General features: G+C 44.0%; 3 protein-coding genes, 1 non-coding gene and 2 pseudogenes across 5 annotated transcripts in view; 4 read left to right on the forward strand and 2 right to left on the reverse strand.

The window, feature by feature from the left end:
• The first annotated feature begins 256 nt into the window (after positions 1-256).
• On the forward strand, positions 257-1112 carry LOC147002415 (E3 ubiquitin-protein ligase MARCHF5 pseudogene; annotated as a pseudogene).
• An 11104-nt stretch (positions 1113-12216) lies between these two features.
• Positions 12217-33116, reverse strand: LOC110300666 (uncharacterized). Its single transcript, XM_021170922.3, has 4 exons — positions 33019-33116; positions 14976-15102; positions 14526-14583; positions 12217-13410 (listed from the first exon to the last, which is right to left on the reverse strand). The coding sequence occupies exons 1-4, from the start codon at positions 33019-33021 to the stop codon at positions 12375-12377; spliced, it is 1224 nt and encodes a 407-aa protein (XP_021026581.1). The 5' UTR covers positions 33022-33116; the 3' UTR covers positions 12217-12374.
• Positions 15608-15867, forward strand: LOC110289115 (small nuclear ribonucleoprotein F pseudogene; annotated as a pseudogene).
• Positions 33117-57894: 24778 nt separating the features above from the next.
• Positions 57895-109294, forward strand: Lzts1 (leucine zipper tumor suppressor 1). Of its 2 annotated transcripts, XM_029481011.2 has the most exons (5): positions 57895-58136; positions 62250-62371; positions 100923-101400; positions 102833-103630; positions 105825-109294. In XM_029481011.2, the coding sequence occupies exons 3-5, from the start codon at positions 101056-101058 to the stop codon at positions 106479-106481; spliced, it is 1800 nt and encodes a 599-aa protein (XP_029336871.1). In that variant the 5' UTR covers positions 57895-58136; positions 62250-62371; positions 100923-101055; the 3' UTR covers positions 106482-109294. The 2 variants fall into 2 exon arrangements, with proteins under 2 accessions (XP_029336871.1, XP_021026595.1); XM_021170936.3 differs by lacking the exon at positions 62250-62371.
• Positions 109295-110829: 1535 nt separating this feature from the next.
• Positions 110830-110936, forward strand: LOC115031872 (U6 spliceosomal RNA). The gene has a single exon (XR_003837508.1). It is a non-coding gene; the product is annotated as a U6 spliceosomal RNA (small nuclear RNA).
• Positions 110937-128460: 17524 nt separating this feature from the next.
• Positions 128461-144179, reverse strand: part of Atp6v1b2 (ATPase H+ transporting V1 subunit B2) — a 24691-nt gene continuing 8972 nt past the window's right edge. Inside the window, exons 3-14 of the mRNA XM_021171024.3 lie at positions 140906-141004; positions 140330-140423; positions 140118-140195; positions 139769-139908; positions 139488-139589; positions 138810-138907; positions 138519-138642; positions 136263-136413; positions 134500-134582; positions 133775-133879; positions 132181-132310; positions 128461-129755 (exon numbers count right to left, since the gene is read on the reverse strand). Of these exons, the coding sequence (XP_021026683.2) occupies positions 129616-129755; positions 132181-132310; positions 133775-133879; positions 134500-134582; positions 136263-136413; positions 138519-138642; positions 138810-138907; positions 139488-139589; positions 139769-139908; positions 140118-140195; positions 140330-140423; positions 140906-141004 (1344 nt within the window). The 3' untranslated portion in view covers positions 128461-129615. The remainder of the gene's footprint in view (positions 129756-132180; positions 132311-133774; positions 133880-134499; positions 134583-136262; positions 136414-138518; positions 138643-138809; positions 138908-139487; positions 139590-139768; positions 139909-140117; positions 140196-140329; positions 140424-140905; positions 141005-144179) is intronic.

Genomic DNA, 144179 nt, shown 5'->3' on the forward strand with positions numbered 1-144179 from the left:
CTTAATGACATGTTCTGTTCATCAGACTGAATAGATGGCTTAGCAGCAAAAAGGTGCTGATCATTCACAGGGATTGGCTTTGAATTCCAGCACGCATAAGACAGCTCACAGCTGTCTATAATTTCAGTCATAAGAATCTGAGAGCCGGCGGGCCTCTGGGAACCACACCGGGAGGCTGTGTGGCGGCCGGCAGCCGCCTCTCAGTGCTGTTGTCCCGGGACCTGGCCCTGAGCAGGGCTGTGGGTGAGTGCCGAGCTCGCCGGCTCCGCGGAAGATGCCGGATCAAGCTCTTCAACAGATGCTGGACAGAAGTTGCTGGGTGTGTTTTGCCACCGATGAAGATGATAGAACAGCTGAATGGGTGAGACCATGAAGGTGCAGAGGATCTACTAAGTGGGTTCATCAGGCTTGTCTCCAGTGCTGGGTAGGTGAAAAGCAAAGAGGAAACAGCACAGCCAGAGCGGCCTGTCCTCAGTGCAACACCGAGTACTTAATAGTGTTTCCAAAGCTGGGTCCAGTCATTTGTGTCTTGGATCTTGCAGATAGACTGAGCTCAAAAGCTTGCCCTTTTGCTGCAGCAGGAATAATGGTTGGATCTATCTATTGGACAGCTGTGACTTACGGAGCAGTGACAGTGATGCAGGTTGTAGGCCATAAAGAAGGGCTGGATATTATGGAGCGAGCTGACCCTTTATTTCTTTTGATTGGACTTCCTACTATTCCCGTCATGCTGATACTAGGGAAAAATGATTCGATGGGAGGACTATGTGCTTAGACTATGGCGCAAATACTCAAATAAACTACAAATCTTTAACAGAATATTTCCAGGGATTGGTTGTCCTGTTCCTGGAATTCCAGCTGAATCTAATCCTTTAGCAGATCGTGTCTCTGCTACTAGAATTTTGTGTGGAGCCCTTGTCTGTCCTACTATTGCGACAATAGCTGGTAAACTGATGTTCAGTAGTGTTAACTCAAATTTACCAAGGACAATCTTGGATGGAATTGCTTTTGTTGCCATAAAAGGAGCATTTAAGGTTTACTTCAAACAGCAGCGATATTTATATCAGGCACATGGCAAAATCCTAAATTAACCAGAGCAAGAAGAAGCATAAAACAGACTTCTGGTTGTTCTGAGGCCTCTCATCCTGCCAAGTCTGTTGTGTTCTGATTCCATCATTAATGCGCTAGTGGAGACTTGGGACACTGCTCCTATATTCTAAGAGATACAATAAAGCACGCAGGGCCGGGGAAAGCCTCCCAGTAATCACGGAACCTAAGGACACGCGTCAGCTCTGTCATTTGTATGTACTACTTTTATGGCAGTCGGCTAAACCATTATTTTAGCATGGGAAACCTGGGTTTGTTCATATTATTCCAGACAAGAATGTAAAGATAAAACTGTACAAATATTAAAAGTGGACAGGTTGTAAAAAAAAAAAAAAAAAAAAAAAAAAAAGAATCTGAGAGCCTTTTTCTGGACTCTGGTAATTGTCATGAATTTGATTTAAAAAAAAATGGCAAAGTTTATACACCTAAGTTAAAGTAATCATAATATAAAAACACCCATCAATGTTATCCAAAATAGAAATAAACAAAATGAAAAAAAAAAAAAAAAACATATGATCATCTCACTAGATGCTGGAAAAAAATGTTTAACAACATCCAGCATCCTTTCATGGTAAAAATCTTGGAGAGACCAGGAATACAAGGGGCACACCTAAACACAATAAAGGCAATAAACAGCAAGCCAATGGGAACATCAAATCAGTCACCCCAAAAAATTCTACCAGAAAACTCCTACATCTGAAAAACACCTTCAGCAAAGTGGCTGAGTACAAAATTAACTCAAAGTAATCAACAGCCCACCTCTACACAAATGATAAAAGGGCTGAGAAAGAAGTTGAGAACACAGCCCCAGCAGTTAAAGACAGACGTCCCTCTTTTTCCTGTTTGAGTCATCACAAGGATGGCATCTTGTGAAAGTGGCCTCCCTCTCAGGTCACATCCTAGAGAGTAGCTCAGGGAACTTGCATGGCCAGACACACACATCAATTCAAAGCCTCGCCATCAAGAGAGAATGAAACTTGGAACTCCTTCTGGAAGGACTTTATTCCTGTTTACGCTTTTAGCTTGGCTTGTCACCTCTAATAAGGAGAGGAGGAGGATATGTGTAGGACATTTAAAAAGATTCTTTCTCTTGTAGTCTCCATGAGGTCTGGCTGTATCAGGATTTCAGGAGGATCCTTCAGAATCTGTCTGCAGAGTGCGCCTTCCTCTGAGCACCTGTCTGGGAAGCTTATGCAAGCCCGAGGAGGCTTTGTTCCATCCTTCAGTTTTGCTCTTTGGAAGCCAAGCTGCTAGGAATGGCCCAAGAGGCCTGCCTCCCTCCCGCTGTGCTGGCTCATTTTATTTGGATGTCATTCTCTAGCCTGCTTTCAGGGGTCTATGCTGTTGGGTATACCTGGAATCCAAGGGCTAGTGTATTGAGTCCACCTCAGAGGCAGGGTGCTGACTATAGGCTTGGGATGCAGTCAGTGAACTGGTCCTTAGTAATGTATGGAATGACTTATTCCTGTGACCCAACTCTTTTACTATCCAGTGTTGTGAGGAAGCACAATTGTACCCAAGACTACAGAGTCAGCCCCAATTTCAAGAGTTTTCAGTTGTTTTTTTCTCCCTTGGAATTCTCAGATTGCTGTGTAAATTCTTATACAGCAATAGAAAGCATTCTAAATAGTTGTTAGTCTGCCTGGTCTCAGTATTCATTTATTAGAGACTGAGTTCTGTGATTATTTGACCCTATTAACGTTGGGGGGTGGGGGGAAGGAATTATTCATGAATTTTGGACTACATCAAAAATCTGAGGTATCCAAAGCCTTGGTACTGTAGCTCAGGGTCAGGGACCAGTTTCTATCTGTAGTGTACCTGACTGTGGTTATCATATAAATAAGCCAGGAGACATTCTAAGGAGAAGATTAGGTCTTTTTTATTGAACCCAGGACCTCACATGTGTTATGCAAGCACTACACCAAGCTGTACTCCAGGCCCGTGAAAGGTTGAGACTGGGTAGCACTATTTCCAAAGTCTCAAGACCTATGATTGCTTCATTAAGATTGTAAGGTTAACCATGGCTTAAAAATAAATGGTTTTGGTGAACTACGAAGAAGGAGGAAGAGGAGGAGGAGGAGGAAGGAGGAGGAGGAGGAGGAGGAGGAGGAGGAGGAGGAGGAAGTAGTAGTAGTAATTGAGGAAATAGTACATTTCACAATAACCACAAATAACATAAAATACCTTGGTGTAACTCTAACCAAGCAAATGAAAAACCTGTATGACAGGAATTTCAAGTCTCTGAAGAAGTAAAGAGAAAGATATCAGAAAATGGAAAGCTCTCACTTGTTCATGGCTTGTTAGGATTAACATGAAAATGGCCATCTAACCAAAAGCAATCTACAGATTCAATGGAATCCCCATCAAAATTCCAACACAATTCTTTACAGATCTTGTGAGAACAATTCTCATCAAAAAGTGAACCATATTGCTTACATTATCTACCATTTATAGATAATCCCCTTAGGAGGTAATACTTTAAGATGAAATGCCAGATGTATAACTGGGACATGAAGAAGCATGGAATGTCAAATAAGATATACATACTGTGGTGGTTTGAATAGGTATGGCCTCCATAGACTCATGTGTTTGAATGCTTGTTTATAGGGAGTGGCACTTCTGAGATTTGTGGCCTTGCTTTGAGTAGGTGTGGCCTTATTGGAGGAAGTGTTTCACTGTGGAGTTAGGCTTTGAGGTCACATATGATCAAGCTATGCCCAGTGTGGCAACAGTCTCCATCTGTTGCCTTTGGATCAAGATGTAGAATTACAGACTCCTCCAGTACCATGACTGCCTGCACATTGCCATGGTTCCCACAATGGTGATGATGGACTAAACCTCTGAAAATGTAAGCTAGCCCCAATAAAATGCTTCCCTTTAGAAGTGTTGCCATGGTCCTGGTGTGTCTTCACAGTAATAAAACCCTAAAACTGAAGTTGGTAGCAGAGACTGGGGTATTGTTGTGGTAGGTCTGACTATGCTTTTGTTTGGAGCAATTTGGATTTGGGAACTTTGGGTTAGGAAAGCCCTGGAATGCTTTAAACTCTGCTTAACTGGCCATACTAGTAGAATCATGCAAGACAGTGGTGCTGAGGGTGATTTTAATAGTTGAGGCATGTCTCAAGACATTTCAGAGAAGCATTTCAGCATGGTACCTAGACATCACTCTTATGATATTTTGCTAAAGAATGTGGCTAGCTTTTGCTCTGGTCCAAAGTGTCTGCATGTGGCATAAGGTGAAGAGATTTAGATAAATTGCATTGACATGGAAATCTCAAGAGCCCAGTATAAACTCTATCCTGTAGTTCCCTCTTATGAATAATATTTTGATGAAATAGACAAAACTTCAAAAGGAAAGCACAAAATGTGATTGAAGGATTAAAGGGAAGCCAGGAAATAGAATGGAGCTAATTCTTGTGTTCAAGGAGATAACCTGATTAAAGATATTAAATGGAGTTGAGAGTGATGACCTCAAGGCAAAAATCCACCCAGTTAAGCTTCTATCTTTTGAAGAAGAAAAAAAAAAAAAAAAACACTTAGGACCATGTATGTTGGTATGTGCCTTCAATCCCAGAACATAGGAGACAGAGGCAAGCACATTTATGAGTTCAAAGCCTGCCTGGTCTACAAATCAAGTTCCAGTAAAGAAAAGCTTAGGTCCAAGGATGGTGGTATACACCATTTAGCAACTGCAGTACTCATGAGACAGAGTCACGAAGATCTCTGAGGTCAAGGACAGTTTATAGAGTAAGTTCTAGGACAAACAAGCTCAGAGAATGAAGAAAATTATGGAAAAAGTGAAACTTAATGGAGGTGTTAGAAGACAAGGGGGCCATGTTTCAGCCCCAGCAAGCAGTCCTGCTTTAGCCATATGACTCTGTCTTTAGAATCAAGGATGTAAGTCTCTCTGTGACTAAGAAAAGCCACCAATACAAGGAATATGTCAGAGTTGTCCCTGCATGAAGACTCAAAGAAACCAATGAGTGAATGTGATTATAAAATTTCACCTTGCTACATAGGAAAGATGCTAAGGCCAGGCATGTGGCAAAGGTGTCCCTGCATACAGGTCCAGAGAAGCCACTGGGTAAAGTATTGGAGATCTGAAGAACATCAGACATGGAGATGCAGAGTTTGGAGTTTGCCCACTTGTATTTGGGGGGTGTGGGGGGGCTGTTTGTGTGTTTTGTTTGTTTGGATATTTCTGCATTATGCTCTTCTCCCTATATTTTATTATTTTTTTATTATGTATTTTCCTCAATTACATTTCCAATGCTATCCCAAAAGTCCCCCATACCCTCACCCCCACTTCCCTACCCACCCATTCCCATTGTTTTGGCCCTGGCATTCCCCTGTACTGGGGCATATAAAGTTTCTGTGTCCAATGGGCCTCTCTTTCCAGTGATGGCCAACTAGGCCATCTTTTGATACATATGCAGCTAGAGTCAAGAGCTCTGGGGTACTGGTTAGTTCATAATGTTGTTCCACCTATAGGGTTGCAGATCCCTTTAGCTCCTTGGGTACTTTCTCTAGCTCCTCCATTGGGAGCCCTGTGATCCATCCAATAGCTGACTGTGAGCATCCACTTCTGTGTTTGCTAGGCCCCGGCATAGTCTCACTTGAGACAGCTATATCTGGGTCCTTTCAGCAAAATCTTGCTAGTGTATGCAATGGTGTCAGCGTTTGGAAGCTGATTATGGGGTGGATCCCTGGATATGGCAGTCTCTAGATGGTCCATCCTTTCGTCACAGCTCCAAACTTTGTCTCTATAACTCCTTCCATGGGTGTTTTGTTCCCAATTCTAAGAAGGAGCAAAGTGTCCACACTTTGGTCTTCGTTCTTCTTGAGTTTCATGTGTTTAGCAAATTGTATCTTATATCTTGGGTATCCTAAGTTTTGGGCTAATATCCACCAATCAGTGAGTACATATTGTGTGAGTTCCTTTGTGATTGTGTTACCTCACTCAGGATGATGCCCTCCAGGTCAACCATTTGCCTAGGAATTTCATAAATTCATTCTTTTTAATAGCTGAGTAGTATTCCATTGTGTAAATGTACCACATTTTCTGTATCCATTCCTCTGTTGAGGGGCATCTGGGTTCTTTCCAGCTTCTGGCTATTATAAATAAGGCTGCTATGAACATAGTGGAGCATGTGTCCTTCTTACCAGTTGGAACATCTTCTGGATATATGCCCAGGAGAGGTATTGCTGGATCCTCCGGTAGTACTATGTCCAATTTTCTAAGGAACCACCAGACTGATTTCCATTTTATAATAGTAATATATATCCTGTGCCATTATATGTTAGAAGCATTTGATATGACTTTCATTTTATAAGAGATTACAGTTAAGAGTGTAAGGGTCTATGATTAGCCTTAGAATGATACACCAGACTCAAATATTATATAAACAGAGTGTTTTATTCTTCAAAAGTCCAACATGCTGGGGTCTACCATCTACAAAGATGGAAAGACCCCGCAGTGAGCTTGCAGGCTTGATTTAAACCACATTAGGAGAATATTGAAGAAGAGTAGGTGACCTCTACCTTAATCTTGGCTCTCTCTTTAGAAACATTCCAGAACCATGGCTGCGGCCTTGGGGACTGGAAACTGTTGCTGGGGAAGTCTGGAAACTGCTATTAACTAATTGTCCTTGCCTTAGGCCAGGTGGTGGGGTAGCTTCTGAGGTCTGGAATTGCCCAGTTCTTGGACACAGAGATTTAGGCCTAGTCTCCTGAACTGGCAATTTGAAGCCTGCCATGGAGTCAACCTAGCCTTCTCAAGAGATTTTCTGAATCTCAGAAGAGTCTTTGAACTTTGTTGAACATTGTTGGAACAGTGTTGGTTGTTTCTGGTTTTGTTTTTATCTTTTTGTATTTTGATTTTATAGGGGATTACAGTTAGGAAATTTATGAATTACAGAAGAAACATTGAAGTTTTGCACATTAGGTAATACTGTGATAGACTATGAGGACTGTTGAGGTTGGATAAAAGGCATGTAGCATGATTCTGGCTCAGCAGATCTCATGAAGGTGGGAGGAGTGATGCCAGAAGAAATGTCCCCCTAGAATATCAAGCTGCTCAGGGCAGCTCTGCTTGCTACAGAGGACTCAGCAAGCAGGGAAGATACGTGAGGGAAGGGAAGCTTACCTGTGTGTTTCAGGCTCAAAAGATTTGATGAAGATGGGAGCAGAGGTTGCAGGAGAATGAAGGTCCACCTGGCACAGCAGGCTGTACAGGGCAGCTCTGAGTGCTCCGGAGGACTCTGCAGGCAGGAAAGACCAGTGGGGAAAGGGAAGCTCACCTGTTATGATTCAGGATCCACAGGACTGATGGGTGGGCAGAGAGGTGTCAGGGTGGTGAATGGAGGTCCCCTTGGATAACAGGGTGCTCAGGGTAGCTCTGCTTGCTACAGAGGACTCAGCAAACATGGAAGATGGGTGGAACAAGGGATGCATATCTGTATATTTCAGGCTCAGCAGATCTGATGAAGGTTGGAGCAGAGGCAGGAGAATGGAGGCTGCTAGAATAGAATGTACCGCCATGAGGCGGGTACACTTGCTCCAGAAGACTCAGCAAGCAGGGAATATGTGTGGGGAAAGGGAAGCTTATCTGTAAGGTTCAGGCTCAGCAGGTCTGAGGAAGTTGGGAAGAAGCTTGCTTTGTCTGGCCTCAGTAGGAGAGGAAGCACCTGGCTGCACAGAATACTGAAGTGCCAAGGCAGGAAGGATACAAAGGTGGCTCCACACATTCGGAGAAGGGGAATGGGGTAAGGATTTTGTGAGGGTGGTCTGGGTGGGGTCAATGAACTGGATGTAAAGTGAACAAGAAAAAAAAAGAGAAAAATAAAATCTTTCCAATAAGAAAATGCATGTGGTATTGTGTAATGGCTACAAGCCTATAGAAAGCAGGAATTTGAATATGGTGGTATGAATATGGACCCTATATGCTTTTCTACAAGGAGTAGCACTATTAGGAAATGTAGCCTTAATTGGAGTAGGTATGATATTGTTTGAGGAAGAGTGTCACTGTGTAAGTGGGCTTTGAAGTCACATCTGTTCAAGCTACAACCAGCATGGTGTATGCAGTCTCTTTCTGCTACCTGTGGATCAAATTATAGAATTCAACTCCAGCTCCAGCACCATGTCCGCATATATGCTGTCATACTTCCCACCATGATGATAATGGATTAAAACTGCAAGCCAGAACCAATTAAATGTTTTCGCTTACAAGAGTTGTTTGTCATGCTGTCTCTTCACAATTGAAACCCTGAGAAACAATATCCTAGCACATAAAACTCTAAGATATAAACTTGAATGCTGACTATCCTATCTTATAACACCTCTAATTCATACAAATGCTGCTTTGATTTCATAAGTTATGTAATGTTTCTTGTATAGTCTATTAAGCATTTTAGCATTAACATAATTAAAATATGTTGACAAGACAGGACACACTAGGGATGAATGGTATTCAGGAGGCTGACACATGAGAATCATAACTTGAAATGTAGCCCTGACTGACTATTGATATCCAAGCCAAGCTGGGTAAAAACATCTTAATGGAATTCATGAAAAGGGAACCCATGGGCTGGTGAGATGGCTCAGTGGGTAAGAGCACCCGACTGCTCTTCCGAAGGTCCAGAGTTCAAATCCCAGCAACCACATGGTGGCTCACAACCATCCGTAACGAGATCTGGCTCCCTCTTCTGGAGTATCTGAAGACAGCTGCAGTGTATATAATAAATAAATAAATCTTTTTAAAAAAAAGAAAAGGGAACCCAGTAGCAATGACCATCCACCCTTTCACAGACACCCTGACGTGAAAAGTCTAATCAGAGAAGGCCCTATATTGCAATGAACAATAAACCACTTAGATGATGGGAATCCCATTATATACATTTTAGCAGAAAAATACATATCAGCAAGTGAAGGGGCAATAAAGGAACAGAACCTACAGAAGGAATATGAGAATCACCAAATAAACTTCACTAAATGGATTTATCACACATACAGTAAATTCAATACCTAACCAAAAGGTTCAAAATACAAACTGTAGTGTTGAACTCTGTTGCAGGATTTTTGGTACATCCACTCCAGTAGTGACCCGCATAACAGGTCCAAAAACCTGGATGCATGGACGCAGTCCTGAGGCGAAAAGTTCACGGAAACTTAGTCTCCTGGAACTGTGGCATCTCATAGCTAGAATGCTCCAGATTTGTCCCTGCAATAGTGTGCAGGGTCTTGCATGCTTTCTTACAGTATTTTTACTGGGTGAGAGTTAGAAATTTCAGGGCACACTTAGCAAATATACTTAGAATCTTCATTACAGTCAGGTATGGCAGACTACATTACTTATTAGTAGAAAGTCCCCACACACAATCACTTAGGCCAGGCGTGGTGGTGCACACCTTTAATTCCAGCATGGTGTATGCAGTCTCTTTCTGCTACCTGTGGACCTTGGGAGGCAGAGGCAGGTGAATTTCTGAGTTCAACGCCAGCCTGGTCTACAGAGTTCCAGAACAGCCAGGGCTATACAGAGAAACTCTACCTCGAAAAACAAAAACAAAATCACTTAGAATAATAGCCGAGCTACTCCCATATGCAAGAATTTACAATTATCTAGGAAGAAAGAAGGTTGTGGTCTAAGAAGGCACTAGAGTAAATACTTAGAACTATAGATAGCTGAGTTACATCCATACACAGGCATTTACAATGGCCTAGGGTGGACTATACAATAGACTAGAATTGGAACTATGGCAAGGGCACGAAGCCCTTGACTTTTTTTTTTTTTTTAAGATTTATTTATTTATTATATGTAAGTACACTGTAGCTGTCTTCAGACACTCCAGAAGAGGGAGTCAGATCTCGTTACGGATGGTTGTGAGCCACCATGTGGTTGCTAGGATTTGAACTCAGGACCTTGGGAAGAGCAGTCTTACCCACTGAGCCATCTCACCAGCCCCTGCCCCTGACTTCTAAGATTAAGTGGACCTTAGGTGGGGCTGCTTTTGATCCCAGTTGTTAACATTGATTTTTATCCCAGTTGGTTCCTGTTAGCTTTTTGTACGCATTCCTCTGTTTTGTGTAAAAGTCACTTATAAATTGTGATTAAATTAATACATAAATCTAACTGGTTAAGAGTCTTGTTTCTAATAAGCTTAAGAGTCTTGTTTCTACCGGGTAATTAGGTATTAAGATGGCTAACCAGGGGTATCTGGGGCAGGTATTGCATGGAAATGAATAGACCTGGGGGGGTGGGGTGAGGAGCATCCTAGAGGTGGCCCAGCAGGAGCCCTGTGGCCTCGAAGGGTTGGTGAGTTGGTGTGTTGAGAAACTGAGTGAGTGACATCACCTGGCACAGGGGCTAACTCTAGAGAGTTGATGGCGGAGGCAGGAGCATGGCCTGACCCCACTGGAGTTGGCAGGCACTTTTTTTTTTTTAATATTTCCTGCAACAGAACTCCACCATTATACTTGAGTAACCATGGTAAATAATTTACTTCCTTCAAGGTTACAAGTGATAAAGCAAGATCTTTTTCTTGAAACTGAAGAAAATTATGATGTCTAACATCTTTAGCAAATTGTTTACATGTATAGAGTTTTGCCTTCCTATTTCATGATGCCAAGATGATGTATAAAGGCTTTAAAATATTTACAGGACAAGGGTCATGGCTAAGTAGTTAAGACATGTTTATTTCATGTTCCAAGGTCAAGTTCTTGACAACTTCCTGAAATCTTTGGTACAAGAATATACAAGAGTCTAACTTTCTTGGAAACCAGCAGACACACACATGTACTCACAGAAAGACACACTAACAATGCATAACTAAAATTTAAACAAATCACTAAAATACAATTTGCACTCATGACTGTTTTTCTCCTGTAAGCCTTCATTGGTATAGCCCAGATGATGGGGCACCTAAAGGCTCATTTCCAGGGTTTTTCTTCCTCATGAACTGGTTAACTTCCCAAAAGGAAAGGATTTGAGCTGGAATTCAGAAAATCAACCCTTCTCAATGGGAAAGATTTAGTAAGTGACACCCCCTACTGGAGGAAACATGTCACTGCATTTGAATGTGAGCTTTAAACTTCCTGCTTTACTGCCATGTTTCCCACTTGTTGCCCTGCCATGTTGACGGTAATCCCATACACCTCTGGTGCCATGAGCCCAAATAAAGTATTTGGTAAGTTAAGTTGCCAAAGATGTTATGTTTTATCACAGCATCAGAAAAAGTTACTAAGACAGATCCATAAAGTTTTACACTTAGATAACTTATTTGATATAATTGAAGAGATGAATGAAATCTAAATGTTGCTACCTAATAGTGTAAATTCAGAGGGCTTTTATCTGAGTTTGTAGGTGCAAACAAAATACAGATAGGCAAAAGGCTTAAAGAGATTGTGGACACTTGTCAGACTTTTTCCCCCAGAATAAAATGACCTTGTGTATTAAATGCAATTGGGCTGGCTAACCATCTTACCAAATACTTTATAGTCCCAGATTCCCTTCAGTATGGGTTCATGTCCTCAGAGAATGGTACACAATGGTACACAGCAATTACATTCCTAAGTTTACTCTCCAGTATGTATTGTGTTTTCAGAAATAATTGTAATATGCAAAGGTCTTTCCACATTGCTTACATTCAGAATAATTTTTTGTTGTTGTTGCTGTTGTTATCTTTAATTTAGAGACTACTATTGTGAAAAGGCTTTCTCACACTGACTATGTTTGCAGGGTTTCTATCTGGTGAGTGTTCTTTTAGGTATTAGATAGCTACCATGTGAAAAGGCTTTCCTACACTTCTTACATAGGGTTTCTCTTCAATATATGTTTTTCTGTGTATTTGGAGATAACTCTGTTGTGCAATGGCTTTATTTCACTGATTACATTGATACAGTTTCTCTAGACTATGTTTTATTTTATGTTTCTGGAGATGACTCTGTCATGAAAAGGCTTTACCTCACTGCTTGCATTCATAGGGCTTCTCTACAGTACGTACACCTTCATGTTTTCAACGTCTACAGTAATGTGCAAATGCTTTTGACCACACTAACTACACTCATAAGATTTCTCTCCAGAATGTGTCCCTCTATGTATTTGGAAATAATTGTGAACAGCAAAGGCTTTACCACATTGGCTACATTTATAGGGTTTCTCTCCAGTATGAATTATTTCATGATTCTGAAAAGTACAGAAAATTGCAAAGGCTTTAACACATGAATTGCATACATCGAGTTTCTGATTACACACACTGATTACATTCATAGGGTTACTCTCCAGTATGTATTCTTTTATGTTTCTGGAGATGACCCTGTTGTGAAAAGGCTTTACCACACTCATTACATTCATAAGGTTTCTCTCCAGTATGTGTTCTTTTATGTTGCTGGAGACTACTGTGTCGTGAAAAGGCTTTACCACATTGACTACATTCATAGGGCTTCTGTCCAGTATGTGTTCTCTTATGCTTTCGAAGACTACTGTGTTGTGAAAAGGCTTTACCACATTGCTTGCATTCGTAGGGTTTCTCTCCAGTATGTGTTCTTTTATGCATTTGGAGACTACTATGCTGTGAAAAGGCTTTACCACACTCATTACATTCATAAGGTATCTCTCCAGTATGTGTTCTTCTATGTTGTTGGAGACTACTATGCTGTGAAAAGGCTTTACCACACTCATTACATTCATAGGGTTTCTCCCCAGTATGTGTTCTTTTATGCTTTCGGAGATTACTGTATTGTGAAAAGGCTTTACCACATTCATTACATTTATAGGGTTTCTCGCCAGTATGTGTTCTTTTATGGTTTTGGAGACTACTGTGCTGTGAAAAGGCTTTACCACACTCATTACATTCATAGGGTTTCTCTCCAGTATGCGTTCTTTTATGGTTTTGGAGATGACTCTGTTGTGCAAAAGCTTTACCACATTCATTACATTCATAGGGTTTTTCTCCAGTATGTGTAGAACCATGTTTCCGAAGAGTAGAGTAATGTGCAAATCCTTTACCACATTCATAACATTCGTAGGGTTTCTCTCCAGTGTGTGTTCTTTTATGGTTTTGGAGGTAAGCTTGTTGTGTAAAGCCTTTACCACACTGATTACATTCATAGGCTTTCTCTCCAGTATGTGTTCCTTCATGTTTTTGAAGAGTACAGTAATCTACAAAGGCTTTACCACATTGATTACATTTATAAGGTTTCTCTCCAGTATGAATTCTTTCATGCCTTTGAAGACCACTGTGACGTGTAGAGGCTTTACCACATTGAGTATATTCATAGAGTTTCTCTCTGGTAAGACTTCCTTTGTGCCTGTGAAGACAATTGACATGTGTAAACACTTTACCACATTGACTACAGAGATGAATCTTTTTATCCATATGATTTAATTTAACAATTTTGTCTAGTTTACTCTAAAAAGGAATCAAATCTTAAGGTTTTATCACTTGTTTGAATTCATAAGTTTGTATTTTAGTATGGTTTCTTTTGTGTATTTGAAGATACCTGTGGTGGTTAAAGCACTTAGCACATGGTTCGTCTTTATAACATCCTTTTCTCATGTGAGGTTTTCCACATTTTTTAAGAGAACTGGAAGAACTCAGAGCTTTGCCTCGGTGATCGAACTCATCAGTTTGCTATGAAGTGAGTCACATTACATTTGCAAAGTGAACCAGGATAAATAGAAGAATTTCCATTTTCTTTTACTCAAAGGCTTTTCTGCAGTGTGGGTGTATTTACATATTACCAATGAAATTGGATATACAATTAATTGTAAACTCATATCACCTTCACAATCTACTCAAAGTGGGGACAACTGCAAATCTAATTGCTGTGGGAGAAAGAGGTACTTTCCATATTCAGGATGCTTACATGGCTTTTATCTAATGTGACATATATCAATTATGGCAAGAATAAAAAATAAAAGATTTCCACACTGCATTCATTCAGTTTAACTGTTTGTTTATCACAGTGACATAATATGAGGATAAAGTTTTCTCCACCATAACCTTCTTGAATCTCATAAATTACCCCTCTCACTAAACTTTGGTAAATCATTAAACGTATATGAGTAATATGGGATTTATTGTGGAATATTTGCCTATTAGGAGATTTTAAGCATATACTTGTCATCAAATCTATGTATATGTCCTTTACAATAACTGAGTGGCATCAACCTAAATCAATTGGCAGTTCTATAGAGCAGTTCTCAAGGGGATATAATTAAAATGTAATAGCTGTTAAGTCATTGTTTCCTTGTGCTTTTTCCGAGTACCTAACATTGAGGTTCGTGGTGGTATGAGAATTTACTAATCATCAATAAATACACTTAACGCTGTGCTTGTCTACACTGAGTTCTCTTAAAACTTCTAGGGGACACTCAAATTTCTTCAAAGGCATATTTGTATCAGCTTGAACATGAAACTTACCTTCCAGGTATTCTAAAATTTTGAAGATGTTCAATAATTTTGTCTTCTGGTTTGTAACCTAAAATATATTACCAGAAAATGTATGATATATGATTGAAAACTGACGAAAAGTTAAGTTACTCTCCTCAATAAACCTTAGAACCATGCCTGATTTATTTGATTTATTTACCACATTGTTCCTCTTTCTTTTTTTTTTTTTTTTTTTTTTTTTTTGGTTTTTCGAGACAGGGTTTCTCTGTAGCCCTGGCTGTCCTGGAACTCACTTTGTAGACCAGGCTGGCCTCGAACTAAGAAATCCGCCTGCCTCTGCCTCCCAAGTGCTGGGATTAAAGGTGTGCGCCACCACGCCCAGCTCATTGTTCCTCTTTCACAATGAAAATTAAAGAAGAGCTCAATAAAGAAACACCTTTCCTCATATTTTAAAAAGCAAATTAAAATTCACAGTCTTACCTATAGCAGTGAGGTTCTTGTAGGTCTCCAGCATAACATCTGTGTAGAGATTCTTCTGGGTATGATCCAGCAAGGCCCATTCTTCCGGAGTGAAATTAATGTGGACATCATCATATGTCAGTGCATCCTAAAATATCCATAATGCATGGGTTCAACTGAAAGCATAGTTCTGACAACATATAAAATATGTATTTCTTTAACAATAGATTCATATAACTCTGGTGATTTCCACACTTACTCCATGTCACAGAAGTTCTAATATAATCACCAAGTCATTTTAGAAGGAAATTGAAAAGGAGGTCCACCCCTGTCATTTCTGGGCCCTTTAAACGGGATATAAACTTGCAGGAGAAAGGCCTAATAACAGCTATATAGTCAGAGATAAACAGATCAATACTACACATATTGGAGAAATGGTCTGAATGATGACTAACTACAAAAAATATAGGCAAGCTGGGTGTACTGGCTCACACCTTTAATTGTACCACCCAGGAGGTAGAGGTACATTAATCTCATTGAATTGGAGACCAGCCTAAGCCTATGTAATGAGTTTCAGGACTGCTTGAGGTAAATATTAAGAACCAGCGGCAGGGTTGGAGGCTAGCGGGGTGCAGCGCTCACTGGTGGTCACGATGAGTTTACCCCTCAATCCCAAGCTTTTTCTCAATGCACTGACAGGAAAGCCAGTGATGGTGAAACTGAAGTGGGGCATGGAGTACAGAGCTACCTGGTCTCCCTGGATGGCTACATGAACATGCAGCTCGCAAATACAGGAGAATACATAGATGGGGCATTGTCTGGACATCTGGGCAAAGTTCTAATAAGGTGTAATAATGTCCTCTACATCAGAGGCATTGAAGAAGACGAGGAAGATGGGGAAATGAGAGAATAGCATCTTGGATTTTATATGTGTGTGTGTGTGTGTGTGTGTATTTCTATACAATAAAGATTTGGGGGAGGGGTTCCAAAAAAAAAAAACCTGCCACCACCATCACCACCCCAAAAAACAACCACATAAACAAAAAACATATGCAAAAACTCTAAAGGTCTCAATGAACTTCTTACAAAAACTTATATATACACTCCAGTTATGTATTCATCTTCCAGTAAATTGAGTGTCACTATTTAAACTGTATGATTAAGAAAAAGTTACTAGAAGAGAATGCCTGTTGAAACAGCTAGAGATGGACAGGTGAAAATATAAGCAATGTATATATAGACCTTAAAAACCACACAGGGCAAGAGCAAGGGAAGAGGAATTAACAGCACATGGTCTTACAGATGAGATGGGTTCAAGTGTCAGAGATGGGTTAAATTGTCAGTGTGTACCTGAGGGCTCACAACAATCAATAATCCCAAGTTCAGAGGTTCTGAGGCCATCTTGTGACTACTGTTAGCACCATACACACAACATGTGATGGGCATCCATGCTTACAGGCAAGAGACTCAGAATCATTAAAAAAATAAAAAATGTACAAATGACAAAGTCAGCTTCCTCCAAGACATGCAAGGATTGTTCAACATAGAAAGAAAGAAAGAAAGAAAGAAAGAAAGAAAGAAAGAAAGAAAGAAAGAAAGAAAGAAAATCAATATATTCCACCACATAAATAAAATGAAAGAAAAAAATCACCTGACCATCTCATTAGACACTGAAAGGCCTTTGTCAAAATCCAATGCCTCTTCAAAATAAAAGTGTTCAGAGACTAGGAATACAGAGGATAGTATGTGTATATACCTGCACGAATAAAGGCAATTTACAAAAAGCCTATAGCCAACAACAAATTAAATGGAGAGAAATTCAAAGACACTTTACAAATATCATTTAAAAAAAAACAACCAAGGTTGTCTACTCTATCCATATCTATTCAAAATAGTACTTGAAATTCTAACTAGAGCAATAAGACAACTAGCAGAGATCAAAGGAATACAAATTAGGTACCATTATTTGGAGATGATATAGTACAGATAAGCAGTACTAAAAATTCTACCAGTTGATAAACACCTTCAGCAAAATGGATGAATACAAAATTACCTCAATAAAATAAAATAAAAATCACAGCTCTCCTATATATGAATGACAAATGGGCAGAGAAGAACATTACAGAAAACAACACTTCACGGTAGCCACAAATAATATAAAATATCTTGGGGTAACTGATCACAAGCCAGTAAAAGACTTGTTTGACAAGAACTTAAAGTCTTTGAAGAAAATATCAAAAATGAAAGATGTCCCCACAATGAAGCATTGATAGAATTAACATAGTAAAAAAATGGACATTCTACCAAAAGCAATGTACAGATTCAACACAAGTCCCATTACATTCCAGCACAATTATTTTCAGACCTTGAAAGGACAATGCTTAATTTAATATGGTATAATAAAAAACTCAAGAGACCTAAACCTTGTCCTGAACTATAATAGGAATTCTGGAGGTATCACCATCCCTGATGTCAAGTTGTACTGCAGAGATATAGTAATAAAAGTTTCATAGTATTAGCATTAAAAATGACATCCATTAATGCAAGCAAATCAAAGACTCACACATAATCCACATACCTATGGACATTTAATTTTTGATAAATAAGCTGAAGAGATACAATAGAGAAAAGAATGCATCTTCAACAAATGGAACTGGCCTAACTGGCTATGCATATGGGAGTATGTGTGTACATTCATATTAATCACCCTGTGCAAAACAACTTCAAATGGACCATAAATCTCAACATAGAAAGATCAACACTGAACCTGATGGAAGAGAGAATAAGGAATATCCTTTGAGACATTCACACACAATACAACTTCCTAAACAGAACACCAACCGTGCTAGCACTAAGATCAACAACTAATGAATTGGACCTAATGATACTAAAAAGCTTCTCTAGCACAAAGGACAACTTCAGTAGGACAAAACTGACCTGTAAAATGAGAAAAGAGTCTACCAACTCCACATCTTACTGAGGACTATAACCAAAATATATAAAGAACTCAACAAGCTAAACATCAAACCAAACAATTCAAGTACAAAATAGGGTACGGGTCTAAACAGAGAATCCTCAATAGTGGAATCACAAATGGCTAACAAACACTTAAAGAAATCTTCAACATCCTAGTCTCCAGGGAAATTCAAATCAATTCCATTATGAAATTCCACCTTACAACTGTTAGAATGGCTAAGATCAACAAAATAAGTGACAGCTCATACTGGCAAGGATGTAAAACAAGGAGAAAATTAACCCATCCATGTTGGGAGAACAAACTTTAACAGCCACTATGGAAAGTGATATGGTGGTACCTCAGAAAGTTGGGAATCAAGACTTCAAGACACAGCTATACCACTCTTGGGCATATACCAAAAAGACACTCTATCTTAACACAAGGACACTTTATCAATTATATTTATAGAATATTTATACATAGTAGCCAGAAAGTAAAAAGATTCTAGACATCCCTCAGTGGAAGAATGATTAAAGAAAATGTGGTCTATTTAAACAATAGTATATTAGTCAACTGTTAGAAAAAAACAGGGTCATAAAATTTTCAGGCAAATGCATGAAATGAGAAAACATCATCTTGAGTGTGGTAACCCAGACTCAGAAAGACAAACATAGTATATACTCACTGAAAATTAGATATTAGCTATTAAGTGAAGGATAATTACACTGCAATCCATGAGCTCAGAGAGACTAAGTAATAAGAAGGGCTTTGGGGTGGGGATGGGCAAGGATCTCCTTCTTGCAAACTGGAAATAGAACAGATTTTTCTTGAGTGGACTGGGATGAGGAGTGCAGTGTGGGGATGGGAACAGGGTGAATGGATGGGGAAGAGAGGGCTGGACAGAGTGAGTTTGACGAGAGACTACTGGAATAGCTGGACTTTTATGGGCCAATGCGGAAACCCGGAGCAGTGGAACCTTCCTGGAACCTATGAAGGTGATGTCTCAATGTCTCATAGAAATTGAGGATATGAAACCTAAATAAAGCATCACCTCTAATCAGGGCAGGCTTCCCCTGGTGGGACTGAGACACCAACTCAATCCAAAAAACCCTTCGACCCACAACTTGCCTGCAAGATGTGCTGGTGGCTCAGAGCTTGTGGGTTTGGCCAACCAATGCTTGACCTAACTTGAGATCCAAGCCACGAAAGGAAGTCCATGCATGACACTGCCTGGATGGCCAGGTGGATGGCTCAGAGATCTAAGGTTGAATCAAATGTGACTGATTCAATTTTTTTCAATTTAATTATTCCTAATGATATTCTGCTATATTCATAGATGCTGCCTAGCTCAATAGTCAACAGAGAGGCTTCCTCCAGCAGCTAATGGGAACAAATGCAGGCACCCACATTCAAACATTAGGCAGAGTTCCAGGAACCCAGGGTAAGAAGAGAAGGAAGAATTGTTGGAACCACAGGTATTGAAGACACCATAAAAACCCAGAACAGAAGAAAGTAAGGATGGCCCATAGGGGCTCAAGGAGACAAAACAACGATTATGGTGCCTGCTTGGGTCTGTGCTAGGCCCTCTGCATACATGCTGTGGTTGCTCACTTGGGGTTTGTATAGGGATGGAGGTGTCTCTGAATCTTTTGTCCACTCATGCAACCCTTTTTCTCCTACTGGGTGGCCTTGTGCAACTTAACTTGGTTTATGCCTAGTTTTATTGCATCTTGTTATATCTTGTCTAGCTGATATCAGTGGGAAACCTGCTTTTTTTCTGAAGGAAAAAGAAGAAGCAGTGGACACAGTGGAGAGCAAAAATGGGACAGGGTGCTTAAAGGACTGAAGGAAGGGGAGGCTTTGGTCAGGATGTATTGTATGAGAGAATAAAGAAAAAGAAAATGAAGAAATTAAACACAGACTTTACAACTCCCACAAAATTAATTTAAAGTGACCCCTAAACTGTTATGGTCTTGACTCTCCAGTGACTGCTATTGCTTCCAAACAGAAAGGTCCCATGCTCTAGAGTACCATCTGGAAATGGACATAATCAGAAAGGCCTGTTGACTCTGTAACCCCTTGTGGTTTCGGGTAAACACAAACCCACTAAAGCCCACACCCAAAATGACATAGAAGAAAATTTAATGTCTACTCCTGCCACATGGGCTATGGCACAAATGTAGAATCTGTCTCATCCACCCACTCAAACCAGTGCATACCTGAGAAACCTCAGCAGCTTAGAAACTGTTTTTCACCCTTGGAACTGAATTTCTCTGAATCACAGAAAGTAAGAAATATGTTTTATTTTATTTTATTTACTTAGTCATTTGTTTTCTGGGTTTTTTTTTTTCAGGGGTGGGGGTAGGGGCCTACATGTAATCCTGGAACTGTCCTAAAACTCATTCTGTAGACCAGGCTGGCCTTGAACTCAGCCTGTCTCTACCTCCTAAGTGCTGGGATTAAAGGTGTGCACCACCATCCCCAAGCTTTTTAATGTTTGTATTTATGTGTATATGTGTATGTATCTATGGTGTGTGTGTGTGTGTGTGTGTGTGTGTGTGTGTGTACCAAAGGAGCTAAGAGTAAACCAGATCCTGTTGTGAGCCGCATGATATAGGTCCTGGGAAATGAACTCTGGTTTTCTGAAAATGCATCAACTGCTCTTAACCAATAAACCATGGCTCCAGCAGCCCTAGGATTCTAGTCAAGCATTGCTAAAGGATCACCCTCATCAAGTCTCTCCTACCAATTTCCAAACTATTTGTAATGAAAGTGGAATGCAATACTCAAAACTTCTAGAAACTGGACTTTCAGTTTTCAAATCTGTATTCCCACAACACCAAAATCAGTGCTTATGTGTTACAAGGACAACAGCATTCCATAGCTGTGGCTGCAGAGCCTGTCTTTCCCCAGGGAATCCACTCTCAGGAAGGTTCGTAGGTCAGGGACCAGTGCTCAGGTTGTCATATGGACAAATAGAACCATAGTCTGGTTCACACTTCATCCCAGTCCCAGTCCCAAAGGCTCTGACAGATCAGCTGGTTTGCTCCCCCTTATCTGGGGACAGTAACCCCCACACTCTCCATGGTATGGCTGGTTGGCTTCACAGCTGCCTATAGCAGCACCAAAGGAGAATCCTGAAAGGAGCCTACAAACTACCTTCCACTGGTGCTTCTGATTGCTAGGCCTCCCCATAGTTGCTCATTAGCAAGGGCTACCACCCTGCTGGGTCTCAGGACAGTAGTAGATTCCCCTGGGTGAACAGAAGTCAAGTTACTCAGGCAGCACATACACTATTACTGATGTCATGTTGTACTTGCAAACAGGAGTCCTCCGAGAGGCTCTACCAGCAACTGACTGAGACAGATGCAGACACTTACAGCCAATCATTGATGGAGGTTGGGAATCCCTCTGGAAGGGACAGAGGAATGATTGAAGGCGCTGAAGGGGATAGCCACCCCACATAAATACCAACAGTATCAACTAAACTGGACCCCTGAGTGTTCTCAGAAACTAAGCCACCAAACAAAGAGCATACACTGGCTGGTCCAAGGCCCCAGGCACATAGGTAGCAGAGAACTGGCTGCCTAGTCTGGCCCCAGTGGGACAGGACATGCGAGAAGGGAGATGTCGTGGGGCACCCTCTCAGAGGCAAAGAGAGGGGAACTCTGGGAGGGGGAAATGGACAGGGTGGCAACATTTGGGATGTAAATAAAAAAGTAATATAAATAAATAAATAAACAAATAAATAAAATATTTGAAAAGAAAAGAAGAAAAAGAAACAGAAGGAACACTGCCAAATTCATTCTAGGAGGCCACAGACACTCTGATATCTCAATGGTAAGGTTTGGTGTATTGGTATGTATTGTAATGTTAAATTCTCTATCCCAAGGTCTAATTGCCTCAAGACAATGAGATCCATATGAATACCAGCTTTTGTGGTATAAACCTTGCCCTGAAAAGTTATCCAAGATTCATCAAAAAGATGCCTACAGCAGGGCAGAAAAGAGGTAGACAGGGTTTGGTTCCTGGACTTGGGGCCTGAGACAGAGTCAATGAGGGAGAGAGAGGAGAAGGAAGAAGGCACCATGGCACAGGTGAATATTGAGCACAAGGCCATGATGGCTGCCACTTGGAGTAGGAGCAACAAAACATGGCAAGTGACATCTCAGGAATACTGAGAATCTTAGTGCCTTAAGGCTTATTATAAATAGAAAGGTTTTGCATCTTTTATATGGGAACTAAATGATCTAAGATGGAGTAGAAACCCCCAAATAATGTTTACTACAACAGCTAAACCACAAAACGTCACAACAATGAAAGAGAATTTCAGACCAATCTCATGCAAAATTAGTCAATAAACATTCATGCAAAAATAGTCAATAAAATACTTGCACACTAATTACAAGAACACATCAAAAAAAAAAAAAATCACCCACCATAACCCAGTAAGCTTCATTACACAAATGCAGGAATGGGACAACATATGAAAATTCACCAATGCAATGCAAAATATAAATTAAATGAATAAAAAATACCACACACGATTATCTCATTAGATGCTAAAAAAAAACTTTTGAAAAGACTCCAAACCCTTTCATGATAAAAAAAAAAATCTTGGAGAGATCACAGATACAAGGCATGCATCTAAAAATAAAGGCAGTAGGCAGAAAGCAAATAGCTAACATCAAACTAAATGGAGACAAACTTTAAGCAATTGCCTTAAAATCTGGGGCAAGACAAAGCTGTCCACTCTCTCCATATCTATTCAATATAGTACTTGAAGTTTGGCTAGAGCATTAAGAACACTAAAAGATCAAAGGGATAAAAATTGAAAAGGAAGAAGTCAAAATATCACTATTTGCAGACAATATGAAAGTATACATAAAGGGGCCCCAAAATTTTACCAAGGAACTCCTACAGGTGATAAACACCATCAGCAAAGTAGTTGGATACAAAATTAACTCAAAAAAAACAGTAGCCTTCTTTATACAAATGATCAACAGGCTAAAGAAGAAATTAGGGAAATAACACATTTCACAATAGCCACAAAAAACTATAAAATAACTTGATGTAACTCTAACTAAGCAAGTCTCCTGGACGAGAACTTAAGCCTTTAAAGAAAGAAACTGAAGAACATTTCAGAAGATGGAAAAAATTCCTATATTCTTGGACTGGTATGATTAACATAGCAAAAATGGGCAACATGCCAAAAGCAATCTATACATCAATGCAATTCCCATCAAAACTGCAAGATCATTCTTTACAGAGCTTGAAAGAACAATGCTGAATTTCAAATGAAAAAAAAAAAAAAAAAAGCACCCAGGATAGCTAAAACAATTCTTTATGATGAAAGAACTTCTAGAGGTATCACCATCCCTGATCTCAATCTGTATTACAGAACAATAGTAATAAAATCCACATGGTATTGTCATAAAAACAAGGTTACCAATAGAATCAAATTGAAAACCCAGAAGTAAAGTCTCAAACATATTGACAATTGATTTTGTACAAAGAATCCCAAACTATACAATGGACCAAAGAAAGCATCTTCAACAAATGGTGCTGGTCTAACTAGATTATCTGAATATAGAAGACTGCAAATAGATCCATATCTAGTACCCTGCACAAATCCAAGTGGATCAAAAACCTCAACACAAAACAGGATATACTAAATCTGATAGAAGAGAAAGTGGAGAATAGCTTTGAATACTTGTCATAGGAGACAACTTCCTGAACAAAACATCAACAGCTTAGGCATGAAGATCAACAATTAATAAGTGTGATCTCATGAAACTTAAAAGCTTCTATAAGGCAAAGGAAGGATACTGTCAAAGAACAAAACAGTAGTCTACAGCATGGGAAAAGATCTTTACCAACCCTACACTGCACAGAGGGCAGATATCCAAACTATATAAACTCAAAAAATTAGACACCAGCAAACCAAACAACCAAATTTAAAAATGGAGTACAGAGCTAAAAAGAGAATTCTCAACAGAAAAATCTTTAATGGCTGAGAGGCACTGTCTTAGTCAGGATTTCTATTCCTGCACAAACATAATGACCAAGAAGCAAGTTGGGGAGGAAAGGGTTTATTTGGCTTACATTTCCACATTGCTGTTCATCACTGAAGAAGTCAGGACTGGAACTCAAGCAGGTCAGGGAGCAGGAGCTGATGCAGAGGCCATGGAGGGATGTTCTTTACTGGCTTGCTTCCCCTGGCTTGCTTAGCCTGCTCTCTTATAGAACCCAAGACTACCAGCCCAGAGATGGCACCACCCAGAAGGGGACCTCTCCCCTTGATCACTTATTGAGAAAATGCCTTGCAGCTGGATCTCATGGAGGCATTTCCTCAACTGAAGCTCCTTTTTCTGTGATAACTCCAGCCTGTGTCAAGTTAACACAAAACTAGCAGTACAATTGACCCCTTGTCAACTTGACACACAAACACATCACTAGTAAGCCTCAACCCTTAGTTTCTTATTCATCCCCAAGATCTAAACAAATTTAAAAGTACCACAGTCTTTACATATTAAAAGTTTAATCCTTTTAAAATATACAGTATCTTTTAAAATCAAGTCTTTTTACAACTCAAAGTCTCTTAACTGTGGGCTCCACTCAAATACTTTCTTCAAGAGGGAAAAACATCAGGGCACAGTCACAATCAAAAGCAAAATCAAACTTCAACTGTCCAATATCTGGGATGCACTCACGATCTTCTGGGCTCCTCCAAGGGCTTGGATCACTTCTCCATCCCTGCCCTTTGTAGCACACACCTTGTCTTCTAGGCTCCAACTGCCTGTACTCCACTGATGTTGCTGTTCTTGGTGGTCATCTCATGGTACTGGCATCTCCAAAACACTGCTGTCTTCCACTGTAACTTGGCTTCACCAATAGCCTCTCATAGGATCTCTTCATGGTGCCAAGCCTCAACTCCTTTGCATGACCCCTTCAGTCCTGGGCCATCAGCTACAACTGAGGCTGCACCTTCACCAATGGCCTTCCATGGCCTCTCACAGTGCCAAGCCTCGGCTGCTCTGCATGACCCCTTCATGCCTTCAAAACCAGTACCTGGGTAACTCTTACACATTACCAACTCCAGCCACAGCATAAGGTACAACCTTGGCTATCTCTGGAACACAGCCTCTGTGCTCTCAGAAAACACTTCCTAGATGTCACCTCAATGATGCTGGTCTCTGTCTCTTCTTAATCACCGCTAATTTCTTAGCTCCAGCTAACCAGCATCAATAGTCCCAGTAATGCACAGTTTTCACTTTAGTAGTTCTGGTATCTTGTTAATCATAGCTGATTCTTCAGCCCCAGCTAACCAGAACCACAGAATCTTCACAATCAAAACAGCAATGGCCCTGAAAAGAGTCTTTAATCTTCCCTCTGAAATTTCACAAGCCAGGCCTCCATTTTCTGCACTGTTCTCAACATTATCTTCCAACATCTCACAGAGCTCTTAACACTGAATGGATCTTCTGGCCCAAAGTTCCAAAGTTCTTCCACGGTCCTCCCCAAAACATGGTCAGGTTGTCACAGGAATACCCCACTATGCTGGTACCTATTTGTCTTAGTCAGGGTTTCTATTCCTGCACAAACATAATGACCAAGAAGCAAGTTGGGGAGGAAAGGGTTTATTCGGCTTACATTTCCACATTGCTGTTCATCACTGAAGAAGTCAGGACTGGAACTCAAGCAGGTCAGGGAGCAGGAGCTGATGCAGAGGCCATGGAGGGATGTTCTTTACTGGCTTGCTTCCCCTGGCTTGCTTAGCCTGCTCTCTTATAGAACCCAAGACTACCAGCCCAGAGATGGCACCACCCAGAAGGGGACCTCTCCCCTTGATCACTTATTGAGAAAATGCCTTGCAGCTGGATCTCATGGAGGCATTTCCTCAACTGAAGCTCTTTTTTCTGTGATAACTCCAGCCTGTGTCAAGTTGACACAAAACTAGCCAGTACAGGCACTATAAGAAATCTTCAGCATCCTTAGTCATCAGGGAAATGCAAATCAAAACCACTCTAGGATTCCATCTTATACCCATCAGAATAGCTAAGATGAAAATCTCAAGTCACAGAACATACTGTCAATGATATGGAGTAATGGGAACCCTTCCATTGCTTGTGGGAGTGCAAACTTGTACAATCACTTTGGAAATCAATTTGGTGTGCTTTAGTTAGGGTTTTTTGGTTTGGTTTGGTTTGGTTTGGTTTTTGGTTTTTCGAGACAGTGTTTTTCTGTGTATCCCTGGCTATCCTGGAACTCACTCTGTAGAACAGGCTGGCCTCGAACTCAGAAATCTGCCTGCCTTTGCCTCCCAAGTGCTGGGATTAAAGGCGTGCTCCACCACTGCCCAGCTTTAGTTAGGGTTTTATTGCTGTTAAGAGACAACATTTATATAGGAAACATATCTAAGTTTCCTATATAAGGCAACACTTATATAGGAAACATTTAATTGGTGCTGGCTTACAGTTTCTGAGGTTCAGTCCATTAGCATCACATCCGGAAGCTTGGTAGCATGAAGACATGGTGGTGTTGGAGAAGGAGCTCCAAGTTCTACAGTTCGATACAAAGGCAGACAGGAAAAGACTATCTTCTACAGCCAGCCAGGAGTAAAGTCTCTTCTGCACTGGGCATAGCTTGAGCACTAGGGGCCCTCAAAGCCCATACACAGAGAGAAACTTTCTCCAAGGATACACATATTCCAACAAAATCTCACCAACTAATAGTCCTATTTCACACAGGCCAAGCATATTCAAACCTCCACAGGCTTCTCAAAAAGGGGGCAGGGGGGATTTCTACCATAAGACCCAGCTATACCACTCCTGGGCATATACCCAAAAGGTGCTCCACCACACAACAAGGACACCTGCTCACCTATTTTCCTAGAAGATCTATATATAATACTGTGAAATTAGAAACAACCCACATGTCCCTCATTTGAAAAATGGATAAAGAAAATATGGTACAATTTACACAATGGACTACTACTCAGCTATTAAAAACAATGACATCATGAAATTTGCAGGTAAAGGAATGGAATTAAAAAAGATCAACCTGAGTGAGGTAACCAAGACCTGAAAAACAAACATGGTATGTAGTCACCTATAAATAGCCATAAAGTAAAAGATAACCATGCTACAACCCATAGACCCAAAGAAGCAAAGTAACAAACAGAGCTCAAGGGAGAAAGCTTGAGTGTTGCTGGGAAAGGGAAATAAAACAGACCACTGGGGTGGATGGAGGAAGAGAAGTGGGTGGGAGAGTGGGTGGAGAGAAGAACAGGAGTGACCCAGTGTAGAGAGAATAGCTGGAGAGAGAACTGGGAAAGAGGACTGGGAAAAAGAACTGGAAGAAGGTGTGTGTGTGTGTGGGGGGGGGGTGGATATCTCTGTGACAAGCTAGAAATCCAGGACAATGGAAACTCCCAGGAATCTATGAGGGTAACCACAGCTAAGACTCCTAGCGAGAGGGGATATGGAACATGAAATGGTCCACTCCTGTAACCAGGCAAGACTTCCAATGGAGGGATGGAGATACCAACCTTGCCAAAAACCACTGACCCACATTTTTTCCTGCCAAAAGAAGTGCAGAGATAAAAGAGGGAGCAGGAAGTGAGGGAATGGACAACCAATGACTGTCCCAACTTGAGTCCCATACCATGAGAGAGCCCACCCTTGACACTATTAATATTATTCTGCTATACTTGCAGAAAGGAGGCTAACATAAAAATCATCTGAGTGGCTTCACCTACCAGATGATGAAAACAGATGCTGAGACCCAAAGCCAAACATTAGGTAGAGCTTGGGGAAATCTTGTGGAAGAGAGGGAGGAAGGAAAGAGCCAGAGGGTTCAAGGACACCACATGAAAACCTACAGAATCAACTAACCTGGGCACATAGTGGATCACAGAGACTGAACCACCACCCAACAAACATGATGGGATAGACATAGTCCCCCTACACGTTTATAAGAGATACAGCTTGGTGCTCATCTGTGACCGCTAACAGCAGGAGCAGGGGCTGTGTCCGACTCTGTTGCCTGCCTTTAGATGTCCAATCCTACTACAACTTGATATGCCAAGATGGGTTGATATCCATGGGCGGTTTCCCCTTCTCTGAGGAGTAAGAGAGAGGTGCATAGAAGAAGGAAAGGTGAGAGGGGGGGACTGGAAGGAGAGAAGGGAGTGGAAGCTCTGATAGGGAAGTAAAGTAATTAATGAAAATTAAACATAAATAATACATGAACAAAGCAATATCCCTGGGCCTTTATGGATTAAGAAGCAGGGGCAGAGAACCTGGAATGTCTGAGGCATTTCTCTCTGTAGATTTCATTGTTTCAATGGATAACTGCTTGTTTAATTAGAGAAATTAAAAAACACTAAGCTATAGAGATGGTTCTGATGCTAAGGTCCTATTCCCTAATTGGTTCTTGATCCATCAATAAAGATGCTAGCAGCCATTGAGCTAAATGGAATAGGCAGGACTTCTAGGTCCCCACAGACAAGTGGGCAGGCACAAGATGGGAAGAGAGAGAGTTTTCACCATGCTTTAGAGGGGGAAAAGTCAACCAGTTATGTGAGCTCTCTGGCAGAGCGGCCACAGGCCACTTCTACAGGCAAGCAGTTGGGAGTGTTGAGCTGGGACTGAAGGTAACTGAGCAACTAAAGTGGAGGACAGATTTAGGGTGCTGGAACAAGAGTACTGGGGAGGGCACGCTTGCCTCAGAAGATTAATGATGCCCAGCAACTGATAAGGCAAGTTGAAATTGAGCAGTGTGTGTGCCTGTGTTTTTCATCCGAAGAGCCAATATTCTCTGGGTGGGGGCTGGTAGCACACAGGTTCCCAGAGTTAAGGTGGGGTAGCAAACTCAACACTAAGCAATTCTGTTATGAAGAAGTGGATATTGTCTTGGGTAAAGCCCCAGAACTTCTCTGAGTTCCAATTTTCTCATATACAGAATGAGACATTAAATGATCTAGGGCCCTCTCAAAGCTCTAATATATTTTAACTTTTTTTTTTCTATTCTATTTCACAAATCACAGGCTGTGTAGACACAAAGATCACTAGCAAGTGTCAGGAACAGCTTTAATTTTCTTTTTAAAAGCAAATAAAGTTATGGATCTGAGGGAGGGGCAGGGAGAATTACCAACTGACCTTGCTCCTGTACACAATATTAGCTGCTGGGGTCTGTAACCTGACACACACAGCTACAGGCAGTGAGGGCCTATGTCTCAAACCTCTGAGCTGGCTTAATTATTTCAACCAGGATTGCACATATCTGCATAGAAGAGTTCCTTAGCTGGAAATTCGATATCAACTGGCTCAAGGTAACCTCCCCAAATTGTACACCCACCAATCTGATCTGTCTTCATTCACATGGCATGAATCAATACATGTCGAGAAAATACAAAATCACCCTCCTACTTCAATCAGGGCCTTCTTCATAATGGGACTACTGGAGCTGACTGCCTTAAATTCAGTCTGTGATCTAGCTATTGCCTTCCCCATTTCCCCCTGCACTGTACACAACAAACTGTTGCTCCTATTCTGGTCTGAAAGCAGAGACCATGCTCCACACACAAATCCTTTTACTATTGCTTAAATGTTTCTTGTGGTCTAAGTGACTCAAATTGGTCATTTTAAAACTCTATGATAGTATAACCCCTTAATTTAAGAATTTTAGAATTTTAATTTTAGTCAAGTGGACAGCAAGATATATACCCTGTGGACATATAGACTTGTCTGTATCTAGGGTCAAGGCTACCTGAAACAGTGTAACAGACAGAGCCTCAGAAACATCTTTCTGCAGGAGGTACAGTTGTTCTAGAATTAATGTGTCTGCCCAGCGAGAAATAACTTGATGCACGTAAGGTATTAATGAAGAAAAATTCTTGAAGAATAGCATGCATACAGCACTGGCTAGTGCTCAAAGAGGAGCCAGCCTAGGACACATTTCCATCCTACATATGCTGCGTCAGGCCCCAGGTTACACAATTCAAAGAGAGACAGGAGAGTCCGATTCTAAGCTGCTAAGGGGTTACTCAGGCAGAAGGGAGGCTTACACAACAAAGTCTTCCCAGGATTCTTTTTTTTTTTTTTTTTTTTAAAGATTTATTTATTTATTATATGTAAGTACACTGTAGCTGTCTTCAGACACTCCAGAAGAGGGCGCCAGATCTCATTACGGATGGTTGTGAGCCACCATGTGGTTGCTGGGATTTGAACTCTGGACCTTCGGAAGAGCAGTCGGGTGCTCTTAGCCACTGAGCCATCTCACCAGCCCCCCCCCCCCCCAGGACTATTTCTTAAATACACCAGTATCCTGGAACAGTAGACCATTCTTCAGTGTCAGGGTCCAGAGGTGAATATGCCAGACTATGAGAAAGATTATAAAAGTATAAAGGAGAAAAGATAAAAGCTGGGGTGGGGAGTTAGAGAGAGCATACTGAGAAGTTAGAAGAGGACTGAGCTGGGTGTTAAGCTGAGGAGCAGCTAGCTCATGTCAGCTCTCCAGCTCAGGTCAGCGCTGTGTGTAGCAGATAAGAATGGAGTAATGATGTGATTGCTCCTTATAACTAATAAAAGCAGAGGCCCACAGCAGGCAGGCCGAGATCTTGATGCTGCTACAGTGAAGACCATACTGCTGTCTGGCTCGCTAACAAAAGGACAACTGGCTGCATCTATATAGGAGGATCCATAGAAAGCAGCCACTGGCTAAGACGAAAACAGGGCTTTTATGGCACACCAGGCCTTAATGTTGGTTACATGGCCCTACCTGCTCCTTTGAGCAGCTTCTTGGTCTCCTGCCACTTCTTATGGGCATCGGTCTAGCGGCTGTTTAAAATCAGGGCTGTCTCCTTCCTTATGGTTGGAGCCAAATGTCTACACAATCCTGGTGAACAAACATGCGTATCTAGCACTTCATCTCTTACAGACCTCATTAATACACTATATCTTTGGGTGTTTCAGAGGCAGTCCACCTTTAGCTAAACTCTACTCTGTGTGACTCATTATCTCCGAAGCATTGGTAAATCCTTTGCATTATCAAATGTACTCTTCTACATCTCAGCAAAATAGTGGAGTGCTACCAACACATAAGATTCCATGCACAATACCCACAAAATTAACTCCAAATGACCAGAGACACTGAAACTTATAGAGGAGAAAGTGGGGAAAAGCCTTGAAGATATTGGCAGAGGGGAAAAATTCCTGAATAGAACAGCAATGGCTTGTGTTGTAAGATCGAGAATTGACTAATGGGACCTCATAAAGTTGCAAAGCTTCTGCAAGGCAAAAGACACCGTCAATGAGACAAAAAGGCCACCAACAGATTGGGAAAGGATCTTTACCTATCCTAAATCAGATAGAGGACTAATATCCAATATATATAAGGAACTCAAGAAGGTGGACTCCAGAAAATCAAATAACCCCATTAAAAAATGGGGCTCAGAGCTAAACAATGAATTCTCACCTGAGGAATACCGAATGGCTGAGAAACACCTGAAAAAATGTTCAGCATCCTTAATCATCAGGGAAATGCAAATCAAAACAACCCTGAGATTCCACCTCACACCAGTTAAAATGGCTAAGATCAAAAATTCAGGTGACAGCAGATGCTGGCGAGGATGTGGAGAAAGAGGAACACTCCTCCATTGTTGGTGGCATTGCAAACTTGTACAACCACTCTGGAAATCAGTCTAGTGGTTCCTCAGAAAATTGGACATAGTACTCCTGGAGGATCCTGAAATACCTCCCCTGGGCATATATCCAGAAGATGTTCCAACTGGTAAGAAGGACACATGCTCCACTATGTTCATAGCAGCCTTACTTATAAGAGCCAGAAGCTGGAAAGAACCCAGATGTCCCTCAACAGAGGAATGGATACAGAAAATGTGGTACATTTACACAATGTAGCTATTAAAAAGAATGAATTTATGAATTAAAAAGAATGAATTTATGAAATTCCTAGGCAAATGGTTGACCTGGAGGGCATCATCCTGAGTGAAGTAACCCAATCACAAAAGAGCTCAAATGATATGTACTCACTGGTAAGTGGATATCAGCCCAGAAACTTAGAATACCCAAGATATAAGTTACAATTTGCAAAACACATGAAACTCAAGAAGAACGAAGACCAAAGTGTGGACACTTTGCCCCTTCTTAGAATTGGGAACAAAACACCCATGGAAGGAGTTACAGAGACAAAGTTTGGGGCTGAGACAAAAGGATGGATCATCTAGAGACTGCCATATCCAGGGATCCATCCCATAATCAGCCTCCAAACGATGACACCATTGCATACACTAGGAAGATTTTACTGAAAGGACCCTGATATAGCTGTCTCTTGTGAGACTACGCCGGGGCCTAGCAAACACATAAGTGGATGCTCACAGTCAGCTATCGGATGGATCACAGGGCCCCCAATGGAGGAGCTAGAGAAAATACCCAAAGAGCTAAAGGGATCTGCAACCCTATAGGTGGAACAACCATATGAACTAACCAGTACCCCGGAGTTCTTGACTCTAGCTGCATATGTATCAAAAGATGGCCTAGTCGGCTATCACTGGAAAGAGAGGCCCATTGGACTTGCAAATTTTATATGCCCCAGTACAGGGGAACATCAGGGCAAAAAAATTGGGAGTGCGTGGGTAGGGGAGTGGGGGGTAGGGTATGGGGGACTTTTGGGATAGCATTGGAAATGTAAATGAGGAAAACACCTAATAAAAAATTTTAAACCTAAAAAAAAATTAAAAATAAATAAATTAACTGCAAATGTTAAATCCGAAAAACAGAAATTCTAGAGATGCTAGATAAACTAAAACGGCAACCTGCCGTACTCTGATGCACAAGAAGCACAGTGATGTTGGCTAAAAGATTTTCTACGCACACACCACGTCCCCAAAGCTCTACACAGACGCTGCCCACAGAGTGAAGCTCTTCAAAGGTCACCACTTTGGTACAGGGAACTACAGGGACCGCATGGGACTTCATACAAATCCCCATCTGGCCACTAGTTCCCATCCAGTCCAAGGATAGCCTACCAAAAGGGATGCCGAGGCTCAGCAGCCCACTTCTCCCAAGACTGCGGCCCCTTGCTCACCATATCGTGGCTTCCAAGCTCGCGTGCACCCCTCACAGATCCTGTTACACGTAAAGAACCGCTTGCATTTTCCCAGCTTCGGAACGGAGCCTGGAGCCTGGCGCCCGGAAGAGCCTGCCTCCCCGATGACGCTCCGACTGCAGGTTCTCATTGGCTGATGAGGCCTGAGTGACAAGAGTCCCTCCTTTGGCGTTGGAGTTTAAGGAAGAGCACAGAACAGTATTTCCTGTTGCAGATATTTGCTTTTCAGGAGTCCTTGCTCTTGACCTGAGGTAGCTTCACTTCTAACTTTCCTTGCGTGGTAGGCACTTTCCCCCTTTTCCTCCTTGACACAAGGTAGCTAGTTTAAACAGCACATTACAAAATGTGGAGTGGAGTATTTCTCCTGTCCCACAAGTGGAAGGGTGCCCACGGTATTAATAATTAAGGAGATTTTAGAAAACAAATGTTGGTTCTGTGGGTTCACAGTGAGTTCAGGTGAACTGCACCTGGCTGGCAAAGGTACACTGGACAATCCTGAGAGAAAACCTGGAACCACATCACAAACACAACGAAATGTGTTTCTCCCACAAAAAGGCTGGATGGTGGATCCATCCCTATAGGAGTTTTCTTTCTGAAATTCAGGTCTATCTCTTGACAAATTAACACTAATGATAAGTGTAGTCTCCACAGTAACTTGAATAATTAGAAAGAAGTGGTTCGAGGAAGAATATTGTTTATGAACACTATGCCTAGCATTTTTCTGAGTTACGGTGAGAAAACACAGCTGTGTTAGTCAAGGTTCTCTAGATAAACAGAAGTGATAAAATGAGCGTCTCTTTCCCTCTCTGTATGTAGAAAGGGGCTTTATTAAAACCGCTCGCAGGCTGGAGTCCAGCTAGACCAACAAGTGCTGTCTAACAATTAAAATTGGAAGAATCCAGTAGTCCATGAGGCTGTGTGTTTAAGCCAGCTTCACTGTATACCACATTTTCAAAGAAGGAGGCGCCGGGCGTGGTGGCGCACGCCTTTAATCCCAGCACTCGGGAGGCAGAGGCAGGCGGATTTCTGAGTTCGAGGCCAGCCTGGTCTACAAAGTGAGTTCCAGGACAGCCAAGGCTATACAGAGAAACCCTGTCTCGAAAAACCAAAAAAAAAAAAAAAAAGAAAAATCAAAGAAGGAGGCTCTAAAGGAATGAACTTGCTAGCCAAAGATAGGGCAGAGAGAGAGAGAGAGAGAGCTTCTTTCTTCAATATTCACTATTTATGTGGACTGTCACCAGAAGGTGTGGCCCTTATCTCCTCAAAAGACCCAGAAGGGTCTTCCTATTTCATAAGTTTTAATTAAGAAAAATCTCTCACAGGTATATGCAACTTTTTGGGTTTTAGTTAATTTGTAGTCAGTTTATCTACCAAGAATAGCCATCATAACAGACAAGACAGAAAAACTTGGAGATATTTCTTACCAGCAGAAAGCACGGAAATCATTTAACAAAAATAAAAAACAAAAGACAGGAAGCATGGGGGTTTTCTTTAGAGTCTGGACACATTCACATAGAGTTCTGCCTGATTTAGTGGTGTTCTTGGCTCAGCATTGGACAGAAACATATACAATTCATTTTAAAAGACAGAAGGAAATGTCTCTGGCATGTTCATCTTGTACCTCAAGGTCATAATTGAAACTCATATGTTAATTGTACCAGGGAGAATAAGACCACTACCACGATTTTGAGACAATTTGAACCACCTAAGAGCTGGCCATCAACTGGATCCTAAGTCCTGTAAAGAAACCAGGCCTGAATCCACTTCTAGTGCCTCTTTTAAGTGGTAAAATCACAAGCTTCTGCCAAGCAGGTTTACAGAAAACAGACAATGAGACAATAAGAAAATACAGGAATAAACAACCAAAGAAACAAAAATGTGGTCACCAGGAGGGTCAGGTATGTTCAGGGTGTTCTCAGAAATATGAAGAGGCCAGGGGTCAGACAGATCAGGCTCCAAGAAAAAGACTTAAATAGAGCAAATCAATAAATGGGGTATTTTGAGCAATACAGCATAATGGCTCCTGCTTTCAAAATGGAGTCAGGTAGGTTCCTCACAAGTAAATGACACTGTGGATGTAGCTTACTTAGGAGCCAATACTACCTGTTAATTATGGCCAATACTACCTATTAATTATGATGTATGCTCTTAAAGGCAGATGTATCAATGCAACATTCTCGCAAACATACAGGAAAAGTCACCTATTAGCACAGTAGATATACTTAGATGAACAGCTATGCTGAGCTATATTCTATGCTCAGAAGAGCATTCTATGCTTTTGCCTCTGAGCAGGCTGGCTCAGAGGAAGGCCACAGCTGCTTCCATGCAGTACCAGAGAGAGTTCATTTTAACTAACCCTGGCGGCTGTCTGTCTCAGGATTGTGACAACACCAAAGATTATGTTGAGTATTTTTCTTCATAAATGAATGGGGAGAGATTTTAGACATTAATTGGTATAAGCACCACTGAAATGGCCGTCAAGGCACTGGAGAGATGGCTCAACGGTCTAGAGAGGTGGCTGCTCTTCTAGAGGATCCAAGTTTAATCCCAAGTATACACTTGTTCTATCCTTCATTTTTATTTTAGTTACATGGCTATCTGCCTAGTTGTGTCTGTACGCAGTACCGGCAGAATCCAGAAGAGGGCGGAAGATACCAACCATTGGAGTCACGGCACATTGTTAGCTACCTGTGTTACTGAAATGGAACCTGGGTCCTCTGGACAGCACTCAGTGCTCTTATCTGCCGAGCCAACTCTCCAAGCCCTCTTCTTTTAATTTAAAGGTTTTTTTGTACGTGTTCTTTGAAATATATTGCATCTCATACACCCTTCCTTGTCCTCCCTCCTTCCCTTCCCAAATTCTTCCTTGTCATACATGAGTAAGAACACTCTTTTTTTTTTTTTTTTTTTTATTTATTTATTACATGTAAGTACACTGTAGCTGTCTTCAGACACACCAGAAGAGGGAGTAAGATCTCGTTACAGATGGTTGTGAGCCACCATGTGGTTGCTGGGATTTGAACTCTGGACCTTCGGAAGAGCAGTCGGGTACTCTTACCCACTGGGCCATCTCACCAGCCCCAAGAACACTCTTAATATATGACTACAACCTGCTGAGTCTTTTGTTGTTGTTGTTGTTTGTTTGTTTGTTTGTTGTTTATTGTGTGTATATAATTTTAGAAGTGATTACATTGCATTAAATGGCCAACTAGGGAGCGTATTCCTGCCTCAGGCAGATTCTCTGACTTGCAGATGAATTGAACTATTTAATGAACAGTGGGAGTCTAACCCCTCTAATGACCTAGGCTGCTTTGGACAGCAAATATGATAAAGATTAGAAACCTAGGGGTGGAAAATACACGAGCAGTTGAGAACACGGCAGATTTTCTGAGGGCACCCAGGTTTCCTTCCCAGCACATTCAGCAGCTCACATCTATATCCCTAACTCCAGATTCAGGGAATCTGAAAAAATCTGTTCACCTCCTAGGCAGGCATAAATTCACCAGGCAGGAATGAGGCAAAGTCACATAAACAGGCAAAACTCCCATATACATGAAATACAAGTGAAATACTTTTTCTTAAAATGAAGAAAAAGAGGAAGGGGTGGGGGGAGACACCTGGCACCATAAAGCTTATTTTTTTCAAGCTTGGTGTGGTTTTGCATTCCTTTAATCCCAGCAAGCAGGACAGAGAGGCAGAAAAACTACTGTAATTTTGAGGAAAGCCTGTGCTATATAGCCAACACTCACTCACACACACACACACACACACACACACAAGGAAAGAAGAACAAAACTAAATAATAGAGGAAAAGGAGCATGGGAGAATTGGGAGAGTGTAAGACCTCTGCTCTAGAGCTACAGTTAAAACACACCCCTTCCTGGGTTCCTCTACTGGGAAGGGGAGACTTTACTGTGTTCTGATCTTCCACAGAACACTTCTGTATCGTCACCTTTCTCTTGCTATGATAAAACTCAACCAGGACCAAGCCAACTTATAAAAGAAAGTATTGGGCTTATAGATCCAGAGTCAGAGACGTTGCTGACATAATAAACACATAACAGCAGGAAGACCTGAGAGCTCACAGTTTGAACCTTAAGTATAAGGTAGAAAATACACTGGGCATGGCCAGAGGCATTCATAGCCAATAAGCCCAGCCCCATGATACACCTCCTTCAAAAAGGCCACACCTCTAATCCTTCCCTAAGAGTTCCACCAACTGGAAAATAAGGATTCAAACATATAAGGCTATGGAAGCCATTTTTATTTAATCAACACATCTTTCTTCAACTCTTAGATAGTGACAGTGATTTTGTAGCTGACCAAATTCTACCATAATCTTAAATGAGACTGTTATGTTTCCAACATACAATGCCACGGGATATGAACCATACGTTCTATCTTCCAATGCTCTATTTTTGTGATGTTGTATATAATAGTCTTACATTTAATCTTCAAAGCAAAGTTTCAGCATCATATCTATAGCCAGCCTGCACTCCTGAAGTGTGGTCCAACTTGTAAACCATTGCTTGTCTTAGTTGTAACTTCTATTTAGGACTCCGAAGGGAAACCACGGGTATCACACCCTGTCTTATTGCTACATGTCCTGGGAAAATTGTTTTTCCAAAGTGAAAATTTCAAGGTAATGTCAGACAATTATAACTTTGGTAGATTTGGGGTATACCTATCAACAGTGATTGCTACATAGGTTTATTTAGAAAAGAAACAATGTTACCAATTAAGGCAGATGTCAGAGTTTCCATTACAGAAAGAGAATTCTTTTACCTTTAATCTCAAGTCATCTCTCTCAACTATACAAATTAAATTTTAACCAGCACAGTACTAAATTCTCCTGTGCCATATTCCAAGAGACAGTGTATGCTTTGCTAGGAAAAGAGGCGGCTCCAAAGAACAGAAGTGCCACGTTTACCTCCCATTCCCAAATGACTTCTGAGTGTGTGTGTGTGTGTGTGTGTGTGTGTGTGTCTGCAGGTACCAGACATGCATGCGGTGCATAGACATACATGCAGCCAAAACACACATACACATATAAAATAAATTAGGAAAAAAAACTGGAAAAAAAATTAGTTGTACTGGAGTTTAGTACAACCAGTCAGTGCATCAGAAAATGGTTATGATGTTGTGATGAGAATATAAAGAAAATTTCCCCATAAGTCAAGGTCGTGGGAATTGGCTTGATTTGCAGGAGACATATGAGATTAGTGTTTCTGCAGAGTGAGTAATGGGAGATTGTGCTGACATGTCAGGTACACTGGGGTGAGACCTAGTTTGTGGTTGTCCAGCCGTAAACACTGCCAATTGCTATTAACGTTTATGTCTGGTGAGCAGCAGTAGACACTGCCAATTGCTATTAACGTTTATGTCTGGGTAAACGAAGAAGAGAAGCTTTGCTTTATTTTCTTTGTACCCCAAATTAAAAAACAAAAAAACAAAAAAACTTAGGTGTCTTTATTTTAATGGGAAAGATCTCCATTGATAAACAGAATAAGTAGTTATCTGTGTCATATTCTAACCTTAAAAAAAAATCGCTGGGCAGTGGTGGCACACGCCTTTAATCCCAGCACTCTGGAGGCGGAGGCAGGCAGATTTCTGAGTTCGAAGCCAGCCTGGTCTGCAGGGTGAGTTCCAGGACAGTCAGGGCTACACAGAGAAACCCTGCCTTGAAAAACCAAAAAACAAAACAAAACAAAAACAAACAAACAAACAAAAAAGAACATGATCTCCATGATCTCTCAGCACTCAACAGCATTTCCAGCCCTGTTTTCAAAACACCTCCACTATCTGCTCACAAAATTATCTGGAAGCATAGACTCCACAAAAATCACATTAGTCCAAACAGCAGCCACACATCTCTGATATCAACTCCTATTCTAGTTCCATTTTATTTATTTATTCCTGTTTGTTTACTTGTATAAATAGCCTGACCAAATCAACCGTAGGGAGAATGGCTCTGTTTGTGCTGTGATTCCAAGTTATCATTTCAGAGATGTACAGGGAGGAACTCAAGCATTTACTCACATAACACCCACAGTCAAGAACAAACCGGGATGAATGACTGCACGGTGGTGCGGGCCTTTAATCCCAGCTCTCAGAAGGCAGCAGCAGCCCTGAGACGTCTGTGAGTGCAAGACAGGTTGATTTTCTTACTGATATCTAGGCCAGCCTGGCCCTGTCTCAAAACCAAAACCATGCAAAGTAATAACAACAAAAACTATTAAGGACTGTCATTAACCTTAAAATTATCAATGTCTTAAATGTGAGAGGAAGCAGGGCAGTGGTGGCGCACACCTTTAATCCCAGCACTTGGGAAAGAGAGGCAGGTGGATTTTTGAGTTCTGGTCTATGGGAGTGAGTTCCAGGACAGCCAGGACTACACAGAGAAACCCTGTCTTGAAAACAAAAACAAAAACAAAAACAAAAAACCAAAGAAACAAAAAATACAAACCAAAAAGAAAAAAAAAAGTGAGAGGACACTCATAGAGAACAATCTACAGAACAGATGGCAACCTAAGCAGGACTGAAATTCGGGCCCATTTTTGGCCCCTGGGTTTTTTCTATTACAAATGTTACGGAGGACATCTTTTAGGGTGTACACCCATTTTTTGATTGTTGCCCATAACTGATGCTTACTGTTTGCTACAGGGAATTCCTGCAATCTAAACACCATCTAAGTAAGCCAAAATGAAGCTTTTCCGTGTTTATCGGGCCAGAGAGTTAACTCTCTTAGCTCACATTCACTCAAGTCTGATACAAACTCCTGATTCATTTATAGGCTGAGTCTTAAAACTGTATCAACATTCATCCAATCATATGTTAAGGGCCTCTGTTGTTCTCCAACCTTAGTTCTGTCCTGCTGGAGACAACAAGATTGTTCGGTCAAACATAGGAGCTTTCTTTATTTGGGATCTTAAATTTCTAAGATCAATGCATTTTTTAAAAACCATTCCTCTAGAATCTACCAATCCTACTAGTAATCAGCTTGTATCTTTAATCTATGAGGCTTTTTTATTAGATTGGATAACAAGATTTCTATGATTCCATTGACTCTCACAGGTATAAATGAACATCAAATACACACTTTTCCAGAAACATTTACACAGTTCACAGAACACTACCAAGAGACTCTTTAGAGATGCTAAGAGTCATTCAGTTGGCACATCAGTTGTAGGCATGGTCAAACACATCAGAAACTCGTCCGGAAGCCAAGGATGGCCGGTAAGTAAGAATACTCGATGATGTCATGAGGACGTGTATTTGAACAAGACTATGTGTCAGTACATCACAAGTGCCTGTAGCTCCACCTCCAGTTATTTGGTTTTCTCTTTGGGGTTTTCCAAACATCCATCTTCACACACAGGTGCCTCCTCACAGCCACACAGAAACAGCAGGGGGAGGGGAGAGAGAAAAACACACATTAAAGCAATGCAGAGAAGAATTTCATTCTAGAACATGGACTGAAATCTCTGAAACTATGGCCAAAATCAATTCACCTTTAGTTATTTAGATCGCCTATTTCCCCCCGCCCCCCAGAGGTAATACAGCTGTGAAGGTTCGTGGGAAGACTAGATAGAGTACCCAAAAATCATCGTATTTTATTTAACTGAAACTGAAAACATAAATTGTCACCGGCAACTATTATGCAAGTGAAATACATCACACTAAATCTTAGCAGACACCACAAAGCAATGATCAGATTAACTTACATTCATGAACATGGCCAGAGAAAAGTTTTCAAACTTTGACATAAGTCTTTAGACTAAGCTATCATTTAATCACAGATGAAAGTATAACATCAAACTTAGTAACTGTCATTGTTTTGGTAAACAGTGACAATTATTGGAACATTTTAAGGTATTAATCTCAAACTGTAATGTATCATATTTTTCCACTTAATATTTTGTCTATTTTCTGTGGCGTGTTAATTCCTTCTATTTAAAAATATATATATATATATTGTGGCTGGAGAGATGGCTCAGTGGTTAAGAGCACTGACTGCTCTTCTAGAGATTTTAAGTTCAATTCCCAGCAACCACGTAGTGGCTCACAACCATCTTTAATGGGATCTGATGCCCTCTTCTGGTGTGTCTGAAGACAGTGACAAAATTCTCACATACATAAAATAAACAAATCTAAAAAGAATCTGTGTGCTTGTGTGCCGTGTGTGCATGTAGAAATCAGAGAACAGCTCACGCATCTCTGTTTTCTCTTTCCTCTACCCAAGTTCTAGAAGTCAAATGCAAGTTCTCAAGCTTGGTAGGTAGCATCCTGAGTTATTAAATGACTTTGGTGCCCTTACTTGGGTTTCAAATATGTTTCCTTGAATGTTGGTGTGTGAATCTTCATATGCCATAGGCCAAGTGTAGAAATCAGAGAATAATGTGTGGGAGTCATGTGGGTCTCTCAGGAACTAAATTCAAGTCATGAGGCTTAGCACCAGCCACCTTTTACCCTCTGTGCCATCTCTCAGGCACACATTGCACTTCTGAGATTCTGTTTACCAGAGTGTCAAAACCACAAGTGTTATATTTAATCTTCAAAATAAGGTAGCGCACATAAATGGGAGAGTATGACTATCATTTTAGCTTTAACTAAGATTTATTATTCAAATTGCCTGTGATCTTATATCCTTGCATAATGATACTGTTTGTGATTTTAAAAGGAGATATAGCTTTTACTGATGGAATAATACTAGAGATGCTATTTGGATGCCAATGGGAAAAGCTGAAAGCGAGAAAACTGCCTATCCTGTACAATTCTCGGAACATGAGCTTGATAGTCAGAGCCTCTGTAAAGAGAACATTCCGCACACTTCTCCAGTCTCTATACATCTGCCTTTGTCTATGTGCCTATAATCACACCACACACACAAACTGCAGAGGAATTTGATTTTAAAACAGTAGCCTCAGAGTACTTAGGTTTTCTGGAACCTCAGAACAATTCTCCTACGGGTACTTTCACATGAAGTACCCATATGAAAAACTATTGATGATACAGACCTCAAAGCAGTGTTCTCCATCACCAGATGCTAGTGAACATGTGCTTTCACCCACAAAGATGATCCAGGTTGACAAAGTCTATCTGACCCAAGTTTTCATTCTCACCTCTTCATGGCTTACGTCCCTGCCTGGATACCTGCAGGGTCTCTGTCAGATTGGTTAGATGGTCAGGGACTTGGGTAGAACATGACTGGCAAACTGATGAGAAAGACATCTGAGAAAGTATGTGAACAGATCTCTTCAAGTGAGCCAAATGCATATGTATAGTTATAGATAAAGGTGAGTGTGTGTGTGTGTATAGACATATATATGTATATAGAGAGATATGTATATATAGGTATATACATACACATATATGTATGTATTCTGTGTGTGTGTGTGTATATATATGTATATGTATGAATATATATATGTATATATATATTGAATATATATATGTATATAGAGAGATATGTATATATAGGTATATACATACACATATATGTATGTATTCTGTGTGTATATATATATGTATATGTATGAATATATATATGTATATATATGAATATATATGTATAATATATTCTATATATATTATACATATATATTATATATTCTATAAGTCCTGTTGCTATAGAGAATCCTGACAACTACACATACCATTAAGTACACATACATACATGAGTTTTTGTTTGTTTGGTTTTGGTTTTCGAGACAGGGTTTCTCTGTGTAGCCCTGGCTGTCCTGGAACTCACTCTGGAGACCAGGCTGGCCTCGAACTCAGAAATCCACCTGCCTCTGCTGCCCAAGTGCTGGGATTAAAGGCCTGCACCACTATTGCCTGGCTTATACATGAGATTTTTAATATATATTTAAATATATATTTATACACATAAAAATTTGAATCATTGTTATTATAAATACCTAGAATGCACATCTATATTACCCTTTACCATAGTGAGTGACAGTTTTAAAGGATTTCTCAGATCAAGAAGAAGTCATTGCCCAACTGGATATACATCAAGAACACATAGAATAGTTGCTGAAACACGGATGGGCAGGTGCCCAGGGCAAGGCTGCTGCCTGAGACTCTGCATTTGGGACAAACTCCCATTACTTTGAAAACCACTGAATAGCTTGATGGCACAAATCAGTAATCTCAGACCTTGAAAGACAGAGGCAGGAGAATCAAGAGTTCAAAGGCTAATAGTAAATTTGAGGCCAGTCGGGACCCTGTGAAAATTTTTCTCTTAAAAAAATATTCAAAATACTCAAATAAATAATTTTAACAAGACATTAATTGCTGCCTCAAACATTGACCATACAGAAGGTAACTTGTAGGGTCAGTTCTCTCCTGCAACCATGTGGGTTCCAAGAACAGGACTTACAGTTGTGCTGACTTGTCAACAAGCACATTTATGAATTGAACCATTCTCTGGCCTTCAAGCAGACATTTCTATTCCTGTATTATACAGTAGTTCCTCCCTTACCCATTTCCATTTTCAATAGTTTTCTTTACCCACAGTCAACTCTAATCCAAAAATAAATTAAGTGAAAACTTCCAGAAATAAATAATTCATAATTATCAAATTGTACCTGATTACCAAGATGAAATTTCATTGCATCCTGACCAGAAGATAATTCATCTCTTGTAAATAGGAAACACAGCATATTCGTGCTATATGTTCTTCTCACTAGTTATTTGGTAGCCATCTTGGTTATCAGATAGACTGCTGTGATGTCATAGTAGTTGTGTTTCAGAAAACCCGTGTATCAGCCTTAACATTGTATCAGAACATCATCCTCACACACCCTACTTCATCCCATTATACGACAGAGGCATTACACTTTTTCAAATTCTGACAAGAAAAATGACAGTACAATACGGGAAGATATTGGGACAGGGATGAGGCTAAGCCAATAGATGTTTGTTCTGGATGCTTGCCGTGGGGTGGGTCCATCCCCAATACTGCATAAAACTGGGCTTGGTGGTATACACACACTACAATTCCAGTGCTTGGGAAATGAAGGTAGGAAGATAAAAAGCTCAACGTTACATGGTTTTATGGTGAGTTCAAAGCCAGCCTGGGTCACATGAGACTGTCTTGGGAGGGAGGGAGGGAGACTAAAGTCACATAACTATTAGTATAGTATATTTTTATAATTGCCATGTTTAATCATTAGTTATTGTCGACTTCTTTCTGTGTAAAATTTGTAAATTAAACTTTATCATAGGTATATGCAAATAGGAATACATTGTATGTAAAATGTATACAGCATACATATATGTAGCTTCAGACATCCACTGGGGATCTTGGAACCCATCCTCTATGGATAAGGGCTAATATTGTGCTTTAATGTCATATTTAGAGATCTTCATTTGCCCTCCTGTGGGGCAGTGGACCATGAGAGGAAGCCTGGTAAGGTCAAGCTAGGGCTTGAAGCCCTGGAGACCCAGAAGTGATGGTAGGAGCTTCGCCTGCTCCTGATTCCAGGGCCCTGGGAAGAACACCTGTGGGTGTTCCAGGGTCTGGGAAGAGAGCACTCTCTCAACGCTAACCAGCCGCCTACTGGCTCAGCTCAGCTAGGCTCTGTGCAGCCAGTTCATTGTCTCAGAGCAGCGGTGGGGGTACTCAGACCAACACCCTCCTGATAGTAAAGCATTTTGTAATGACTCTAGCTAAACTTAGACTACAAAACCCAGTACCAGTCTGAATGCCTGACCACAGGATCATGGAATCATTTTAGACATGTTCACCCTCTGTGGCCATCAGTGCCCTCACACCAGGCCATCACCCAAAAAAGCTCCTACCATAACACTTTCACCACCACAATAGACTTGACCAGCTAAAACCATCTGCCAAGATGGGTATTTCCTTCCTAAAACCAACTTTGCCAGACTTTTTTGTCCTGACAACATAAAAAGTAACTAACGCACAGATCTTAATAGCACAGCATGAGGGCAGGATGTGGTGAGATTTGTCGGGAATCCCAACATTTTAGAAGTAAGAGACAGAAGGATCAACGCAACTTGGAGGACAACCCGATCTACACAGCGAGTTCCAAGCCAGCCAGGATTCCAAGGTGGAATTCTGTCTCGAAACCGACAATCCCACAAATAAATGTGGAAACCTGACATGATGTAGGTACCAAAGCACCGAGGTGCCTAGTTACAAGGACACAGATTCCGTGCCTTCTCTGACACCATCTTGGGATATCCATGAATCCTGTACAGCAGCTTATTTCTCTCCCCTTGACCAATACATTCACCACACCTTATTTTGTTCAGTATCTTCATAACTGACTAGATTGAGTGTGGGTGTCCCAGGAAGACACAGGCAAATGGATTCACCGTGTTCACTAACTCTGCTTGAAGCACCCAGCACACTACCGAGCAATAGGTGAACGAATGAAGAAACCACATCAGTCAGTGGCAATGATGCACAGGGGAAGTGTAAGTCTGACAAGGAGAAACCTCACTCAGACTGGATTGACTGTGCCTTTGACATATGTACAAGAAGGAGTAGGATTATCAGGATCGTGCAAGTGAACAGAAGAGCAAACACTTGGAATAGACTTGAGCTCACCCACCAGTGCATAGTAGGCCCATCCTTCAGGACTGCATCCACCTATTGCATCATTTCTCAGCTCCACTGCTTCTTCATTCATAAACCACTGAATGTACATTGTAACAATTAATTTCATGATACCTGCCTCCTTTTCACCCCTCTCTCCTCTTCTTTTCTCTTTTCTCTTTTCTCTTCTCTCCTCTTCTCTGTCTCTGTCTCTCTGTCTCTGTCTCTGTCTCTGTCTCTCTCTCTCCTCAAACATGCTAGGCAGGTACTCTACCACAGACCTATAGCCCTGTCCCATTTTATACACTTTATATTGAGACAGAGTCTTGCTAAGTTACCCAGGTTGACCTTGAACTTTCAATCATTTTACTTTAGGCTCCCAGATACCTGGTATTACAGCCTTATACCAGCAGACCCTTCAGGGGTTTTGTTTTCATCTGCCTGAACTGCTGAGACTGTAGACATGCTGAAAATAGAATGATTTGTCTCAGAGAGCAGGGAGTTATTTGTTAATATAAATCATCCTGACAAGCTGATAACTACCTGCTGTGTGTGAGGTGCTGAGAACATTTGCATTGATGGCATTGGCCAGGATGACATGTCACTATATCAATTTCTAGGACACTGTGTGTTTCAGTTTGAGTGTCAAAAACTGGAGTACAAAGTGTGCGGGTGCGGGTGCGGGTGTGTGTGTGATTTCTGCCTTGCTCTGTGGCTTGTAAGGTAAGCAACAAAACCTCACCATTTTTGTAAAATTTGTTTCCTCCATTTTCTCCTCTGCTAAGAGGGAACGACAAGAGTGGGAAGTGGGTGTGTGGGATTCAAGTGAGAGAATTTTTGAATTTTGAATTTCGAAAGTGCAGAATGCACTATAAAGTACTAAGCCTCTGCTCTTGACGTGAAGACGGAAATCCAGAAGGATCCAACTCCCAATGGCCGTGCCAATATTCTGTCAGCCTGAAACAAAAGTCTCTTCTCACCCCAGAGACACCTTAGAGATAGTTTGTATGTGTCTCGCTCTTTCCCTGCTCAGTGATAATAAGGCTGTTAACTTGTTGGGGATTTTTGGGTTTTGATTGTTTGTTTTTTTCAGAGGTAATGATTCCCCTTGCTACACAATGTGAAGTAGGAGTTGATGAGAAGTTAATATATAATGCCTATCCTTCCCTCCTGAGTACAATCCAGTTAAATTATCCTTTTACGTACAGTCATTTTGTTTTCCAGTTTTAAGTTTTAAAATAGCATATTTTCCCCCAATTTCTTTCAAGGCGTTGAGAATGGTGCCTGATATTGTGGGAGTTTAATGCAAATCACACTGAAGTTGGTTGTGTAACAAGATAACAAGAGTACTGCCAAACAGGTGGGCCTTTATCAAAGACAGCCTGAGATACCCAAAGGTCTAAATTATCTTATATTTGCAGCCTGTGGGTTCGTTCAATCTTTTGTCACACTCGTGCAGGCCAAATGTGAACAAGAAATGTATTGAATTATCCCCATCTTATTGAGAGAAAAATGAAGATTAAAAAAGTGCCTCCACAAAGCCCCTTGGCCAGCGTTTGTCCTGAGTGTCCAGGTTTCAGTTCCTATCAGTAGAGCACACTTGTTCCTGAGTCAACAGACCACATTACATGATTCTGCTTCTGCCGAGGTATTTCTCTGTTCACAACACCAGAGGTTTCTCTCAACTGCTGGCTAGAACTGCCTAGAAGGATGGGTTCTAAGACCTGGATGAGGAGTATCTTTGAAAACAATCAATTAGAATTCTCTAGTAAGAATCCTGTGTTCTTGCAAATACCTGAGCCAGAATCTTGTAAGAAACTCTAATAAAATGCAATGGACCACAAAAGGAAAAGAAAGGAAAACAGAAAGCTGGGAACATAAAGGGGATCAGGTGTCGGAGGGAACAAGAGAGGATAATTGCAGTGCCTATGGTGAAATACATTGTATGCATGAAACCCATCATCATGTATAATTAATATATGTTAATTTAAAAAAAAGGCTCAGAGAGTTTATTGTGGTAGCACAGTGCTCTAATCTCAGTACCGAAGAGACTCAGATAGATGCAAGTTCAAGCCTAGCCAGGACTACATAGTGAGAACTTGTCTCAATACAACAAAGGAGAAAGATTAAAGGAAAGCTGGTCCTTGCAGGTTTTATTTCGTTTTCTTTTTCAGTGTAGCCCTGGCTAGCCTGGAACTCCCTAGGTAGACCAGGCTAGCTGAACTCAGAGATCTGCCCCCCATCTGCCTCTGGGGTGTTTGGGATTAAAGAATTACATTGAATACATTGGTTGCATCTGTCATGTGCATACCAGGAACTGCAGGTCACCTCATTTGGTCCTATTGATCACCCAGTGAGATATATAAATGGGGCAGGGCATTCTGTCCACTTACAGACAAATCCTGTGGCATCAGATGGAGCCACACAGCTCAAACTCTGCCCTGTCCACGTGTTCTGACTGGCCTGCAAATGAAACTTAAGCATTGACTGTCAGTCACAGAGAGGTAATTTAAAAATGGATTCTCTCTTTGGATTCTCAGAAATAATAACACAGAGGTCAATGGGGCCTTCTATTCTCTCTCTTCAAGCGGCTAACCCTCCATTGTTAAGAGCAGGCTGATCTACCCAGCTCCTCTTTGAGACAAGGAAGATTCCCTTCCCCCAGATCATACACTTCCATGAGAATCCTAAGGAAGAAAGCTTTGCTTTTAGCTTTTAAATTGTGCTAGAGCCATCCTTCCTCCTGTTCAGCTAGAGAGAAGGATTTTCCCAGGCAAGCTCTTGCACAAGAGCCCCCTCGATTTCCTCCCCTTGCCCCCCCACTCCCCATCCCCCGCCCCCCACCCCGTTCACTTCAACGGGGCGTCAGTCACTTGTCTCCACCACTCCTTTAGCAGCGCCGACAGCCTTCCAGGCTTCTCAGCCAGCATCTTTTCCCTCGGCAAATGGTAGGACCAGTGGCTGGCCAGTCAAAAGCAGGCCTGAGGGAGAGGAAGCCTGAGCCTGACTAGTGAGCGTCATTGACAGCCAGTGGCAGTGGCCCTTAAGTCTCCTTGCCCCTCCCCCATCCCAGAGCCCGAGCGTATAGCAGAGGCGGCACAGGAAACCTCACAACTCAAGTTGAAACAGGACTCTGTGCCTTGCCTTTCAGCAGCAGGGCTTTAAATAGGATTAATGAGGGAGAACATTCTAAACATTAGAAGAGGTTCCAGAACAGGCAGCCAGCTACTTCCTCTCAAGCTGCCATTCTGGATTGGTTCCCTGGTCTGCGTGCGCCCCTCCCCCTTCTAACCCAGGGCCTTTGCACTTGGCAGTCTGCTCAGCTCTGAACCTACCCCTAGGGTTTCAATGACCAGTCCCATGGTCCTCTCAAGTAGCTTCACTGACCACTCTGAAAGTCGGGAAATTTACTCTGGCCACATTAATTTAGAGTAATTCCTTCCTCTGATAAAATTCAAAAGCATCATAAGGAAGTAGGTGAAGTCATCTGGAAGGAGGCCCTGTTAATCTCCGGATCGCTCCCATCTCAATAGGAAGGACTCTACTTTATAGCAGTGTTGTAATTCCATTGCATATTGTTTGTAGTCTCACAGTTTTCATGCATCGAAGCCTGTGAAACTTTATATCCTGATGTTTCTCTGAGAGGTAAGAGACTAGGCCACAGAGCTATGTGGCTAGAGAATGCAAACCTAAGTCTCCCCTCTAGGACTACAGAACCACAAAGTTCCCTTCTTCATTACATCAAGCTGGATCAGGCCATGTCAGAGAAGACAGAAGTTGGAAAGAGCTCTGATGGGAGCAGGCTGACCCGGTGAGCCCCTGATGTGTTCTAAGTGGAGCATCTCAGAAGCTGAGGCAGAGAGATTGCAATTTTGAGGCTAGCTGGGCTACATAGTAAAACTCTTGTCTCCAAAAAGATAAGTATATAAATGTTAGCAAAAACAGTGGTAAAAGATACAAAAAGAAAAGGATTTTCTATCCATTTAGCAAGATAGGTAGGTCTTGTATCAGACTTTAAATATAGCCAAGGATGACCCTGAACTTTAGATCCTCCTGCTTTCTGCCTCCCTAGTGATTGCAGACTCAGCCACTCTATTTAGTTTATTCACTTCTGAGGACTGATTCCAGGGATTGAAGCCAGCTAGGCAAGCACTCCATCAACTCACCTAATCTCCATGGCAACACTATGAGGTAGGTACACAGCCATCCTACTGAAGATGCCAAAAAGCACAGATGCTCAAGTCCCTCATATGAAACAGCACCGTGTTTGTGTATAGCTTAGGCAATCCTTCTATAGTCTTTAAATCCTCACCAGATTACTTACATACACTATACTCACTAATACAATTCCTGAGCAGCGACAAGAAAAATAGAAGTCTGTGTATGTTTAGAATAGACACAGTATTTTTAATAATATCTACCCACAGTTGGTTGGTCCTAAGAATGTAAAACTACAGATCTGAAGTTGTATCTGTCCTCTTACTAAGGAACCTTAAGAAAAAAAAGGAAGTTTAGGCAAAGCATTTGCCTCATACACAAGCATGATAACCTGAGCTCAGATCCCTACGACCTATGTAAAAGTGTAGGTTTGGTGGGGGTTGGAGAGATGGCTCAGTGGTTGGGGGCCCTGACTGCTCTTCCAGAGGTCCTGAGTTCAATTCCCAGCAACCACATGGTGAATCACAAACATCTGTAATGGAATGTGTCTGAAGACAGCTACAATGTACTCATATAAATAATAAATAAATAAATAATTTTTTTTAAAAGGTAGGTTTGGTAGTGCTATTTGTAACTCTAGCATTGGAGGATAGAACCAGAAATATATAGCCTGCCAGTCTGGCTAAATTGGGCAGCTACAGGTTGAATGAGACACCCTGTCTCAAAAAATAAATGTCCACACATGTTCCACTATATTCATAGCAGCCTTATTTATAATAGCCAGAAGCTGGAAAGAACCCAGATGTCCCTCAACAGAAGAATGGATACAGAAAATGTGGTACATTTACACAATGGAGTACTACTCAGGTATTAAAAACAATGGATTTATGAAATTCTTAGACAAATGGATGTATCTGGAGGATATCATTCTTAGTGAGGTAACCCAATCACAAAAGAAGTCATTAGATATGTACTCACTGATAAGTAGATATTAGCCCAGAAACATAAAACACCCAAGATACAATTTGCAAAACACAAGAAAATCAAGAAGAGGGAAGACCAATGGGTGGATACTTCATTCCTCCTTAGAATAGGGAACAAAATACCCATGAAAGGAGTTACAGAGACAAAGTTTGGAGCTAAGACAAAAGGATGGACTATCCAGAGAATACCTCACCCAGGGATTCATCCCATAATCAGCCACCTAAACCCAGACACTATTGCATATGCCAGAAAGATTTTGCTGAAGGGACCATGTTATAGCTGTCTCATATGTGGCTATGCCAGTACCTGGCAAATACAGAAGTGGATGCTCACAGTCATCTATAAGATGGAACACAGGGCCCCCAATGGAGAAGCTAGAGAAAGCACCCAAGGAGCTGAAGGGGTTTGCAACCCTATAGGTGGAACAACAATATGAACTAACCAGTATCTCCAGAGCTCGTGTCTCTAGCTGCATATGTAGCAGAAGATGGCCTAGTCGGCCATCACTGGGAAGAGAGGCCCCTTGATCTTGCAAACTTTATATGCCCCAGTACAGGGGAAATGCCAGGGCCAAGAAGCGGGAGTGGGTGGGTAGGGGAGCAGGGCGAAGGGAGGGTATAGGGAACTTTCAGGATAGCATTTGTAATGTATATAAAGAAAATATCTAATAAAAAAAAATGTCCAGTTGTGGGTAGTGCATGCCTTTAATTCCAGCACACAGTGAGTTGAGCCAGGCAGGTCACTATGAGTTTGAGGCTAGCACCCAGTGAGATCCTGTCTCAATAATTAGATTAAATAAAATGTAAATAATGATAAAGGAACATTCTTCCTGTCAAATCCTGGACTCTACACATATGTATATGTGCCTACCTCCACATACACATACACACACTTGCATGAACCCATACACACATATGCCCACACACAGACAAAGAAAACTGGTGCTAATGTCGAACTTCCTATCTCTTGAGCCTTGAAGGCAAAATCAGTCAACTTAGCTAAAGCGTTTTCTGGATGTGAAGCCCTTGTAAGGCACAGCTGTCCTTTTCTAACTCAGTTTTGCAGGGAAAAAATGCTGGAAGCAGCCTCAGAGGTTCCTCACCCGGCTCCCCATTGTATCCTCTGCTGTACCTCCCAACCTTCCCAAACATGCAGGTGATCACGTGTACTCTGGGTCCTAGGGACTACATTCAGTGCTGGAATACAAGCAATAGATATAGCCACAAATAGGGGAGTTTGCTATTTACAGTAATTAACCCCGGACGTACTAGAGAAGAAGTGAGACACTAGCTCAGAGCCTAGGGACTGTGACTGTTCTGTTGGAAAGGCAAGTGAGCAGGAGCCCATGTCCAAGACAGCCGCTTCCCTCCCCCAAATGGCCAAAACCCTTAGAGAATATTAGCCTCCCAGTCTGGGACACAATGGCAGTGTGGCAGACAGGAATGAGTAAATGAGTAAATTAAATTGCAGCACACTGGGATTCAGAACCCTCTGTTGTTTTTAACTCCCCTCTGGGAGGAGGAAATGAAGGTGCCAACCTTGCCCATAAGGGAGCTAAGTGACTTCTCAGAAGCCATGGTCTCATGTGCTTTATTTGTTTAAATGAGTTTAGGGCGATGAGCAAATGTGAGCGTAACAGGGCCTATTTGAAAAAGGCCTAAGAACTGACAAGGGACTTGCTAACTTCTTTGTCTGCCTGACATTCCTCAGCCCCGGGGAGAAATTAGCTTAAAGACAATTAGCCCGTTAGCCACCAACCGTGTGCACAGAAGCAAGCTGAGTGTCACTGGGGGAAGTGGTCTGTAGTCTTGTTTCTTCATTACGTGTTTGCAGAATGCCTGTCACATGTGGAACATTGAATTGAGCACTTGAAATCTAGTAGGAAAGGAAGCTCACCAAGTCTACCATGCCTAGTTTATGGCAGTCTTTGCCTATAATCTCAGCACTTAGAAGGTTGAGGCAGGACGACTTTGGTAACTTTAAAAGCCTAGTTATGAATCCTGGGCTACAGGGTGAAACCTGTGTTACTTCGCTGTTTCTGTGATGAAACATGATGACCGAAAACAGCCCATGGTAGAGGATATTTTAGTTCACAATTCCTGTGGATCCTCATACATCCTTGCTCAGGGGCCTTATCATATCCTTCGTGAGATATGGAGAGTCCCCAGTGTGACTTAAATGTAGTCAGACTGGGGTTTTAGACATAACATAATATTAAGTGTTTGACTTATGGTTTCCTTGTGGCTAGAGACAGGCAAGCCTAGTGGCAGAAGCAGGGAGCTGAGACCACATCTTTAACAGGAAGCATGAAGCAGACTGTGAACTGGAAATGGGTTGAGGCTTTATATTCTCAAATCCTCCCGGTGACGTGACTTCTTTCAAAGCTGCTCTCTGAGCAGTATACCAATTGAGGACCAAATGTTCAAATGGCTGAAACTATGGGGGACATTTCTCATTCAAACCACACACACACCCCCTCAAAAACCAACCAACAAACCACTACAGTAAACCAGATGTCTTGCTTAAGAGCTTTGTTAAGCAATTCAGATTTTCATGGGTTGGACTACTGGTGATCCTGGAAGACTCATTCTGAAGATCTCTAGCTTAGGGAAGGTTGAAGAGGTTTTCTGTTTTAGAAGAGGCTGAGTAGAAGAGGAGAGAACAGGGGCATTGATTGGACCTTTTGGGTATAACTGTATGTAAAGTGTCAGATAGGAAGAAAAATGGCTTATTATGGCTTGGCAGGGAGAATACTTTGGGGGATGACTGTCCCCTTCTTGGAAAAAAAAAGCAAGGGGGGGCGGGGCGTATATACACAGGTACAGCTCAATCTCTAATCAACCCTCCTCCAGAGACTGAATGATGCCAATTCGGGTAACTTTGCGTTTTCTAATCACTACGAGAAGATGAGCCTTGTTCAGTGTCATGAATGGTTTTATTGATCATAAGAGGTGCTGGGACAAAGACCTTTTATTTCTCAGCCAAACACAGGTCCTGAGTGTGACAACTAGACTGATAATGTCAAATTGTCCCCTTGAAGTGACCATGCTGAGGGCAAAATTTGACAACAGTAAAACAGAGAGAGGGAACAACCAGAGCCCAGCACCACTGACCCCAAGCAAGGAGTTAAACTTTGAGATTACTGACTCCTGACATATTTCCCTATTGTTTAGGTCAGGCTATGCTGGCTTTTTAAGCTACTTGTAAACAGAAGCATTCCCAACTGATATAGAGCTTCATAACAGACTGCAGTATACCACTGCAGGGGTATACTTCAGAACAGGGGACAGCCCAGGTCCTTTCTAAGCTAGGGTGTTAAATTACAATAGCGCGCTACATTCCACTGGGAAGAAAGGATGGAGAAATTTGCTGAAGCTTTGGCTTTCTAATTTCTCCATAGTCTGGCTCCATCTTGTATGTACATGAAAAGGCTTCCTGGAGAATAATCACATGTAAACCAGGTGCCTCAGCCTTACAGTCCCAGTGCTTGGGAGGTGGGCACAGGAGGATAAGAACTTCAAGGTAATCCTTCTTGACAGCTACTAGTTCAAAGTCAGCATGGACAGTGTGACACTATCCTAATAATAATGGTAATAACAATAACCATTATTATAAATGTATATGTAAATTAGGAAACACACAATCTGGAGCAAGTTAAATGGCAAAAACTACTCTTGAAAGCACCTTCTACCCCAGAGGTTGTCAAGGACACCCCTCTAAGATGCATGAAAACCACACTTCTTGACTGTTCTTGAGGCAGCTGGGAGACAGGGTAAACACAGTCTGTGGATCTCTTAGGCCTTGCGTTTTTTTAGCCTCATCATATCCCCTCTTCAACATTTGGAGAGTTCCCAGACTCATTTAAATAAAGTCAGCTTTCTTATCTTAAAACAGAAGGTCTTGGAATTTCAGACTTAACATAATATTAAGTGGCCATGTGATGCTTTATTTTCAACCCCCCTTTGGTTTTATGCATTCTTTACAGTGTTCCCCTTGACAGAAAGATAGGGCAAGTGTTATTAGACCCACTTGCTCATGAAAAAGTGAGTTTCAAAAAGGATATGACAAAACTAAGTTTGAAACAAAGGGGCTAGAGGTCCGTCTCCTGAATCTAACACCAACCACTCCTTTGAGATATTGTCTTGTCTATTACACTCCACCCCTGAGTGCATTTACTTAAGGAGTGTGTGTGTGTGTGTGTGTACTTGTGTGTGTATGTGCATATATGCTTGCTATTTACATGTGTTGCATTTTAAAGATTTGCTGTCAAATAAAAAAGGATGCAATCTTAGAAGAGAAAACGTATAGAAGAGACAAACTACTGACTTAACTGTTAACTGAGCAGGTTCTGTTCCTACATGGCCAGCTATGGGTTCTAGAGATGATGAATGAGTTGCCAAGTGCCTTAGTTAGGTTTTATTGCTGTGAAGAAACTCCATAACCATGGCAACTCTGAAAAGGAAAACATTTGCCTGGGACTGACTTAGAGTTTAGAGGTTTCATCCATTATCATCATGGTGGGATGCACGGCAGTGTGCAGGCAGACATGGTGCTGTAGAAGCTGAGAGTTCCACATCTTGATCAGAAGGAAACAGAAGGAGCCTCTGTGCCACGCAGGGGCAGCTCGAGCATAAATAAGACCTCAAAGTCCGCCAAACACAACAGTGACACATCTCCAACATGGCCACACCTACTCCAACAAGACCCCAGTTCCTAATTGTGCCACTCCCTATGGACCAAACATTCAAACACATGAGATTATAGGAGCCATTTCTACTCAATCCCCCACACAAAGTCAAAACACAGAGCCTGAATCTTAGAGGACAGATTAGCGAGATCAAGGAACCGCTGACTTAGTGTATCAGGTTGACTCAAAAGAGTTGACCCCTGCCCTATCCTCTGAAACATTTGTTCACCAACACGGACGGCCGAGGTCAAATATAACAACAGGTTTGGTGACACATCTTTCTAGACCTGACTCAGGCATAGGAAAGTGTGAGGGATGTGGCCTTAGATGTATGAGGAAGGCTTTGGGAATTCTACTGGGGCAAGAGTGTAGCACATCTAGTCATTGCAGAGCATTCCCTTGGAATAAAGAGCTAACTGAGCTTTTTGTCTTGCTGGTGGTCATGTTATTTAGGTTTTAACTGTGCAGCCACGTCACACATACATACATAGTACATCACAGGCTTCCTCTCGTCAGTCTGCCTCCTCCACTCTCAACTCACCTCCCTTTACCTTTGAAGTATCCCGTCCACAGATTGTTTCTATTGTCCCATGGTACATCCAGTTCCAACCTCACACCCAAATACTGCCCACCTTCTACCTAACTGGGTCACAATAGGATAGTATGCATGCCCAGCTCTCTACCCACGGTGTATTTGAAAGAGATGTCAGTGCTACAGTAAAAGTGTCTTAGTCATGATGAGTCACAATTGTAATCCTAGCTCTCCAAAGAAAAGTCGTGAGCTCAAGGCCAGCCTTGACTACTTACTGAGAATATGTCTCAAAAAGGGGAAAAAAAGTACCATATATAATACCCACTTTGCAGAACAGGAAACTGAGGTCTAGCTTAGGATATGACTTTGTAATAGCAAAGGTAGGGCCAGAACCAGAAAGCTATAGGCTCCTTTGCCCAGTTCTCTGGAATATCACAATCGTGACAAAATTGAGTTTGACCAAGGACAAAGTTGACAAAGATCTGTAATCCACCATTCTTAGTCTCTCTTCAGAGTCTACTGTTACCTTCAAGTGCCAGAACAATTGTTCTGTATCCTCCCTATTCACCAAGATTCCCGAGACACCTCTGAGAAGACATGTTTACACCAAGTCAACAAGTGGGGCACAGAAGGAAGACAAGGCTTTCATCAAAAGAGGCATCATTCTGCCTGTGGTGGTTACAGAGGTGTGGGCAAGGATGGGACTCGGACCTGGAACTGGGAAATGTATAGTTAGAGGAGCAAGAGAAGCACTTCTCAGATAGAGAGACGTCTGGCATAAACTCTCCTGTCTCAGTCTCCCAGGTCTCCCAGGTGCTGGGATTACAAGCTGGCTGGCTATTTATTTTCCCTCTTTAGTGTTCAGGAAGCTAGAATTACATAAATAATTAAAGCTTTAAATTAATCTAGGGTCAAGACCAGGAGGAAGCAGCAGAGGTTTGGGACAGGAGAGTGTCAGAAAGACTCTGATTCAGTCATGCTATTAGTGATTCCCTCCCTCCTCTTCTCCTTCCCTTAACCTGCCCCTTTCAGGACAAAGCTGGCAATTTCTGGGCAGCGCCTCTGCCTTCAGACTGGCCTGCTTTTCACTATCTTACCCTCAGTGTACCCTCAGATAGGTGGTGAAAAGTGGGTGGATGGCTGACGCTTTTACTGCTGGGGATCGAAATTAAGGCCACAACCTTTATCTCTGAGCTAATTATTCAGCCCGCCCTGCCTATATATTTCCACTTTATATTTTGAAACAAGGTTACACTTCGGTGCTCCAGGCAGGACTTGAATTTTTAATTCTCCTGTTTCAGCCTCTCTCAAGTCCCTGGGATTACTGGCTACCATCACTAGGTCAGGCTTCTGAAGTGTCAAAATTTAATTGGATCTTTTTGAGGAGTGAAGTCAGGAGGCTCTGGGTTCTCTGGTCTGTAATCGCAGTAAGGTGAAGCAATACCCTCAAAACCCCTCTAGACCGTTAGTTTGGTCCTTAAACCAAGAAATTCAACCTTTTGCTGAGGTAGTGGCTGGGAGTTGGGCTGGAGAAATCACCGGTAAGAGGCAGAGGTAGCAAAGAAGAAGGGAATGCAGAAAATGGGTAAAGAAAATGCGAAGGCGAATAGACTGCAGACAGAGAAAACAAGAACGAGGAGATAGTGGAAGATGAGGAAAGAGAGAGAAAGGCTGAACAGACAGGAACCCCCGAGTGTGATGAAACGAGAGCTAAGAAACTGCGAGCCTGACCGGCGCGGGCTTTGGGCACAGAGGAGCCAGGAGGTCGGAGCAACCCCAGCTGTCAGCCTGGAACAAAGGCCTGGGAGAGAGCAGGACAGGGTGCAGGCAGTGCGGGCCAATGAATGTCGTTGACTCTGGCCCCGCCCCACTCGTGCCCCGCCCCACCCCGCCCCGCCCCGCCCCGCCCCGCCGGCGGCCAGGGACCCAGCGCAAGGGCCAGAGCGCCCGGACGAGCTGGCGGGCTCTGGGAGGCTCCGACAAGCTCACAGTCCGAAAGTTTCTCTGCCTTTCTGCTGCTCCTGGGAGTGTGACTTGAGCGACGCGGGATCCGCCGGCTCTAGTAGCCCTCCAGAAAAAGAGAAAGGGGCACTGCACAAAATACAACGAAAAATCAAAATCTGCAGCCATTTGCAGCTATTCCCGAGGCGGAGGAGGACAGACAGGTAAGGTACGGGTACCCAGGGTCCTGTTCCTCCTTCGTGCAGGGTCTACAGCCCTGCGGACGGCCCAGGCACAGGGAAGACTTCGCTTTCTACAGCATACCACTCCGGGAGTGAGTCCGCTCGTCTGTCGGTCTTTGTCTGTCTGTGTCCGCGTCTGTCTAGGTGTCTTTGTTTCTACATGTAACTATCGGGGTGGCAGTGGTAGGTGTGGGGGAGTCTTCTCCCCTGTCACTGCTTGTATTTCTAATCTGACCCCAGCCGGTAGGAAATGGTGTGCATCAGTCAATCCTTATGTCTTTGTCTGTCAGACCGGGGGTTCTCGCAAACCTGAATTTCATCTTGGAGACGTGCATTAGGTGACATGAATGTAGAGATGAAGAAATGAGAGGTGAGGAAGTGAGGCCACAGAGACTGGGGCCCCAGACAGAGGATCCAGCTGCTGGCGACTGGCTAGTGAACTTTACCTTGCTGGCTGGAACTTTGGAGAACATTGTATCTGGAAGGAATAGGAATGAGCTTGGACGAGTACACAGGTGGACAGACACACTGACACACCTCAATTCACTCCTTTTTCTCATTCACCACAGGGAGTCAGATCCCCTCTGTTTTTGCTTCTCATCTGCCCTGGCTTCACTCAGCAATAGAAACCCAAACACCACGGACCAGGTGATGTTTCCCTTCCCTGCTCCAAGTGGCAGAGATTAAACTGTGGCACATGTGAGCATTCTGCTCACCCACGGTTGTCAGTCCTCAATTTCCCAAGCACTAGAGATGTTCAGGGATCCAAGAACCATGCCTTCTGCCCTCAGGCTTTCTGCATGCTCCTTGGATTGCTGAGGAGTAGGCTCTGGGTTCTGGGTAGCTGTCATCGAGACTTCTCCACCAGAGGGTCTCTCCTTCCTGGAAACACAATCTAGTCTCAGCCCATCACAGAGAGATAAGCTGGCTGCATGTACTTCTCCCAGCACCCAGGTCCTGGCGAGGGGGCTGCTGGTAAGGGAGTTTGAGGATTTGTAACCTGAGCTTCCTTCAAGTTCAGAAACGATTTTCTGCAGGCAGACAGAAGGAAAATGGAGGTGTTGGAAAGGTGTATGCACATGAGTATCCGAGTTAGAGTTTACAAGGGTAAGAGTCTTCAAGGTTGGCACAGAGCAGAATGTGGGCAGGAGTCTGTGGGCAGAGAATGCACCCTAATCAGGCATGGCCCACACCTTGTAGTTACCTAGCTCTTTCTTCTGACCATTTTCAGTGCATCATAGATGTTATCTCATTTGTTGTCTCCTTTATCCTCACACCGTAACTACCACATTAGCAAGAGATGTGATTTACTCTGTGTCTGCCAGTGAAGAAACAGAGGCACCGAAATGGAAGGGTGTGCCCCGAGATCCCATAACTAATGAGAGCCAAGTCCATCATTAATGAAATCAAAAACTTCATGTCTTAGCTGTGGAGATGGGAGTATAGAGCAACTCTAGCATCTGCTAGAGTTGAGAAGAACTGTCTGTGTGTGGGGGGGGGGGGAGGATGAGAGCATCCTTCCTGGAAGGTTCATGGAAGGACCAGACATTTGCTTTTGCTCAAGACGATTGTCTTTCCTATTTCTAGCGTATGTCTTGGCGCCCTCTGCAAGGCAAACCTGCTTTAGCCATTCAGTCTGTGCACTCTTGAGACGGAAGGCGATTTCCTTGTGTGTGGCTATCTACCTCTGATGGTTGCAGGAGCTGAGGTAGAAGAAGTATGCTGTGGGGAGTGCTCTGGGTGTGCCAGTTTTCTGAGAGTGTGAAGAGTGCTCAGTTGCCATGCAGGGTTAAGAAGTGAGATGTCTGCATGTCTGGGGGAAGAAGTAGATCTCTGTTCCTGAAAATGTATTCTTATGCCTTTGGGCGTGTTTAACAGTCACCCCACAGCTTTTCATTGGATGCTACAAAATGCAAGGCTTTGGGACCCACAATGAAGCAGGAATGAATATCATAGGCTGGGGTTAGTTTCCTTGAACGAGTGCTTCCTTGAAATTCAGGGACTCTGTGTTTGAGACCCTAACACTACATAAACCTACATATGGTGGCACAGTATTATAACCAAACCTTGCCCAACTGGTGGAGATAGGAGGATCAGAAATTCAAAGCCAGTCTTGACCACATAGGAAGTTCAGGATCAGCCTGTGCTACCTGAGACAATCTCAAATGCAGAAAACAATAACAAACAACCCAACAAAAAGCAACAAAAAGAAATATGGCAAATAATCTATTTTTAGCAACTTCAATCCAATCCATTTATGAATAGTATTGTAACAAAGTTTAATACTATCCACTGAGTGCCGTCCAATCTCACAGCATCGTTTTAACCACAGGCATCTGCCCCTGTAGGTTAGTCCCCCGACCATCTTGCCCTTAGGTCCAGATCCTATTTCTTCTTCTGAGATATTTCTACCATTTGGTGCTGCCACCACAGTGACTCATCGCCTCCCCAAGAACTCCAGAGTTTCTGGGGAGGAAAACCACACAGTGAGTTCTCAGCTCAGAGTATAGTGTCTACCTACTCTTTCTGTGTTTGTCAACTCACAAGAGCAAATATGGGAGGAGAAGGTGCTAGACCCAATTCAGTCCTGGGGTCTGGAGTTTGTGCCTTCAGAGCTTTAGGCAAGCAGTTGCAGAACAATGGTAAAGGATTTAGCAAAAAAAAAAAAAAAGGGGGGGAATTTCCAACTGCCTGGGGACTCTTCAGGCCATTTACATCTCAGCACTTTGAGTCTGCCGTCTTTGAATGGATCTCCTTGGTGCTGCACTTTGGACACTGGGGATTCTTTGGAGAATGTGAACTGCTGTTGGGTTTGGGGAGGTAATGCGGCCCTGCTTTATGCTTCACATGCTCTTAGCATTGTGGGTAACGATGTCTCCTATTGTGATAACCACATATGCTCTCTGGAGCCCAGGAGCATTTCAATTTTCCTTTGGGAGAGCATTTCTCATGCTGGACAACCTGAATTTCATTGTTATTTCATTAAAAATTGAGACAGGGACTCATGTAGCTCAGGCTGTCCTGAAACTTGTTATGCAGCTAGGAAGGACTTTGAATTTCTTTTACTAATACTTAGATGATTGGCATGTGCCACTACACCTAATTAATTCAGTACTAGGGATCAAACCCAGGGCTCCATGCAAGTGCTTCTAACTGAGCTATGCCCCCAGCTCTCATTTGTTGAAGGTCTTGCCCATGTCAAGTGCTAGAGACATGAGTGATACTGTTAAAGAGGCGAACTAATGCACTGAGCCTAAAATTGGTGATGTTAGTTAGAAAGAATTAATTAGAGACAATCCCACTGAACTAACAATCCCACATTAACTTTAGTACAACAGCTGTCTCAAGATGGAGGTGAACTGAAGATGCCAGAGAGGAGGTAGGTGGTCAGGGCTTGGTCTAGAAGATGAGCCTAAGCAGGTGTGTCAAGAGAGTCGGTAGAAAAGTAAGGTCAGCATTCTGCTTGCAGCTGAGAGCTGAAGAGAACCCTCTGGGGCTCTACATGCCCCTCATAGCAGTTGGAGAATGAAAAGTGGGAGGGAACTAGCTCTAGTAAGTTTGTAGTTTGGCTCCCACAGTGACTTCTTTAAGTTTTAGGGGAGTGGGCAAGAGACCTTGCTAAACTCAGGCCTAGCTGGGCTGACCTCCCAGACTCTTTAGCAGAGTCACCTTTGTAGGCTTCTGTTCCCCTAGATCCTGGCTTCCACCTCCTTAGATAACTCCAGAGCAGTGAGGAGGAGGTTGGGAGGTCTTGACGACCACCAACTACAACTGCCTGGGAAGCAATGTGTATCAAGACTTTTTTTGAGTTTCTTTTTTCTTTTTAGCTTTTTTGGGACAGGACCATATATAACCCAGGTTGGCTTTGAACTGTCTGTTCCCTCCCCACAAGTCTTGAAGTCCTGATCCTCCAGGACCAGCCTCCCAAGTGTTAGGATTAGAGTTGTGCCTACACAGTCCCAGGTTTGCTTTTGGATGGATCCAGACTTCCCCAAACAATTTCTTTCCCTCCCTCTCCCTCTCCTCCTCCCTCTCTCTTCCTCCCTCCCTCTCCCCCTCCGCCCTCCCCCCTCTCTCTTTCTCTCTCTCTCATAGAAACTACACTTTCAAAGAGGACTTCCTGTTATCATCATTGATAATATCCACCTGCCCTATATTGAGTAAGGTGAAGGAACTCGCCCAGGGTTTTCCACTGAGCACTGATGCCAACTGATGGCGTGAGTACTGGTTGTAATATAGTTATGAGGCTATTGGGATTCATTGATTTTTTTTCTTTTCTTCTCCGTTTTGTCAGAAGGGAATGGTGCTTGATGTAGAACTCAGGCCCTTGCACGTGCTAGGAATGTATGTCCCTTAGCACAGAGCTACTCTCTCAGCCCCTGATCTTATTAATTAAATAGATTTAGACTCCCTATGTCATTGACAAAGGCCTAATAAACAAAGAAAGAGATATCTTTAAATTTGGGGCCAGCATTCCCATGGTGAAAGGAGAGAATTGACCCTTATAAAGTACCCTTAGCATCAAGCATGCATGGCTCCAAATAAATAAATAATAAGTTAAATTTAAATTATAAGAGTATAGCTACTCTAATAAATATGTAATTTGAGGATGATAAAGGGCTCAAACATTTTTAAAATTTTATTGTGCTTCTTTTAACCCCTTCTTTTAACTCAGTGCTATATATCTCATAAATCTGTTAAGCTCAAATCAAGCCAGGAAGTAGCCAAGGATGAGATGTCTATTTGGGGTTTGCTTTAAAGAATGATTTCTATGTGTTAGATTTCTCCTTAAATTTAGTAAGTTCATGTGATTTATTGATAAAGTTCACACTGAAATTAGAGCCAAAGCTTCCTCCAAGGAAGCTGAGTTAATGTCTATAGCAGGTAAGTTCCAGAATAAAGCATGGCCACAGTCTCTTTGCTGGGAGTCAACACATGGTGTGGAAGCCAGACAAGAGTTTATCACATGTGGAAGGTTCCCCTAGTTGCGGATGGAGTGCTATAGGAAGAAAGGGTTGGTGGGAGAATGGAAGGAGACAGCACTGAGGGGATTGTTCTAGTGGGTACAGTACATGTCTGATTTTTCTTTCTAAGTGACAGGCTAAATTGGCACCTAAGCTGATGTGATGTGGGCTGTGTCCACTACCTGGAGCAAAGGCTGTCCTTTGCAGAACACCAGTGGATTTGCTTTGTCACTGTATCACTGTGGAAAAGAAGACTGCTCTCAGAGCACCTGAGAGAGCTCATCATGTTCTCTCTCTCTCTCTCTCTCTCTCTCTCTCTCTCTCTCTTTCTCTCTCTCTCTCTCTCCTTCCCCCTCCAATTCATTCATCCCCTCTCCTGTAATACCCATGCACAAATGCACCATTTCAACATGTGACACAGAACTTCTGTGACTCTCAAAATCCTAAGACCCAAAGAGCCACACCCTGCCTTCCTGAATGCCCTCTCTGTGGCATGACCTGAGGTGTGGGCAGTCAGCCCGCACCCTAACACCACAGAACCTCAATTTCTATCATCCCTAAAGCAGTTTTGGGTAACTATGAATTCTTCACAGCTGTAGTTCCTCCCAGGGCAGAACCAGTCTGGTTGAAACGCTCAGCTTAAGGGACATACAAGAAAGGGGTCCCTCGAGTGGAACTGAGATGAAGGATGGGGGTGCCTTTTGCTCTTGGCTCTGAAACTCTGTGCATGCATCTCATCCAGGTGGCTGGTGCAGCTCCTGCCCCAGGCACTCAGGGCAGGGCTGTGTACTTGGCTCAGTGGCCTGCTGGCTTTGGGGGCAGCTTCCCTCCCTTTGCTGTTGCAAAGCCATTTGATGCTAAATCACCCTCCTCCTGGCACCCTGGTCTGCTAAATTGGTCTCAACTTGCTGTACTTCCACCCACCACCTTAGTCATTATTCGCTGGCAGCATTCAGAGTGGGTGTAAAGCAACCGAACATTATATTCCTGCTGTAAAGAGAGAGAATTGAGTATAGACATGCACAGAGGGGAGAAAGGAAAGGAGGTAAGAGGGAGAGAAAGGGGGCAGGGAGACAAAGCTTAGGGTTTGTCAGTACCTTTCCCTGGAGAGCCCAATGACGTTGGTGGGGCTGTGCCGTATGTCAGGGAGACAACACATCTGAGGGGACATCTCTGCTGAACTGGAAGATGGGGAGGTCAAGAGACACAGGGAAAGTCCCTCAATTCCGTAATATGAACTTGTTACCCCTTGTGTGCATTTGTTCTCTTGTGTTAGGATTTAGCCTTTCTGCTCTGTCTTTCCTCCCAGCTGAGATGATAAGCCCTTTAAAAGAATGAGTAGCATGTGTCCAGTGTCCTGGTACAGGCTGAATTCAGCCTGCTGAGATGGTAGCCAGGCTTATGATCACCCTTTAGGTTTTCCTGTGCTATCCAAGGCACACAGTCAGGAGGAGGAAAGCAATGTTGAGGAATCCTGAAGAGCTTGGGTACCGTTTTTTAGTAAGGAAGCTTGGGGGAGAGAATTACACACAGATCACTCAGTGCAGAGAAACAGAAACTCTGATACCCCACCGCACCCCACCCCCCAAGGCAGGGAACTTCCTTCAGAACGGGTATTATACCCAATATTGGACTGGGACTTGCAGGAGCTGGAGAGCGGAGTGGGTTCTCAGGACTAGCATCTGGGGCTGTGGTAGGGAGGAAAGAGCAACCTGAACAGGAGTTCCTATACGATGCTGATGGTGTGGGTTTGGTCACCCAGGAAGAGGAACACGACCCTAGCTCTCTAACCCAAGAGGGCTTGAGAACTAGTGTGCTCCTGGACTCAGGATACTTCTTTCCAGCCCTCTGCTTGAGCAAGATAATAGAGAAATCCTGAAACAAGTGCCCCAACACAGCTAGGGAGCCAGAGCGCTAAAAGTTGTCAAGGGGAAAAGAGACCTCGAGCCCCAGGGCTACGCTTGACCTTTCATCAGCTCCTAAGAGGTGATTCCATCTTAAGCAGGGTCCACTCTATCCTTGAGCAGCAGGGTCCTGAAGAGAAGTGCTTCAGAGGAGCAATTGAAATACAGAACAAGTATCTTATTATTGCAGCATTTAGAGGTTAGTTCCAGGAGCCCATAATGAAGGGACAAGGTTATCTCAGCAGTGCAAGTGGCGGAGGGGAGGTAGGGAGATTTGTACTGGGCTCACAACTTGAGACAGACAACACCTCCTCTTTATTGATCAAAATTCTCTGAGCCTTAAGGCTTCTGTGGCTCAGGCAGACAAGCCTCACCACAGGCAGGTGGGGGAAAACCGGAGAAGACTTGAGAAGCCCCTCCCACCTCCATCTGCACTGTAAAGGAAACTAGTGACTGAAGGAGGGCCAGGAAAGAGCTTCCAGCTGCCTTGGGCTCCTCCCCTAGCCAGACTTGCAGCTGCCTCTTGAGTAAATCTCAACTGCCAGTGGCTGGTGGGCAGGTGTGGGCAGCGCCCAAGGCTTTTCTTCAGTCTTCAGTTTGTCGTGTATCAGATTAGGAGAGCTGTGTGTGCAGCCTCCCTGAGCTCTCCAGCGGTACCCCCTGACCTCTGTTGACTTAGAAACCTCCTGGAGTTACTTTTACACAGGATATACAATCAAGGGTTCAAGTCTAAGGTGGCAGATTTTCAGAGAACTAAAAAGCCTGCCGGACTTCAAGGGTAGAATTCCTAAATAGCATCCTTTCTGTAACACCCACTCCTTGCCCCTCATCATCCCACAAAAATTGTTCCCCAAGTTATTTTTAATCTACTCAGCTCTAAGAGCCCAATTCCTTTCCATTTAATTCCATTCTTACAATCCTAGGGTAATCAATAGATTCTAGGTCCCAGGAACAGTAGATGTATATCTGCCACAAGGAGTCCCTGGCCTGGTGCTGTGGATGAGGCAAGTACTCTTTTCTTTTAGATGTATTTATTTTTATGTATATGAGTACACTGTAGCTGTATAGATGGTTATGAACCACCATGTGGCTGCTTGGATTTGAACTCAGGGCCTCCGGAAGAGCTCTTAACTGCTGTGCCATCTCTCCAGCCCGAGACAAGTACTTTTCTGTATATGTTTTGAGACAGTCTTTAGCTTAGGTTGCCCTCAGATTTCCGATGCAGCTGAGAATGACGTTAAACTTTTGATCCTTTTTCTCTACCTTCCAAGGGTTGATATTATAGACTCGTGGCCAATTTTGTACAGTGCTGGGGATCAAACCCAGTACTCCGTGCCTATTGGGCAAGCAGCCTACCAACTGATCTACATCCTTGGGCACTGACAAGCACACAGCCCATCCTGGGTAAAAAGAATCTTTGTAAAGTGTTTTCCTGGAGGGCACAGAGCTTGAGAAGATCTGACAGAGAAGGATGTCACTGTCACATGGATGAATAGTGGGCGGTAGTATAGCTGACAAGAGGCAATGTGGCAGCCAACCTTGCATGATCTGTTGGGATCAGATAGAGAAGGGCCTGTGCTCAACTGTTAAGTATACATGCTATGTGGGAGACAGAGAGGCAGCGAGTAGACCTTGACTAGGCCGTGGAGTATAGAACGGATCCAAAGACTATGAGACTGCTCATTTGAATGCTTTTCTCCCCTACGCTTCTCTCCTACTTGATGGCAGGTGTTCCCAGAGCCCCTGTGGCCTGGACTGTTTGTGTAGCTGAGGCTTCAAGGAGTGAACTCCTACTGTGAGGCCAAGGCCAAGGTGCTGGGCCCTGTATTTACTTATCTAACGATACATGCCTGACACCTTTCTGCCTGGACCTGCATAAAATCAAAAAGGACCCCATGAAAAAACAAGCTAGAGAGATGCTCGGTCAGTAAAACACTTGCCTGACTTGGCCTGTCTTTGGATCCCCAAAGCCCCAGTGCTGTAAGAGGGAGGGCTAAGACAAACAGATCTATGGGAGCTCGTAAGGCAGCTAACATGGCCTATGTCGCAAAATTCCAGACCAACAAAGTATCCTCTCTCTCTCTCTCAAAAAAAAAAAAAAAAAAAAAGTTGGAGTGAGGTCAGAGAAATGGCTTCACATGTAAAATGGTGCCCTGGGTTTGAATCTGGAGTGCACTTACGGGTGGAAGACACATGCACGCCCATACACGCATAAAGTATAACATAGAAACTGTCTGTGCCTGGCATCCAAAGTTGTCCTCTGACCTCTACATATGAACCATGTACATGTACCAGCATATGCACCTTTACACATGACTGTACACAGAATCTGAAACAAAACAATGTAGATGAAGACAGAGAAGCCCAGAAAGGGGGAGGATTTGCTCAGACTCCCTCATAACTAGTATTCCCACTCTAGACTCACTTACACTTTGTGGACCAAGTGTGAAGAGCCAAAAGAGTCCATGGATCCTGACTCCCCAAGGGTTTTCCTAGGGAAATAAATATGCATGCATCATTTCTCCAAGTTTTTTGAAAATTTCTCCCAAGTAAAGAGATTCCTAGAACCTCAGTGATAGCTCCTTCCTATGGCCTCCGTTCTTTTTTGCCTGCTTGTGTGTGTGTGTGTTGGGGGGGAGGACGGGGGGTGTGGTGTGTACGTTAGATATCTTTTCTCATATTTCCCTGCCATCTCTTGTCCTTCCAAGGATGTGGGCAATTCCCAGCTAATGTGACAGGGAACCCATTATAATGGCTATCAGATAGCATAATTTACAATGACACAAAATACCTAGGTACTGTCTCCAATGTGTATAGCTTTCTTGTTGCCAGTCCATGGGCATTCTCTACCCAGACAAAGCACAGGGAGAGATTCCCATTTGGACTTGCCTTGATATGGTTTAGCATGGGGATGGACCTCTATCAGGCTCAGCAGAACAAAGTGCCAGGGCAGCCTTGCACTCCTCAGAAGCCACCTCCAACCATGCCATGCCATGCCATGCCATGCTGTCTGTCTCCAGGGGGGAGTTTCCTTTAACCAGGCAGCAACCTGCTACCTGGTAGGAGACTAGATGGGCCCTAAAGAAATATGCACTAACCCTATTGATCAGCTAGAGAGGGTGGTAGAGATTTAAAAAAAAATAGGGTTTGGATTCAGGAAAACAATTGATGAAACATTTGTGATATTTAATTTTAATTGTCACACTTGACACAATCTATAATCACTTAGAAAGAGAGTCTCAGTGAAGGATGATCTATATCAGGCTGGTCTGTCTTGTCTTGTCTTGTCTTGTCTTGTCTTTTCTTTCTTTCTTTCTTTCTTTCTTTCTTTCTTTCTTTTTTTGCTTCTTTTCTTTACATGTTCACTTTTTTTTTAATTGGATATTTTCTTTATTTATAGTTCAAATGTTTTTCCCTTTCCAGGTCTCCTCTTTGGAAACCCCCTATCCCATCCTCCCTCTCCCTGCCTCTGTGAAGGTGCTTCCCTATTCACCCACCCACTCCCATCTTTCTGCCCTGGCATCCCCCTACACTGGGGCATAGAACCCCCTCAGGCCCAAGGGCGTCTCCTCCCTCTGATGGTCAACAAGGCCATCCTCTACCATATATGTGGCCAGAGCCATGGGTCCATGAGGAATTATCTTGATTAGAATAGTAACAGATGTGCAGATGTGGGCAGACTCAGACTAGAATGTATATATATATACACACACTCATATATATACATATGGATAATTATGGATAATAAAAAGAAGCCATCAAATTGAGAAGGAGTGGGGAAGGATATGGGAGGGATTAGAGAAGCAAAGGAGAGGGAGGAAATGATTTAATTATATTTTACTTTAAAATTGCTTAATAAAAAGTAAAAGTTTATGGTACCATTCCCTGGCTTTGGGTCTTGAGTCAGAGATGAGCAGGGGAAGAGATCAGAGCAGTAAGCGTGGATAGCTTTGTTTTCTCTCTGTGCTTGCCCGTTAACATGAACAGCAGGTCTGGGGTCTGGCCTTGACTTGCCTTCACTAGACTGTAACCTGGAATTGTAAACTAAATAACTCTTCACGAGAAATTGATTTTCTGCCCGTGTGTGTTATCACAGCAAGAGGAATGAAGCTAGGACACAGGGCTTTAGAACCTAGCTGTGCTACTATTGGCTGTGTGCTGGGGGTTAGGGGCAAGGTCACTTGGCCTCTCTGAACTTCAGTGTTGTATTTGCAAAATAAATTGCTATTGGACTCACATGAGCCAGTAGAAGCAAAATCATGTGAAACATGATGGTAGCCCAATTTGTCTGCCTCCCCCCCCCCCACATTAGTTTCAGTGAAAGCAAAATGCCTTAAGCTGAAGTCCCTGTGTGTGAGAGAGGGTCCTGAGGGCTTCATGGGGGCCAGGGACGGACAGATTTAGGGTCAGGCTGAGCATTAACATTGTTATCAGTTTTCTCTGGTGATCTGTGTGGTTCTGGTGACTGGAACACGTAACACCTGAAAACTGGCAAGGGGTCATTTTCAATTCTGTCCACCCGATCTCCATCTCACTTGTCCGTTTAACTAACTGTGTAAGGATGCTGGGTAATGAGCTGGCATGATCGTCTTGAAGTCAGAACTGAAAATGGATCTCTTGCTCAGAATGGCTAGTGCAGAATGCACAGGGTAGGAGGATAGGGCCGGGGACCATGCAAGCCAACTTGGGCTTCCCACTAAAGACTCCATCTCAATCAGGATGTGAACAGACACAGGCTAGGAAGCTCTTTACCCCAACTGACCATTGTCTGGAAAGGGGTTTACTCTACTTTTCTTTCTTCTCCTGTTCCCTGTCTGAAAGCCAATGGCTTTTCCAGCAGGCAAATTCCAGGATTGTGTTGGCACCTAAGGACCAAAAGGAAGATAAATAAGAACTTCTCAGTGCATCCACATTATGGGGGAATCTTCAGAAGTGACATGGCCCGGGTCTGGCTGATTCTCCCCAAGAGGCTCCAAGACATGGTTGAATTATGCCTGGGAAGATGAGAAGCTTATCTCTGTCTAAAACAGCATTAGGCAAGGTGGGGCGGGACAGAGGCAGACTGAGTGGGCTAGGAGAAGCTGCTTCTATTAAGGACACATTTTCCTACCAAGGGAACATCCAAGTGCTCCCACAGGAAATGTGTGGGCTGGAGTTTAATGCACCTTCCAGGAGGGCTCTGTATTGATTTCCTTCTCCTTGTCCAATCGCTCCTGCCCAGCTCCACACACAGTGGAGGAAACTTTTCCCTGTGAAAGGTGTAGCTGGGTGTTTTGGAGACTGCCTTGGAGATATACGGCCATTAAAGTGTCTAATCCGAGGATCTGATGTTAGAACCTGCATTATTAAAGTACAGCAGTCCCTCCCTAATATGTTAATATATACCTGGGATAGGGTGGTATCTCTACACAGACCAAACTTTTGTAGCTACTAGGAAATAAAGAAGAAGGATGCTGAAGCTGGTTGCACAGCCTAATTTGTAGAACTTTGGATTTTAGAACGAGGTGTGAGGAAGATGTCTCTAAAGTGGCTCCGAAACCCTATGAAGCCCAGGCATTTCCCTCCAGGCAGTCTCATCCCTCCTGCTTAAATTATAAATTATTCAGTGGTGGGAACCACCCATCTGTGGGTGGAGTTCAAAGACTTCCCTTTGCACAGTCCCAGAGAAGGCTAATAAACTCCCACTTGACCTTCCTCCAGAGATCCCCAAGCTGAGGGAAGATAGGGAACTTGTTAATGAAGCACAAGGCAGCCCCGAATTGCACCTTACTGTATTTTTGGGATGCCTGCCAGAAGTCAAAATCATGGTGCCGCCTTGAGGTCTCTGATTAAGGTGTCTCTACCGAGAAAGGCCCCATGAAGGTGGCTCCCCAGTACAGGAAACATGACGAGGTGGCAGCAAGCCCATCGTCCTCCTCTGCCTTCCCTGCTTTTCACCAGCCACTGCAAGCTCCAGGATGAGCGGGGCTGATTTAATTGCAGTGCTGGTCTCCTGACCTTGCCCAGGCCTGTGCTTCCCAGGCAGCTGGAGTAGGAAATCTCTTAGTACAGGCTGAGGGAACCCTCCTTTGACCAGCCTCCTGCCTGCGTGGCCTTATTGTTGAGAAGGCTTCTCGATCTGAGACTTGGCGAGCAAGTCCATTTTAACCTTGAGTGAGAGGATGGACGGACTCTCTGGTAGGTGTCTGGCATTTCAAGAAACCCGACTGCAGGTTTCTCTTACAACGTGTACCAGTGTGTGATCCAGCATCCCAAGTCAAGCTTAGTGGTGTAGGCCTGTCATTCCTGCTTTGTGGGAAACCAAGGCATGCCTAACCTGCGGACGAAGTTCAAGGCCAGCCTAAGCCAGCCTAGGGAGACCCTATCTCAAAATTAAAAACTCAAAGAGAACGTGATACAAGTATGTCTCTTCATAAAGTATTGTGATACAAGCATGAGTTTGTGATGTAACCTAGAGAGTTCAGATATGTGGTATAGACATAAAAGGTCAGTACTTACCCACTTGTCTAATCCTAATATGGAGACAACCTGACTTTGTCCTCTTGCTTCTACATGTTTACACATCACACACACACACACACACACACACACACACACTCATACATCTCATCATATCACTTCACATACCACACTACTATCACCACCCCATGGCTGGGAATGTAGCCCAGTGATAGGGTACTCAATTAGCATGCATGATGTTTTAGCCTCAATCTCTCAAACAAAACTGTGTTTGACTTCCTCCCTGTACCCAACCCCTGCAAACCAACTCCTCCTCACTATTCATGGCCCATGCCATAAAGGTGAGAAGATTTCGTGGGTCCCCTCTATTCTCTCTCTACCACCCCAAGACCTAGGAGAAAAGGACATCTTGCAAGTACACTATCTAGGCTTCCTAAAGGGTGGAGGAAAACTAGGGTGTAGCTTAAAGGCAAGGGACAAAAGGAGGCCAGCACTATGCATGCTATAGTCAAGAGAATGTTAGATGTGAGTCAACAGAAGTATCTCTGTCAAAAGTTGGATGAGTCTGATCTTATTCACATCTGGATTTGGGTTGCTGTTACCTGCTTAAGAATCAAGGCGAAGCAAGCAGGGGGAAATAGGAGATGGTTTCAACTGAAACCCTCTGGATCCATTCTCTCTATCATGGTGGGAAGGACTAGGGCTACTCCCTCCCTAGTCTTGAAGGAGCTTCCGGAAATTCCTTTAGTTGGAAAGTGGCCCTGGAGATGCTGTAGTGAACTGGACAGGCAGCCTGTCTTCAGAGTTTATAGTCTATTTGCTTGATCAGTGGTTTCTGGGCCCTCTCCTAACTTCTTCCAAACAGTACTTCCTAATCTGTTATATTAATATCCTTCCAATACTAATCTTTATTTTAATCTAACCCCTAAAGCATCCAAATAAAAATGTTCTCAAATTCATTTGATCCCAAAAAGATAGGAAAAGAGCCCAGGGCCTTGTGAACCTATAAATCTGGAGAAAAATATATTAAGAATTTGAGCCTCAGAAATTTCACTAATGGCTTGAGTCACCGCATCCCATATGTTAAAAAAAAAAGCCATAAATCAAAACTTGAATTATACCCTGTTCCCTTTGCACAAGAGTTATCCCTCAATACTTCCAAAGCCTTCTGCCTAGTGAGGAGGAACACTTTGCTTCAGGTTATAGATAGGAAACAGATACCCAGAGAATTGATGGCAGGGGTCCAAGGCTAAGAGTGAAAGTATTACAAGGGTTACAACTGACAAAGATGAGGAAGGTAAAGGAGGGCTAGGTCTGGGGTAGAGCCAGGGTAGGTTCTGCAGGGACAGGGAAACATACTAGGAAAGGGTAAGGATCAGGGTACAGATGAACAGCCCAAGCCTGATACCATTGTTTGTTGGACTGTCCTTGAGTTCTGTCAACCACAGCCTACATTTGAGGCACGGCATTGACATTAGGCATAAATCCCAGAGTAATGAGTTTTCTACTGCTATCAGATGGTTGGGAGGAGGTGACTGTCTCTTTGAAATAGGGTGAAGTTTTCCCTTTGCATACTTCATGCTTTGTCTAGTACCAAATGAGTAAGAAGCCCAAGGCAGCTAACAGGAAATCCTGTTCCCTTGCTTGAAGTCTACTAATACTTCACGTGGGGCATGACCTCCTGATAGCCTGGGGTCGGGGGTAGGAGATCAGCCACTGGATTCCTGAGCTGGAGAAGGGGAGGTTTGCAGGCAGCGTTTTCAGCAGGGACTCTTATTAATATCTACATCTTGGTTCTTTGGTAGGCAGTGATGGAAGGATTACTGTTATGTGGGGAAGGAGACAGGAAAACAGTCCTGTACCTATTCTGCTGAGCTGCCAGTCCAGACAGATACTTCCCTCCCTTTTGGGGGGCGGGGGGGGGGGGGAAGAAGTTAGCTAGCTAGGTATGGAGACAGTCGAGCCCTGAGGCCAGAGAGAGAGATGGGAGTTGTGGTCTAAGCTGATACCACATGGATTTGTGCCAAACACACACCTTGCTTATGTGAGCACAGGGTGCCTATGCCTGAGGGGTGGGATGATAGCCTAAGCAGGAGAAAGGAGCTATCATAATAGACATTTATCAACCTCTACCTGCTCTTCTGGGTAAATGTCCCAAAGATGGTATGGATTGGTCTAAGTAGGTAATAAAAGTCAAGAGTTGGGGCTCAGAGGAAGAACATTTGCCTGGGGCTATATCCCTAGCTGTACAGAGAGGTACAAATATCCAGGGTAAGCTTAGGAGGTCTGTTAGAGCCAGAGTGGAAAGAGCAAATGTGAGGGAGGGAACGAGTAAGTGAATGAGTGATGGAACTTTGTCTCTAATCGCCACTCATAACTGAGCATGCTCAGAACTATGGATTCCAGCCCTGTATTGACTGCCAAAATGTAGTTCAAGTCTCTGCCTTTTGTAGCTCCAAGCCCAGTGAATATCTGAGTTGTGTAAATAGAAACACAAGAGATAATGTGTAGGAACTTAAGAGACAGATGTGCAAGTCATGAGTGACAAATATTGATATTGCCTTGAACACTTATCAAGACATGGTGGCTTTTAGCTAAGTATGGTGGCATTGTCCTGTTATCCTGGCACTCAGAAGGAAGAGACAGGAGGAGCAGGAAGTTTAATGTCTTTCTCAGCTACCAGTGAGTTTGAGGCCAACCTGGTCTACATGAGATCCTCTCTCAAATGAAAACAAAGGAGACCATAGCTTTAAAATTACCCCAGAAACCGGTCTACAATGAGTGAATGAATGAATAAATTTAAAGTATATATACACTAGAAGAGAGTGTCAGATCCCATAGGACTATAGTTACTGATGGTTATAAGGTGCCTTGTGGATGCTGGGAATTGAACTTAGGACCTCTGGAAAAGCAGCTAGTGCTATTAACTGCTGAGTCATCTCTCCAGACCTGGGGAATGGTGACTTTGCTCTCTCTCACAGCAGCAGAATCACACCATGCATTTCTTTGTAGTTGCTCATGCTGCTGTATATGGGAGCCACTCGGCTGTTTTCCTTACTCTCTGCTCGATGGATGGTACCCATCTGCTAGTAGCAGCATTTGAAGTTTCCAGACTTTTCCACTTGAGGACCCTGAGGCCAATGCTGTCATGACTCTTAGTGATCATGTGACCATCTCTCCCAGGGTTTGCAGGAATGGAACCACTGGGTCATATGTTCAGCTTGAGTGAACATTCTGGCTGCATGTCAAAGGGTGGCCCAGCACATGCGAAATATTGTCAACAGTGGATGAGTTTCACAACCTCTCATCCCCGTCGTTGTTCATTTTACCATTCCAGTGGTTATCTAGAGGTCATCTTTTATAACCTTAGCTTGTATTTTCCAGATAATTGATCATAACGAACATTTTTCCTAACCATCTGTATATCCTGTTTTACATATCACTTATATAAATTGTTCTCATGTTAAACTCAGCCTTTGTGTTAAGTGGGAATTTATGAGTTCTTTTGTGTGTGGGTTCTGAAAAGTCCTTTACCAGTCATGTGTATTGTAAATGTCCTTGTCCTCTCAGGGCTTTGTCTTTGTACTTTCAATGGAGCTCCTTGACAAAAATTCTTACTTACCAAAATTTCTCCTTAACAGTTTGTACATTTTACCCCCTGTCTGAAAAGTTTTTGCAAAAATCAAGATAATAACCTCTGTCTTTTCTAGAAGTTTTAGTGTTTTACATTCTGTATTTGTGTCTGTAATCTACCTGGGATTATATATATAATGTATATATAATATATACTACATATAATATGGTATAATATGTATTATATAACATAGTATAATATAGAATGCATACACATATATTTTATATATATGTATTATATATGTATGTGCATGTTGTATAATGTTAAATAGGAGACATTAATTTCTTGGACAGAGGATATAGTTGGTAATGTGTTTAACTAGCATGCACAAAGGCTTGGCTTTGATATCCTGCACCACTACCAGATTGTTGGAATGGAGCCTGGGGAGTGGAAGCAAGAGGGTCAGAAATTCAAGGTCACACTGGGCTACCAAGTAACTTTGAGATTAACTGGGCCTAAATGAGACCTTGAGTTTTTCTTTGTTTTGTTTTTGATGCATTTCATAATCACCTGAAATCCCAACACTAGGAATGGAGAGACAGGAAATAATCAGGGGTTCAGGGTCATCTTAACTGCAGAGCAAGCTTGAGGCCAGCCTCTGCTACATGAGACTCTGTCTCACAAACAACCAAACCAATAACAATACGAACCATGTAGATAGATGACAGATAGAGAGGGCATATTTCTAGGGGCTGGAGAGATGGCTCAGTGGTTAAGAGCACTGACTGTTCTTCCAAAGGTCCTGAGTTCAATTCCTAGCGACCACATGGTGGCTTACAACCATCTGTAGTGGGATCTGATGTCCTCTTCTGGTGTCTCTGAAAATAGCTACAGTGTACTCACATAAATGGAATAAATAAATAAATCTTAAAAAAAACCCACATATTTCTAAATGGATACAGCTGACTCAGCAGCAGTTATTTTCCCCTGCTCTGCAGTGTCACCTCTGTCATAGAACAGGTGTCCCATGTGGAGTTCTATTTCTGATACTGTTCTTCCCTGCTGCTCAGTCTGTCTGTAGATATCACATTTTCTTTTTTTGTCGCAGGTTTTTTGGATTATTGTTTGTTTTTGTTTGTTTGTTTGTTTGTTTGTTTATGAGAAAGTCTCTCTCCCAGGCTGACCTTATGTTCATTCTGTAGCTGGAGAGACAGCTTTAAGCTTTTAATCCCCCAGCCTCTACTAAATTGTTGGCATCACAGGAGTGTGCCACCCATCATGCACTGCTCGACACAGTCTTGATTACTTAAGTCTTGATGTCTGGTATCCTACACCCTCCAGCTTTAGTTTTTATTGGTATAGATTTCTTAGTGACTGGAAGGGTGGGGTTGTGAGGTGAATGAGATTGTGGAACAGGATTTACCCGGCCAGTAAATTAAGAGAATCTGAATGAAGTGGAACAATGTGCAGACCATCTTGGATAGACTGAAGGAGGTTTAAATATACAAATGACCTGGTGACTGCTCCTGCCCTTCACACTGTGGAAAGCCCTTTGACATCCATTATGTCATAGATCCTCACTGTGTGCTTATGGAGACACCAGGTAAGAACAGTAGAGCATTTTCAAAGATTAAAAAAAAGGCAGGGGAGAGGGGCCTCAGGACATTGAGAGGCTTGGCTAACAAGGTCTGACACAGGGAAATAAATGATACAATAATTCTCACACATCACTTTTTGTTGTTGTTGTTGTTGTTGTTGTTTTCAAGACAGGGTTTCTCTGTGTAGTCCTAGCTGTCCTGGGACTCACTCTGTAGACCAGGCTGGCCTCGAACTCAGAAATCTGCCTGCCTCTGCCTCCCAAGTGCTGGGACTAAAGTGTGCGCCACCACTGCCCTGCCCCACACATCACTTTAAAGCCTATCCTAGCTCATACCTATAACCCTGACTGATGAGTCAGGAGATGGAGGAAGGAGAAATGAGGCTAGACTATTGAGACTTATTTCAAAACAAAAGCCAATCACAGCGTATTGATTTATGGTTTCATGGAAAGGTTTCCTGAGACTATCAGATAGTAGCTTGGGTTTTGATGTGATGAGCCATAGAGGTTATCAGGTGATAGTGATGGAATGTTGAAATCCACCCTTGGGATGACCTTTGTACAGCAAGTTGGAGGCAGGGGAGCAAGCAGGATATCCTCTAGGCTGTCACTGTACATTGAGCAGAAGCTTAGACAGGTTGTGAAGTAGAGGATGAGAGACAGATGTGATACACACAGAGGAGACCTTCAAATGTGGCTATGTGCCCAGGATCCACTCTTCAGATCAGTCAGTGGATCACACACACACACACACACACACACACACACACACACACACACACACGTCTGCACACCGCACTGTTAGAGTACTTGGTTCTCTTCTTGGTTGAAAAGAAAAGAGTGTATATATTTTTAACCTTTTCTCAGCTAATCTTGTGATTAAAACCAAACCAAGAAAATATTTCCCCTCCAACTTCTCTGATGACTCCTCCATCTGTTGCCACAGGCCTCAGATTTGATGAATCTCTAGAAGAGCCCCTGAACTCTGCCTTCCTGAGATGGCTGGCCTTGGCCTTGGTCTGTGCTTGTCCAGTCAGCTCAGCCCCTTTTATCTGCCCACTCCCTTTCGAGAGCTCTGGCATGGCCTTGCACCTTCAGTGGGAGACTGACTTTGGTGGTGAGTGAGAGCTCGTCCATAGCCTTCCTTCTCCACAGAGTGGGCTGGGGCACTGAGTTCTATATAGATCTGCCCAGTGAACTTTAGGGAGCACTGACAGAAAATGACAAAGGGATCTCTACAGAGAAAGGACTCAGTCAAAGCCTAGTGACCAGTGTTGCCAAACAAACCTGGTCACCTGATGTCTAGTCCATTATCTTTGCTGTTCCACCATCAAGAAAGACAGTTGAGGGCTAGTGAGATGGCTTGCTGGGTAAAAGCACTTGCCATGAAGACTGATAACTTGAGTTCTATCCCTGCAACCCATGGAAAAGTTGAAGGAGAAAAAAAAAGTATTACGTTACGAGGTAGTCAGGTAGCAAAGTTGCTCATATCTGTGGCTTGTGTACAAGCACACCCATGCATCACATGCAGATAATAATAATACTTCTTAAAAATTAAGAAAGAGGGTCTGGAGAGATGGCTCTGTGGTTAAGAGAACTGACTGCTCTTCTGAAGGTCCTGAGTTCTAATTCCAGCAAACACATGGTGGCTCACAACCATCTGTAATGAGATCTGATGCCTTCTTCTGGTGTGTCTGAAGACAGCTACAGTGTACTTAACATAAAATAAATAAATTTTAAAAATTAAAAAAAAATAAGAAAGAGATGTTGTGTATTAGGGAGATACACATTGGTAAAGGGCTTGCCATACAAGCATGAGTACAACTGCAAGCTTTTCTACCAGCCTCTTGTACCCTGAAGTCACGACTCTGAGACCTAATTATTTCATTTATAAATGCCTAGGCAATCAGCTTGGGCTTGCTACCTGACTAGCTAGTAACTCAATATTTCATTTATTCTCTGTAAGTCCTGCCACATGGTTACTTACTTTCCCTGGGGTTTGTTCATCTGTCTCCATCAGCTAGGGTGAATCTCTAAACCTAACAGTAAATAAAGGTCAATATTCTACATGTATTCATGCAACATTCAGACATGCATGTGACTGTTGTATATTGCTTACAGTGAACCTTTTTTTCCCCTAAGTAGAAAGCACATATGCTAGAGTAGTGTTAAAAGTGTTTTATGATGCACAAGCCAGTATATTAGTTATTTTGACCTTCCTGTGGTGAAGATCCTGATAAAAGCAACTTAAGAAAGGAAGGCTTTATTCTGGCTGAAAGGAAAGGAGTGGGAAAGGTGATCACAGGCATCAGCAGTCAGGAAGCAGGGAGGGATCGATGCCAGTTCTCAGCTAGCTTTCTCCTTTTCAGTCAATCTGAGACCCCAGCCCGTTGAAGGGTACTGTACACATTCAAGGTCTGTCCTCCAACCTCCTGACTCCTAGGTAATAATACACTTGTCAAGTTAAGGTAAAACAGGTATTAGGGACCGAACTTAATTCTGTGTATATACTTTCATATACCAGTGTCACCAAAACCACACCAGTGACATGTCATACTGCATCATTACAGTATTACTAGCTAATAACACTTCCCCAGCCCCACTATAATACAATAAGACTTATTGGATGTGTGGGCCAGTGTTGACCAAACGTTATTAATATGGAGTAGGACAGTATGTAGTCTAATTTGTCAGCATGCCACAACTGAGAAACATACAAGTGCAAAAGAAAAAGCTCTGATTCAAAAGAATTCAGAGGCTTCTTCCAAGGCCTTCTGTCATTGCAGAGCTGGGTTCTACCTGCTTCTGTATGATCCCAGAGTCTCTCTGCCTTTTCTGTTACAAAACACCCCTGTTAAGGACCAACTGCCCTCTCGATGGGATCTGTCCTGGGAGAGAAGACATTATGGTGTTTTTCAACAGGCAAGCAAATATCAACCTGTGTCTACTGGAGCAAGAGCCAGGCAGGCCCCGAGACAGCTACTGACCTGCAAACCCTTTCCCATCAGGTGCTCTAAACATTTACAGAGACTGGAGTCTGTTTTCTTCCTACCCAGCATTTCAAATCTCTTGAGTCCATGAAATGCTGGCAGGATATTGCTAAGAATCCCATTGGCTTCTGGGCCTGTGGGTCCAAGTGGCAACCAGGGAAGGCTCCCTCAGTGAAGGGCTGGATTGTAATAGACCCTGATTTAAACATACTGCAGAGATGGCCAAGCCCTAATGCCAGGGAGAATCAAGGCTGGTTCTGGGGACCTAGACATTGCCAATAGGCATCCTTCAGTGGTCAAGTAGTAGATGATGACTAACATGGTCCTTCTTTGGCGGTTTTTCTCTTATTTCCTATTTGATGCTCTCAGTTTTACTCTGCTTCCTGTCATCTTAATAATCAATATCCATCACCAGTCTTGGAAAGTGTTGCAAAGAGCTGGGGCCTAGCTTGGAGGCATAACATTTGCCTGGTATTCATGAGACTTTGAGTTCCAGCACCATCCCCCATAATAAAACAAACAAATCATTTCAAAGAGCAGAGCTGCTAGTCGAGGGAAGCAGGATTCAGTGTGGAAAGAAAGTAGAAAATGAGCCTAGGAAGTGTGAGAGAACCATTCATGGCAAGTTAAAGAGGGAGCGTGTCTCAGAATGGCCTGGTAGAGGAAGGATGGCAGCCAGCTGCAGTATCTGGAGCCAAGACCCTAACAGTATTTTAAAGAAGGTGGCTGCCAGGATTGACCTTCCCCTCCTTCTCAGCTCTCAGCAGCCACTCATTCTCTTGGTATTTCTTGAAATAATGTAAGTACAACAGACTCCCCGTCTGTTAGAGCAGGGAGCAGTTCTGCATTCAGGCAAATTGCCTTCTATTTCAAGTGCCCTCAGTGCTAATGGGACATGGGGTCTCAACACATGTGCGCACGCCCCTGTGCATGTGGCTGCTGGAGGAATTATCCCCCTGAATGTGGATGAATGGGCAGAGACAATGAACTACAGTGAATGAGCAGTTGTAAGGGGATCTTTCATGAGGCCTGAATTACAAGTGAACTCCTAAGGAAGGGACCAGCAGGGACACTAACCACATGCAGAGAATCAGAGAGGACTTTTCTGCCTGACAGAACCAGGCTGGCAGGAAAACTAAAGCCCCTTCCCCACCCCCAATTAGCAAGATGACCGGGCAGATGGAAGCAGGAAGACGCACATACCCTTATTATGGGTCTGTCTTGAGATCAGAGCTAGTTCTTCCAATGAAAGAAAAGGTATGACCACGTCTTCTCTGCTGAATCTTGGGGTTAGTTGAGGGGGACAGTACCTAAGAGAACCTTAGTCTTTTTTTTGGGGGGGGGGTTGTTTGGTTTTTTTTAAACAGGATTTCTCTGTGCAGCCCTGGCTGTCCTGGAACTCACTCTATAGACTAGGCTGGCCTCAAACTCAGAAATCCGCCTGCCTCTGCCTCCCAAGTGCTAGGATTAAAGGCATGCACCACCGCTACCCTGCCAAACCTTAGTCTTTTAATCCCAGAAGAATGTTGTAAGGGCTCTATCATCTCCTGCCTTAGTGATACTTCTTAGTAATATCTGAGTTGGGAGAAGAACATTCAGTTTCTGAGGTCGATAGCTAAGTGTTTGACTTTTTCTTATTTTCTTAACAGCAACTCACTAACATTATCTCAACCAACCTCCTTGACCCTTTCTAACACCTCTCCTACCTTCCCTCCCTCTATATCCCTACCACCACCACTACCTCTGCATAGACAGTTTAGCTGGGTATATGAAGATGAGTAAATTAGGGTTAATCTGAAAGGATCCCAAAAGCAGTGACATGTGGATTAAAAAAAAAAGTCATTTTAGAAATAATTGTTTTGGGGGCTGGTGAGATGACTCAGTGGGTAAGAGCACCCGACTGCTCTTCCAAAGGTCCGGACTTCAAATCCCAGCAACCACATGGTGGCTCACAACCATCTGTAACGAGATCTGACTCCCTCTTCTGGAGTGTCTGAAGACAACTACAGTGTACTTACATATAATAAATAAATAAATCTTTAAAAAAAAAAAGAAATAACTGTTTTAATGATAAATATCAGACAAAGCAGAAAGGTAAATATAGGAAGGTTTCCTGGTTGGGAATGGTAAGGGGAAGGGAGGGGACTAGCCTTTCAGTGGGATAGAGGTATTGATCCTGGGGCCAAGTTGTGGAAGAGATTCTAGGTGAGCCGTCAGGTTTAACAAGACCATGAAGATGGTATGTGCTGAATGTTATCAGGAGGGAATGGGGAAGAATTGGTGGTAGATAAAGAACTGAACAGACCTGGAAAGAATCAGATGCTAAGATGATACTCTGTGACACAATGCCTAATAGACCAATTTTAAAGGAAGTTATTTTGGCTCCTGGCTTCAGAGGAAATAGTCCATCATGACCGGGAGTGCAGGACAGTGAGAGCTGTTCTATACAGGGCCAGCAGCTTAAGGGGTCAGCCCTTTATACTGATGGTGCGTAGAGTATCAGACCAGAACTGGAAGCTTGTACAACCCATGGATTAGTGACTCTTCTTGCCAGATAACACAATACCTAACAGAATCAATACAAGCACTCCTTTAGAAAGGAAACAACGGTTTATTTTGACTCACAGTTCCAGGATACAATCTGACATGATGGTAGAGGCTTGAGGTAGCTGGGAGCTTATGTCCTCCATTAGAAGCAGAAAGCAATGAATGCTGGTACTCAGCTAGCTTTCACCTTTTTATTGTAGACCTGGATTCCAGCCCAGAGAATCATACCACCTACATTCATGATAAATCTTCGCTTCTTAGTTAAACATTCTCTGGTAGTACCCTCCACAGACATTTGTCTCCTAGGTAATTCTAGATCTTGTCAATTAATTAAACATCAGGATCCCCAAAGTTCCACTTGTAGTGGCTAACATCATCAACCTGGCCTCACATCCCAAAGTTTTTATATCTTTCAAAAGCAACATCATTAGTTAGGGAATCGAGTGTGTAAACTCCTCATCATGAGGTAGCATGGATTTCAGATCCAAAGCATCGCTTCACGAGTGTTGATTTCCGAAAGGGAAATTAAGGCAGCGATTTCAGAGAAGTTGCCGGGGTTTCCAGCTGAGAGGGATCCGGTCCGTGCTTTACAATCGTAGTAACTTCTAGCTGCAGCCTAATGGAAGGTTTCGTCCATTCCCTCAGTGAGCATCTTTGAAGCTCCAACTGTGTGCCAGGCACAGTACTCAGTGGTATAGTGGTGAGTGTGGCAGTCGCCAGTCCTTACAGTTGGCTAGCCTTTCTGCTTTCATTGTCTTCTACCAGCTCCTCTCCAGTACCAGACTTTCCAGATTGCGTCGAGCCAGCGTTGGCAGAAGGCATGGACAGCACCCTGGGATGATGCCAGAATGCTGACAAACTCTGTTTCAAGCTCAGGTTCTGTGGTGGTAGCAAAAGAAGAGGGTGCTTTGAGGACAGGTTGCACGTTGGGGTGACTTTCAGTTCACAGGGAAATGTCCAGTTCTTATATTTTTTATGGTTTGTTCCATTAAAATGAACATATTCTTGTACTTAGTTCTGACATCCAGCATCAGAGACATCTTTATATAAAAGTTGCTCCTTTTAATGAGTCAAACAAGACAAATCTAGCCTCAGATTACACTATTTCTTTGTTTGTTTTGCTTTTCCACTGTGAATTTATCAGTTTTAACTTTGTTGCTTTGTACAAAAGACCCTACCTTAGCTTTGATCTCTAGACTGCAGTGTGTGTGTGTGTGTGTGTGTGTGTGTGTGTATCTGTGTCTGTGTGTGTCTGTCTGTCTGTGTGTCTAGTTGATTCATGTTTCATGTTCTTGGTTTTAAAAAGACATTGGTAGTACCAGGTGCAGAGACAGCACTTGGAGGCAAAGGCAGGTGAATATCTATGAGATTGAGATTAGGCTGTTTGTTATATATAGTGAGTTCTCTGTCAGTCAGGGCCAAAAAGAGCAAGACCCCATTAAAACAAACAAACAACAAAAATAAAACAAAGTGTTGGTTATTTCTTTTTAAAGCTTCTTTACAATTTTTTAAAAATTAGGTCCTTGTGTAACATACGACTTTAATCTCAGCACTCAGAAGGCAGAGTCAGACCATTGAGTGTAAGACCAGGCTGGCCTACACAGTGACTTCCGGACCAGTGTCACAAACTGTTGTAAAACGGGCCGGAAAGCAAATTCCTCGAAACCCGGTGGAAAAGGTTCTAACACTTTTTTTATTTATTCATAAACAGCAAAAAGCAAATAAACAGCAAAAGGGGCCGGCACTCGTTCACACACACTTCTCACTAACTAGCTTTCTGGTCTGGCAGGCGTAGCCTGGCTTCTGGCAGCGCAGGTAAACAGGACTCGATGTTCCTTGCTTTGGATCAACTGGAGCTGAGCCCTGGCAATGGGTGTCCACGTGAGCATCCACGTGGGGTCCACGCAGATTATTTCTCGGCACGATGTTATTTCTCAGCACGATGCTGTCTCCATTGGGCCCTCAGGGGATGAGCGATTTTGCCATGCCAGACCTGAGTTTTTAAGCTAAATTCAGCCAATTACAACTCGAGCGTTCCACACATTACTTCATGTGCTTCTTTACCACTCACACGCGCACTCTATGGCCTGGTTTTCATAGTTATCTAGGACCTCAGGCACGGTCCATGGTCCCAGCGTGGGATCAGGCCACCGGTGGGCATGAATTGTTCTTTAATCACTCGCGCCCACTCTCCAAGGCTTGGTTTTCATGACTATTTGGCCTCAGGAAGTACAGCTTCTGGGAGTGCAGCCGCGGTGGCCTCAGGGTTGAGGCTGCTGGCAGCTTTTACAGCATCAGTAAAAATGCCCTCTGAGGCCATGTGTTCTTTACAACCAAGTCAGTTACATAGCGAGATCCTAACTCTTTTTTTTTTTAAATATTTATTTATTTATTATATGTAAGTACACTGTAGCTGTCTTCAGATACTCCAGAAGAGAGCATCAGATTTTGTTACGGATGGTTGTGAGCCACCATGTGGTTGCTGGGATTTGAACTCATGACCTTTGGAAGAGCAGTCGGCGCTCTTAACCGCTGAGCCATCTCACCAGCCCAAGATCCTAACTCTTAAAAACGTTTAAAATTAATTATTTTTTAGTTAATATACAAGATAATGTGGTCTTTTTGCTACGATATACACATAGCACCTGTTCATATCTTCCACCTTCTCCCCTATTGTCCTTCCCCTTTCCCTCCCTTTCTCTCCAAATAATTTCCTTCTACTTTAATGATATATATATATATATATATATATATATATATACACACACTATATATGTCATGCCATATATATTTAATTCTAGATTCCATATCGAAGAGAAAACATGTTTGCTTTTCACTTAATATGATAATTTCCAGTTCCATCTACTTTCCTGCAAATGTCTCTTGTTGTTTTTTACAGCTGAGTAAAAATGCCATTGTGTATATATGCCACATTTTCTTGATCCACTCCTCTGTAGTCTGGTTCGATGTTTTGGCTATTGTAACTACTGCAGCAATAAACATGAATGTGCAAGTTTTTCTGTGATAATGTTGACTTAAAGTCATTCAGAGGAGTATATTTGATGTGCTGTATTTTATTTATTTATTTCTTCATTTATTTTAAAATTTTGAGGCAGAATCTTGCTGTCTCTCAGACTGGTTTTGAATTCATCTTGCTCGTGCTTCAACCTTCTGAGTACTACAAGCATGGACCAGCACTCCTTGGTATCTATTTCTTGATAACTGGAAAGCCTCATATATTTCTTCTCTTGTTTTTTGGAGAATGGGGGAGGGGGTAGGTGGCCACTGGCTATATAGACTTCTGTTACCATTAGGGGGAATGTATTTAGTCCCTGAAAGCTGCCTTCCTTTCTACAGTAGCCAGGATTGCTTCTACCCATCCTACAAAGGCCTCAAAACTACACACCTCCTTGCTTCTAAGGCCTGACTCCTTTTTCTGGTCTCAGCTCACCCAGCTTGTGGCATACACACAAATCTCAATCTCCAGCAGCAGTGGTACTATGATGTAGTTCCCACATTCAGTTTACACCTTTATTTTGGCTGTGCACTATCCCCCTTCCTTGGGTAGCTTTCACCTTCTGGGTCACTTCATCATCACAATCAACTCCCTCTTCTGGGTTTCATCTGGATCAAACTAGCTCTTTCTGGCTTCTTTTACCTTGTCTCTTGTCCCTCTCTTCAAACCCTCCCTCTCCAGACTTCCGTTCACTCCCTTCCCTCTGGCGTCTTAGACTTCTCCCACCTCCTCAGGTTCTCTTCCTTTCCTGTGCCTCACCCATTGAAGTCTTCTGTGTGAGAGGCTGAAGGGTGGGGACGGGGCTATCCCTTCAAGTACTACTTACTCTTCCTGACCCAGTTTAGTGAATCACCCATCTTCTCCATAAAATATTCTTTGTTGCCTACAAACAGGCTTGAGATCAGTATCTTGAGAGGCAGCTCTCCTGAAACATACAACTGCTACTGGGCCTTCCCATTGTTTTTTAATCGTCTTACCCCAGCAAGCTGCTGGATGAGGGCCAAGGGTCAGATCAGTAGATCTTTCTTGACTAATTTAGTTTTGTTTTCTACAAATCCCAGCTTCTTGCTTGTGTAGGCCTACCCTCTTGTGTTATAAGAATTCCAAGACCTCAGGCAAATTGGGGCAGTATGGTACTTAGTACATCTTAGATCCTTTTCTGAAACACAGCTTGGCATTCACATAGAGCCATGACCTCATGCCCATGTCTACACCCACAAAGGTTATGTCAGTCAGTGGTGTAATCATAAATCCACAGCAAGGAGGTTTAGTACAAGTCTGTAGACCCCAGCACAGCCGCAGCTTGACCAGAGATATAGACTAAGGTGCTACAGACGTCCAGGTGTCCGTACTGCCTCCTTGTGACAGGTAGTCTTCATTGCCAACTTAATGAGATTCAGAGTCACCCAGAAGATGGCAAGGCACATCTCCTGTGTCTGTGAAAACATTTCCAGAAGATGGGAGACCTACCGTGGATGTAACTAGCACCACTCTCAAGGCTGGCAGGGGTGGGAGGGCAGGCAGGAAAATACTGGCATTTCCCTTTCTCTGTTTTTGTCATAAATGCTTTCCCTGTCACAATCCTAGCACACTAAAACTGAGAGGCAAAATAAATTTGTCTTCTTTCTAAGGAGTTTATCAACTGTTGGTAATAGCAACATGAAAGTAACTTACCTATTGCCAGGTTTGTAGCAGCTGTGCCAGGGCCACTTAATACTTCCCTGGGTTGGGGATTAAGGATGAAAACATTTGGTGTTTTGTTTTGTTTTGTGACAGAATCTCTCTACATAGCCCTGAATGTCCTAGAACTCAGAATATAGATCAGGTTGACCTCGAACTTACAGAGATCTGCCTGCCTCTGCCTTTTGAGTGCTAGGATCAAGGTGCGCATTTCCCCCACCCCCTATTAAAAATGAAAACATTGTAAGCCAGGCATGGTGACCCATATCTTTCATTCCAACACTTGGAAGGCAGAGGCAGGTGGATCTCTGTGAGTTCCAGGCCAGCTGAGTCTACAAATTATGTTCCAGGACAGCCAGGGCTATTATACAGTGAAACCTAGCTCATGAGATCCATGTGGCATAAAGATAAAATCTATTTCTAATAATTATAGTATAGTACAGAGATAAAGTTTAGAGCTAAGATGAAGGGATGGACCATGCAGAGACTGCCCCACCCAGGGGTCCATCCCATAATCAGCCACCAAATGCAGACACTATTGCATATGCCAGCAAGATTTCGCTGAAAGGACCCTGATATAGCTGTCTCTTGTGAGGCTATGCCAGTGCCTGGCAAATACAGAAGTGGATGCTCACAGTCATCTATAGGATGGAACACAGGGCCCCCAATGGAGAAGCTAGAGAAAGTACCCAAGGAGCTGAAGGGGTCTGCAACCCTATAGGTGGAACAATAATATGAACTAATCAGTACCCCCAGAGCTCATGTCTCTAGCTGCATATGTAGCAGAAGATGGCCTAGTCGGCCTTCATTGGGAAGAGAGGCCCTTTGGTCTTGCAAACTTTATATGCCCCAGTACAGGGGAACGCCAGGGCCAAGAAGCAGGAGTGGGTGGGTAGGGGAGCAGGGCGGGGGGGGGTGGGGTATAAGGGACCTTTGGGATAGCATTTGAAATGTAAATGAAGAAAATATCTAATAAAATTAAAAAGAAAAAAAAGAATTATAGTATAGGATAACAATCCTATACTAAGTCCTGAGCCAGGAACTCTGCTAGAGGTTAGTAATACAGTATTGGATTAAACTGTCTTATAGTCCACCAGAGAATATAGGAGGCAAGAGGAGTTTCACTGGGATGTGATAGATGGATGCTCTTCTAAGAAAGAATAGAGAGCTGGGCATGCCAGCTGCACACCTTATTATCCTAGCATCCAGGAGGTGAAGCCAGAAAGATTAAGAGTTCAGGGCTGGTTGGGGCTATATACTAAAGTCTTATCTCAAATTGAAAAAGGGGAAAAAAAAAAGGAGCAGAAAAAGAGGGTGGGTGCATTTCAAACAGCTTCCCTGTGCTGTCTGGACAACCTCATAGCTTATGCATGGGAGCAGAGCAGAGAAGCCTGGGTGGGTCAGAAGAAGAAAGGAAAGGCTTACAGGAAATTCACAGGGAGTCGAGTGGGAAATGGTGACATCACGGGACTTAGGATTGCAATGCCATATATAACTCAATGGTGGCCACAAAAATTTGTCAACACTAAAAGAGTTTCTGAACATGTAGTCAGAAATGACCCCAGAGATGTCCAGTGCCATCCAGATTGTGCCAGTGAGTGACTCCTTATTCTGTGGACAGAAGGCAGCAGGCCCAGTTGATATAGCTTGGCCAATGGGAGACAAGCTGGAAGGAAAGCATGGTCTTGTATGGGGGCGTGAAGCCAAACAACCCTACCATTTTCTCATGTAATTTTGCTTATCTGTAAAAGAGGACTCTGCCATTCACAGTTATAGTCACAGGACCCTGATGGTGACTACACACAGTAGGTGTGTAATAAATACTTGGAATGTTATGGCAATGCAGTGTTTCTGGCAGCTAATCTCTCCCAGGGTGCATCTGTCTACCTGTATAAGCTACTATGATACACATTCTGGAAGGTGGAACTCAGCAGTGCCTGCCCTACCAAGTTCATCATAGCAAGCCTAGCCCTGTTCTTACCTTGGCTGCCCCAGGAGGAGGCTGTATTCAGGAAGAGTGAACTGTGGCCTGTGAGCCAGAAATCCTGGCTTCTAGAATCAGCTTTTTAAGCTGTGGCCTCAAGAAACCCTGTCTCTTAATGCTGTGAGTACTGCCTGCCCAGGGTCACAGTAGGAACAGATGACATAGAGACCAGGCAGGAGAGAGCACCTGAGCAATGAATGAGTTAGCTGTGGCATCTAACTTCCTGCTTGCCTCCCAAGGCCTCATAGTGGATACAGTGTTAAATATCTGAGGCTGAGGATGCAGCTCAGTAGATAAGAGTGCTTGCCTAGAGTTCATGAAGTCCTTTAGGTAACCCAGGCACAGTGGCTATACTTCTAGCGCTGAGGAGGTAGGAACAGGAGTATCAGAAGTTCAAGGGCATTCTCAGCAATAGAGAAAGGTCAAGGCCAGTCTGTGATGCATAGTTCCTGTCTATTTATTAAAAAATAATAACGGGGATGCCAAACTTCCTCTGCGATCTGCAGCCATGACTGGCCCTTCTGGGAAGAAGTATGGCTCACTCCTGACATACTCGTTAAGGTGGCCTGTGGATCCCAGCTTTTGCCTGTTGTCTTGATGGCATTAAATATTCAGATGAAATGTAAAAGAAACATCCAACTCAAATTCACACACATCCCTAATTTTCTGAGGAAAATAAAACAAGATGCTTATTCCCAAGGAGCTGGTCAGGCTGTGACCAAGAAAGTGAGAGAGGTGCAAAGAAACTCCCCTGCTAATGTGTCTGCAGTGCCGGTGGACTTGAGAGGCCTCAGCTCTGAGCAGCCTTCCAGTACATCAGTACACCATTAGCAGCCTCCAGCCAAGGGAGGCTGATGACCTGGGATTTGATTTCACACAGAACTGACAATGCTTTTCTTCAGAAACAGCCAAGCAGGGTAGTAGTGAGGGAAAGGCACTTCTCCCGCATTCCCTACACCTGCCTGGGCAGCCAGCCTCCTTGGGTCAGGGAAGGTCATTCTTGCAGACAGCCAAGCATGTGGAAAGTTACTGAGAAGCTGTGATGGCATGCCAGGACAGCATCGCTGGGCACAGAAGTGCAAAGAGGTCCTGGGATAGAGCTCCAGTCAGCCTGGTGTCCCTGACCTCTAAAGGTTCACAGGTGCTAAGGGGACAGATGAAAAGCTGGGATGGAAGCTGGGTGGCAACCTGCGGATGCCCTGGACTTCTGAAGAGGTCTCTGGCTTCATCGTTCCCCTGGATACTGACTCTGAGGCTCCATACTCAGAGGGGTCTCAGACCATGTGTTGAATATGAGGCTCTGGCCAGACATGTCAAATAATACTGAAAGAGGTTTTTAACTCAAGACAAGTAGAGACATTAAGCATGGTCCTTGCTGTAGAGTATGCAATATAACACACTCAGGTACACCTGCTACTTAAAGGAACCTGCCTGCCTCACAGAACCAGACAAGGACCAGAGCTGAGAGGCTGAGCCGAGCTCTTGGCCAGGGCTTTGCGCTGCTGTGCTTCCTATATTTTGTAGTCTGCCATTTTGTCACCTCTTACACAGCACAATGCAATCCAATCAGGGCAAACATGCCACACACACACCTTACCACTCACCATCTATCCACAACAGTCGTGCACATACCAGCACACATACACATCGAAGTGGGTAGGAAGGTGCCAGCATAGGGTGGGGACTGACGGAGTGCAAAGCAAGGAGAAACATCTTTTAAAGGCAGCTCTCACTGGGAAGAGAGTCCCCTTGGTATTGCAAACTTTATATGCCCCAGTACAGGGGAATGCCAGGGCCAAGAAGTTGGAGTAGGTGGGAAGGGGAGCAGGGCGGGGGTGGGGGGTAATAGGGAACTTTCGGGATAGCATTTGAAATGTAAATAAAGAAAATACCTAATAATAATAAAAAAAGGCAGCTCTCATATGTTGCTTCCTTCATCAGTCCCATCCTTCTCCACATCTGCCTACCAGTTGGAATTTTCCTTTCTCCCTGCTTAAGGCAGAGCCCTCCTTAGAGTCTTGTAACTGGCAAAAGAATTTCTGCCTTTTCCCTGGTTTTATCTCTTGTTACAAGTTAGAAATTTCGACTTTCTCCAGGGTTGATGACTGACAATGACACTGGAAGTCTCAAGTTGCTGGGGCGCAGGCCCCTGGGTGGGGTGAGACCCCGGATCTCATCCTGAGTCTGAATATTTTTTTAGTGGTACCTTTCAGCCTGGACTGCCATTCCCACCCACCTTTTCTTCCACAGTTAAAGATAGACACAAGCAGGAAGCAGGCTTATGGTGCTATGCCTCTGCCTTGCTGGCCTCAGACCAGCCACAGACCTTGCTGTGCCTTCTTTGTGTGGAACACTCGATCATTTCTGTGTTTAAAAGTTTTTCCAGAGCGGAGGATATAACTCAGATGGTAGAGGACTTCCCTAGAATACTGGAAGCCCCAGGGTTCAGTCCCTACCTAGTACCACGTAAAGGGAGTGTGATAGTCAGTCCCTATAATCCCAGCATATGGGATTTAGAAACAGGAAGATCAGAATTTAAGGCCATCCTCAGCTATATAATAAGTTTAAGGCTAGAAGTTTGAGGCTAGTCTGAGCTATATGAGACCTGGTTTGTTTGTTGGTTGGTTTGTTTGTTTGGGGCAGGAGCTGAGGTGTAGGGGTACCGTCTCACTTTTTTTGTAGCCTTGGCTGGCCTGGACTTTAAGTATCTAACTACCTGTCTCTGCCTCTCTGGGGCTGGACTTAAAGGTGTTTACCCCCAGACCCAACAAGACCCTATCTTTGAAAAACAAAGAAGCAAACAAACAAAACTACTTCTCCAAATGTCATTTCATCTGCAACCTGGGGCTTCCAACCCCCAAGGAGTCTTACCCTGACTGCCAGATGGGCCTCAGGCTCAGATTGCAAAGGGGGTTGCCTCCATGATGGCACAGGAGAGATCACAAGAGCCTCTGTATTCAAAGGATGCCATTAGTGATGGGTTCTTTGCCTCTGGATAGGTAAGTCAGTGGAAAGGATCTCAATATGGACTTAGGAACGGTGACTGGAAAAATCAGAATTTTGGGGCGAGTCACAGAAGTACTCGTCAGAGTTAAAGACCTTCAGGGATTCAGGGAGCCTGAGAGATGTCCAGCCCAAGCAGAGACTTGGGATATCTGGTTGGCCAGATACTGACCACATGCCGACTCTGGTGTCCAGAGAATATCATAGTTCTAACAGTGTGTCAATACATCCCTTCCCCTAATCCATGACCGTTTTATTATCACTGGTTTTTTTTTTTTTCAGATCCTTTCCAACTAGAGCTTAGCCTCAGAGCCATTATATCTGTCTACATGAGATGTCAAAGAGTCTAGCCATCTAGATACTGTTCAACCCTTCTTCCTGTCCTCCCAAATCCTGCTGTCTACGATCAGAATCTCCATTCTTTGATTCATTTTTGCATCTGTCTGTCCTATGTCAGTACTGCCTAGACTGCCAGGCATTGTCACCCAGAGCACCAAGAGCCATATGTGTGAAAGAATGCTTTTGGCTTGCTTTTGTGGGAGGAACTACACTGAAGGCAGCAGGATAAATTTACTTGAGCTTTTCATGTAACTGGGGCTTTATGTTTGAAATGGGAAACATTGGGGTTGGTTGCCAATCATATTCCTGAGGAGAGTTGTCAATCAGCTGCTGCTGAGACACAAACTGTGCACCGATCTGGAGGAAGGCTCAGCTGGCAGCAGAATACCTCGGACCTGCACACAAAAGGCTGCCAGGCAGAGTGGCTTTTGATTCCTCCAGAGCAGTGGGAAGCACAATTGCTTTTGTGCAATGGATGGAATGACTCAGCCTGCCTGTGATTACCCTTTCACTTTCTGCCGTGCTTCTGAATCCAAGTTCACTTAATTGAGGTGTGTGGGCCCTTGCTCTCGACCCACCAGCAGCCGGCTCCCCATTAGCACATCAGTACCCTCAGTCTTGCCTCTCACCTCCCACGCTCCCCACCCCTTCCTCCTCTGCTACTGCCTCTTTTTTTTTTTTTCATTCATCTATTCACTCAGAAAATATGTATTGAGCTGTGCACATAGAGTCCTCCAGGCATCTGAAGCTTGCAAACTGGGCTCACCTCCTCTTCTACCTTGCTCCCCATTTCACCCCTACCCCTGCAGCAAATGGGGGCGGAGGAGGGGTATCAAGGACAAGAACTGAAACACTGGAAGGCGTCCTGGATAGGAAAAGCTGAATCAGGCAGAGCAAAGTAGGTGGTGTGGGGGTGAGGTTGTCAAAGGATACTCAATAAGCCCAAGGAACATGCCCCTTAGCCCTTGAGAGATCTCTTTTGGAGAGCTGCCTGGAGGCCCATCTGGTACAGCTGGCAGATGCCTGGGACTGCAAGATTCAGCTGCCTAGGAGAAGATGCTGTGAAATCATCCCTATTACAAGGGGAAAGTGTAGGGAGTACCTGAAGGACTCTCTCTCTCTCTCTCTCTCTCTCTCTCTCTCTCTGTGTGTGTGTGTGTGTGTGTGTGTGTGTGTGTGTGTGTGTGTGTGTATGTGTGTGTGTGTGTGGCGGTGTATGGGTATGGATATACTTGTAGAAGCCAAAGGTTGACACTGGGTGTCTTTCTCCATTGATGTCTACTTTATTTATTGACAAAGGGTCTCTCTGTAAACCTGGACCTAGCTAGTCTAGTCAGGCTGCTGATTTCTAACTCCATGCTTGCTTTTATGTGGCTTCTAGAGATCCAGACTCTGGTCTTCAACACTTGCACAGTAAATACCATATGCACTGAGCTATTTCTCCAGTGTGAGGACTCACTATTCTAACTTTGAAGACACACGAACATGGAGTTCTTGCATCTTTCCACACTGCCTCCTGAATGGTTGGCAGTCACTCTATTAGTTTCCTTTCCCATTGTTGTGGTGAAGTTACCTTCACAAAAGAAGCTGAAGGAAGGAAGGAAGGAAGGAAGGAAGGAAGGAAGGAAGGAAGGAAGGAAGGAAGGAAGGGCTTATTTTGGAGGACTCATTGAGGCATCATGAAGCAGTCCACATTCTTTCTAGTTTCTTATGGGATGGAGGGCCTGCTGAGTTGCATAGCCAGATGGTGAAGAGGGAAAGGGTACCACTAACTGCTCTCCCTGGGCTGTGTGTGAAAACCATGGCATCAGGTGCTCTCCCATGGCTGTCACATGTCATCTACAAGACTGGAAGAAGAGAAGAACAATACTAAGGCCTCCCTCCTTCTCTCCCTTTATATCATCAGGGACTTGAGCCCATGACATTGCAACACCCTTATAAGCCCGGCTAGAACTTTCTCATATACGTGCCCCCAGGTCTCTCTCCTGAAGCCTGTCAAGTTCTCAGTCTTAGCCATCACAGTCAGCAGCCTTTTATTTTATTTTTTTTTTTTGCCTTAATTTTGGCCAACATATATCTATGCCATTTTCTTCAATGCTGGTAATGGCTGGAGTTGCTCTCAGCTGTGGTTATCTGACACTCAAGGAAACGGAGATTCATATAGATAGTGATTCTTATATCCGATGGGAGTGGGCCCATCTATCTGTGATCCTTTGTTGAGAGCAGGTATGGTCTGTAGCGACGTGGGCCCTGCTGAACAGAGTTGAATGATCTCTTCCTGTGTACCTCTGCCAGCCAGGAACAACAGTGGCAAAGTCCAGAAAGTAAAATGAGGGGCCTAGAGGTGAAGTGAGACAGAACCCAAATCAGCTCAGGTTCCCTAACTTCTAGCCTAGCATCCATCGTGAGGCTCCTCCCAGAGAACAGCCATCTTTCACACTGGACTCTGAAAACAAAGGAAATTGTTAAAGCACAGGGCTGGAAACAGTGGCCTGGCCAGACAGCCTGTTCTTCCAGTGTCTGAGAGAAGGGGCAGACAACTGCAGACTGAAGCATTCCTATACTAGGGCCAGCAGGGCCCTCTCTCTAAGCATCTTGGTCTTTCAGCTAAATCTCTGTTGTTGGTTAAACTCCTCCTAGAGTCTATCTGTGTACCTGACATCTCTCTCAAATCCTGGAAACAGATTTCCCCAGCTTATATTTCTTTGTCTTGGCCAAAGGCTTTGAGCAGGACTACTCTGGGGTGGTAGAAGGTAAATTCACTTCTCTCCGAGGTGATCAGTTTATTCAAACATCTGCTTAGAACAGGAGGCTGAGCAATGAGCCAAGACAGGCAGGGATGTCAGCTTCCCTTGGAGAGGAAATGGCTAAGAGGAGATTCCGGTTCTTCAGGTGGACTTTGCTTTCTATTGCACGTGCCCATGGTCTGTCTCAAGGGACTGTGTTTATGAATGAGTTCAGTAGAAGGGAGTTTAATGTCAAGAAAATAAGGACGTGGTTCCTATAGCCAAGATGAGAGCTTTCTCTTGGAGGGATGGGACAGAGCTCTTACCCTACCCAGAAGCTTCTAGCCATGCCTGGAGATAGGACTCACAGGAACAATCTTACAGATACTCCCTCCCACATACACACATATATTCATAATGACGCACATACACACATAATGAAACACACTCAAGCTCACACACTCATGTTCTCACTCTAAAACTCATATATATTCTTGTACAGACACACTTGCCTCCACACTCATACAATCAGGCTTGCACTAACACATGTTTACCCATGCACTCATGCACACAGTCATGCACAGTGTTGCTTACAACCACACACTTTCTCACAAAGACAAATGTGTTCATGTTTACGCATATACTCATTGTCTCATGCCCATATAATGCTCTTATACATTTTACATTCACACATGCTCTTATACATTTTACACACACACACACATACACACACACACACCACTCCATATATCACCCATAGAGAGCTGTTCTATGACTGGTCCTTTCTATAAATGAAACCCAGGTGTTCTTGTCCTATTAGTATATAAAACTGAGTTGCCAACCTGGAATTTGAGGTATGATCTGGCATACTCCCTTCACACTTGAGCCTCAGTATAGCCTCTAGATCATGAAGCATTTAGGTATAGGATGTAGAAGGTCCTGGTACCCATGTTATAGAAGGTCCCATGAACATGGTATTTGTCCCTCATGGCTGCTGAAGAGTTTCTACTAAAGCTTCTTCATGCCCAGGCTTCCTCCTACCCCTCCACAAGGTGTCATCTCTGAAGAATAACCATAGCTACAGAGCCTGCCCTACCTTAAAGTGACAGACCCTCCTGGCCTCGCCTTGGGGCTTTCTGTATCTTCCTGTATCCCTTCTTGGCTAATAAGTAGCTCAGGTACCAGCTGCCCTGGAGGGATTCAACTAAAGGCAGGGGCCTATAAAACCTAGACAGCTTTCAAGACCTCATTAGAGTAAAACTTAGAAGAACTCTCATGCATGTATCAAAGTTGTCATATATAAGAGAGCTTTGGCAGCACAATGGCTAGGTGAGCAGAGAGCATTGCAGTGTGAATGCCTAGGAGATGCTAGCAACATAATAACATTTGTATAAGAGCCACAGAGCATTTATACAGAATGTGTTAAAATGTTTTATGATACAAACATGTTCCTGTGAAATTCCTGGAGTTGGCTTCCTTTGGGCAGAGAGCTTGGGGTAAGGGGTTAGGGAAAATGTGGAATGGGAGTTCAACTCTGCCCTGTTTTATTTCCAAACTCAACATATCAGCACTTTAATAGTTGTCAATACTTCATGGAGTACTTGAATTAGGGGTATTTTTCTTTTTAATTTTAATATATATATTTTTTGAGCTGGGTGGTGGTGGCAGAGGCAGCAGCACACGCCTTTGTTTCCAGCACTCATGAGGCAGAGGAAGGTGAATCTGAGTTCAAGGCCAGCCTGGACTACCAAGTGAGTTCCAGGACAGCCAGGACTGCACAGAGAAACCTGTCTTGGAAAAAAATTAAAACATAAAAAATAAAGCAAACAAACAACACAAGGTTTATTTCCCATGAATGAGTGGCTTCCCCCCCCCCCCCGTGTGTGTGTGTGTGTGTGTGTGTGTGTGTGTGTGTGTGTGTACTTTGGATTCCCCGGTGCTCTCAGGGATTATGCAGGAAGTGTTGGTTCCCCCAGAACTGGAGTTACAGATTGCTATGAGCCACATTGTAGGTTCTGGGAACTCAGTTAGGTCCTTTCTTAGCCTTTCCACTCCCTTGGGTTAATTTTGCAAGAGTTTCTGCTTTAAAGAAAAAATTGTATTAAAATAAGAATAAAACACAAGTTTGAGGGGGCCTAGTAGATCGCCAGGCACCAGATCAGCCAGCCTAAGACATAGTACCATGGTCACAACTAGGGTCTTCCCCATCCAAATATTTGGTGACCCCCAACTCTTTTTATTTTCCTAACACAGGGCTGTGCTATGTAGACCAGGCTGGTCCCAATGAATTCTTCTCTTGTCTCAGTCTCCCGAGGTATCTCATCCCTGTTCTCACCTAAGGGTCAGAGTGAGGGCTTTGGTCATCTAGGCCATTTCCTGTGCTGGTGTAGCTCACTCAATGCAGGCCGTGGTTGGAGGAGGGTGATCTCTGTTGCTACCAGGAACTCATCTGTGAAGTTCCTAAGAGCTCGCAGGGTCTAGGCTACCCTGCCACATTTAGAGAGGCTTTTTCCCCTCTTCTTTCCCCCATCCAAAGTCTCTTAAGATCTTTGTGGCCCCTGCTTTTCCCCTTGGCCAGTGAAGACTTGTTTCGAGGGCTTTGGAATGTGCCTCTTTGCCCTGTCCTTGAAGAGGAGAGAGGTAGCAAGTTTGATGGGGGTGAATTACAACCACATTTGCTAGAATGTTCTCTGAGTTGATGGTAGAACAAGTCTAGACACCTAGAGAGAAATAAGCTTGCTTTCAAGTGACTCCTAGAGTAAGTAACTTTACAGCTCCCTGAGTGCTAAGTCCTGAGGGTGATGGGCAGAATGTATGGGTAACGGGCAGGGCTGCGGTCCTTGGGACCAAAGGTTGTCCTTTGTCCTTTATCCATCCATCCCCTTTACTCCCAGTGTTCTTTGTCTTCTTCCAGTTCTGAGCATGCAGCACACAACTTGTGCCCAGTGAGTCGCCCAGGCTGCCACCCCGAGTGCCTGGAACCGTCTTGGTGTTTGTGCATAGAGGAATTGCAGGTGTGGCTGGGGGCTCTGGTGCTCACTTCCTCCCTCAGAGTCTTTCTCAACCCCAGAAATTCACCTTGGTCACTGGCATGGGAACCAAACATCTCTAAGTCTGCATCCGCAACTGCGTGTGATAGCGTGATCTGTGTTTACCTATCAGATGGTGACATGCAGGCCTAAGGTTCTAGCCCTGCATTGCTCAGTGGTGAGCGGACTGGCCAAGCTCTCTGAGCTGCTATTTGAAGCATTGCTTACAAAGAGAGATTCTTATTACTTTTATTTTATTTTATTTTAATTTTATGTTTTTTGGGTTTTTTTTTGTTACTGTGCAAAGCTGCAGTGGCATAACTAAGGATCCCAAACCAACTTGATCATGTCCTTTTCAGAGTTCAAGGCCACAGTTACTCCTTCCCTTTTCTTCCCTCCAGCTCTCTCCCACAAAGCCTTTATTCCCCACCACTCCATCAAAAGCACTCTTGTCAATGACACCTGCCCATGGTGACCACATCTATTGACTAATTCTCACTTGCAAACTTACTTAAGCAGCAATCGGCCAACCGACCACCATCAGCTTCTGGATGAATGTGTTTCTTTCCTCACTATTGATTTTCTTGATATTTCTTGCTGTCTCTCAACTTCCTGCCTCCTGAGCTTGCTCCCTGACTCGTATCATCCTCAGACTGCTTTATCAGCTATCTCTACAGAGTAGCATCCTTTGCCTGTAAGTCTGATGCTCCAGTGCCTCCCTCACAGTCTTCACAGCCTACACAGCCTACTCCATCAAGCCCAGATGCCCAGGGAGTTTTCTAAACTCAGTCTTAAACCAAACCTTTGTTCTTCAGCTCAGCTCACCTACCGCGGCCCAGCTTGTGGTCTTCATGTTTTCAATGAGTGACAAGTCCTTGCTTCTGGCTGCTCCATAAAAACATTAACATGAAAAAAATTCTAATTCTAATTTATTTGCTTTTTTCTCATTCTCTCTCTTTGTTTTTTTTTCATGTGTGTGTGTGTGTGTGTGTGTGTGTGTTGCACACACATGCATGCTAGGGATAGAACCCAGGTCCTTGTGCTTGCTACGAATAAAAGCCTGGACTCTGACAGTCCCAGTAAGCTAGGCTCCCTCCTCATCCATCCTCAGTATACCAATTAAAGAGACAGGCACTAGTGGAAGCAATCTGAGGAAGGAGGTTTATTTAGTGTGGACATGCTGAGAGGAGGAATGAATGAGGAGTGAGTGACACTCCTTTTCCAAGTCTATCTTCGGAGTAACTGGTTTGAGGTTTGACTAGAAGGCTAGGGGTATACATAATCAAGCAGTCTTGGTAAAAGGAGTGGTCCTATCCATCATGGGCTCGGTCTCTTGTGCAGAGTGCTCCAATAAGTTGATCCCTTTGCCCCACTACTGAGAGTCCCAGGGAAAATTTAATTATTGGGATCTTTTGTTTCAGTGACTCCCAGAGTAGCATCCCTGTTGCCGGGGCAGTCACATCATCAGTGAGCCTGATCACATCATCCCGCCTCCCAGAGCCACCAGAACCCTTCTTGATTTCTCTTTCTCTCACTCACTTTACCAAATCCATTAGCAAATCTTATCAGACCAGCCTTCAAAGTACATCTAAAACAGTTCCCAGATACTCCCAGCCCAAATGAATTAGTCACTCAACAGCTGAGACCCTCAGCAGCCTGCTTACCCTGCGGCCATAGTGGCTTTCCACAGCACAGGAGAGGAAGTCACCCCTTCCTTACATCCTTGCCACTCCCCCTTTCTGTCTCAGTCAAGCTAAAATCCTTGCAGTTGTCCAGGCTTCCGGCTCCCTGGCACCAACCTGCAGGCTCTCTGCCTGCTGCTGCTTCTCCAACCGACTCTGCCAACCCAGTGGCTCTCCTGTCTCCAGGATGATGTCCCAGCTGGTCCCAGAGAACACACTCTGCCTCGAGCACTCAGGCCTTTTGTAGCGTCTTAAAACTACTTCTCAGATTCCCATGGATTGCTTCTCGTGGAGTACAATTCTGACATTACTTCTCGTGGAGTACAATTCTGACATTCCTGCTGCTATGACAGAGGACCGTGAACAGGATACTATATAAAGAATATAGGCATATTCAGCTCACAATCTGAAGCCTAAGAAGCTCAAGAAGGGTAGGATATTCACATTGGTCAAGACTTTCTTGTGTCAAGAGGGGTGTTTTTTAGTGCCCCCCCCCCATGTACAGGGCAGCACATTCCAGATAGAGCAGGGGTCTAATTGTGTCTCTTTCCTGCTCCTGCTCCTGTTCCTTCTCCTCCCCCTCTTCCTCCCCATTCCCTTTCTCCTTTTCCAAGAAGACAGGTTCTTACTGTGTAGCCTAGCTTTTTCCAGTCTTTAATGTGAGATGCACCTAGCCCTGAACTCTCCATCCTCTTGTCTCTATCCTCCAAGTGCTCTGTGCTAGCACACCTGGAGGTCCTTCCTCTTACAGAGCCACCAAGGCCACCATTAGGCTCCTGCATCAAGATTTCCTCTAATCCTAGTGAATTTAAATCACATTCCCAAATACCATAACCATATGACATTGGAGATTATGTTTCTAATATATATGTAAATACTGAGGGGTGCATCTAAACTCTGGTACTTCCTGGGCGTACCTCCCTTCTCAAGCTTCCTACATAAGCATCCTGACTTCTCCTTGACATAGTACTTAGCACAGTACTTAAAATGGGTCCTGTAGATTGGGTATGAACTGTCTAACCATATGACACTATGAATGAGTCCCACAATCACATGCAATACCCCAGTTTCCACTGTATACCCAATACATACGCAATGCCTCACCCTGACCTGCTGATATCATAAGAATGATAATAGACTCATAGAAGAGGAAGAGCTAGCCTCTGACGTACCCCTCGTTACCATCCAGGTTTCACGACAGGCATAGCACTCCTGCAATCAACATAGTGACAGTGTGGTGCCTAGATCTATGACCTCTCTGTGTCTCTTCACAGGTCCATGGCTCTCCCAGGCTCTAAGAAGCTTTTGCTCTGACCACAGTCCCCTGGCTGAGCCAGGACTACATTTTGCTGCTCCAGTCTCTCCAGGCCCCTCTTGTACCCTGAAGGCCCTTGGTTCCGTGTCACCATGGGCAGTGTGAGCAGCCTTATCTCAGGCCACAGTTTCCACAGCAAGCACTGCCGTGCTTCACAGTACAAGCTGCGCAAATCCTCCCACCTCAAGAAGCTCAATCGATACTCAGATGGGCTGCTGAGGTTTGGCTTCTCCCAGGACTCAGGCCGTGGAAAGTCAAGTTCCAAAATGGGAAAAAGCGAAGACTTCTTCTACATCAAAGTCAGCCAGAAGGCCCGAGGCTCCCATCGCCCAGACTACACAGCCCTGTCCAGTGGGGACATGGGGGGTCAGACCGGAGTAGATTTTGATCCAGCCACCCCACCAAAGCTCATGCCCTTCTCCAATCAACTGGAAATGGTAAGTGAGGTTCCTTGACGGGGTGTTTGGGTAGAAGAGGAGAGGGATTTACAACAGGATGAGAGGCGGTAGGGACGAGCACCCTGATGCCCAAGTGTCTTGATCTCCACGAGGCCCGATCAGCACTGGTGAGAGCGGAAGTATTTGGCCTCACTGCAGAAATCAAAAGTCTATCCCCAAACCAGAAATCTTAGGTTTTTCCCTGCAGCAAAGGGCAGAGGGGAAATTCAAGCCTTTCTGAGCTCTACTGGGACATAGGCTGCGTGGTTCAGGTAGGCCAAATGGCAGCAAGTTCACAGGCTAGGGAAGAAAAGAGGCTCTGTTATCACCTGGAAGACTGGACAGGAAGATGAGGGTACTCTCTAGGGCCTTATGGAAGTAAGTATTCTCACGTGTGCCCTACCTGTGGTTTCCAGTTCCCTTGGCTAGAGAAGGGATTTTGTTCTTATGGAATGAGGAAGGATGCCTCCCTCCAAAGAGTTCAGTACAAAGAGCTCCCTCCAACAGTTCAGGCCTCTTAAACCTCACTACTACTGCACACTGGAAACAGTTCACCAGTCCGTGCTCATCTGTGGCAGAGCCGGTGGCGTTAAAGCAGAGGTTTAACACCACTTACCTGAAATGCTTGGGGACGGAAATGCCAGAGGGCTCAGGGTTGTTGTCTTTCAGATTACGAAATATTTGCACAGACATAATGAGATCTTTAATAACAGCGATCATAACAGAAATCTGCCTGCCTCTGCCTCGCAGGTTATGTGACTGTAAAGGGATGTGCCATCATGTCCAGCTAAGAGTCTTGTCATTGTCATCATCATCTCCTCCTCCTCCTCCTTAAAAAGATTTGTTTATTTTTATTTTATGAGTATGATTTTTTTGCCTGCATGTACATATGTATACCATGTGTGTGCCTGGTACCCACAGAGTGTGTCAGATCCCCTGGAACTGGCAATACAGAATGATTGTATGCCACCGCTTGAGTGTGGAGAATAGCATCTAGGTCCTCTGGGAGAGCAGCTAATGCTCTTAACCGCTGCCGCTAGCTCCCTCGGAGGGTTTCTTAAGAATGGTGGACTGAGCTAGGTGAAATAGCTCAGCAACTGAGGGCTTGCCACCAAGCCCGAAAGCCGGACAACCCAACTTCCACATGGTGGAAGGAGAGGACTCCTGTAAGTTGTTCTTATCTCCATGTGTTTTCTGTGTCATGTGTGTATACACACATGTATATACACCTATACTAACATGTACAAAAGAGTGGTGTTCTATACTCAGCCAGTCCAGAGCATCTCATATGGTTTGCTATCAACCAAACGGTTTCCCTTGGGCGCCAAGCTCAGGTAGGCTCATGAGGGTCGCACACGTGCACTCACAGTAAGAAAAGGTAAGGTGAGTGTGGAAGAGGCACTCAGGTCTGTGTGGTTCTTTGCTTCTCCAGAGTTCAGACAAGGGGGCAGTAAGGCCCACTGCCTTCAAGCCTGTGCTGCCACGGTCAGGAGCCATCCTCCACTCTTCACCTGAGAGTACCAGTCACCAGCTTCATCCCATGCCTCCAGATAAGCCCAAGGAGCAGGAGCTGAAGCCAGGCCTGTGCTCCGGCGCACTGTCTGACTCAGGCCGGAACTCCATGTCTAGCCTGCCCACGCATAGCACCACCAGCAGCTACCAGCTGGATCCTCTGGTCACCCCCGTGGGGCCTACCAGCCGTTTTGGGGGTTCAGCTCACAACATCACACAAGGCATCATCCTTCAGGACAGTAATATGATGAGCCTGAAGGCTCTGTCGTTCTCTGATGGGGGCAGCAAGCTGGCTCACCCAGGCAAGGCAGATAAGGGCTCCTCCTGTGTGCGTTCCCCACTCTCCACGGATGAGTGCACCATCCAGGAGCTGGAGCAGAAGCTGCTGCAGAGGGAGACTGCACTACAGAAGCTACAGCGCAGTTTCGACGAGAAGGAGTTTGCCTCTGGCCAAACCTTTGAGGAGCGGCCACGGCGGACTAGAGACGAACTGGAGTGCCTGGAGCCTAAGAGCAAGCTGAAGCCACCCTCACAGAAGAGCCAGCGCACACAGCAGGTGCTCCAGCTGCAGGTGTTGCAGTTGCAGCAGGAGAAACGGCAGCTAAGGCAGGAGCTAGAGAGCCTAATGAAGGAGCAGGACCTGCTGGAGACCAAGCTGAGGTCCTATGAGCGGGAGAAAACCAACTTCGCCCCTGCACTGGAGGAGACCCAATGGGAGGTAAGACAATGGGAGGTAAGGTCCTGCCAGGGCTTTGCTGACACCTGCCATCTCCATGCTGGCAGAGCAGTATCAACACTGAGTGTTCAGGCCAGTGCAGCTAAAGACAGCTTTATGACCAAGGAAGGGACTCCTGAGTGAAGTAGCATGGGGATGCTCTGAGTCAGCTCTGTGTTTCCTGCTCATTCCATCATATCATCCTCACGGCCCTCAGTCATTGGACATAGCCTCATCTTTGATGGGAAAGCCAAAGCCCAGACAACGGAGGCTCGGCCAGGCTGCCTAAGGGCTGACCTCACTTATGGGAGACACCTGTGCTTGTCTGGTTGAGGACCCGAGGGAAGGATTAGACCTAGTTGGTGCTTTGGGGGAAAGAGTCCTAACCTTGGCCGTTAGTGGTAGGTCTCAGTGATGGGATTGCCCTTCTTTTCTCGGCGTAAGTGCAAAGTCTGCTTGGTCAGCTGAGATTTAAACACAGGGGAGGGAGAAAAAGGACAAACACCTGGTCACATTCTTGGGACAGGCTTTGCTGTTCTGTTTTGCCTGATACTAGGAGTTAAACCCAGGGCCTCACATTTGCTAGAGAAGCACTCCATCAGCCCTCTAGTCACTTTGGAATGACTCATGTGAGTCTGGCCTAGCTGGAGAGCAGTCAGGGTCCCCACATGTTTCCTGCTAGTAGGAGAGCATCCCTGGGTAGTACACCCCACACACTCCCGTGGCCCAGGCAGGCAGGGATAGTATGTGTACATTCGTGCTGTCGTTCACTCCAGAGACTTCTCTGTAAGAAAAGATGACGATTGTTCTATTCATATGGATTAGCATCAGGTCTGGATGGAGTGGCTCACTATCAGCACCATTGCCCTGACTGCTAAGAGCTTCCTGTCCTCCCACCCTGTGAAGTGACAAGTAGTCACAAGAAAGGTGAAGAAAGGAACATTTTTTTTTTTTTTTTTTTTGCATCTCAGAGATAAGTACTGAGTGTTGACCTTTGTCATTCATCCTTATGGTCCAGTCTGGAACTAAGCTGGATATTGCCGTGATCTCATTCCCACCTTGGTTAGTCAGTATACTTAGCAAAACAGCAACGACGACGGCGATGATGATGAAAGGGTAATAACTAATGACAGAAATATTGTTATAAATCCATTTAATTTACAGAGACTTTAGAAAATGCTATGTTCTTCCAGCTAATCCTTATAATCATTTTGTGATGTAAGAATGTTACAGATTTTCAGTTTATAATTAAGGAAACTGACACACCAATTAGCTATGATAGCTGGTTAAGTGATTTGGCTAGCATCTTATACATATAAAATATAGATGCTAAGATTCAACTATAAGAATATGGGCCAGAAGTTCACATTTTTATTACTTATTGGGGGAAGGGGCATGTACATACTATAGCCCAAATGTGGAGGTCAAATGTCAACTTTTCAAAGATGGTTCTTTCTTTCCACCATGTGGGTCTCAGGGATGGAACTCATCAGGGACGGAGACAAACATGTTTGCCCTGTGAGCCATTTCAGTTCTTTTTTAGTCAGAACTGGGAAGAGGTATCTGAGACAGGCTTAATATGTATAGGCTGGTGTGTACTACCACTCCAAACCATAGCATGACCCCAAATAATGCTTATGGCCTCAAAGTGCCAAAGCCCCAGAGACACAATGATCTAACCCAACTCTGGTCCAACTTTGATGATCAATGGATGTTGAAGTGGTGGAGAAGCCAGGAAGGGAGGAAGACCACAGTTCATTGTTTGGCAGATGGATATTGGACATGGCCTGTGGGCCAGGTTGTATGGCTAGCTTTGGGGGCACAATAGGACAAGGTGAAATGGTCCTACCTGAGAGATGAACGCAGGGTTAGGTAAGGTTTGGGTGTTTGCTCCCTGAAGCCAGTATCCCTGGTGTTAAAGGCGGGTGGTAGAGCTGGAAGCCGTGGATAGAGTAAGCAGGTGATTATTGAATTGCATAGAACCTTGGGTTTGGCATGCGGAGCCTGAACCGGACATGAGGGAGGCACTTGGAAATGCATGCAAGAAAAACAGGTTGTCTACATGCAAAAGAACTGTTTGTGGTGTCTTGTCAGGAGCAGCCTGAGCTCTTTAGGAAATAGTGATGTCATCTTGGTTGGGATAGTGCCAATCACTTCTGGCATTGACTCTCACCCTTTCTCACCCCACCCTTGACAGGTGTGCCAGAAATCAGGTGAGATCTCTCTTTTGAAGCAACAGCTCAAAGAGTCCCAATTAGAGGTGAACACTAAGGCCAGCGAGATCCTCAGTCTGAAGGCACAGCTGAAGGACACCCGGGGCAAGCTGGATGGAATGGAGCTGAAGACACAGGACTTGGAGAGTGCCCTGCGCACCAAAGGGCTGGAGCTGGAGGTCTGTGAAAACGAACTGCAGCGCAAGAAGAATGAGGCAGAACTGCTGAGAGAGAAGGTGAACCTTCTAGAACAGGAGTTGCTGGAGCTACGGGCCCAGGCTGCTCTGCATCCTGCACCCCTGGGGCCTCCAGGGGTTGGGCTCACTTTCTCAGAGGACATCCCTGCTCTGCAGCGGGAGCTGGATCGGCTGCGGGCCGAGCTGAAGGAGGAGAGGCAAGGCCATGACCAGATGTCCTCGGGATTCCAGCATGAGCGGTTGGTGTGGAAAGAAGAGAAGGAGAAAGTGATCCAGTACCAAAGGCAGCTGCAGCAGAGCTACTTGGCCATGTACCAGCGCAACCAGCGTCTAGAGAAGGCTCTGCAGCAACTGGCCCGTGGGGATGGTGCAGGGGAACCCTTTGAAATTGACCTGGAGGGAGCTGACATCCCCTACGAGGACATCATAGCCACTGAGATCTGAGGGGCTGCTTAGGGGTGGAGGGTTGGGGACTGGACCCAGAAAGCAGGGAGGACTGAGCCTGTTCAAAAAGACATTTTGAGCCCCTCTGAGAGAAGCCACCTCTGGGGCCAGATGGTGATTAGGGGTCACCACATAGCCTTTCTCCCCTCTTGCCTTTTTCAGCCTAACTAACCCTGCTGCTTATAAGACCTTGATCTGCGAACCCCAAGCTCTCCTAGAGATGTGCTCAGGGAGCTGGTTGAGGTTTCTCTCAACTTTGGTCTCATTCAAAGTAGTGAGAAAAACACTCCATCAGGAAAGGGAGCAACTGCCATACAGGCCAACTGGCCACCTAAGGACAGAAACATTTTCCCTGTCACCCCTGAGCCCCTACGATCCCCTGGGCATATTGGGGTGCCTTTGGGAATAGAAAGAAGCCATGTGTAACCAGAAGCCTTGGACCCTGCCTTCACTACAGCCTGTTCTTCTGTCTGTGGAGGTGGAGGAGTTGTGTTGCCACATAGTTGAGCCAGCAAGTCATGGGAGGAAGGGGTGGATGGACAGTCTGGCACTACAGAACCTTCATAGGTCTCAAGAGGTCTGGGTGGGAGGTGAAGGGAGAGAACCAAAGCAGATAGGGAATCGAGTCTAAAATGAGCTGCGTAGCCCCTTTGACCTCAGTGACCACTGTTTTTAAAGCCATAGGCATTGGGGTCCTGGATGGGGTACAGGGAAATGACATGAGACATAGATTCCCAGCTGTGCTAGGATATCCTCCTCAGTAGCCAATGTGGAATTTTTTTTTCCCTGAATACCAGGCTCTTGCTTGGATCCAGAATAGCCCATCCACTTAGATAGTGTATATGGGATCTGGGCATTAGCCTCCCTTGTCTGTGACCCAAGTCAGCAGTAGCTCTTCCCTTTATAGAATCTTCAGAGTCCATAGATTGGGAAGGGTCACTAGTGTGCCAATAGGCTGCAGTCCAGGTAGGAGAGATATGGGGTGCATACAAAGAGCCTTATAAATATCCCAAGCCACCCACTCTCCTCCCTCCATGTGGCGGCACCCCGTGTTGTAAGAATTTAGTCTAGAAAGCAGCATGTGAGCCTGTGGGCGCCTGGCCTTGTCTTTTGAAGATATCCAGATCTAGGGGCAGAGGGAAGTGCAGTTGCTTAGTTGAAGGAATTATCTTCTCTCACCTTCCCCCTTCCATTCTGTGTTTTCCAAAGCAAGCCAGATCAAGCAGGCAGCCAAGCTGCTCCATATTCTATTTTTGGCCCTTACCACAGCTGTTGTTGGTAGGGCACCCAGCCCTTGCTGGATTCCTGAGCCATGTGCTTGCCTGGTGGGCGGGACCCAGGATATAAGAGATGTAAGGGAGGGTCTACATGCTTGGTAGTCCAGGAACCAACCAGTGTTCTACCTCCCTAATGCTGGTCCTTAAGAGTCCCTGGGTGGATCCAAGGCCTAGTGACCTTGTCTTCCCATGGGCTTTTTCCCCTTCCTAGTGTCTGCAGGCTAAGGTGCCTCCTCCATAGGTGGCCCTGCTTTCTGTACCTGGGGTTAGGGTGGCCCTCTCCTACTACTGACTTTCAATGGCACACAATCTCTGGTCTACCATTGCTCATAGTCACATGCTCATTTAAACCTGGAATCTGCAGGCCAAAGATGACTCCCCCAACATGCAGGGCCATACCCTTCACTGGGCACAGGTCATAGCCCAGTTTAAAAGCCCAGGCCTCAGTTCTTTGTTGTGTACCAGTCTGTGCCTTGTTTGAGTCCTTCCTATTGAGACTGTCCAACAGAAGGAAAGAAAGGTGGGGGTTAGCTGCTTCTCCCTAGATTGAAGGACTCCTTCCTCTGAAAGAACAGCCAGAAGTCCACTTCTATGCCATGGAGTCCTTGCCCGGGAAGAAGCAGGCCTGTGCTCTGTATCTGCACAGGGTGCCTTCTACTCACCGGGGGTTCTGCTCACGTCACTGCCCAGTAGCCCTGCCCTGATCATCTTTGAGACCTCTGCCTGGGAATTGTTTAACCTTTAAGATGGCAGATACCTTCCCAAGACTGCTATCAGTCTGAGATCCCAAGGTAGCTCCAGGATGCAACTGTGCTATAACCTAACATCCTTGCCTGCCTTCCTGTGTGCTTTCTTTCGTTTTCTGTCCTAAAGCATCCTCACAGTTTGTGGTCCATGCCCATGATGGATGGCTTGATGGAACAGTGACTCAGGTGTGCGGGTTCAGGGCAGACAAGTAGCCTGCCCTGCTTTGTCTCTCAGACCCATACTGCTTCCCAGAGGTGTCTGATTCCAGAGTGTTGCTGCTCTCTGAAGGAAGAAAAGGCCTTGTAGTGTCCAGACTCCCACAGGGCACCTCCGTGCTTGATTTGTCCTCTCTAGGTACCCTTGAGCTTTAGCATGATGACATTTCGGGGGGCTTAGCATCACTTCTCTGAGTGACACTTGCTGATCTGCTCGTCCCTGGCTCCAGCTTGGGCTGTGTCTCAGGTAAGAGAGATGTCCACGGGAAAGCCAGGCTGGACCAGAGATTTCCCTAGGACCTGAGATCTCCTCAGATGCCACCTAAGGCCACAGTGCCCCTCAGTGGAGACTGCTTTCTTTCCCTTTTGAGCACTGGAGCCCTCAGCAGGCTGCTTCGGATGGACTGGTGTTTGGAAGACTACGTACACAGTTATTTTTCTCTTCCTTGTTTCTGGTTTGCTTTGCTCTTGATGGCTTCGTTTTGTTTTATTTTTGAAGTTCTTTGTCGGCTCTGTAAACTATTTCTGCTAATTTTATGTTTTTATTTATGAATAAAGAATGCCATTTCTCATGTCTTCACAGTCACTTTTGGCTCTTCAAGCTAATCTCTGCTCCTCTACTATGATATTCAGGCAACTCCTGGTGGTCTCTCCTTTTGGAACCACAAAGACAGTGTCCCTTTGTGCCAGCTGAGGTGCTCCTCACTTAGACCCCTTGAGGAAGGCAGCCCTGTGACCTGGGGAACCCTATGTTCACCAGTCTGGTGATCTTACTTGTGACATGGGCAGCCTCTGGGCTGACCCAGAGGGGAGGAGGGAGGAGACCAGGGGGCAGTGACTTCAAAAGCCTGCCCCTTCCTAACCCCAGCCTCTCCCCTCCTCCCTCCACCAGCTGCTAGCCTCCTGGCCAGCCTTCGGCTCAGTGCATATGGCTTTTTGGCAAGGAACTAGAGTAACTATTGTCAGTCCTCCAGGCCCCTAGGTGAGAGTGCTGTTAGCATAGCCACCATCTGTCCTGCCTGCCTGGTACTACTCCCTTCCACCACCACCACCACCACACACATACACACTCTCTCTCTCCAGTTCACCTTGATGGGCATTCCCTGTTTTGAATTCAAATCCTAAACCCCAAAGATAGCCACTATGGTAACAGAAGAGAGAGGGATACACAAAGAGAATTAAAGGCCTATAGGTATAAAACAATGCCTCTGGGAAAGGGAAGGTCAGTCAAGGCTGCAAGATCTCTTCCTAGCCCCAGCTAGGACTGTGCTATTCATAACAGCCTTACAGGACCGTGACACTGGATGACTGGCTCCTCCTTTTCACTGGGGGCAGGTCCAGAGGAATTAGGCAGGACAGCCAAGCTGCCAACTTTAGCATAAGCTCAAAAGTCTTGGCAGCTTCCACTTTAACATTCTTGGGAGCCCTGGGTTGCCACGTCAGAAACCTCTTATTCTGCTGTGCAAGAACGGACACCAGCATCACAGCTAGAACCACCCAGGACCAGGCAAATGAATCCTCATGAGATGCATCAGGGATTTATTTCTTTAGAGGCCCTGCCAGCACCCTGACCCCAAGAACCATAACCCTTAAAAAGTTTTTTTTTTTTTTTAAGATTTATTTATTTTCATATACAAAAGCAGAACTCTGCCAGGGTTGCCTCACTGTAGACAGACAGCAAAGTGGGGAGCAGTTTGTCTCCCCACACCACCTCCTCATCCCATTCTGATCCAAACAAGGGGGGGGGGAGGAAAAAGAGAGAACACTTCTGACAGCAAGCAACCCAGTCTCAGCCTCCACCAGGCTGCTCAGACAGCACACAGTTGCAGCAGATATTTTTATCCGACTGTCTTAAAGTCTGTGCACACCATGTGTGAGGAGGGAGACCGAGCAGTCCGAGATCCTCCCTGAACATCCTCAGCAGCAGGACTTTACTCAGTTAATTCTGGAAGGCCATGCTGTCTCCAAGTTTTTCCCCAGCCCAAGTGTTGCCTGCCTTTCCTTCCTGAGTGCTGGGATCAAAGGCGCGTGCCACCACTCCCAGCACTCTCAGCTGGAGTTCAAGGTCAGCCTGCTCTAAACAGAAGCCGATATAAAAGAGACCCTGTCGTGCTTGCTTCGGCAGCACTTATGCTAAAATTGGAACGATACAGAGAAGATTAGCATGGCCCCTGCGCAAGGATGACACGCAAATTCGTGAAGTGTAATAATAATAATAAAATAATAATAATAATAATAATAATAATAATAAAAGAGACTCTGTCTTAAAAAAAAAGAAAGAAAGAAAAACACCTAATGAAAGAATCCTTTCTTCTTAGGGAGTTTACATTCTACAAGCAAGCAGGCTTTACAAGGATCATAAGCAGGGTGGTACATGCTGGCTGTGTAGACAGTGATGTGTCTGAAGGGGATGTGGCAAGGCCCTTGGTACAGAAAAAGGGAAAATCTCACCTTGGATCTCCCCTCAAGTCCTTTTTCTTGAGGACTCTTCTTGGCTCAGAGCCTCAGTAGACACCTTCCTAGTGAGGGAACCTGCAGTTCTCCTCTGACTGCTGTGCCCTGGGCTGCAAGCCCCCTCTGTACTCCCTCCCCCATCCTCCCAACCACCACCTCACCCCTGGTCTGCACCTGGGTAACCTAAAACCTCACCATCTAAAACAAGTTCTGTCACCTCCATTGGAAAGCTTCGGGTATTCCATGTGTTCTTCCATGCATGAAAGTGAAAGTTTGGTGATGTGGTGCCGTCCTTGCAGTGAAGCTGAAGTCAACACAGCTCCTTTGCATCTTTCTAGATAAATAAATTAAAAATAAAAATCAGTAGTGGGGATGAAACCCAGGACCTTGCACACACTAGGCACGTGCTCTAGCACTGGGATTTACCCCAGCCTTCATTGGATAATTTGACAAGGAAATGTTGGCCTTCAAGGAATTCATCCATGCATATTGTTGCTATTGTTTGCTTGGAGAGGCGTTAGCCACACTAGCTCAGCCTGTTGTATGATCCATACTTCCTGCACAGCTCTGTTCTACCAGCCTTGCCTTGTGCTTTGGAAGCAAGCCACAGCTGACCCCTCACCCTCTCATCTTTCCTACCCAATCAGATCCTGGATCCTGCACGGCCAGCTCATTCCTTAAAGCTCACCCCTTCCTCGTCTGAGCCTATCAGGGAGTCAGAAAACATTCCAGATATCCTAGACACTTAGGAATAGAGCCCTTTGTCTTTAGTAGATACAAAACCAAGGCCCAGATAGCAGCAGATGTCTGATGGGTTTTAAGGTCAGAAAGGCTGGTTAGCCATAGGCCAGATCACCTTGACTCCATGACTGACTCCACTTGCTCTCTGTCCCCATTCTAGCCCACTAACCCATGCCTGCTAACAGGTGTAGCTCCTCAAAGTCCTTCCACCAATCCTCTTCTCTTCTCAAACCCTCCAATGGCTCCCACCGATCAGATCAGAAATTCAGCCTTTTTTGGCAGACTTCACAGATTCCCTGTTTTCTGGGTCTTACATGTGTCTCAGCAAACAGCCACAAGGTTCAGAAGGTTCCCTAAAAGAAGTTTAACCAATCCTGAGGGGTTTTTCTTTAATCAACATCCAAAGGAGCCCAGTCTGCTCTTCAATGCTGGCCTCATCTCTAAACCCCACAGCATGGCGCCGTGATTAACTGCAGAATCTGGGCTGGCTAACTTCACCTGCAGACTCCCCTGGTGCTGCTGAGCAGTGATGTAAGTTACTTAACCTCTGTGACTCATAGGGTGGTAGGACAATTAAATGTGATATGTTATCACCAACACCACTGAGTGTTAGTATAACCATTCATTGGTGTACTGGCTGGTTTTGTGTCAGCTTGACCCAAGCTGGAGTTATCACAGAGAAAGGAGCTTCAGGTGAGGAAATGCCTCCATGAGATTCAGCTGTAAGGCATTTTCTCAATTAGTGATCAAGGGGGAGAGCCCCTTGTGGGTGGTACCATCTCTGGGCTGGTAGTTTTGGGTTCTATAAAAAAGCAAGCTAAGCAAGCCAGAGGAGGCAAGCCAGTAAGGAACATCCCTCCGTGGCCTCTGCATCAGCTCCTGCTCCCTGGCCTGCTTGAGTTCCAGCTCTGACATCCTTTGGTGATGAACAGTGTGGATGTGTAAGCTGAATAAACCCTTTCCATCCCAACTGCTTCTTGGTCATGCTGTTTACAATTGGTCCTGATGAAGCCCTGCTGAATCGCTGAATCTCTGCCCTGTGAGAACAGCTATTCTGATTTCCAGCACCTTGCAGTATATATTTTTTCCTCCTCTGCTCTCAATTCTAGAAGACTGGTTTGTTGGGGACAAGGCTCTGGGTGAGAGGGCCCAGGTGGAAGAAGAAAAGAACAAAGAGGAATTTGCTTGGGAAGGTGGGGGGTGTATGTAGTAGAGCAGCCTGTGACCCTGAGTCCCAAAAAGGAGACAGTGAATACCGTCACCTACCACACTGAGCAGCTCCATACCCTGCCCTGATCTTCCAGCTCTCTCACATAGTGCCAACCTGAGCATGCACACATGCACACACACACACACACACACACACACACACACGGTTATGCTCCAGTTGCTTTATTTGCAGTTAACTGAGCTAAGAAGGCTCAGGATAGAATTTGGTTTTTGTTAGTTTGCTTTGCTTTTCAAATATTTTTATTATTTGGAAATGTCACATAATGAAACCAGAGCACACTCACTTCCCAGTATTCCCATGTCAGTCTCCATTTCCCCCCTCCACCCCCACCCCCCAAAAAAGAAAAATAAGAAAAAGGAAAAAACCAGTCCAATTTGTGTTGTCCATGTACTCATTGGACCATGGTCAAACTCCTAGTGACTGGCCCTTTAAAGAAAACTGAGTCTTTCCCTACCCACACCCCCTTCAGAAGCCATCGGTTGTGGAGAGCTACACCTCAGCTTTCTTGTTACAATTTTAAGAGTTCTCTTTGGAGGCTTCCTGTCTAGGCTATTGTGGGGGTGGGGGGAGTGGGGTGTGGAGGGAGTGGGGGGTGGGTGGGTGGGGTAGAGGTTGTCATGACAGAATTTGTAATCAGTAGCAGGTGAGGCAAGTCAAATTCCTCATTCCCAAAACAACAGGGCAATGTGCCTGTGTGGCTAGTTACTAAGATGACACTATCCTGAGTTACAGGTTCACATATAATGGAAAATACAGCCAGGAGCTCCTAGTCCAAGGGTCTCTTTGTTCCAGGCAGGAACTCTTGAGATCAGCAGGTGGTGTTATGTTTTATTTAAAAAAAAAAAAAAAGGAAGCCAGGGGTATGTTTGGTGAAGGTGCAGTATGGTGGGGGCTGGGGGAGGAGGGGTGCCTCTGTGGGCCCATGCTGATGTATCCCTTCTCCCTGAGGGACCAGGAGTACAATGGATATAGAAATAGAGTTTATTTAGGGCATGAGGAGGGGAAGTGAGGGGGTAGGAGGGAGAAAGGGAGAGAGAGAGAGAGAGAGAGAGAGAGAGAGAGAGAGAGAGAGAGAGAGAGAGGAAGGAGGAGGAGGAAGAGAGGAATAAAGAAAGGCCAGCCATGAACATGTGGAGAGAGAGGGGGAGGGGAATGGGAAGAGAAGGGACGGAGGAGGAAGAGGGGAAGGAGAGCAAGAAGGCAAGAGCAAGAGAGGAGGAGAGAGGGAGGAGCGGGCAAGCAGCCCCATTTATAGTGAGTCAAGCACACCTGGCTGTTGCCAGGTAACTGTGGGGCAGAGCCCAGAAGGAACGCTAACAGGTGGGGGTCACTGTTGTCACCAAAAGAGATGACTGACAGCCCAAGCTTCTCACTTGCTTTTTGGTCCCCTGTCAATTTTCCTTGTAAAGGTCAGGTGACCTTGTTGATCCAGTCCTGTGGTTAAGTCACAGCTTCAGGCCTGCTCCCTTGCAGGGAAGCAGGGAAGCAGGGAAGCAGAATATCAAGGTCACTTACTTTCCCTCCACCCCTCTCCCACACTGCAGTGGTCTGAAGTGCCCCTGGCTTCAGAGCCCTGGAAAGCCGCACACCAGGGCTGGGGTCTTGTGGCCTGTGTGTCCCGCTGGGCTTTTCATCTTCACTGACTGGAGGTACAAGCTACCATGTGAAGGGACCTTGAGGATGGCTGTCTAAGCCCCAACTCTTGTAGTCAGTGAAGACCAGGCTCATTGTGGGTGGAGCACCTCACACAACAGCACTGTCAGGCAGTTCCCAGCCCTCCTACCTTGTGGAGGCAAATGCTTTCCAGGAAAATGTTGACTCTGGTGCCCACCTGGCTAGGCCCCAAAGAGCAACTCAGCAAGCAGAAGGGGCTACATCCATGCCAACTGGCCAGTTCTGAAAAAACCAAGTCAGGTCCACAGTCCAAAGCCCTGCTTCTATTCCCAGCCATCTGGTCACTAAGGAAGTAGAGTCTTGGGCACAGTTCCACAGGACAGCTTTGATGTGTCCTAGACGGGCAGGGTTGTTCCTTTTTATAGATTGCCAAGGGCACAGTCACAGAAGAAAAAGAAAAACCCTGTTTTCAAATCACTCCTTGTACACAGACACCCCATGTGCACATATGTACTCACGTGATGCTGTCTAAAGTTAATGTTGAAACCTGGAGTAGATGAAGCAGGTATTTTAGTGTGTGTGTATGTGTGTGTGTGTGTGTGTGTGTATGTGAACATGGGTTTGTGAATGCTTGTGGGTATGGGTATCAGTAACTTCTCTGTGCTGGGATGAAGCACATGACCTCAATGACTCATGAGAGAGTTTATTTGGACTCGGGATTGCAGAGGGTTAGAGTCTTTGATAGCCGGGCTAGCATGGAGGCAGGGGTGTAGGCATGGTGTCCGATCACAGTTTAAAGCACACGTACAAAGCAGAGAGATGGAAATGCACGTCATTAAAGTCTTATCCCCAGCCATGCTCTTCCTTCAGCAAGACGAGACCCCCAAAACCACCTCAAACAGCACCCCCAACTGGGACCTAAGCCCATATACGCATTACTCAAACCACCACAGTAGGTATATGTATAGGTGTAGATATGCAAGTGTGTGGGAATGCGTATGCACGTATATGCTCATGTCTATATATGTAGGTTAATGAAAATGTGTATACCAACACTTGGGAGGCAGAGGCAGGCGGATTTCTGAGTTCGAGGCCAGCCTGGTCTACAAAGTGAGTTCCAGGACAGCCAGGGCTATACAGAGAAACCCTGTCTCGGGGAAAAAAAAAAAGAAAATGTGTATATATATATATACACATGTGAATATAGATGTGGATAGGTGTGGATAAATATATGTGTGTGTGTATATTCATGTATATGTGTGTCAGTGTGAATGTATACATATGTACATGGAGGTACATAAGCATGTAGAAGTACACACACATATATGACTGTGGGTATGGGTATATGTGTCTCATATGTGTTTATTCATGTGGGTGTATACATGTGCCTCAGGCCTTTTTCAGGATGTCTGAGAAACAGATTCTTCCTCTGCCAGTCACTGCCTGAGGTGGCCTTCACAGGCAGCTAGGCTATAAGAGGCTTGTTTGGCAAGAACCTGCTAGATCGCTGGACCCTTAAGTTTCAAGGGGTTTTCTCAAAGTCTTTTGAGACAATCCAACTGGTTTCTGGTCTCCAGCCCATTCTGTCTGGTGCAGAGATCCTAGTGGCTAGGTCAGCTTCCTGGGCAGACATGGTGGAGCACACTGAGGCACCCCCGAGACCCTTATATCTATACTCACATAGGTATACAACCACACCTACACACATGTATAGCTACATGCATATGCACATCTAGCCCATACACATGTACACTCACACATATATACACATCCACACTGATTACTAACCAGGTAGGCCTAGCTATGTAGGAAACCTAGCAGAGGCTAGATCATGCCGCTGCTGGTGTGTCCATGAAGTGTTTACAAATGGATCAAGCTGCCTTTGCTGACCTGTGAACTGAACTGCTGATTTTCTGACAATGCAGAAGGGATTTGCTCCAAAGAACCACTTTTAAACAGGTCCACTTCCCCCATATCCTTTCTTTTCCACTACCTCTGGTGGGTGGTGGGCTAGAAGGGAGGTTAAACCACCATTAAAAATAGGATTTGAAAAAAAAAATAAAGTTATAAATATGAGAAAGGAAGGAAGAAAGAAAGGAAGGAAGGAAAAAAGGAAGGAAGGAAGGAAGGAAGGAAGGAAGGAAGGAAGGAAGGAAGGAAGGAAGAAAGAAAGGAACCTAGCAGAGAATGGGGCAGTCAGCCAGTAGGCAGCTTTTCTCCTGGTTCCTGCTTCTGTCCAGGCCGTGAGTTCCTGCCCTAATTTCCCACAGTGATGAATTATGAGCTGGAAGTATAAGCTTAAATAAACCCTTTCTTCCTCAAGTTGCTTTAGTTACAGTGTTTATCACAGCAACAGAGAGCAAACTAACATAGGGGTGAGCAGAACAGGAAGATGGGAAATCATGGTGATTCGGGGCAGGAGAGGAAGCTCACGGTCTAGGTGAAGCCTCTTGCCCATTGAGAAACAAGAATTCAAGCATAATCAATATTTGCTTAAGGCCCTACTCCCTTCCCCCTCTGCAAACTGCACCAGAAACCCCTTCACTGGAAAAGGACATGCCCAAACTCCCTTGTGCAACCACAGTGGCTCCTGGTTTTATTTTGTCAGATTATAGTCCAATTCCAGACATCCTAAGATACGTGTTTCTCAATTTTGAGAAATAGAGGTAAAGGAGGATAGGACCACTCAGGAACCAAAGCCTGCCAGAATCCTCACTAGGATGCTAAGCCATGCCCACACTGTGTCCATCTCATTCTTCCAGCCCCTCTTCTATAAACCTCTGTGCTCCCTCGAACGTTAAAAATGCACTCAGGAAACTTGAAATCAGCTTCATTCTGGTTCATCCTGACATTCTTTTCTATAGCAAAATCAAGATACATTCTTATCTAAGTGGGGCCTCTAAAACAGACTTCCTCAGTCTGTGGACTGAGGAGTTGGTCACCCTGACCAAGATTTTTTAATTAGGCATACCTCTTTATTTCAATCTAAACCTTACAGTAATTTTTGGCATTTAGTCTAGGCTCCGCCCCACAGTTACCTGGCCAGGTGTGCCTGACTCAGTATAAAAGGGGTTGCTTGGCCCCTCCTCACTCTCTTACTCCCTCTCCTTACCCCCTCTCTCCAAGTGCTCATGGCCAGCCTCTCTCTCTCTCTCTCTCTCTCTCTCTCTCTCTCTCTCTCTCTCTCTCTCTCCTACCCTTTCAACTCTCCTCCCCATACTCTGAATAAACTGTTCTTATGTGACTGATACCTCAGAGGGAACAAATGCCTCAGCATGAGCCTGCAGAGGCTCCCTCTACCACCACACCTTACTGCACCTCCAATAAACATATTCCTTCCTTCTCTATCTTTTTATAAACTACAACAGTAATAAGCTAAAAGGCAGACTTGGAGGCCATTGACCCCTTTGCTTGTTCTTCTCAGTGTGACCACAGTGAGGAAACCTCCTTTCTCAGGGTTCAATATTATTAGTCTTCTCTTTACATTGTGTGTTGGGAGGAGATGCCTAGTGTTACTTGTTGGGGCTGCCAGGGCTCAGGACTGTATTCAAAACTCTCTGGTAACAACACCAGCCATGTTGCCAACTAGCTGACAGAGGCAGGATTTAGGACTGCCTAAATTCGTGTTCCATCCCTGCAAGGAGAATCCCAGCATCGGTGAAAGCATCTTAGGAAGTTGGAAGCCCTGAGGGCCTGGAGTGAAGCTGGGGATGTTAACATATCCTTGGGTCCCCAAAGCCGTCCATTTTGACCACTGCTTCTTTTGCTGTGTCCCAGCACATGCTGAGGCACAAGGATCTGGGGGACCTACGTGGCAGAAGCTTCTAAAGAGGGTGTGTTTTCTGAAGTGGAGACCAAGCTGGCAGCAGGCTCTGTTCCTACAGGAGTCCCAGCCATAAGGAAGAACACAGTTCTGGCTGTATCTAATTCCTTTTGTGCTGATTGTCTTTCAATTTTCAAAACTATCCTATACAAGAGGCTCCCAAATTAAATTGGTATTTGCTGAGGTGAGCTTGTCCAAAAGTCTGTCCTCAGCGTTAGCTGTCTGGCTAAGAAGACACAAATACATGTAATTATAACACCCACTCCCCCACCCACTACTGCTCTGAGAAAGGGGAGAGGGAAGAAGTTTCAGGAGCAGAGTGGAGGAGGGGAGCTGGCTCCAGCGCCGGCACCCCTCCATTTCATTATATGGCTTCAGGGCCCTGGTCAACCTTAATTACTGGAAGCTTCATTGTGTGTGTGGACCGGGTTGGGGGTGGGAGAGGGGATGGGGAATGGGTGAAGGAGTTGTTACTCCAGCTAGCACCCTGGTTGAGTCATTTGACAGTGAGATACTAGAAACTGCCAAGAAATGGGTCTGTGGACACAGCCCTCAGCTCTCTGGGGGCAGGAAGACCAGGCAGTCTCACCCTTGTTTCCCCTTTAGCGAAATAAACAGGCTAGTTACTTTTCAGGGACCCATTTCTCCCCGGGCCACTGTATGTAACACAAACTAGGCTGCCCTGCCAATAGGTTGTTCTCTCAAGATTGTAGTTGCCAGGAATCCAAGATTAAGGCCTTGGTAGGGCCATACTCCCTCCTAAAGCTGCTGGGGCATGGGGGTGAGAGGATCTTTCCTCCTTCTTCAGATCACCCGCTGTCTCTTGCCTTGGGGCTACAACGCTCCAAACTCTACCCTGGCTTCAATTCACACGGCCGTGGCCTCTTCGTCTTAATCAATCACATCCAAAATGACCTTATTGTCTAACAAGGCCACATTTCGAACATGCTTAGGGATTAGGATATTAGCATATCTCGGGGGAGGGGCTCACGGAGACCAAACCCTAACAAGGGATGTTGAAAGGATCCAGACAGAGGCAGGTTTGTGGATACTTTTATTTCATAGCACCTGAGGGGTAGACGCAGAAGGATCTCTATGGTTGCCAGGAAAGCCTTGGCAATGTAGTAAGACTTTTTTAAAAGAAAAAAGTGTGAGATAGATAGGTTCGCTGTGACTCTGTAAATGTCCAGATGGAAACAGACTGTAAAGAGAAGAGCTGCTAGACAGGGGAGGGTCCCTGAGGATGTCTAGCCAGTGGGCATTAACTTCTAGGGGTTGTTTAAACCCTCCCTCTGTTAGGAAGGGGGTGGGTAACTCACTCAAAGCAACTTGATTTCCCCCAGCACAAGACTGGGTCCCCAGAGTGAGGCACTGGGGCCAGACCCCTTTGAAGTGTAAATGCAGGTCCTTAGTGCAGCCCGACCCCGGAATAATCAGTGCCTCGCATCTGCTGCCCCGCTAGGTCCTTGCCGGAAGTGCGCCCTGCCAGCTGCTCTGTTCTCTGAGAGCCCCACTGGCTAAAGTCAGGTGGTTGGAAGGATCGCAGCCCGAGGCAGAGCCGGGTAATCAGCACTTAGCAGGGAGAGGGAATTAGAAAACAGTGTGTTGGTGTGCTCTGTGGCAGCTGCGGGCCCACTTTTGCATCTGCTTACAAACCTGCTGTCCGGGCGGCGACCCCTGCTGCTTTGCTTGGGCTTTGGGAGGGAGCATGGCCCTTTGTTTAATCGTAGCCTTCTGACTAGAGCCCTGGGGCATCTGGGCAGGTCTCAGAAAGGGGTGCGGGATGGGGGTGGGGGAGCAGATGAGCTTAGATCGAGAGTGACTTGGTGATGAGAAAGTGCAGGCTTAGCTCACTGCGTTTTCGCGGTCCAAGCTGGCTGCTCTAGCTCATCTTCTGTCCAACCTCAAACCCCAGAGGTATTATTATCGTCATCATCATATTTTTTATTTGTTTCTTTTTAAACGAGACGCCCAAACCAGCACCCCAGACTGAAGGGGTCTGCTCCAAAAGCCAGAGTTTGCTAAGTCGATTGAGCAGAGATGACTGCAGTGTATCTCTCTGCTTCTGGGGCTTGGGTCTAGTTATCCATTTTTCCTTCTATAAAATATTAGTTGTCTGCTATCCTCTGAAAGGTTTGCCCTAAGAAAACACTTAGTATAGAGAGCACACACACACACACACACACACAAGCACAAGAGTATAATGCCAGTAACTGGGATAAGTTACTGTGTCAGGAGCCATCTAGGATAGGTTAAGGCTAGCAGGTGGCCTTCCTGGAGGTGGCTCACCGGTTTTTGTTTCTTTTTGTTGTTGTCATTGTTATTGGCGTGGTCTTCGATGGCAAGGTCCCAAAGAGACTTCATCTCAGGATTGCTTCTTGTAGTTGATATGCCTTTCTTGTCGTTATTAAATTAATATAACCCCTGGGCATTAGCCCACCCTATTGGTCAGATTTCCTGCAGATTAACATAAAGATGAACTTTCATGAATTAATGCTATTTTGATGAATTATTGATTCTATAGAATTTCAGATTTGATTCCAATAATTTTAAGAAAAAAGGTGTTTTGTTTTTTTGGGGGGGGAGGGTTTCGAGACAGGGTTTCTCTGTGTAGCCCTGGCTATTTTGGAACTCACTCTGTCGACCAGGTTGGCCTCAGAAATCTGCCTGCCTCTGCCTCCCAAGTGCTGGGATTAAAGGCGTGCACCACTACTGCCTAGCTAAGAAGAAAGTTTTAAGAGCTGGTTTTAGTTGCTTTGCTAGAAAGATGTAATACAGTTAGAATCAAGATTAAAATGTTCCCACTCCTCATAATAGTAAGTAAAGGCTGCATAAATATAATGAGCTTTCATAATTACACTAAAAAGAGAAATAGGTTTGGGACAAATTTGTGTTCAAGGAAAAACATTTAGGTTCAAAGACAAAGCCACAGGTGTGCACTATGATAAGGCAAGGCCATGTAAAAACTGTTGCTTTGAACTTATAACAAGCCTGCAGAAGGAAACACTGCCTTGAACTCAATAGCAACATCCTTCTGTAACTCCCATTTTATGTAACATCTTATCTCTGAGGTAATTTCCTAAAGAACTTTTTGTCTAAGAAGATATAAAAAGGCCAGAGAAAAGAAATAAAGTTGTTGGTGGGATGGTTTGGCTTGGGAGGCTCTGCCGCATCCGTTTGTCCTCCATCCATCCATCATCCATCCATATGTACATGTCTGTATATATACATGTAGGTATATGTATATTATGTAAGCATGCATTAATACTTTGTGGAGCTGACAGAGACAGACTGTCCAGCCCAGCCAGAGTGTGGATGTATGAATGGGTCTGTGCATATCTGCCTGTATAAAGTGTGGGTGTATGAATGGGTCTGTGCATATCTGCCTGTATAAAGACTTTTCTTTCCTTTTCCTTTCCTTCCTCTCTGGTTCACAGAGTTAACCAGCCTAGTCACAGAGGCTTCTGGCTGCCTGAACAGAGAAGGAAACAATAGCAATAAATTCTTTACCTAATCACTCTGTTGTTAGCAACAAGTGCCAGTAGCTCCAGAGGCAGGCAGCTTCTGGCCTCAGAGTAACTAAAGTCTAGATAGGTATGTGTTAATATAGAAAGGAACCCCACTCTTTCCCAAGACCTCATCTTGCCCCTGATGCTCTTCCCCTCTTCAGTTTTGCCTCTTCATAGAGGATCCCTCCCTGCCTGGGCTAAGCTCCTGGCACCACTGAGAGCCAGAAAGTGCACATAAAGTGAACATCCTTGAGGAAACACAAGGTGCCATACTAGTTTCAGGCTTGGAATACATTCTTCTAGGAATGGTCACGTTTCCCACCTGTTTTGTCTTCCATTTGAGAAAAGATGCAAGGGCAGCCATTGACTGGGTTTTGTCATGTGGTGCAAAGGATAAAAGGCATTCTTATGGGAACCTTTAAAGCCCAGTGATTTCCCAGGACATGGAGGGGAAAACAACTAAGGCTTCACCTCTCGTGCGTGCAGTAAAAGCACCGTGGGACTGCTATTTGGATAACTATCCATGTGCGGCTTCCTCATCAGGCTAACTCATGGTTGTTCCCAGAGTTCCTTTGCTTAATGAAACCCAGTGAGCCTTGAGATCGCTGCCAGGCTCACAGTAAGTACCAACACCAGTCACTGCTCTCCAACCTTAGGTGAAAACACTTTGGTGAGGTTTTGAGGCTACAACAGTTGAGGATACAAAGACAGACCCGGGTGGAATGAGAGCAAGGGAAGGAAAAAGAAAGGAAATCTCCGAGGACCACCATGGGCCCTCTGCTGGCCAAAGCGTTCAACTGCTTTCCTGCATGGTTTATTGACACCTTGTGGTGAAAACTAGAAATGCAGAAAGTGCTACAAGTTAGAAAATTAATTGTATGTATTCTTACACTGGGATTAAAAATACTGATGCCCTGCTGGGCGGTGGTGACACACACCTTTAATCCCAGCACTTGGGAGGCAGAGGCAGGTGGATTTCTGAGTTCGAGGCCAGCTTGGTCTACAGAGTGAGTTCCAGGACAGTCAGGGCTATACAGAGAAACCCTGTCTTGAAAACCAAAAAACAAACAAACACCCTGACACCCTGAGAAACTATTGGCAGTTAATGGCTTTTGGGAAGGGAGAATTAGTTTCCTTCAGAGATGGCCAACTTGGGAGGCTAGCCACGGTCCCACATCCATATACACACAAGCAGCACTAAGTGGACTCATTTTAAATATGGGTAGCTAGCTCCTAGTCAGGTCCCTGGCCTGCCACACTGGATTAACCCTTAAGGGAGGAGGGGGACCCTGTTCTTTACATTAGATATAATATCTGCACAAGGCAAATGAAACACATCTACACAAAAGCACACCTTTGTAAAACTCATTCATGATGACCCGAAAATGTAAATGACTCAAATGCCCACCAATCAGGGAATGGATGTATGCAACATAATTTATCTAGACATTACTCAGAAATAAAAGAAATGGAGACATGTTTTAACATTAATAATCTTAGTGAAGTAAGATAGACACAAAAAGCAACATACTATGATTCTAAAATAGAACGGGTAAATCCACGCAGGAAGAAGAGTGGAAGTTATCTGGGACAGGCTATGTCCCAGGAAATAGGGAATGACTTCTAGTTGGTACAGCACTGGATGAGGACATAGGCAGACTGTTGAGTATGTGGTGTTCTTGGCCCACATCCCCTTCAGTGGTTCAGAACATTCTCTGTACTCCATGTCCTCCTGTAAGTACACAACCCCTGTACCTTTATTAAATGCCTTCGTGGCTTAATACATGCATTTCACAGTTCAGAGTGCCTAGCAAAATGCATGGGTAACTGTGGTTTATTTTCACAAGGTGTTGGAGGCACCAAAGAGTTAAATGACCCATGAGAACATCCTCAAAGAGATGCTGGAAAGGGCTCTTCAGAGGTCAGACCTGTTTTGAATATTTGTAGTGAAGTCAAACAAGGCAGTAACTCTGCAATCATGTCCTGGGCTCCCAAATGCTAGCCTAGCCTAGGTCCAAACTACTTACTGCAGAAGAATGAGCTGCTCCTAAGTGAACTCACACACTGGCCACACACGACAGGCCACTGCTAGCTGGAACCCGTTACTGTCATGAATGCACCTGAAAGGAAATTGCTGGCCAAAGTCTTCCTATGTCAGCTACCACTTCATTGCTGTAACTGCACCTCGTACCCAGTCCCTTAGGAACCAGACTTGTCTCCTGGTATTCCCATCCTCCCGTCAGCTTCTGTCACTTTAGACACGTGCCTCTGATGGGACAGGGACGGGAAGCACACAGAGCACATTGAAGAACAGTGTTTGCTGATCCTTCTGACCAAATGGGAGGCAGAGGAGTAGACTCATTAGTGTTGGCTTTTAAAGCTGTTCTAGGGTCCTGGAGGAGCGGCTCAGTGCTAGTTAATACCCTGGATTTAATGGCCAGCACCTCTGTAGTATTGCTAAAGAAATGTTTTCTCCTAGTTACCTTTCTTCTCTTCCGTGGGACTTTAAGCCTCCTGAGTGCTAAGAAAATGGGTGTTCAGAACTATGCTTGCAATTGTTTATGAAATGAAAAGCAAAAGAACTGTTCTATTGCTGCTGCTTTGAGGCTGAACCCAGAGTCTCACATACACTAACGAGGCAAGTTTCTAGCATTGACATGTATCCTTAGCCACAAGAACTGTCAGACACGTGTTCATTTTGGTTAGATGAGCTGTTGCCTAATTACGGCACTGACTGAACCACACAGGACACTGATCTCTAAGTATATGCATTTACCAGCAGCCCTGGTTCTCCTAGAACTAGCTTTGTAGACAGAGCTTGTCTAGAACTCACAGGTCTGCCTGTACCTGCCTCTCAGGTCCTGAGATTATGTGCCACCACCCTGGGAAATCTCTTCTTGTATATGACTCCTCGCATCTATCAAATATGATTCAGTGCAACTTTTTTTTTTTTATATTTTTATTACATATTTTCCTCAATTACATTTCCAATACTATCCCAAAAGTCCCCCATAGCGCCCCCCACTTCCCTACCCACCCATTCCCATTCTTTTGGCCCTGGCATTCCCCTATATTGGGGCATATAAAGTTTGCAAGTCCAATGGGCCTCTCTTTCCATTGATGGCCGACTAGGCCATCTTTCGATTCAGTGCAACTTTTATCTTTAGAGTTTCTGACAGAATTCCTTGTGCTTACCTGTACTTTCCAAGGTCTGTCTGAACAATGTGTGACGAGTAAACCATCACTGAAATTGCTCTACTGCTAGGGCTATGCCTGAGTGCTGCTAAAGACTAAGTCCTGGGAAAAGCACAACAGAATCAGGGAACAGAATGTCTCAGTTCAAAGCACGATGAGGTTTAAAGTCATTTCAACTTGGATCAGTCTGGCATCACTGGCTTGGTCCCAAGTTCTGTATTTGCAGGACTTCTGATCATGGGAGAGGCTTGGATTCTCAGAGGCTAAGAATCCTACCCACCTTCCAGAAAATATACAAAAAGAACAGAACATATTACGAAGATCCGTATGCAAGGAAAGATCTGGGTTTAAACTGCTCAGTGATGGGAAGAGGAATGAAAAACTGTCTGAAGGCAGGAGTATGCCACAGCACATATGTGGTCAGAGGAACACTTTTTTTTAAGATTTATTTTATAAATGTGAACACAATGTCACTGTCTTCAGACACACCAGAAGAGGGCATCGGATCCCATTACAGATGGTTGTGAGCCACCATGTGGTTGCATGGAGCTGTACTCAGGACCTAAGTTGGTGCTCTTAACCACTGAGCCATCTCTCTGACCCCAGAGGAACACTCTTAAGAATTGCTCTCTTCTGCTTTGTAGATCGGGGGGCTTGAACTCAAGATCTTCAAGACTATGCACCGGACTTACCCACTAGGAACCATCTTCCTAGTTTGCTTGGCTTTTAAAAGTTAAAAAAAAGTTAATTTTAATTAGATAAAGCCGACTCCTTAGAGCTTTAGCTGATGCAGAGCTTGACAGAAGGCACCATCTGGTTCTGGGAGCCAGAGTGCCCAGCCATGGACACTCAAGAGCGGGGCCTGGCCTCCCTAGAGCTGTGTGTGTGGCCTGTGTTACTCTATGGAAGTGAATATAGCTGCAGGCAAGGATATGCATTGTGAGGTATGTGCCTTTGGCACTTGGAGAGCCAGGGCTGCTGCTGGTAAATGCATATATTTAGAGATCAGTGTCCTGTGTGAGTCAGTCAGTGGCGTAATTAGGTCAGCTCATCTAGCTAAAATGAACATCTACAGTTCTTGTGGCTAAGGATATAGGTCCAATGCCAATTCCCCTTCTTCACCAACTAAGCAAACTCCAGTGTGAACATCGGTGCTGGTGACTCTAGACTACAAATGGCTTTGGTGCATGCTCACACCACCTATGCCTCCTACTACAGTTCTGGGACTTCAGAACTAAAAATAACCCCCAGACTCTATAAATACAGTACTGGGAACTCACAGGTGCTTAAGGAGAGGATGCTGGAGGGAGACACAGAACAATGGGAAGGACACTGGACTGTGTAAAAGGGCTAGCCTCCAGTATTGGCTCTGCCATTCTTTGACAGTGAGTGTCAAAGGAAAAGGAACAAAGCCATTGCTACTGGAAACCAAACAGATTTACTTACTCAATTTATAAAATGCTCACCAGTAGGAAGACTGAACCTTTTAGAGGAAAGTAGTGACATGTATGTTACTTACTATGGCGGACTGAACACAGAGGCATGCATGTTCCAACCCAGGCTGGGGACAGTCAGACTATTATACACCAGCCAGTCCTGTTCACCTGGGCCTCTGACCTTAGGGGTACTGGTCAGATGTTTGCAAACAGGAAGTATGGCTGACTGGTCAGGAGGACTCAACAATTCCTAGTGGACCCTGAGAGCGAAGTTTCTGGTGAGTGACTGACTGGAAGAGATTTCTCACTGTTCCCAAACATGAGTCATGAGGGTACTTGCTGCCATGGCAGAGGGTAGCACTGGCTCCTTAAGCATGAAGAAGGTGTTCAACCCTGAACTGGAAAAACAGTTTGGTATAAAATCACATAGGCTATGGTATGGAATGTCATTTTTATTTTATTTTTTATTATTATTATTTTTTTTTGGTTTTTCGAGACAGGGTTTCTCTGTGTAGCCCCGGCTGTCCTGGAACTCACTTTGTAGACCAGGCTGGCCTCGAACTCAGAAATCCACCTGCCTCTGCCTCCCGAGTGCTGGGATTAAAGGCGTGCGCCACCACGCCCGGCGTCATTTTTATTTTAAATAAATGAAAAACACCAGCAAGTAAAACCATTTCCTTATACTTAATGCTCTTCTGCATAAAAAAAAAAATCCCTTAAGAAGTGCTTTTGTGTGGTTTTCTCCGAGACAGGGTTTCTCTGTGTAGCCCTGGCTGTCCTCAAACTTAGAAATCCATCTGCCTCTGCCTCCCAAGTGCTGGGATTAAAGGTGTGCACCACCACACCCAGCTGTATTTTTCTTTTTTAAAGACAGTATAGTCTAATACATCAGTCTTGAACTTAAGCATTTGAATATGACCTTGGAATCCTGATTCTTCTGTCTGCCTGGACTTCAGGCATGATCTGCCAGAGCCACCCACTACCCTTTCTTGACATCTTCTTACTGGAGATCCTTGTGCACTGAATTGAGCTCACCTACCCTCCAACCAGCCAAGGAAGATGTCAAGAGCAGCCCGCCCTGAGGACAACACTTCAGCCTACTCACGCTCACAGGAAAGCAGCACGTTGGCGAGGCACGACATTCATCTACAGATGGTCTCACTCATACAAACAAGCCACTGAGTAGAAGTCAACTGTTTGAAGAGTCCCTTACAAAGTGTCTTTACTAAAAAACTAACAAACTAGCAGGAGTGCTACTTAATGCAGTCCTAAATGCTGCAGAAGGGTTGATCTGTTTTTTAAAAAAGATTTATTCGAGCACGTATACACATACACACACATACACACATACACACACACACACACACACACACCAGAAGAGGGAATTGAATCCATTACAGATGGATGTGAGCCACCGTGTGGTTGCTGGGAACTGAACTTAGAAAACTGTTTAGGAAAAATAGCCAAGTGCTCTTAACCACTGTGCCATCCCTCCAGCCCCTTTATCTGTCTTGATAAAGGTTGTTAATAACTGCAGCCTGAGTGCTGCAGTGGACCAGACACTACGGTTTGACACATAGATGCCTTCCTTCTTCAAGCCTTCAGGAATATGAAGCATACTCACATTTCTTACACACCAACACAGGCTACACTCATGAAGACCACAACTGTGAAGACTCGAGCTACCCACCTGCTTGCTGCTGTTCCTCTCGAGAGAAAACACAGAGTCATTTCAGGTAACTTCCATTTAATTTAACATTTATTTTCATTTATAACGAGATGTCACATTTTCTACATTAAAATATAATCATGCTGACCCCCCACTATCCCCTCAGAGAAAAACAACTGGAAGGTGGAATGCACAGAGTGGGAGTTATGGCTGCACCTGAGAACACAGCGCGGAGACCCAAACAGCAGACATGGCAGAGGCACACAGAATACAGCTAAGAGCTCAAGCCAGGAAGGGACAGGAATGAAAGAAACATTGCTACATGTGCCACAAGATCACCCAGAAAAGGTAGAGCTAAGTCAGAAAGCCTGGGCATTGAACAGAGTTTAAAGCATCCACAAACCTAAGGCAAGTCATCTCACGGCCCACCTCAGGATCTGGAGGGCAATGCAGAAACCTAAACCACCATAAACACGTCAAGATGAGGATGGGATGTAGGGCTTTTCTTAATTGTACCCCAGCCTTTTCCAAGTCTCAATTCTCCTGTGACTGTAGCCCAGTGGGGGTCGTCAGCACAAGGCGAGCCACCACTGCAGGAGAAAGCAGGCTGTGCAATGTTACCTGATTCTCTGTGGGCCTCAGAGAAAGTCGCCACGCAGGAATTCCCAACTCAGCACTGGCAGAACGAAACTCTTTTCGTAAGAAAACACAAGCAGACAGTAAAACCCATCTGCACAGAGCAGAGGACAGACCCACAGGTACACTAGCACTCCAGAGGGAGGCTCAGCCAAAGCCTCGTGGTTCTTCTGAAAGGAGAATTCTTCCAGTCTCCACTTTGCCCCTAAATTTGAGACTGAAGCATTTTAACTTCAGAACAGTGATACTCTTAAGGGAGTTGAGAGGTAGGGTTTGGGAGACCCAAACAAGACATTATTAGCAACTAGCTCTCCACTATCTGTACAAATAGATACATCAGTAAGCAAACTCCACCCCTCAGCTTCTTTAAAGAAAGCACTAAAGGTGAGGGTTTCTGAGCAGGGATCTCTCAATCTGTTAGCAGTTTAAACTGTCAACACTGGCACGATAGTTACCTAGCCTTTGTTTTTAATTACAGGTAACAGGTAAACTCCCACTCGCAGGTGGGATGGAGGAGTGCAAAAGGAATCAGGAAACAGAACCAGTACTTCACAAGAGGGTCGGTCACACCACACAAGCAGCAGCAGCTAGTGCTTTGCAGAGTCTCGAGGGTAAAATTCGCTCAGGGTGCTCTGAGGGATTCTCTTCAGCATTTCTTTGGGGAAGATTCGAAGCAACTGCCAGCCAATGTCCAAAGTCTCATAGACAGTTCGGTTTTCATAGGGACCTAAAAATTAATACTGAATTAACCACAGGGCACTGCCAATTGACCCGTGTCACTCAGCACTCTGTGGACTAGCAAGCAGGATAGGCATAAAATACAGGAAGGAAAACAGGGGTGAGGATTTGAGACTTGATGTAAAAATGGGGGTACAAAGTAGCACAGAGATCAGGGGTGAGGAGAGGCCCACGGGGCAGTGCTGGTGGACATGAGGGATGAGATGGACAGAGACAGATAAGGTCCTTAAACAATGCAAACTAGACCAGCATTCTGTTCAAAGGTCGGCACAAAGTAAACTGTAGGACTCAGGAAAAAGCTAGGCTTGCAAGAATCCATGGAGATTCTGAGCAATCCTTAAATGCCAAAAAGCAGAGTATATTACAGGCCAATGGTTTCAAAACTTAAATTTGAGACAGGGTCTTATTGAGTGGCCCAGGCTAGCCTCAAACTCAACCGCGTAAGTGCTGAAATTACAGGCCAACCAAATCATTATATTTAATACAGTAGAATTAAATACCCCCTTAAAACGAAAATTCGTTAATCACAAGATTAAGAGTGGCTGGAGTTCTGGGTTTCTTTCTCTCGATAACGTAAGCATATTTTTAAGGTTCTGTATTAAAATAAAACAAAACAAAACAAGCAAACAAGACAGACAGAAAGAAAGGAAAAACTAAATTCCAAACAAGATCAATGGTGCAGAGCTCAGTGGTTGAACATTTGCCTAGCAAATATTGGCAAATATTCGTTCTATAACCCTCAAATAACTAAGCTACTTTGCATTTGAGATGACTTCAATATCAATAATGAACGCAAGCAGATGCAATCCAAGTAAAAGAGCACACAAATCCTAAGTGTATCACTTGAGGTGTTATTCCAAAGTAGCACACCTACTCTAAGTCCCACTGAGGTGGCAAAGCACGCCTTTAATCCCAGCACTCGGGAGGCAGAGGCAGGCGGATTTCTGAGTTCGAGACCAGCCTGGTCTACAAAGTGAGTTCCAGGACAGCCAGAGCTACACAGAGAAACCCTGTCTCGAGAAACCAACAACAACAACAAGAAAAGAATGGCATATTTCGGTCTGGAGAGATGGCTCAGAGGTTAAGAGCACTAACTGCTCTTCTAGAGGTCCTGAGTTCAATTCCCAGCAACCACATGCTGGCTCACAACCATCTGTAATGGGATCTGATGCCCTCTTCTGGTGTGTCTGAAGAAGTGCATTCATACACATAAAATAAATAGTATGTAATTAATTCTTTAGCCGGGCAGTGGTGACGCTTGCCTTTAATACTAGCACTTGGGAGGCAGAGGCAGGCGGATTTCTGAGTTCGATCCCAGCCTGGTCTAACAAGTGAGTTCCAGGACTGCCAGGTCTACACAGAGAAACCCTGTCTTGAAAAAAACCAAAAAAACCAACACCAAAAGAATGCTGTATTTCTATGTCTCAGGAGGAACAACAGTAAGACTGAACAAAATAGCAGATAACCCAGGAGCCTTACTGGAGGTTTTTATAAGAGAAACAACTAGTAAAATTATTAATAGTTACCCCCAAGCTTTGAGAGTGGCAGAAGGCTGACCCCAGTGGCCAAGCCTAATAGAACAAGGCTTTGACTGGGGATCTCAAACGTCAGGCCTGGTTACAGCCCTCATCTTCACTCTCACCCAGGAACCCCAATCTCTAGTCCCACCTGTCTACTGAGTCAAAATTAGCCCTTAAGATGATTGGTTGATTCAAAAGCAAATCAAAGTTTGAGAACTCCTGTATAAAACACTGTAGTGAGAATACAAAAGTAATAGAGCAAGAACACTATGAGTAATGACCTGATCACTAGAGAACTAGGAAGTTTAAGAATGCTGCCCCGCCAACTGGACTAGTGAGTTAAACATAAAGAAAGTAAGACAGGTTGGGAGACACGTTATACAGGAGGAATTAGAGGAGAATTGGAACTGAGGTGGTAGATATTTATCATCTTATTCATTGTACACATGCCTTAGATTCTCAAAACAAAACAAAACAAAACCCAAACCACCCAAAATGCTGCCCAGCAACCGAGAAAACCGACTGCACGAGACACAGAGAGCGCACAGACCAGAGTGCTGCTGGCAAGGAGGGTGGCCAGCTGGGGAAAGTCTCATTCTGGTCACTGGGACCTTAGGGTAATACCGTACAAAAGACATGCTTACAGCAGAAGAGGTGTGGGAGCTGAGAGACAGGTAATGATCATATACAGCAAATTAGTCCTCAGCATAGAAAACAGTCAATGCTTAGGAAAAAACAAAAAACAAAAAAACAGCAAAAATGTTGTTGGGCCTTCTGAAATATACTTAAGAGATTCCCTGCAGATGTTCAGAAGGCAGAGGGAAGGGAGAAGTTAAAGACAAAGACAGATTTGCAAGAATTCTGAGACATTCTGTTTGAAGGGGCTCATCTTACCCTGAGTAATGAAGTTTTTCTCAAACTTCTGCAGAAATTCCAGGTAAAGCAGGTCATCCGAGGTCAGGGCTTCCTCTCCCACCACGGCTTTCATGGCTTGCACGTCCTTACCGATGGCATAGCACGCATACTGGAGGAGAGAACAGCCCGGGGCACAGGCGTGTCAGCAGCCCAGGGCACAGACAGGGCCTGCTGCACAAACCTCCAGGAGGACTCATGTTACAAGAGTCTCCCTCAAAGAGGCCTTCAGGCATACAGTGCAGACATCTCATTCCAACACTGTAAAGCCAGTGAATTTATGACCGATAGAAAACAAGATACAGAAGTCAAAGAGAAATCTCTACGAGTTTCTTTAAGATGCCTGTGATTTCACAGGCTTCCCATTTCTACTGGAGAGTCAAATATTTTTTTCTTTAAGTATGATGTACAAAATTGAAGTTGGTGACATTAAGGACTTCACAGAACACATACAACTGTAAGCTTCAGTGTCCTGTTGGCTGTGTAATACGTTACATAACAAGTATGTGATGGGATCCATGAAGAATCTGAAATCAGCATTTAAAAGAACATATTGCTTTTTATTTTTATTTTCATGCTTAAACTTTTATCACATTTATTTACTTAACATGCATGGGAACACACTAAGTAAATATTTTGTATTTGTGAGTATGTATGTGCCTGTCATGGCGTGTGTGAGTCAGAGGACAATTCGGAGGAACTGATTCTCAACTTTTTCCTATAAGGGACTGAACTGTGAAACTTGGTGACAAGTGCCTTTACCCATTAAGCCAAGTTGCCACCTTTTTTTCCCTTTTTAATTTAAAGTCTGTGGGCTGGGAAGATGGCCCAGTAGTTAAGAACATGGGCTGTTCTTCTAGAGGACCCAGAAACCAGATTCAGTACCTCCAGGTCCAGGGGACCCCAAACCCTCTCTGGTCTTGGGATCGTATAGTGCACAGATACTCATGTAAATACCACTCCAGTGACAGTAAATAAAGAGATGAATAAATAGGGATAGAATAGCCAGTAAAATACATTTAAAAACTACATATAGTATTAGAAATGAATTACAAGCTTGGTAAATCTTGTTGCTATTACTGTTTGTTTTTTTTCCTGTGACAGCGTCACTATGAAGCCCAGGCTAACTTCTAATTTTAATTCTTCTGCCTTAGCCTCTGGAATACTGGGATTCAGGTGTGTCTTGCCCAAACCTAGTAGGTTGATTGGTTTTATTTTTCAAAGATTTTACTTTATATACATGAGTGTTCTGCATGTATGTACTTATGTTTACCACTACGTATCTGGGAACCTCCAAGGTCAGAAGGGGTCAGTTCCTCCAGACCTGGAGTTACAAATAGTGTGAGCCATCATGTTGGTCCTTTTGCAACCACTGAGTCACCTGTGCAGACCCCAAGCTTGGTATTTTAACTTTGCTTAGCATTCTTTTTTTGAACCAGGCTGCTTTGTTCCAGAGAGTTATTCCAACCAAAGCAACACTGCGATCCTACTCAGAAGGGAAGAGCAGAAAGAAGAGTCGTGGGTAAGCCAGCACAAGAGCATCTTTCAGACCTCATCCTTAGAAAAGCACACGTACCAACTGGTTAGACACATCAGCGTGATCCTTTCTGGTCATCCCTTCTCCGATAGCTGACTTCATTAACCGAGAGAGTGAGGGCAGCACATTAATAGGAGGGTAAATCTGGGGTGGAGCAGGAAGAGAAGAGCCTCTGTGAACATCAGGCTTCACTGTACAGAAACATTAAAGTCACCCGTGTCCCTCCTATCATACACACACTTACAGGCACTGTTTCCCTAGGTGAGGCCTGGGACCTTATCTTCTAGGGAACAAACAGTAGTGACAAATGCCTGGGACACAGTATTTCTTTTGAGAATTAGATCCAAGACAGTGGAATAGAGAAAGCACAGCATTGTTCTGGAAATCTAGTTTCAACTGCCTAGACTATCAAAGTATCTACCTAAGCAGTCTCCTGCATGGACTCAAAAATCTTATAAGCAAAATGAAAAGATTATAATAATTTCCCCTAAAAGATGATCTTAGAAATCTGATGCAAAGCCAACAAAAATCATGGTTTTTTCAGATCATGCCATATAGTAGCACTTCTAGCATAAAATTCCCTGCCCCCACCCCCCAAAAAAGTTCCTTGAGACAACTGACGCCATTCAAAGGCAAATAAATAAAAATGGTGATTTTTAATTCTGACTCTGCTTACTAGGAGAAAACAGTTACAAAGAGCAAACTAAATCAGCAGACAGTGACGAGTAGCTTCATGTCCCCCAGCACTGTCCAAGAGTCAGTACCTGTCTGTTGTGCAGCTGTCTGTCCACATAGATCTGGCCCTCAGTAATGTACCCAGTCAAGTCAGGGATGGGATGAGTGATATCTGCCAGAGGAAGACATAAGGCATTAAAGTACATCTCTCTCACCTGTTTGTAAAGAGCTATAGAGAACCATTTTCTGCAGTGATGTATTTGTGCTGTCTAATACAGTGTGTGATGGTTAACGTTGTCAGCTGAATGCAACCTGGGAAAAGTGTCTTGGTTGGTTTGGTCTGCAAGCATATCTGTAAGGAATTATCTTTTTTTTTTTTTTTTTAAGTTTTATTTATTTAATGTATGAGTGCTCTGTTGCATATACACTCACGGGCCAGAAGAGGGTATCATATTCCCTTATAGATGGTTGTGAACCACCCTGTGGTTGCTGGGATTTGAACTCAGGATCTCTGGAAGAGCAGTCAGTGCTCTTAACTGCTGAGCCATCTCTCCAGCCCAGGATGAGGATGAGAGCATTCTGTAGGCGAGGTGTGCTGACCTGCGTGAGGCAGTGAAGACACTGAGCCTCGAATTACTCTGCTTAGCCACGGTGTGACTAACTGTTTAACTCCTGCCTCCACTTTCTTACAGTGATAGACTGTAATCTGGAATTATAAACTGAAACATACCCCTTTCTCCACAGGGTGTTCTGTCACAGCAATAGAGATGGAAGCAGGACAGAGCAGCATTTGCTAAACATGGCTGCTGAGCACCTGAGCGTGGCTAATGAAACTGAAGGACTGAATTTCAAATTTCATTTGTTTAGTTACAGTAACTCCAACATGTGTTGCACACTATGAAGTAAACTGGGTTTCTTGTTAAAATATAAAGTTCCATCTAGAGCCCAAAGCTTTGTGCAGATGTAGCGTGCCCTACAGGCCTGGCAGTGCTGCTCAGGGCCATGCCACATGGTGTGCTTTAACCCGTGGATGCAGACCGCTGCTCTGTGTCTGCCCTTCTCAAACAGGTCACGCAGCACAACTGCTGTGTGGGTTGCGAATCCAGACTTCCGAACCTAACAAACCACTCTACTCCCTGTGCCGCAGCACCTCTGCCAGGCATCCTGCAGAGCCCACGCTTAGCACATGCAGCCTTGCTGCACTGCGTGCGGCCTTCCTTACACAGGCCCAGGAAAAGCAAGCTACTCTTACTCAAGTCAAATATCTCACAAGTCTGGGGCCTTTACATCTATGCTCTTCACTGCAAGTTTAACTATTTACTATAACTCTGACGGACTGGCAAGAAAATCCAAGTAGCTTACATTAAGTAGAAACAAATTCTTCATAACTAAAATAGTGCTCTGAAAACAGCAGACATTCAATTAATACTCATAAATGAAAATTTAAAATTCAAATTACAAAGAAAATTGCTTCTTACAAACAGTGGTAAGGACAATTAGAAATAATCTTTAACTGAAAATGGCATTTGGGTATAAGTATCTAGTTAAGGTAAACCTCGAGGTCAAGCTCTCAAAAGGATTGTGACTCAAAAAGGCAGACAGCTGACTTCTGCCCTACCAAGGGCTAATGAGCTGGAAAAGGCACTTGGCACCAGGCCCGATGACCTGGGTTCCCTGGTCCTACATAGTAGGTGAGAGTGAACTCTGGCCAAGTTGTTCTCTGATACTGTGGAAAGCACTCCCCTGCCCCCATACACATGAATAAATAAATATTAACACATACATACACACTCTCACAAAGAAGAAGCCCTTACAATAATTAAGTCTAGAACAATCAAAGATGCAAACTTACCGTCATTGGGCATGGTGAGAATAGGGATTTGGGTAATAGAGCCGTTTCTACCTTCCACTCGACCGGCACGTTCATAGATTGTGGCTAAGTCGGTATACATGTAGCCTGGGAAGCCTCGCCGACCAGGAACCTCTTCCCTGGCAGCTGAAACCTGGTAACAAATCAAAGAAGAATGCCATGACATGTCAGAGTAAGAGAAGGTCTGGTTAGAAGGTCTGCTTGAATATGTCCAACAAAGTATTAACTTAGACGTTTGTAAAGCAAGAATGCTGGAAATGAGAATGAATCAGAAATTCAGCTGGGGCTGGAAGCGTTGCTGCTACTCTCAGATTCCATTCATACGGTCATGTCCGCTATTTTAACTTTGCTAAGGAGTATACATTTCTCAGCTCTGAATGGATAGTAATCTTTCAAGTTTAGGGACACAAAAACATTCTGCTCTTTTTATAAGGCTTACTTCTGTGTTTAAAAATAAATAAATAAGTAAAATAATAATGGGTGACAATAATAAATACTATGGATAAATAAATTCTGTGAAAGTAATTTAGTTGGGTATGGTGGTATACACCTGTAATCCCAGCACTGGGAAGGCTAAGGCAGGAGGTCTTAAACATGAACTTGTAGCTAAGTCGGTATACATTTAGCCTGGGAAGCCTCAAGGTCTTAACATAAGTTCAAAGATAGCTTGGACCACACTGAGACCCAGTCAAGTAGAGTTAATTCCAAAGCCTAAAATTTCAATTCATTAACTATGTCATGTCGCAAAACAATCCATTTTTATGTAAAATAGTCCCAATAAGGTCAAAATGAGGAGCACAAACCAGAAACCCATCACTTGTTACACTCACACATCAGCCAGTCAGATCTTCACAACAGCCAAACAAGAAAGTTTATCTAAAATTTGCAGCCAGAACCGAGCCTCAGGTAAGCTTCCCAAGATCAAAAAGGCAGAACCCAGTGGCATAGATTGGGAATCCCAACACTTTTAAGAGGCAGGAGAGAGAAGTTTAAGGTCAATCTCAGCTACACAGTAAGTTTTCAAGGCCAGCCTGGGCTACATACACTCCTGATCAGAGAGCCAGGAGTCTACTCCACCACACAAAATTAAGGTCTTCCTTAGAGACATGCACAGAAGAATAGGTACTTGCATAGCTCTACCATCACAAGAGCCTCAGAGGACTGCCAATGTACGATTCTTGCACTGCTACTCAAGGTGTGAGCCACAGGCCTGTGCTCATCGATGCACAATAGAACTGTCATGGCAATCACTAACAACACTTGGATGCTAATGAATCTAACACGAAGTAAACCTAGGTTTGCCCGGTGTGGTGGCGCACGCCTTTGATTCCAGCACTTGGGAGGCAGAGGCAGGTGGATTTCTGAGTTCGAGGCCAGCCTGGTCTACAAAGTGAGTTCCAGGACAGCCAGGGCTACACAGAGAAGTCATGTCTCGAAAAAAACAAAAACAAACAAACAAAATCTTTCTCTTAGCTCATTTTTTTTTTTCGTTAACAAAGGTGTGGATCTGCTTCAATGAAGACAAGACTACAGTCTTTCACAGAGTCAACGTAAACACTGTGACAATGTGGTAATGATCTTAGGGACTTTAAAATACAGGTCATTAGAGAGCAGGCTTCCTCAGTCTTTTCATGCACTCAAGAGTTAACAGGCTTAGCAGGTTAAGAGCACTGGCTGAGTTCCTGGGTTTGGTTTCAAGCACCCACACTGGGATCCTCACAGCCACCCACTTCCAGGCAATCGGTGCCACCTTCTGGCCTCCCTGAGCACATAAACACACTCAGACACACACAAATGTACACAGGGTTATTAACACACAGTATGGTCAGAAGTTCTTGGGAATGAAACACTACCACCAGCTTGTGGTGTTTTCTTACTTCTTCAGCCCCTGAGACAGTGACAGTTACTAATTTTAATCTCAGCCTCTATTATTTCCAAGTTGACAGAGACAAAAAAATTGTACTATCTGGTTTTTTTTTTTTTTTTTTTTTTTTTGAGACAGGGTTTCTTTGTGTAGCCCTGGCTGTCCTGGAACTCACTCTGTAGACCAGGCTGGCCTCGAACTCTGAAATCCGCCTGCCTCTGCCTCCCAAGGGCTGGGATTAAAGGCGCTCACCACCATGTCCGGTCTTGTACTATCTCTTTTATGATTAAAGAAAAACAGAAACTTACAAAAGATCAAGATGACCCTACATGACACATTTTGTTTGAGAAAAGATAAAGGAAGGAAAGAGTTACCTCTCGCAGCGCTTCAGCGTAGGAGCTCATGTCCGTCAGGATCACCAGCACGTGCTTCTCACACTGATACGCCAGAAACTCGGCCGTGGTCAGAGCCAGGCGAGGAGTGATGATCCGCTCAATGCTGAAAGGGAACACACGTCCCAGGTCACTCAAAAGCCACAACCAAAACAAGGCTGAGACAGCAGCAGTTTCCTTTTGATATTCTTAGTTCACAGAGGAGAGGAAAACAAAATTACTTTCAGGATGCCTCTGTAGGCAGTAACTCAGAGAGAAACAAGTTTTACTTACGTTGGGTCATTAGCCAGATTCAAAAAAAGGCAGACATTGTCCATTGAGCCATTTTCTTCAAAGTCAGATTTAAAGAACCGGGCTGTTTCCATGTTTACCTAAGTATCAGTGACTTCATCAGTGCAATGCAAAAGAACATTCTCAGCATCTATTTCTGATGAAGGCCAAGCTATAAATCTAAATTATTATATGTTTTAAAAATTCAAGCTCTCTTTCTCTTTTTTCTTTCCTCCTCCTCTTCTTTCTCTGCATGTGTGCACAAACCTTTCTCTTTTTCTCCCTCCCCTCCCCCATGGGGACTCCCCTGGCCTTAATCCTTGGGGCCAGTGAATTCCCAGAGGGCAGTTTCCCAATGAACCTGCCTTTAATATAACCACATATATATGTATGTTTCAAGCATCCATTTTTTTCTTTCTTTTTTTTTTTTTTTGAGACAGGGTTTCTCTGTATTGCCCTGGCTGTCATTTTTTTCTTTTTTAAATGCAAGTCAGAGTAAAGCACTTTGGCATGCAAAGTATTATTAGGTTTCAGCTACATGCTAAATCTGACTCCTAAGTTTTGCTAAAATGCCAAGATACAGAGTCTCTATCTAAGAATAAAGTTGATTATGTATAGTTTATCACCTCTTTCTAATAACAGCTAATTTTATGTTATTCCCAAACACAATACCATACTTACTCCCATAGCAGCAAACACAATGGCAAAATTTTCTTCACTATAGTCCACTACATCTTTGGATTTCTTTACCAAACCAGCCTGGCGACAGATCTGAGCTGCAATCTGTTAAGGATGAAAACTAAAAATCATATCCTGACAACAAAGTAATTTATTCTTCACTCTTGAATACTTTAATTAGTAGCCTGAAGTAGGTGACTAAAACATCAAGTCCGTGGTAGGTAAGCGGACGCGTGTGTTCTCCCCATGACTACACATGGCACGACAAGTCCATCTGCTCTCACCTCGTTGTGTGGTAATCCAGCAGCAGAAAAGATGGGGATTTTCTGTCCCCTAGCAATACTGTTCATGCCATCGATGGCGGAAATGCCCGTCTGAATCATCTCTTCTGGATAGATCCGACACTGAGGGTTGATTGGCTGACCTGATGTATTCCAAAAAGGGAAAAGTGTTAGTATGTCTGCACATTGGTCATGGATACAAACAAATAATTAAAAGGTCAGAACTCAAACAAAGAATTTCTCTGTATTTATATATCTCCTTTCAATGTTACCATAACTATTCTCTCTGTGGCAAGGCTGCCAGTAGACAGAGTTAGTTTCCCCAACACTGACACCCATCTACTGCCCTTACCCATGATGTCAAGGAAGTCTTCAGCCAGCACCACAGGGCCTCGGTCAATGGGTTTTCCTGATCCGTTGAATACTCGACCTATACAACAGCAACAAGACAGAACAGAGTAAACCCATACTTCCCAACCTGTGTTTGTATGTTTCTAGATTTTAAATAAATATGTTTAAAAGAAAACAGATGTGTGTACAGAATGAAGAGTGATATGCACTTACCAAGCATATCCTCAGACACTGGTGTCCGGAGAATATCTCCAGTAAACTCACAGGATGTTTTCTTGGCATCTATACCAGATGTCCCTTCAAATACCTACCCAAAAAAGAGAATCAATTAGAAGGGTAAAAGAAATTTAGGTCAGGGACACTAACTAGACCAAAGGTCCTGCTTGCAGGGTCAAATATCACAAGGAGCTGAGGACATGATGTCCTTTATGTGTAAAAAGGATGGTTAAAACAAAGAACAAGGAAAAAGAAACTAAGGACTTCTGGTCATCTTATAAATATAAAAAAACCCAAAAAACCAATACCCCCCAAAACCCCATCCATCTACTTTTACAAATTTTACCTGCTACTGCCCTAGAATATTTTTTGGGTACATACTGAGAAACTTCTCTTTCTCTATAATAAAATAACATTAAGAGATAGAAATTTTAAGGAAGAAATCCAAAAGAGCTGAGTTAGGTACCATTTTGATGGCATCGATCGTCAGTGAATGCGCCCCTTATCACCGTCCTGTCACGGAACGATGTGCTTTGATTGGGAAATGCCTCACTGGTTCTGAGTGGCACTCACCTGAACCACTGCTTTGGAGCCACTAACTTCTAGAACTTGCCCACTTCTCTTTGTGCCATCTGGTAATGTCAAGTGGACAATCTCAGCATATCTGGGAAACTAAGCAGGAAGACAGTGAAGGATTAGTAATCAGCATCCTAGACGCTAACCATGCTACTCTACGCATCTCCACCATGGCCTTGTTGTCTAGGCACTTTCTTCAACAAATACATGGGAGTGGCATCTGGATCCCTGTAACTTATATTACTGGTGTGCAAAGTGGCAAACTAGTGCAAGGTACAGAGAGAAGGATATGATCCTACAAAAGCACAGCAATTACATTTAATAGTTTTCCTTTATGTGTATAGGTTTAGAGACTGCAGAAAGATATAAAGTTACCAACAATGTTTCCATCACTCATAGAATGATGTTCACTGGGCTATGCTTATCTGCAATCACACAGGCCTCATGTAAGAGATGAAAGATAAATTGCTATTATGTAATATCATCAGACTAAGATAATGTGCAAAGTCTTCCTCAATCTAATCTAAACATATATATCCTCCTATGCAAGAATGTAGAATATATATATCTAAGATTCTCTTCTACCCCACAGCCCCATCCAGTTTTTTATACTGTTCATTTTTAAGACACTATGTAATGTAACTCAAGCTGGCCTCAAACTATCTATATCTAGTATCTAGTGTACACACACACACACACACACACACACACACACACACACACACAGAGAACCTCAAGGCTGGAATTACAAGCTACTGAACTACCATACTGAGCTAAGAAGTTTTATGTACTTAGCTGACAAAGTATTTGATGTATTACTGGACAACCTGCCTTACTATATTGACATTTTGAAATATACATGGTCAGGCTATTAATCATCATCTACTAAGAAGATTTATTGAAAGATGTATCATTCTATGTGATTTATGGGGGAAAAAATCTCTTCAATCAAATTAGGGCCACTAAAACCTTTAGATTTTAGAGATGTTAAAATGTTAATAAATGAGGATTTAAAAATTAATGTTTATACAACTGACACTGTAAATGTCTAGTAACTATGCTGAACATGGTAGCATACAACTTTAATCCCAGCACTTGCAGTCAGAGGAAGGCTTGCTCTACATATAGTCCAATCACAGTACACAGTGAGACCGTGTCTCAAAAAATTAATAAAAGAAAAAAAATCATCTAAAGACCGTATCACATTCAATTCAGCTGTTCACCTGATGAAACACAGAGCTAGCCAATATTATACTTCTATAATAATGATAGAACAAACCCTCAGTTTTCCATGCAACTCTTCAGAAAGTTAGTAAGCTACATTCTAGCAGTGAATGTATGTCCATATATGTGGAAAACTGTGGGCAAATTTTCTCCCCAATTATTTTGCAAAGGTACTACATTCACATTTCCACTATTAGTGCAAAAAAACCAAAACCAAAACCCAACCAAAACAACAAACAACAACAAAAAACCCAACAGCAAACCAACCAACCAGCCAACAAGGAAAATACCCTCCTCTATTTTTGTCAATCTTTTTTTTTTCCTCATTTGTGGTTTTATAGAATGTAGACATTAGTGTTCATATAAACGATGTTTATCTTTTAATTTTGCTTATGGTATTTTCTGTCCCACAAAGATGTGAAAGGTTTTAACAGCATAAAGTATTGTCATTCCTTATGATTTAATCTTCTATTTAGGAAAAGTTTCGACTTGAAAATCATAAACAGGTTTTCAGTGTTGGCTGCTAACAGGCTGATGTTTCACTTATGCGGATTTAATTTTCTATCTGCTCAAACCCCCCACCCCCATTTTTCATTTGGGAAATGAAGCATAAAATATTTCCTGTGGCCTCAAAATACCCAATTCACCATGCCAAAGTCCCATGTGTGCCAGATATAATCCCAGTACTCAGAGGGCTAAGACTTGAGGACTGCAAGTTCCATGCTAGAAGTGGCTACATAATGAGACTATATCTTGGGCTGTGGCAGTGCATGCCTTTAATCCCAGGATTTTAGAGGCAGAGGCAGGCTGATCTGGTCTACAGAGTGAGTTCCAGGACAGCCGGGGATGCACAGAGACAAAACAAAAGAAACAAACAAACAAACAAAAAAACCCCAAAACACGTATGAGACTATGTCTCATAAACGAAAGATAAGACAACCAATGATCATCCACGTGCATAGTTGTTTGGGTCCCATAAACTTGTTACATGGCTGGGTTTCTCACCTCATCTATGACTATACTGGCTGGTAATAAATATTTTTTCCCCCACAAATTTGAATGTTAAGTGGAATCACTCAAAACAAATGCAATTTCCATGCACTTTCAGTAAGTTCCATGGGTTTCTCTACACAAGGCACACCTAGCATAGACTACAATAGTCTCTATAAGCCGATTCTGTGTCTTGAGGTCCTGCTCTGCATTACTGTCTTTAATAGTGTTGATGATGTAAGCTTGTGTAACCACACAGAGGAGCAATGGCTGTTGCTTTCTTTCCCATCCACTCTTACTTTTCCACTGCTTGTTAATGTCAAACTCAGGATGGCAGCAATTGGGACCTCATGCATTCTCATCTTAGCTTTAGTTCAGTTCTTGGTCAGAGCTCCTAAGACCTCTGTAATTTCCTAGGTATAGGGAACAATCAAAAGGAAAGGAAATTTTTTATTATTCATAGCAGGTCCTTTCAACCACACTTGTACTTAATGTGGTGACCTTTGGGAAACCTCTAGAGACCATGGCGGATGTCCAGGGGAACCAAGCCCCCAATTAGATGTTTCACACATCCTGTTCTCTGATCTCTGAGGAGAGGAGAAACTGGAGACTGACTTAGTCAATACTGGCCAATAATGTGATCAATAGTTACATAATCAATTCCCCACAAAAATCTTGACTGAAGAACTGGAAATTTTATTGTTTGGAAACAAGGTAGCCACAAGTAGACAGCACACTCTGCTCCTCAGACTGAAGCCTGAGTTCTGTACTCAGGACTCCTTAGGAATACACACACACACACACACACACACACACACACACACACACACATACTTATCTGGTTATTCATTTATACTTTTTGTATACCTTTTACAGTAAGTCACTAATGGTAAATTAACAGTGTTTCTGCTTTGGATGAGCTGTTCTATCAAATTATGGGAAATCATCAGAGACCTGATTTATAGCCAAGTCAGACAATAGCTACGTCTACCTAGATACCTACAATGCATTCATGAAGCAGGTAGTGTGTGTATGTGACAAAGTCAGTGGAGTGTGT

The sequence above is a fragment of the Mus caroli genome, unplaced genomic scaffold, assembly GCF_978045245.1.
Source record: "Mus caroli unplaced genomic scaffold, Mus_caroli_1 scaffold_10, whole genome shotgun sequence".
Lineage (NCBI taxonomy): Eukaryota > Metazoa > Chordata > Mammalia > Rodentia > Muridae > Mus > Mus caroli.

Coding starts and splice junctions, on each gene's coding strand:
- LOC110300666 (XM_021170922.3), bottom strand. Junction 14,584..14,975: donor CAAGAACCTCACTGCTATAG/GTAAGACTGTGA, acceptor AATATATTTTAG/GTTACAAACCAGAAGACAAA. Junction 13,411..14,525: donor AATTTTAGAATACCTGGAAG/GTAAGTTTCATG, acceptor TTGTCTTCACAG/GCACAAAGGAAGTCTTACCA.
- Lzts1 (XM_029481011.2), top strand. CDS start 101,056: ATGGGCAGTGTGAGCAGCCTTATCTCAGGCCACAGTTTCCACAGCAAG. Junction 101,401..102,832: donor TCTCCAATCAACTGGAAATG/GTAAGTGAGGTT, acceptor TTGCTTCTCCAG/AGTTCAGACAAGGGGGCAGT. Junction 103,631..105,824: donor TGGAGGAGACCCAATGGGAG/GTAAGACAATGG, acceptor CACCCTTGACAG/GTGTGCCAGAAATCAGGTGA.